The sequence below is a fragment of the Microcaecilia unicolor genome, chromosome 4 (assembly GCF_901765095.1).
Source record: "Microcaecilia unicolor chromosome 4, aMicUni1.1, whole genome shotgun sequence".
Taxonomy (NCBI): Eukaryota; Metazoa; Chordata; class Amphibia; order Gymnophiona; family Siphonopidae; genus Microcaecilia; species Microcaecilia unicolor.
The window spans coordinates 295,746,387-295,873,396 of NC_044034.1; the positions used below are offsets into that span (position 1 = coordinate 295,746,387).

The 127,010-nt window shown below is 43.7% G+C and overlaps 2 protein-coding genes across 2 annotated transcripts; both read left to right on the forward strand.

Annotated features, from left to right (window-relative positions):
- Window positions 1–223: 223 nt before the first annotated feature.
- On the forward strand, window positions 224–30,358 carry TMED4 (transmembrane p24 trafficking protein 4). Its single transcript, XM_030201753.1, has 5 exons — window positions 224–454; window positions 6,999–7,099; window positions 10,784–10,909; window positions 12,468–12,614; window positions 25,658–30,358. Exons 1-5 carry the CDS (start codon window positions 322–324, stop codon window positions 25,805–25,807), a joined length of 657 nt encoding a protein of 218 aa, XP_030057613.1. The 5' UTR covers window positions 224–321; the 3' UTR covers window positions 25,808–30,358.
- A 12,885-nt stretch (window positions 30,359–43,243) lies between these two features.
- DDX56 (DEAD-box helicase 56) lies at window positions 43,244–72,030 on the forward strand. The gene is made up of 14 exons (XM_030201754.1): window positions 43,244–43,337; window positions 45,350–45,511; window positions 45,891–46,045; window positions 47,048–47,218; window positions 50,132–50,222; window positions 51,543–51,784; window positions 54,745–54,867; window positions 56,965–57,078; window positions 59,612–59,706; window positions 60,528–60,601; window positions 68,087–68,176; window positions 68,303–68,408; window positions 70,260–70,357; window positions 71,107–72,030. Exons 1-14 carry the CDS (start codon window positions 43,278–43,280, stop codon window positions 71,185–71,187), a joined length of 1,662 nt encoding a protein of 553 aa, XP_030057614.1. The 5' UTR covers window positions 43,244–43,277; the 3' UTR covers window positions 71,188–72,030.
- Window positions 72,031–127,010: the final 54,980 nt, after the last annotated feature.

Below are 127,010 nucleotides of genomic sequence, written 5' to 3' on the forward strand. Positions count from 1 at the left end.
ATAAAAGCCAGGGTAAGACAGCTCTGCGTGCGTTTCAAGCGTCTTTCTGGGCCTACAACCACAGCCGTGTCCTTGTGAGAAGGGTAACACACACAAGAGGAAATTTAACAACGTCTCTATATTAAACCTCCTTGAGGGCGGGGTAAGGAGGCAGGACTGAACCCGCCTACACCCTTCTTGCGCAATGCGCATGCTCGCGAATGAAGCGGGCCCATTGGAGCGCCTTGCAAAACGCATTGGTCTGCGCATGGTCGTTGCAGGTGTGCTGTGTGTTCCAGAAGGTCTTTTTTTTTTTTAATGTCCGGCTGTCGGTAGAAGGGAATGTATTGTAGGATGTATCCAGTGTTGTTCTTCCTTTTCCAGCTCGGTTTGGTCCGGGCCCTCTATTTCCACATCGGGGAGACGGAGAAACGGTGCTTCATAGAGGAGATCCCCGATGAGACCATGGTGATAGGTGAGCGGCCGCTTAGGCTTCGGGTTCATGAGAGTACGAGGCCATAGTAGTCCAATTGCATTTTGGAACTTGTAGTTCTGATTACATATAAGGGACACGCTTTTGCAGCCGATCTGCTGTGGGACATTAGGTGAACGGCAGCAAAACCTAATCTGACTGAATCTTGCGAGAACACAAGTTGGGGATCCAGGATAACTGCTTGCATTTCCCAATATCTTCCAAGTTCCTGTGGCCTGCCCTGCTTTGAGCACTGACTCGCTTTAATATTATTGGCTATGGCTAGGGAGCCACACGGATAGGGAGGGACTGCAAAGTAAACCCTTATACTCTTCCTGCTGACTGAGCTTGCAGGGTGCCCACGTCAGCTCTCCACAGCCTTTCCCATGGACAGAGTTAAGGAAATGGGATTGACTTTTTTTTTTTTTCTTTTTTAATGCCGTTGTGAAAGCTATAGGATATCACATTCTGCATAGATATTGACAGATGAGGTGGCAATCCTTTGACTCAGTCTGACCTTTTCTGCTTGTCTATTGTAGTTGATGACAAAAGAGGGAGTTTCAGAGCTCTAGGGGCAGGTATAGCAAAAGTTTTGCTCCACTGAAAATTTTGTACAGTTCTACACAAACATAAACACAAAGAAGAAGATGTCAGACAATGTTCAAAACGGGCCATGTAGTCTTCCCCGTTTAGATTTTCGTTTGGCAGGTAGTACTGGATTGCATTTGGGAATGTGATATGTATAATTCCTCCCTCACCTTTGTTTTTCTGATATCTGTCCCAAGCACAACACAATCTGTGTATGTTTTTAAGTTCCTGTTTTATTTTTTTTCTCCTTCAGAAGGGTATTCCAGGCATCTGCCCATTTCTGTGAAAAAATATTCTTCTCCCAGAGCTTCACAACAATGACCCCTAGTTTGATAACTTCCCTTCTGTTGGAAAAGATTTGCTGCTTGTTTATGAGTATGTTTACGTTCAGTCTACAAAATTAGTTTTAAAAAGACTACAAACTTTGTTCACATTTTTGTCAGAGAAGTAGTATGTTCTATCTTCATGTCTGCCTGTATAAGTTTTATTTTAATTTCCTATGTTCATTTAGAGCACTTTCTAATAAAGTATGAAATGATGTGGCAAAATGCATGGAAGCTTGCAAGTATTCCAAAGTGCAGGCATTTTCTTGCTGCTTTTCATGTGAAGTTCACTAGGAAAGTCACTTTGCAAAATTACATTTTGCAGTTGCAAACGTTTGCAGAAAATCTACTTCATATGTAAGTTTGTGTAAATTTAGCATTAATAAGCTGCTGCTGCTGCAATGCAAAATCATGCAAGGCAGTTCATTAATGCTAAAAACATGCACAACAAAAAAGATTCACAGGCCTGTGTTCACTGTAAAAACAAAGCAAAACTGGAGTTCAAAAGCTGTGCTTATTCTCCCCCCACCCCCCCAAGCTCTAACAGCAACCAAAAAAACGTGTCCATTTGTATGGTGGCATGAAAATATTAAAGGGTTTACTGGGCTGAATTGGAGGTCCCCCACTCCTTCCTGGAACCCTGCCCTTGAGGGGGGGGGGGGGGTAATGTCAACTCCCTGGTGGTCAAGTGGTCCCAGTGTTGTGCTAAAACATTTACATCGCCATCCTTTAAGAATGTAATGATTAGGGTTGCCTGGCACCCCAGCTCACTCAGGGTCCATAGGGGCGGGGAACCACTCACTTCTGCCCCATAAGCTGCCAGCATCAAAATGGAGCTGGTTGAAATAAGTCACTGACAACAAATGGGGAGGGTCAGGATCTTAGAGGGGGCGAGTTGTAGTTGGTGCTATTAATAAGAAGAAGTCACATCTTTTTTTGTTGGTTATCCTGATATCCTCTTAACTTCTTTTCCTGACTCTCCTTTTTTTTTCTCGGTTTTGATTGGGGTATTGTGATTTTTTTTCAACTCATGTCCATTTCTTTGGAGTTTCTTTTGTATTCCATCTGTATTCTCATTCAAAGTTATGTATTATTGAAATTCAAAATAAAATTGTACCGAACAAACAGTTCAGATGTTTCCCCATGGAGAAAGTGTGCAGAGTGTCAAGTTCTTAAACTTTTTATAAAGACAAGAGGAGGTAATTTTAACCATTTCCTCCTCTAGTTTAGTTTTGTAAGTGGGTTACCATCCCCTCCCAATGGTCTGTACAAAGCCTCTCTCCAAGCCTCCCCTTGGACACAAAACTGCATTTTACATCTTCATATGTGGGAGAACTAAGACACAGGGGATGCAGGATACATCTGCTCTAGGCAGGAATTAGTTCTACAAATTACTTTCCTTTAACTGTTTAATATATATAGATTTTTTTTGTGTGTGGGGGGGGGGGGGGTACTGTGATTATCAAGATGTGGTAAGTCTGGCTTTTACTGCACCTTAATGTATCACAGGAGCAACTATAATAAAAGCAGTTTTAACATATAGGTAGGTGCATTCACTGTCCCTAGTGGGCTCAATGTTTTGTACCTGGGGCAGTGGTGGGTTAGGTGACTTATCCAGGGTCACAAGGAGCTGCAGTGGGAACTGAACCCAGTTCCCCAGGTTCTCAGCCCACTGCACTAACCATTAGGTTAGTCCTTCACTCCACAGGCAGAATCAATTCCCTTGGTAGCTTGGTATAACAGGTTGGTCACTCCTGTGGTATATGAATAACTACTTGTGATCAGCCTCATAAGCAGCATTATGTTATCCCGGGAATGTTTGGTTGCATCTTAAAGGGGCTAGGCAAAGTCAAATCCAGATCCCCTCCTCCCCACCCTACCTTGTTATATCTCTGGTCTCTAATGGAGTCAGGTAGGAGCGAGACTATTGCCGGGGGCTGCCAACGCCATTTTGAACCTGGTGCCTGCAAGGGAATTGATTCTGCCTGTGGAGTGGAAGACTAGCCTAATGGTTAGTGCAGTGGGCTGAGAACTTGGGGAACTGGGTTCAGTTCCCACTGCAGCTCCTTGTGACCCTGGGTAAGTCACCTAACCCACCACTGCTCCAGGTACAAAATTTTGTGAACCCACTAGGGACAGACAATGTACCTACCTATATGTTAAAACTGCTTTTATTGTACCCATAGAAAAATGATATATCAAATCCATGACCCTTTACACCACTAGAGACCAGGGATATCGCAGTGGTGGGGGAGGCCTCAGGACAGGGGTTAAAGATTTTTTTTTAGGGGGGGGTGCAGTTTGATTTGACTTTGCTGAGCTCCTGGGAATGTTAAAATAATCCCAGCTTTTGCTGACATTTTTCCAGTTAACAATGTGGCTTGTATTCACTGCAAGCTGCATTTATAGAATTTACATAGTAACAAGGTGTCTTGCATCTCATTTCTGTGTAGCCCACAACAACTTAAAATACCATGCATTATGATAAAAGGCACTAATAATGCAAGTTATATTAACAAGCATTAAAAGGCAAAAAAACACATTATAGCTGTAAGAGAGCAAACCAGTCTTCAGGACCTTTGTACTGTTTGATCTTGTTCCTCCTCTTTTGGGGTTTTAGCTCAGTCTGTATTGAATGAAAATTAATGGTGCCATAGTCCAACTGGAGGTGGGGGGGGGGGGGGGGGAGTCGCCATATTTTTGTAGGCCATCCCGACTCAGCAGAGCCTGTAATATCAGTCCTTGGCTCGGAAAGAGGGTCTGTCTACTCTGTCCCGAGCTGTGTGAGTTCCTTGGGATCCTGGTGAACTGAATCTGCCAAATCTAAAAGTGTGTGTTCCAGGTTGGACAGTCTAAAACCTAAGAAATGTTGCCCCCTTTTTGATAGTTGGAGAGTTCCTGCTTTTGATGAACCAGCAAATATATTTCTAAAACATACAGTCTGTTCACAAAATATATAATCTTAACAAAATGACAGGTACTCGGTTAATGTCAACAAATACTCCTGTATCAAAAATATTACATATAATAAGTTTAGTAAAAATATATATATTAAAGGAAATGCCCTCAGACCGTTCCAATCACTCATATAGTACTTTGAAGCTAGTTGAGTAAAGCTCAAATTTTTTTTGAGGTTCCACGTGAGTCCTTGATGATCTTTTGAGATGAAACTGTGGTCGAGCGATTTCAGTGAAGATGAGGCATCGACGAGAGTTTACAATAGGAAAAAAAAACTCTTTTTGGAGGGCATGAAAACGTTTAATTGACACACAGTGCATAATAAGATAAGTGCCTTATCATAATATTGCATATTTTTAATATGTTTGATTTTGGACACTTGAACACTGGAACACTTTATTGAATTGTGGTGTGGCGGTTTGCAATGACCCAGTGATATAGATGTCCACTTATATTCACCTTTGAGGTGTCCTTTGATGGATACAATATGAATGAGTGGAACAATCTGAGGGCATTTTCTTTAATATATATTTTTATAAAAATTATTGTATGTAATATTGATATAGGAGTACTTGTTGATAAACCACATTAGTGGAGTACCTGTCATTTACATAGTAGATGACGGCAGAAAAAGACCTGCACGGTCCATCCAGTCTGCCCAACAAGATAAACTCATATGTGCTACTTTTTGTGTATACCTTACCTTAATTTGTACCTGTCCTTTTCAGGGCACAGACCATATAAGTCTGCCCAGCACTATCCCCGCCTCCCAACCACCAGCCCCGCCTCCCACCACCGGTTCTGGCACAGACCGTATAAGTCTGCCCAGCACCATCCCCGCCACTGGCTCTGCCACCCAATCTCGGCTAAGCTCCTTAGGATCCATTCCTTCTGAACAGGATTCATTTATGTTTATCCCACACATGTTTGAATTCCGTTACCGTTTTCATTTCCACCACCTCCCGCGGGAGGGCATTCCAAGCATCCACTACTCTCTCTGTGAAAAAATACTTCCTGACATTTTTCTTGAGTCTGCCCCCCTTCAATCTCATTTCATGTCCTCTCGTTCTACCGCCTTCGCATCTCCGGAAAAGGTTCGTTTGCGGATTAATACCTTTCAAATATTTGAACGTCTGTATCATATCACCCCTGTTTCTCCTTTCCTCCAGAGTATACATGTTCAGGTCAGCAAGTCTCTCCTCATACGTCTTGTAACGCAAATCCCATACCATTCTCGTAGCTTTTCTTTGCACCGCTTCAATTCTTTTTACATTCTTAGCAAGATACGGCCTCCAAAACTGAACACAATACTCCAGGTGGGGCCTCATCAACGATTTATACAGAGGCATCAACACCCCCTTTCTTCTGCTGGTCATACCTCTCTCTATACAGCCAAACAACCTTCTAGCTACGGCCACCGCCTTGTCACACTGTTTCGTCGCCTTCAAATCCTCAGATACTATCACCCCAAGATCCCTCTCCCCGTCTGCACTTATCAGACTCTCCCTGCCTAACACATACGTCGCCCGTGGATTTCTATTCCATAAGTGCATCACTTTGCATTTCTTCGCATTGAATTTTAATTGCCAAACCTTAGACCATTCTTCTAGCTTCCGTAGGTCCTTTTTCATGTTTTCCACTCCCTCCGGGGTGTCCACTCTGTTACAGATCTTAGTATCATCCACAAATAGGCAAACTTTACCTTCTAACCCTTCGGCAATGTCACTCACAAATATATTGAACAGAATCGGCCAAAGCACCGATCCTTGAGGCACTCCACTACTCACCTTTCCCTCCTCCGAGCGAATTCCATTATTTTATAGAGGAGTGTGGTAGCCGTGTTAGTCCACTCTTAAGGTTATCAATAGAAATCAAACAAAATAAAACATGGAAAAGAAAATAAGATACCTTTTTTATTGGACATAACTTAATACATTTCTTGATTAGCTTTCGAAGGTCGCCCTTCTTCCTCAGATCGGAAATAAGCAAATGTGCTAGCTGACAGTTTATATAAGTGAAAGCATTCAAGCATTACTATGACAGTCTGACAGGGTGGGAGGATGGGGGTGGGCAGGAGGTATGCATGGGGACATCAAAGCATATGCTTTGATGTCCCCATGCATACCTCCTACCAACTCCCACCCTGTCAGACTGTCATAGTAATGCTTGAATGCTTTCACTTATATACACTGTCAGCTAGCACATTTGCTTATTTCCGATCTGAGGAAGAAGGGCGACCTTCGAAAGCTAATCAAGAAATGTATTAAGTTATGTCCAATAAAAAAGGTATCATCTTATTTTCTTTTCCATGTTTTATTTTGTTTGATTTCTATTGATAACATTATTTTTATAAAAATTATTGTATGTAATATTGATATAGGAGTACTTATTGATATACCACATTAGTGGAGTACCTGTCATTTTGTAAAGATTATATATTTTGATGAACCAGCAGCATGTCTAACAACTGCTCATAAAGGTGTGAGCACAGGAAATGAAAGTCAACACAGAATAATTATGGAAGGGAGCAGAGAGACCAGGGTGATAGAGAAGGTACTGGATGATGTGATGTCTACTTTCCTTTGCTTCCCCCTTCCCCATCACCTAGGTTTTGATCCACTTGTTGCCACAAATAAAAATATGAGGTTGCACTTTACCATGATTTCTTTGCTCTGCAGGGAATTACCGCACTCAGCTATGGGACAAGCAGACAGAGGCCTTCCTTCCTTCCACACCAGGATTAGGGATGTTTGTGGAAGTAAAGGATCCGGATGGAAAGGTAACAATTCTGCAGGAGATGGTTTGTGATGGGCAGGGCTTTTTTTGAGGGAGTACTTCGGGGTACTGAGTACCAGCACCTTTTCCATTGTCTGTTAAAACTGACCCATGGTCCCCAAGTTTTAATGAAAGAGCTCAGGCTCTACACACCAATTCTGCCTTGTCATAGATTCTATGACTAGTTGCAGGGAGCCTGGCTATTGTGGGATGGATCCCTCAGTGCTCACCCCACTCCTGAAGGGTGGCCTGGCATTTGAGTACTGGTACCTTTTTTGCTAGAAAAAACACACTGGCGATGGGGAATCACTGGCCAGACTGTTTCAGGTTTATGTACCAAACCCTACCATTTCTAATCTGCCTCATTTCTGCTGTGGAAGTAGTAGTCTATAGAAATGTGGTACAGCCAGAGACCCCCACTGGAAGAGTGGGAGGCCAAACCTTAGAGCTCAGGCTATTAGAAACTCTGGCCAAGTCAAAAATCTGTTGGCTAGTATGGCTAGGAGCTTGCTGGAAAAGCATGGCTTAGTTTTTAGCCCGGATTGAGGCCTAAATAATATAAATTGGAAAAGTTTGGTCAAGAAATCTAAAAACAAAATGGAACCCGTAGCTACAAAATGGATTCCCTTATTTCTGTATCTGAGTTAGAAAAAAACTTGTTTTTCTGAAGATAATGCCAGGTGCAAGAAAATAGGGAAGTAACAGTTGAGATAAAGGAGGGGCTCTTTCCTGAGAGCATCTTGTGGTTAGCGAAGAAAAGTGGTAAACAACTTTAATATGGGAGCCATTGTAGACCCATTAAGTTGAATGGAAGGAAGCGGGTATAAAAGGAGCAGCAAATCTGGGTGGGGTGAGAGAAGTTCCAGATGCCATCCAGAGATGCTGCCAGCCAGAGCTGAAGTCAGATTGATGTTCCCGATTGCCTTGTATTGCCTTGGTAAGAAATAAAAATATATCTTTGCAATCTATCTTTCCTTTCTCTTTCTTATACAATATTTGAAGTAATTAATCTCTGGGGTAGAAATGGGTATAGGCAGGTGCTTATATTTTCCTCCACCAACACAAGAGTCAGATGGTCATTGATAGCCTTTAGATGGATAGGATCAGCCTTCTTGGAAACCTCTCTGGTACGTGGCCAGCTAGGCAAACTACCAGAGGGGATCCATGGGGAATTTACCTCTAATAAATTCAAGTCTCATGGGTGCTTTGCTGAATCTCACAACTAGCAACTTGTGCTTTTAAGAAGTAGTACTAACAACAATTTTTTTTCAGACAAAAGTTTCTTTTTCTTTCTGGTTATATGTAAATCTTGAGCAGATTAATATTGATGGTAGTTTTTTTAATTTACCTACTGTTCATCAGAGCTTAATGGAAGCATCATATTGATACGTTTAAAACATGAATACAGCATGGACAGCTGAAGAATGTATATTCATCAGAACCTCAAGTTGGCTAAGTTTGGTGCTATCGGTTTTGTTACATCATATAAATGACAGCTGTGGCTGATGCTGCTGGGTGAGACACTGCAGTAGGCAACTGTGTAAATCACCTAGGGCAGGGCCTGTGAATCTGTGTGAACTCAGTGGCCCTGCTTCCTGCATAGGCTTCCTGTTCATTGGGAATCTTATGTTTGAGGAGGGGATGGAGCTGCTCAAAGATCTGTGTGTGTGTTCTGTTCCACAGAGCCTATGCTGGCCTAGGTGTTGTTGATGGTTGCCTACTAATGGAAGGGTAGAATGCAAGAACTGGGGCCAACCTAATTTGTCCTGTCATAGAAAATGTACATTTTTTTCTTCTCTCCAATGTTTATTCTGGGTTTATTTCTCTCTTTTTATCACTTTTTCATAAGAACATAAGTGTTGCCATACTGGGACAGACCAAAGTTCCATGAAGCCTAGTATCCTGTTCCCAACAGTGGCCAATCCAGGTCACAAGTACCTGGCAAGGTCCCAAAACAGTAAAACATATTTGATGCTGCTTATCCTAGAAATAAGCAGTGGATTTTCCCCAAGTCCATCTTAATAATGGCTTATGGACTTTTGTTTTAGGAAATTATCCAAACCTGTTTTAAACCCTGCTAAACTAACTGCTTCTACCACATTCTCTGGCAACTAAGTTGTCCCCACACAATGTCACAGATACAGGAACCACTGCAAGTGTGATTCACTACTCTAGAAAGCTGTAGTTCCTTTGAATTTCACTTCCTTTCTTCCTTCTGTCCTCACCTCTTGTACCCCTCCAGTGCCCCAATGATCAGAAGCAAACACAGGCACTGGAGGCTGTTAGCATCATACTAGCGCCCACTTTTGCTCCCGCCCCATCTTCAGAGCTAGCGAGCACATGAAATGAGCTCACTGACTCTGACCACAAGTAGCATGCAAATGCATTTCAAACAGGGCATTACTTATTCCTCACCAGTGCTCATCAGGCAGTGTGCCAAACATTGGTGCTGCTCCCATGGCAAATCCTACGCCAGCTCAGAGCTGGCGTTAGGGTTTGCGTAGCATTGGGGAGGAATGGGGAGCCCTGTCCAGCGTGCATTTGCATGCTTACAGGCCCCTCCACCCCAGACACAGGGGGCTGTAGGACTGGTGGGCTTCCAACCCCCCCTCCCCCCGGTACCTTTAGAAGTGGAGGAGGGAGTAGTGCTCCCTTCTCCTGGGGTGCCACCTTCAAAATGGTGGCGCCCTGCCTGGTGCTTCTAGCATACATGACTGATACACATGAATTATTTTCTTACCATCTGATATCAAAGCCAACCTAAGAAGTATGTCTCCTTTTGAGTTTAAAATTTTAAATTGATTTTAATGGATTAAATGAATATGTTAGCATGTAACTTATATATTTGTGTTTATCAGTTTGTATGTACATGCTCTCAATATATTTTCTTATTTATAGTTGTGTATCTTCATGGTATATCAATTTAAAAAATATACAAACATATGACTATAAAATATGAAAATAAATACTAAGAACATGTACATACAAACAAATTGATAAACACATATGTAAATATATATAAATAAATTACATACTAACATATTAATTCAATCCATTAAAACCAGTTTAAAATTGTAAACTCGCCATAGAGGAGTGCAGTCTAAAGGAGATGTGCCTTCTTAGGTTGGCTTTGATAACCTAAAATATCAGATGGTAAATAATGGTTTTCATATTTTTATAGTCATGTGTGTGTTTATTTTTAATTGAGGTATCCGTGATGATTTTTGTTGTTGGTTATTTGGCTTGAATATTGAAACTTGTCAAAAAATTTTGGACTTAGTTTGAATCCACAGCTTTGTGTTCCATAGTTGTTGCTCCTCACTTTCTGCCGTAGGAGGCTAGATATCCTGTCAGCCTTTTAGGGGTCCTGTCTCTCAGTTGTTCTCTTGTACAAATGCGTGGTTTGCCTTCCTGGTTGTTTTGGGACTGATGCAGGTATGTGTAAACATGGATGAAGCACGAGCAGCTAAAAGTTGAAATGGGGAAGGGCATTTTTTAACACCACGTGTTAACCATAATTAGTTGTGCATCTTTTCATTCCAGAATGCCAAACTGTCAAATGCAATGATCAGAAAAACAAGGATGCCTTGAAATAAGAGTAACAGAGCCAAGAAAGAGGCAGGTTGATGTAACTAAGCTTTTGGGAATTCAGCTTCTGCCCTTTCACTGCTGTCCGTTCTCAATGCAGGTTATCTTATCCAGGCAGTATGGCTCTGAGGGGCGCTTCACCTTCACCTCTCACACACCGGGTGAGCACCAGATCTGCCTTCATTCTAACTCCACCAAGATGGCGCTTTTTGCTGGTGGGAAACTGGTAAGCAGCGTTTCACTAACAGTGTACTGGTTATGCTTTATTTAATGATAACAAATGATTAAATAAGAACACTTGACAGTAATTGTGTCAGTAAAGCTGGTACTCAACAAATGTCTCAAATTCTATCTCCCCTTTCTAAAGAACAATGAAATTTAGTATGTGAAGGAACAATTGGGTCACTGAAAAATTGATGTGAGGTGGGTTTTTTTTTTCTGGGAGCGACTTGAGTAATGAGTTATCACAGGATATCGGGTACTTGATTATCCATTGAATTTGTAAGTCCAAAATATCGATTTTTATTTAGTCCTGCAAAACAAACATGTATGGTTAGTGTATACACGGAAGTCTCATTCTCAAAACTTCAAACTGAAAACTTTGCAAATCAGTTAAGCACAAAAGTGCAAAGAAATGTTCCTCAGAATTTGTGTTCATGTGGAGATATCCCTTGAAACAGCCTATTCAGCAAAATATGTCTATTGGGGATCTGTTTTGGGTTCCAAATTCACCCCCCCCCCCCCCCCCCCCCGTTTTACAAAGTCACACGGTAATGCCAACACAGCCCATTCACTTTGAATGGGCTATGTGGGCATTACCGCACCAGCAGCCACCAGCACGGCTTAAAGGGGGGGGGGGGGGGTAAGTGGCAAGTCCACTGAGGAAAAATTCTTTATTTTTCGCTGAATGAAATGGATTTCTAGGTTTTGGTTTTTTTTAATAGCTTGGAGAGAGACTTCAGTGTATGTACTAACCATGTGTGTTTTTTGTTCTGCTGGATTTAAAAGATTGATGAATATTTTGGATTTACAAATTCACTGGATAGAGTAGGTACTAGATGCACTGTGATTTAACTCTCATGAGTGTGTCCCTCTGTCTGATGCATGATATGAGCACATCCACCAGCTTTTGATAAAGTTCTTGAGAGTACTGATTTCATTGCAGTTGGGAAGGTGAAGAGAAAATGTTTAAAACGTAACAAAAATCCTAGAATACAAAGCAGATGTGAAAGTTACCTGCTTCGGTTGAGCTATGCAAAAGTGTAACTGAAACCTAATGCACTATGCTCTGGCCACTAGGTTTAGGAGCTGCTTTCTCCTCATGCATATTACATATTTGTTGGTGGAACATTCTGCAGAGGCATGTTACGGTAGTAGACAGGTGCCATGTTAGTACTGATGATTATTAAGAGTATTGTTAGTTGTAGTATACCTGAATCCTGTGTATTATCACTGTGCAAATACTTTGATTATTTAGGGTAGTGTTTCTGAGATTCAGTTGATGGGGCAGCAGCAGTAATACTGTTAACATCTACTTTTGTAGGCAGTTGCTACTTAAGAGTTCTTGGCATTCTATTCTGTGGTCTCATTTGCATGGACACTGAGGCCACAGGGAATGGAAGGTCTCGGGAAGATGGGCTGAGTGAAAGTGTAAATCTTAACCACAGGTTCTAAAGTTGCAGCTCTTCCTCAGGCTTTGAATGAGATTTTTGACTATACCAGTATGCCTTATATTGGTGTAAAATGGTCTGGGTACAGAAATGTGCTGATTTTTCTTGCCGCAGAGGGTGCATCTGGATATCCAGGTTGGGGAGCATGCCAACAACTACCCTGAGATCGCAGCCAAGGACAAGTTGACGGAACTGCAACTGAGAGTCAGACAGCTACTGGACCAGGTGGAGCAGATTCAGAAGGAGCAGAACTACCAAAGAGTAAGAAAGGGATGGCCACATGCATGGGGGGGGGGGGGGGGGGGGGGGGAGGCTGGGGGTTGTACAGCACTATATGTGACAAACATGGGATGACCTGGGGCGCCAGAGAAGGTGAGTTCTTTTCATTCTGATTAGTGATTCATCTTGTTGAAATGAAATAAAGGCAGTCTGCTTCTGTAAATTTTATTATCTTATCCTACTACAGCAGCTAGACCAATGGGTTATGTCCCTGTACCAGCAGATGGGAGGAAGAGAAATTTGAATATTCCGGTGACATCATCACTATAAAGAGTGATGCAGTCTAGATCACTTCAGTATTTCTCTGCTTGCAGCGGGATAGGAGGATAGGCCTAACTCCCTAGGCTGTAGTCTTATGGGTTGTGGTTCTGAAGTAAGAGTTTGTGGCTAGTGCTCCTGGGAATTGATCCATGAGCCTGCCCCTAGTTGAGCTCAGGAGGATGGTGCCCCCCCTCTCCCAGTTCACTCTGCAAGCCAATAAGTATAATAAATAAATTTTTAAAAAAGGCAAACGGCTGCCACCTCCTTTTTAATTACAAAGGAGCTGGGCACAGACAAGCTGCAGAGCCACTGAGGCCAAGTTGGATTAGAATTGTGGTAAGCAGGCAAGCTTGGGTATGATTGGAGTCCCAAGACAGCGCACCAGGCCAGCTCCTTGATGCTGGTAGGTCGACAGTGGGGAAGCTACCACATGAGAACCATGGCCAGCTCCTACTGGGATGGCTTCAGCTTTGAGTGGATCCTTGGTTCCATGGTAGACACTTTGGGAGTACACCACCTAGAGGACCATGTGGCTCCTATATAGTTCCTTCTAGGCTGGATGTCACTTTGCCCAGTGGGATTTTTACTTCCCAAATAGGGTTGGGGCCTCCCCTGCATTGAATTTGCACCCTACCATGTTCAGGCTGTTTCTCCTGTTCAAACATTTTTTATTAAACGTTTAAACCAGGGCTGTGGAGTCGGAGTCGGCAGCAATTTTGGGTACAGTGAGTCGGAGTTGGAGTCGGCAAAAATGTACCGACTCCGACTCCTCATACATTTGAATAAAGTACTTCTCTGCTGTGAATAAAGCTTAGTACCTAGTTGTTTCACTAGTGTGAAGTCCAGCTGAACTATTTTGCTGGAGAGCTTCCCTCTGCTCAGTCTCCCTTTGCATTTACTGACCTGCTGTAGAGCACCTCCTCTCTGACCCCACAGTGAACTTAAGCTCCAAGAGAAGATCATTCAGCACACACAGATAAGGCAGCAGAGAGACTCCACCCAACTTCCTCTCTCTCTGCAAGAAGAGCTTTATATTTTAGTGGAAGTGGCACACCATTCACAATGGCAAAAAGAATGTCAGGAAACATGACAAAGTCTGCTGTTTATGAACACTTTACAATATCAACAGAGGGAAACATTATGTATGTCAGTGTATTATAGAAGATGATGATGGTGAAAAAGCATGTGATGCAAAAATTAGCAGTTTCAGTGGTTATGAAAAAAATGCACCTACAAGAGCATCAAATTTAAAAAGACACTTGCAGCGTTTCCATCCTAAAGTGTTAGAAGCTGTGAATGAGAAAGATAGCAATGAAAACATTCCATCTACTTCAGGGTCAATAAAAGATCAGAAATCTACTGGAGGCCAGACACAACTATCAAGATTTTTTACAGCTGACAAAGTTACTATAACAATGACACCAGAAAATTTCAAAAACCACATCATTGAAATGGCAGTAAAGAATAGTATACCACTATCTTTTTTTTCACAACCAGCCTTTTTAGGCTTAAATGGAGAAATGGCTAAAAAGCTTGGAATTTCTCTGGAACGAGAAAGTATAAGGAAACTTATACTTGAAGGGGCCAAATGTAAGAAGGAAGAACTAAGAAAAAGTCTGAAGGGGCGTTTTGTCTTTATTAAAATGGATGCATGCACACGTCACAGAGTCAATTATTTTGCAATTAATGTTAGATTTGCTGATGAAAACAAAAAAATAATAACCCGGACATTAGGAGTAAAGGACACTCAGGCACATCATACCAGTGAGTATCTGCAGAAGTTAGTGGAAGGTGTCTTAGAAGATTTTGAAATTAAAAAGGAACACATTCTATGTATTGTAACTGATAATGCTTCAAATATGTTAAGCACAATTGAAAAAATGAAGGAAGTTGATGAAGAAAGCAGCATACAAATATCAGAAGATGACAGTTCTGCAATTCAAGAAAGCTGTGAAAGTTTGGATGATATTGCTGAAGAAGCATCTAAGCTTATTACCATTCAACATATGTGTTGTGCTGTTCATACTCTGCATCTAGCAATAAGAGATGGATTGAAGGATCGTCATGTAGCTACACTAATTAGCAAGTTGAGGCAAGTAGCTGTTGCAGCCAGGATCCCTAAAACAGATGCTATTCTGAAGAGACGTGCTGGAAAAGGAGCCATTTTGGATCAAGCAATGCGCTGGGGAAGCACTTACTTGATGATAAAGCGTTTGCTTGAACTAAAAGACTTTCTTGAAGAACTGGACAATGTAAATGTGTCATTAAAAGAAAACCAGTGGGCTCAAGTTACAGAATTAGGCTACTTTCTTACCCTTATGCTGTTACCAAGAAGCTGCAATATGAAGATTTAACACCAGGTAAATTCTTCTTGGAATGGAAGGGCTTGATATATAACCTTAACAAAAGTGGGGGGTTAATTGCTGATGGCATTGTATCTTAAATGAGGAAAAGAGAGGAGCTCTTGCTGGATAATCAAATTCTCTTAGCTGCTATTTATGTTGATCCAATGAGCCGAATTTTGTTGAGCAGTGACCAAATTGCTACAGGAAAACAGGCACTCTATGACATAGCAGTTCTCATGAAAGGGTTGCTACCTGAAACTCATAAACCACTGGATGAAGCTAAAGCTATAAATACTGGTGGTAATGGTAACTCAGGTTCATCCTCTTCAAATGAAGAAGAGAATTTTCAAGCCTATTTGGACAAAATGGAAGCTTCAAAAGCAAAGCGATGTCAGTTAAGCATGGAAAAGCAACCTATAAATGTCCATATAAAGTAATTCATGCAAGAGTTTTTTAAAGGATTAAAAGAAGTGGGAAAGTTTGACCGCTCATCAAAACTTACTATAGAAGAACCATCATTGTTTATCCAGAGATTGTCAGTGATGCAGCTAGAACCGTAACAGCAATGCCACCCACCCAAGTCAGTGTTGAAAGACTGTTTTCAGCACTGAAAATAATCAAATCAGATTTAAGGGCTTCTATGAAGGAGGATCTGGCAGAAGCAATTCTGTTTCTAAGAACAATATATTAGTTAATTTTGGATTATGTTTAACAGCTATTCTACAGCTATATATGCCAAGTTTAAATAATATATAAGTTGTTTTAGGTTTTCCAAATGTTTTTGGTTTATGTAGGTTAACTTTGATTTTGTTCTAATTTCCAAAGGATGTGATTGTTCCAAATGTTTATACTTGCTAATGCTATGATGACTTTATAGTTGATAAAAAAAACAATAAACATAACCTTGTTTTTTTATGTATGTGTTTTTGTTTAAACTTTAGAATTAATGAATATTTATAGTTTCTTTAATAAATAAAATAAAAAGTCACAATGACATAGATTTTAAACCCAACCATTAACATGCAGCCTTGCATGCTGCACTCTTTCAGTCAACATGCAAAAAAAATACATATTAAAAACTGAGGAGTTGGCGGTACCATAAACTGAGGAGTCGGAGTCAAAGGATTTTTGTACCGACTCCACAGCCCTGGTTTAAACCAAGATCAAGGAAGAGATATAGGAATTGTATGAGCAGCTTTGGCTTGTCTTCAGATGACCTTGTCCGTTGAGTAGCTTGGTCTCTTTGGGGTGGTTTTGGATTCAGCAAGTGATGACACTCAAGGGTATAAAGAGCCTAGATGCCACAGTGGCAGAGCAGGTGGTGGTCAAGGGTTTCCATATTTCAGGGGTAGCCTAGCTGGAGCTATCTGATGGAGACCTGATCCTGGAGGGCCTCCAGAAGCACCCCCCAAAGGCTTTTCCACTCCACCAAGCTCTTTCACAGATGGTTCTGGTCAAGTGGGAAGCTCCTGATTTTGGTTCTCAAGGACATCATACTCTGTCTATAACTGTATTCCTCTCCCAAGGGGGCAGGGGAGGAAGGGGGATTTGAACAAGCTTTTGGCATTCCCTAAGGTGGAGGCCTTGAGATCTTCAGTGATGAAAGACTACCATTCCCATTAAGGGAAGGTTGGTGGTGAAAGAAGTCCATGACTGGTTGGACGGCTCCTTAAGAAGTCATGCCTTTGGTGTATTCACCAGATCAGTCTTGCAGGGGTGTTCTGCCCTATCGCCACCTGCTGGTTATGCAGCTCATGTATGGTTTTGATGGTGCCCCTCCTGAAACAATTTGCTGTTTTTCAGTAGATCAGAGGGGCTAGCATTTGAGCTTTAGGGGTATATTTAGGACCACACTTTGTTTAAGAAATTCCTCAAGATTTATCTCTGTGATAAAACTTACTCCGCAGTAACTTAACTTTCTGCCGTCCCTCGTTTCCCCTGTTGTTCCCCCCCCCCCCTCCCCAAGTTGATCCTTATTCTCTGTCCTGACCGTGCACTAGTATGATGTTATTTCTTTAAATATTGTTAGCCACATAGAGCCTGCTATGTTGGGAATATATGGGATATAAATATTCTCAATAAATAAATAAATACAGGTCTCTGGATTCCTCCCCTCCCCCCACCTCCAGAAAAAAAAACTCCCTTCAACCAGTGGTTCCCAAATGAGATCAGATGTTCAAACAGCATCAGTGGCACTTGTTCTGGATACGTTTGAGCTTCAAGACTAATTGGCCTTTTTTCTCTGGATTTTGCCCTTTTGTTACATCAAGCTATTAGAGAGCGCAGGGTTCACAAGAGAAAACATCTGCATCTAAATCCTCGCCAGAGGCTTCAGCTGCTAAGTGTTTGAGACTTGATCAGTTGGAAAATTGGGAATCTAGATGTCTACTTTTTGTCTGCTCCCTCTGCACAAGCATCTTCAGTAGCTTAAAGGTCCTCCTTTCTGAAGGTGCCATTGGAGGGAGAGACCCTGTGGATGCAGGGGATGATCCCATGTTAATTTGATTTCTTCATACAGACAAACTTCCAACGCTAATAACCAAGGGGCCAATGCTCAAAGCTTTGCAGTAGGATAATTGTCGTGGCATGCTTGGAGTAATGAGCAGCAAACTAATTAATTCCATGGTAAAATTGCAACATTAATTAGCTGCCCACATTGAAACCATAGCATTCAGTAGCAGCACAAGTCTTTAATGCTGGCTTTGAGCATCAGCCCTGAGTCCCTTGAAGTTGTTAGTATTTCTTCTTTTCCTGAAATCTTGTTTGCCTATGAGATTCTGTTATGGATGTATGGGAAAAGCCCATCAGTCCATTGAGGCTTTGATTGGGATACTCTGGATGTAGGACTTGAGTTTGATATTTGAGCATCCGCTTTAGGCTAACTACTAGTAGTAGTAGTTAGCCTAAAGCGGATGCTCAAATAATGACAGTTATTTAAAAAAAAAAAAAACTACTATTCTACCCAAATGGGGAGTGCCCCTTAAGGATCTCAAAGGTTGTAAGGTGAAGCATCTCTGGAAAAATCCTTTTGAAGTACCATATTTTTACACACATAAAATGCCCAAATTGCTTGTCTGTATGAGTTTTATGTATGTGTGTTATATGTTTAAAATGCAGCTGCCTTATGCCAGCTTTGGGCCCTTCCTGCAGTCCTTATTTTATTTCTGTATTCAATCCAGACACGCAGCCTCGGGTGGCATCAGGGGCCTTTCTTCGGGTGCCACCAACCGCCTCTGACGCAATTTCCAAGTCTCAGCTAAGAAAGCTCCCATTCAAAGGTAGATTTGTTGTTTGGGGAGGACCTAGAGAAGTTTGATTAAGGATTAAGGGGAAGTGAAATTGCAAAGACTCCTGGAAGATAAGCCTAGGTCATTCTTGCCCTGCTCCTTCCTTTGGCCATTCTGTTTTTTGAGATGCTAATTACTGTCCGAAATCCTGCTGCTAGTCGAGGCAGCCTTCATTTCAAGCTGACAAAAAAGGGAGGAACTCGGGGAGTCAGAGCTGCAAATTCATCTTGCTGTACTCAGTGATGGGTTCCAGGTCCAGTCCTTGGGAGTTTAGTTTAAAACAGTTTTTATTGGTGAGAATAGAAACATACAACCAAACAATCTTAATAATACTTATTCCCATCTTTATATATAGTATATTGCACAGACTGAACAACCTTGAAGAATTTAAAGCTTTATCTCTTTCATGCCCTCGCTAAAGGGGGGAACCCTTACTAACCCATTGAGAAGAGAGGTCTTGGCTCTTATAGTCTCCCTTCTCTCCCCCCCCCCCCCCCCCCAATGAACCCCCAAATGCTACCAGGGACACCCATGTATGCGTGGGCTGACATCCCCTCAGGCAGCTTCACATCTTATTTAAAATCAAACTTTTGTCTGTCCGTTACACCTTCCCTTGCCTCCCAATCCACATACTGATGAATCGTCAACCTCCATTGCCAGTATGAGGGTGCTTCTGAGGACATCCATGTTTGCAGAATGCATTTTCTCCCCAACAGATTCGGCTTCCGAACCAACAGCCTTTCCCTGCTATGTTCAGACTACCTGGCATATCCAGAACAACTGGAACATATAGTCCCTCAATGTCTTTCAAAAATCTTGACCCACTGAGCTGTTCTAGAAGATATGTGGAAAAAGTGCTTCTAGCTGCTTTACATTTCAGACACTGGTCAGTAGGAAAATATTCTGCCTTATAGAGTTGACAGAGTGTACAGTAATTATGGAAATAACACTTCCTTGAATTTGCATCATATAGTAGTTTCAGTATGCCTTTGATACTGGTTTCCACTTCCATCCCCTCAATTCCACACCCGATTCACCCTCTCGTCTTTTTTTTTTTTTTTTTTTTTTTAAAGCATTAAAATCTGCCCTAGCAATTTAAGAGCTTTATGCAGTCCAGAAATAGAGACCTCCATCTGGGGAAATATTGTAAAAACAAAAAATCCATAATTTAGCCCCCAAGTGTGATTGTAGCTTACACTTGTCCAGAAGTATTCATACACTGGCAACATATGGAGGACTGTCCCAGCCACCAACCCCCCCCCCCCCCCCCCAACACACACCTCTATCTCCTTCTCTGAAGACTGTCCTTTCTCTAGAATAACGACATCTTTGCCCTTTTTCCCATGAGGTCCCTGAAGCATTTTTTACCTACCCCCAGTTCCTCCTAACCCTTCCATTAACCCCCCCACCTTACGTATACTCAATATACCCTCTTAAAGCCCTTTCTTCTTCCCCCCCCCCCCACTATCCTCCTAATCTGCAATTCAGTACCTTCTAATGGGACTATGCCCCCTTCCCTAATCCTCTGCTCTCATCAAGTACACATTTTTTTTCCAATGGCTGTAGCAGCCTTAACGAGACCTAAAAAACAGTTCCCCACTTTCTCCAGCCCATTATTTGACGTCCTACATGAGTTTTGCCGTTACGGCATTCTGTAGCCCAGAGTTTTTTCATTTTACGGAAGCCACACATCTACACCTCTCTTGGTTAAGCCAACCAGCCACAACACAAGAGATCCAATTGACCCCTGATGCAGGCCTTGTTGCCGAAACACGGCTGTGTCAGGTCGTTTAAGCTGTTTATATTAGACTTCTTGATCTCCTCTTTGAGCTGTCCTTTCTTTTTTGTCCATTGTGTAGTCCAAGGGCACTAATCCTCTTCAGAAGAGTCATGGTCGATTGGACAGCTAGGACAAGAGCAATTTTCTTAACTCTCTTGCAGTTCCTTCCTCTTCTCACAGGAAAGGAGATTCAGGTGAGGTCCAACAGTTCCACGGTGGTGGTGTATGTCGACCAGCAAGCAGGCACCAGAAGTACAGTGGTAGCCCATGAGGTCACGCTTACTGTGCAGCCTGGCAGAATCATCTTCTAGCTCTGTTGGTGGCTCACATGGAGGGAGTAGAAAAATGTGCAAGTGGACTTCCTCAGAGAACAAATTTGATCCTGTGGCAATCCAGCTGCTTGTGGATCATTGGGGGAAGCCCCTTTTTGATCTCATGGCATTTATCTCGCTTTATTCAGCCACAGAAAAGGGAGAAGAGGTGGGAATCCATGTGTTGATCCAGCCTTGGCCTCCTTTGGAACCTCTGTATTTCTTTTCTCCACAGCCATTAGTTGGGTAACTTTCATCATCCCTGGTATTTGGACCTGCTCAAGCTTCTGGTGGAGCCTCCTTTTTTTTTTTCCCCCTGGGCGGATCCGGATCCCTTCTGCCTTGGCTCTTGAGAGTCAAAGGTTCACCCTCAGTGGTTATGTTTCCACAGTGGTGGCTACTGCTCGAGGTGTGCAGGCCCTCAACATCATTGACTTCTATGTGATTATTTGAGCATTGGTGAGAGGAGTGGAGGGTTGTGTCCCACAGAGCTGATATTCCTCTTTTCTTGTCCTTTTTTATAGGAAGAGCAAGGGAAAGGTTTGACCTTTGATTTGGCTTAAGGTTCAGAATGTAGCCCTTGCATATTTTTGAAGTAAGTCTGGGAGGGGGGTTCAGGTCTGGGTGTTTCTTTGGGTTTCCACTCAGACATTTTCTTTGGTTGGGGGAGGGGGGGTTGAATTTTCAGAATCCTAGCTGGTCCACCCCTTGAGCCAAAGTATTTATTTTCAGGAAGAGGAGAGGAGTTCCTGGGCCCATTTCTTCACAGGGCCCGAGTCGTAGCGAGGGTCAACAGTTACTATTTTATTTATTAGGATTTATTTACCGCCTTTTTGAAGGAATTCACTCAAGGCGGTGTACGGAAAGAATAGATCAAACATGAGTAATAGACAATTACAGCAGTAAAAATATTCAAACAACAATACAAAGTATGGCATGGTATACTACTTACAATGTCAACACAATACATATAGAACATTTTAATTGATAATGAAGAGTAAAGCAAAGATGTAACAGATACGTAAGAGAGTAAGAAGAGTTAGAATGTAAGGTGACTGATTTAAAGAAAGTAGCACATGAGGTCAGAGAGATGGTTAAATATTATCTCAGGTAGGAGTGGATAAACATGTTCTGCTGCAGTATGTGCAGCCCGTGTCACTCCTTGTAAGTGTGAGTGAGACTAATAAGTTACTTCTTCCATTAAAGGCCTGGTTGAAGAGCCAAGCTTTCACCTGCTTCCTGAAGTAGAGATAAGCGCAGCCTTTTAAGGAGTGCATTCCAGAGTGTGGGGGCTACTAGTATTGATTTTCATGTACCCTCAAGACTGTTTCTTCACAGAGCCCGAGGCACCAAATTCCCCCCCCCCCCCCCCCCCCCCCCCCCCCCAGCAGTAAGCTAGCCTCTGGTGGCAGGTTCAAACACAGTTCACGGCTGTGGGGTTGCCACACCCAAAACACGGCTTTTCAGTTCTATTCTAGTGGTGTCTGGTCTGGGTACGGCCAGACCTTCAGCAAACTTGTGAAGTTTAATCAGCATCAAAGGCTTACCTTAGCCCGGTCACAGCATCTTGATGTATCCAGTCAGGACATACACTGGCGTCTCCTCCTCCCCTAGGCCTCCCTCGCTTCTGTCTGGCCCTTCCCTTTAAACTCCCCGGTTTCAACTCCACCCCACCCAGCTCACTTCCTCCCATGGCGGGACCTGTGCTCTTAAGGCAGTCTTGGTTAGTTACAAAGGGATCTTTCTTAAGGGTGAGGAGCAGTATTCTATAAACTCCATCACACAGCCCTTTCGTGTCTGGATCCATTCTTGCATTTTTCAGAAGAGTCTGTTTATATTCATACCTATTGCCAAAGATGGCATCCTTCCATTTGAATCAGTCTGTCGTTCCTCCTGTGTTCAAAATGAACAAGAGAGAAGGTCTTGGGAGAGTGCTTCATAAGTTGGCTGTTCACAGAGCACTTCTTGGTTATCTGGAGGTCACTAGCAGTGTCCAAAGTCAGACCATTTGTTTTGTACATTTTGGTATTTCACGTTGTATTTATAATTTTTAAGATATATATTTATTAGTTGTTTCTCCACCAATTACCTATTAAGGTAATAAGAATCACAATTGCAAGAAAAAGATGAATGCTATATTTATTAGATTACATTAACCTTCATTGCCAGGTCCAAGAGCATGTGCAAAGAACAGGAAAAGACCACATATTTAGCTTCAGAAAAGGGGTTTATTTATAATACGGTTAATGTAATCAATATTGCAAACAAGAGGTAGTCTTAAGGATCTTTACAGAGAATTTGTGCTTAAAATAAAGCAAGGCAACAGGTTTAAATATGAATTATAGTTAACTTACAAGTCCTTGTTACAAAGCATGCTGTGGTCCAGCTGATTGATGAGGAGCACGAGGTAAGATGAGAGAGAGTCTGTAGCAGTAACAGGGCTTCAGCAGAGGAGAAGGATCTGGGTTGCAGCCGAAGAGAAGAATCTGTCTTGTAGTCTGTCTGGAGATGCCTGCCTATTTAGCTGAGATATGAGCACATGGTTGCAGGAGGAGGTAGAGTCTCTGTGGCAGTGGCAGGGAGACGATCAGGGCTGCAGCAGGGGAGAAGAAAATCTGTCTCTGTGTGGAACAGCTCCTGCCTTTTATACATTGCAAGTTGCAGGAAGACACGATCACATGAATTTCAGCACTTGCTTCCTGGTTTGCACTGGACTGTGGGTAATTGCAAAGCATTATTGTTAATGTAGTCTGTTCACATGATCACGTTATACGTCTTTCCTTTCTGCACATGTCCTGGCGTCTTCCTGTCTGATAGCTGATGGGAGGGGGCAGATATACATCTGATAAGATTTATCTGAGGTAACCAGCAAGTGGTTTAACAAGCAAATGGTTTTGTTTATGGTTTCCTTTGAAGCCTTTGTCTTCAATAGCTGGATTTACACCTTCCCAATCCCTCTGCAGTTCCTCTGTCTGCAGTTGTGTTTGATCTTTGGAGATGTCTTGGTGACCCACCTAGTCAGCTTTTGTTACCAGTCCTTTTAGGTGGGAGGGAAAGGAAGTTTATATCTCTTTGAAGCAGTGCCCTTTTGTCTTTAAGTGTTCCCAGAGGGAGGGGGAAAGAGGGACTTGGATGAAAACCAGACCAGTTTATAATGATTCTGTCCCAATAAGTCTTTAAAAGCAGTATTTTTATATTGGTATCTGATCCAGCATAATCAATAATTCTGCTACATATTTAATTCTGACGATTAAACTCGCATCATAACAACGTAAGGGGCAAACAGTCTCTTAAGTGAACCATTGGATTAAAGCTGCAATTGAGTTGACATACATTTCCAATTGCAGGGTGGTTCAAGAAGTCCTCTGAGCTCATTTAACAAGGTTGCAAGTAGCTTCCTTGATGGAAATTGGAGCATCCTTTTTGGAAGGTGTCTGCAAGGCAGTGATATGGTCATTGCTGTATTCCTTTGTTTAAACACTATAGGATTCATATTTCAGTGTGGGGAGATAGTGCCTTTGGCAGGGTGATCATGGAGGGGTCTTTGTTTTCTCCCACTCCGAGGGATAAACTTTAGTACATCCCATCGGTCTGTATTGGTCTAGCAGGATGACAAGAGTAAGAATAAATTTCGCCTTCCTTAATTTCTTTTCCTTGATTCCTATTAGACCAGACTAGTGTCCCTCGTAGAAAAACTATGGCCCTGAGAGGTCTATCTGTGCATTCCCTGCTCATACCTGTGGCTGTATAGATAAATATAAATTGAAGAGCGTGATTAGTACTTGAGAGTTCCCTGGCTGGGTACCGAGGATCTTGTTGTTCCTTCATTTCTAGTTGGTGCATGCAACCTTGCTGTAGCATGAGCATACTGAAGTGTTCCAGGCTGCAGCACGCCTTATAGTGGTGATGTCACTGGAATATTCAAATTTCTCTGCCTCTTATCTGCTGGTATGATGATACAACCCATTGGTCTGGACTGGTCTAGCAAGGGTTGAGGAAAGGAAATTAACAGGTAAGAATAAGGTGAAATTATCAATTTAATATCTGTAAATGTTAGTGCTGTTTTAATCCCTTTAACAATCATGATTAACATACAAACCTTTAACAACGATGAAAATTAGCACTATTGTCACTGAGAACCACTACCTGCAAAGCAAACCCCCCCCCCCCCCCCCCCCCAGTCCTATCAAGAATTCCCTGTGGTCTAGTTTAGAGTGAGCAGGAACACACTCCAGTTGCTCTTGCCCATGCAGGCTTTGGGTTCAAAATTGCTGCCATGGCATGTAGTGGTAGTCTTCTGGTACTTTTGCTGGGGTCAGAACTGTAATGAACTGTTGGATTGTTACAGTTTATGACTGGCATTTTGAATCCAGGGTTGGCAAGGGCAGGAGCAACTGGAAATCGCTCCTGCTTGCCTAACCCTAGACCAGCAAGACATCCTTGGGTATGCCTGTGCGGTTCTACAGGAAATGGATGCTCTTAGATTTGGGGGAGGGAGAGGGGACTTCTCCCCTCCTCCATATTCAGCCCACTACCTGGTTCACTATCCAGCACAGTAATTTAAAAATGCAATTAACTGCAATCACAATTTTAATTGGGCAATTAATTTTAGTTTAAAAATTTTGATTGAAGAAAAAACAGCTATGGTAAATATCTGTTTTATTCATAGGTAAATCTTATATTTGATCTTAAATTTGGAATGGAGACTCGCCTCTTATTTCTTCCTTTAGGTTCTTGATGTATTGTGCTACAGAAAGGCAGATGAGCAGTTTACATATCACACACAAATATTTCCTCTGTCCTAGCAGGCTCACAATCTAACCCCCCTGTTTACTAAAATGCCGACACAGCTCTTTCAAAGTGAATTGGCTATGTTGGCATTACCGCACAGACAGCCGAGGCAACGGGGTTTTTTTGTTTTTTTTTGAAAGGCAGAAGAGCTTTGATGGATGTCTGCGGTAGGAAAGGTCCAGTCTCTTTGGTCTTAATAGCATGTTAGTGTGAGTGGTTTCACTAATGTTCTCATCTCTTGTCTCTGCAGTACCGTGAGGAGAGATTTCGTATGACCAGTGAGAGCACCAATCAGAGAGTGTTGTGGTGGTCCATCACACAGACCATCATCCTTATCCTGACTGGAATCTGGCAAATGAAGCACCTTAAAAGTTTCTTTGAGGCTAAAAAACTGGTTTAATAACACCACCACCTCCTTCCTTCTCCCTCCCCCCTTACCTTCTATCCTATGTCCGGTTTTCCTTCCCTCCTCCTATGTATCTTCCCTTTCTTTTTTCTGAAATTCCTTTACAATATCCTCTTCCTAAATTGTTTCCCTTACACCTGATTAGGTCCACACAGCAATTACTTTGATTGCAAGCTGTACAACAGATCTCGCCAGCAATTTCCTCTGATGTTTTATGTGAGAAATAACTGTGTGATGCAATTTTACCTGAATTAATAACTTTCCTTGGATAAAGGACATCTACCTACAAAGACCAGCTATGGATTTACTAGCACATATATAGTCTTGACGTGTAATCTGTATAACAGGACTCATTGCTTGCCCATGAAGATCAGAGACCTATGGCCCAGGGCTAGTCCTGATTGTTGAATTTCATGATAGTTGCTTTTGGCAGAGTTGTGCTGGCAACTGTTTAATAATGTGAGGGTAATAACGGTGCCAGGAGTGATGTGGCATGCTGTTTTGTGTAGATATTAGACACGGTACCTGGAGGCAGGTCAGTACTGAAATACAAGGATAACAGAAAGAGAAACTGAATTCTGGCAGGTAAGTTAAGTGATCAGGATTTCATTATGCAGCTTGTGACATCCTTGATGCCTTAGTGCTGATTGTTGGGAGTTCACCATCGAGTACAGCATACCAGATCCAGATATAGAGACGATAACCCAGCCGGGATTATTTCAGATTTCCAACTAGTGGTTCTTCAGGAAGCCTGGCAGTGATAGCACCCAGCAACATACTTCTTGCATGTATGCCTGTTGTGACAGCAGCAGTAGCTTGGAGAACTGTTCTGCTTGGAAGCAGGTAGGGGAGAAGAGATGATATGAGACAGAGGATAAAGTTTTTTCCCTAAATCTCCACCTGCCTCCTCTGGACTTCCAGTTAGTTGAGAAAAGGTACCATGTGCCTTCATTCTCCCTCTTTTTAACCAGCCATTGCAGTGCAGGCTCCCTGGCTGAGAGGCACACATCTTGATCCCTTCTAGAACTTAGCATGATTTTGCCCTTGAGTCAATCTGCAGAACACCTGAGACTGACTGCCTCTCTGTTTCGAGCGTGAGGGAAGGGTAAGGGTCTGCAAACTCAGTCTGCTGTAGGGTGCAGGAGCTAGATTGAGGAATCCAAGCTAGGTCTTCTGCATTGCTGCCAGGGCACTGGTGTAGGGCTAGCCATACATCAATGTATTAGCAAGTTGATGTTCTCTGTTGCCTCTCACAACCTCCAGTGTGTTTCTTTTGGTTGCTAGCAGCCTTATCAGTTTAGCACTCATGATCTTTATTGTAATCTATACATACTGCTGCATGTACTTCAGTGATGGGTGACTTGATCAGCCATTGCATAATAGAAATCGCCCTGGGATTAGGGATAAGAGTATCCTTTTTTTCCCATGGGTTTAGGGCCTCCCTTTGGAGCTTTGTCTATATGCCAAAAAAGAACAACTTCACTGTCTTCTACCACCTTCCTAGCCAAGTAGCACCTTTTCAAGCAAGTCTTTCACCTCCACAGACTTCAACAGCATAAGCAAATATCCTTTATGTTCAGTGATGCTTCCTTTTCGTGTACTGCTCTGATACATGCAGTGAGAGTAATGGTCAGGGACCCAGCATCAGCTGTAACGGCCTCTGTGAAAATTTTCAGCCAGCTCGACTGAACAACCAATTTTCTTAAATTATTTTTTTTCCGTATTATAATGCTGTAGAGGTAAAGAACCTTCAATGGCAGTTTGTATCCTTTCAGTTTCCAATTCTGTTTGAAAGGAAGATACTGTAGCTGACTAAGTAAAAGAAAATAGTGGCAGTGGGCCCCTTTAGATTGTGAGAATTGTGATGACTGAGCTAATCCTGATTTTTCTCCCATTGCATGCAAGGACTTTTAATTCTGGTTTTGTTAGATAAACCAGGATCATGCCTTCTGTTAAATGGGAGTGCTGTTTTTAAAAAGCTGGCTTTAGCTCAACCAGTACAGGAACCCCTGAAGCTAACTGTGATTGCCCTTTTTCCACTGTGTGAAAGAAAGAAATATGTAAGATTCTCAGAGGCTGTGAGCCAGGAATCACTGTATTCTCCTATACCATAGTCTGGCTGCTGTACATTAACTTCCATAGCTAACCCGCAGGTCCTCTTAACTTGTTTTCACCCTAGAGCTGCTCATAATAATGTGAGAGCATGGCTTCAGAGGAGTCAGTCCCTGGTTTTCCAGTGCCTTTTTGACATCAAGACATTTCTGAGCAAGGCCAAGGTCATAAAGAGGAGAGCTAGTTCTGATCTTTTCTGATGCTTTTCAGTCTCTCCTCTGTTTAATCCTTTCAGGATCTACCAATCAAAATGAGTGATTGGCTGCTAGAGCATGAATATAAGTTTGAAAACAGCTTAACAGCACTTTAATCTGACCTGCATAAGTTGATTGGCCAGATACTGGGAGGGGTGGAACAATTCTGTCCTGTTATCAGTGTGGTGACCCCCTCTAGTAGCTGCCAGTCACATAGTAGCTTCCTCTTATGCATTGTCGCTTACTCAGAAGGGATTTGACTTTTTGCTGTGGGTGCTAATGCAGTTGGTGTGCCTTTTTTCAGGCATCCACTTTCTGTAAAAATGCTTTTGAAAAGTGATATCTTAGATTTTTCAAATAGTGCTCACTGAGTGGAGCGCACAAATTCTGATTCCTTTGCTTGAAACCCAGTGAAGAGTCTTAGACACCACATATGCTGTTAACAGGGAAATTGTATATAGCATGAGTTGTCACTTACCATCTAGTTCCATAACGGACTTGTAGGCTGAGGATGTTGATAGAGGGCCTAAAACAAGTAGAGGTTGCACACTAACATTAAACATGTTTTTCAAGATACACTTACCTTGAGGTTCCAGTGCTTTCTATAATATTATCTGTTTTTTTGGTATGTGGGATCCAGCAGCAGTGAGTCCCATGACTTTTATATGTAGCTTAAAATAGTGGATGAAACCACTGCATGGCTGATACAGAGGGAGTGGTACAATAAAACCTACAAAGATGGACCTTTTTAAAATGAAGTGGAACAAAGCTTCAAGTCTGGAGGACAATTTGTTCAGCCTTGTGCTGTAGAAAACTGTCTGAGCAATTGCTATTCAGCCCCAAAATGTATTTTATTGGCTCAGATAATGTGAACTATTATCCTTTTGCTTTTTGATAGCCCAATTGTCAACTGTTCACCTTTTTTAAAAATATAAATATCTGGTCAATGTATGTATAAAAATAATTGCCTTGTATAAGGAATTAGGTCACTTAAAGCTGCAGTCTTATTTCTAAGCAATGCTGTGCTTTTTGTTTCTTACAAACCACGGTATTTTTCACCAATGTCTCTTTTTGGAGGTGGAGGGGGGACTTTAACAACTGCTTGTGCCTTATGGCACTAGTTTTTGTTTTTTTTTAACTTTTCCTTTTGAAGCAGCGCTTCTCAGCCTTGTCTTGCAGGCACTGAACCAGTCTGATTTGCAGGACCACCAAAATAAGTATACCTACATCATATTTAGTTGCACAGAGTGTATGTAAATCTATCATGGGCATATTCTTTACAGATAGACTGAAAGCCAGGCTGTTTTGATGTACCTTCAGAACCAAGGTCAGAACCACTGCCTTGAGGAGGGGGGACCACCAGCTAGACAGACCCTCTGGGCTGTCTTGCCTGTTAAAGCTGATCTTTTGGTTTGACCTGAAATCACCCACTGTGTTAAGTGGACTCTTCAGGAATAAGCCAGTGGAAGATAATTCTTTTGTTTGTAAAGACTGTTTGATCTAGTGGGAAACAGAATGTCCTGGGAAACAGAAGCTAATGTGGTAGTAGAGTCCCCGTGTTAAATGTAATCCTTTTTTTCTGGTAACCATTTAATTGATAAAGATGAAGCCTTTGTTTATGAAACCTACTTTATATCATCTATAAAAATAAATAACTAAGAGGTCCACTTTTAAGCAGGTATAGCAATCTCCAGAGCTAAAATATTAATCTTTCCAGAGAGCAGCCTGCTCGATTGGGGTATTGCTAGACACAGACTATACTACCACAGGTTAAAGGCAATGAAAGAAGGGGAAAAGTGCTTAAAAAAAAAAACCAACCTGTGATCACTTTCTTAAATTCATAAAATACCCACAGAAGAGGGTAATTGTGCCCTAGCCAAAACCAATTTGGGTGATCAGTAGGAACTTGTGCTTTAAGTGAGCCAGCTCTAGATTTTTGCACTCTGAGACTTTACCACAGAAAGTAAAAATGTACAGGAAGAAATTAATTGTGTTGATATTTATGCCCAAATTGTCTGTTTTCTGTTTGCCCCCTGGCACTGAGAATGCTTTTATTGTGTTGAATGTTCAAGATGCAGTAAATAGTGACAGTAGCTATGGAAGACCCCCATGTTTAGTTGGGTGGACTGGTCTGTGTTCCTTGGTGTTGGTACACAGTGGGATTATTGCCACCCAACTTTATTTAAAGTTGCTCCTTGTTACTATTTTTTGTGAAATAAAACATGTTTTAATAACTTCAGGTGTTGTGACTTTATTTCATTTGTTTAAATTAATTCTCCTTAAGCTTGAATTGGATTACTTTCATGCTTGCGACAAAGGAAAGGGGAAAACCCTCCACAACACATAAAGCAATCAATACCAGTGAAGGTGGTCTAAGGAAGGAGAAGCCGCCAAAGTGATCACCAAATCAATTCTATTGAGAGAAAAACCCAACTCGGCCAAGTTTGACATGCAGCTTGCATCAGGGGTTATCTGAACTGAAGGCTTAATCAACTGCAGACAGATTTTATATAGAAAGGAGTGATCCGATACTGCTGCATAATTGCTCAACATTTGTTTTATTGAGAACCAGATCTCAATAAAAATTGATTGGGTGACCACTTTGGTGGCTTATCTTTACTTTCATATTAAGGCCAAGATGCACTAAAGTCATTGTTAGAGCCGTTCCGTAGCGAATCGGTAGGGAACGGCTATACATCAAGGAAAGGGAATGCAAATGAGCTACTCGTTGTAGCTCACTTGCATTCTCTATTCCTTCTTAAAACAGTCGGAGAATCAGCCGGTCAAGCATGCACAGAGCAGCAAAGCGTTATGCTGTCTGCTCTGCGCATGCCAAATACGCCTCTGTGCTGCCTGAAGACACCGCTGCTCACCTGATCAGCTGATATCGGAGAGTGCAGTTGAAAGCGTCCATCACAAAAATAGCCTTCCATTTTGGCCATTATTCACACCCAAATAATAAAAACGTCCTTTTTTGCCGTGCTTCACTCAGCTGAGAGACCTGGAAGTCTCTGAGCCAATCACAGTGCATCACCGTTCCAAAAGACAATTTGAAATCAGAAGATTTTCAGCTCTCACCCGTTCTTAGAGTCAAAATATGGAACTCCCTACTTATTCCCATCAGAACACAAAACAGCTACCTTAGCGTCAGGAAGAGGCTGCAAACCTTTCTCTTCCCAAAGACTGCTTCATAATAATCCATCATGACTTCTAACCCCTAGTATCATCCATGATCCTTTCCTTAATGTTTTTAGTCTCATGCATTATACCAATGGTCTCTAATGTTTCTCATACCTCACACTAACACTATTTGCTTTTAAACCACACTGAACCCTGGAAAGGGGATATTAGTGGTATACAAGAATTAATTTGAATTGAACTCAATTTTGAGATTTTACAGGCTTTTAGGGATTATTACACTGACCTATATGCGGCTTTCCAGAACCTGGGCTTAGATGGAGCTTTCTATTTAGCTGATCTCAACATACCTAGAGTCATATCGCAGAATTATAACAAACAGAATGCCCTGATATCGGAGGATGAAATGGCCCTGGCGATTACTTAAAGAAAGTTTTGAAAGGCGCCAGGTCTTGATGGTTTCCATACAGAATTTTACAAAGTTTTGAAAGATGATATTCTCATTCCATTGACTGCTGCCTTTAATGAGAGAGTGCAGCAAAGGGAGCTTCCTGATAGTTTAAAGATGGCTCAAATTCTAGCTTTTCCTAAACCAAACAGGGATCTTACCAAAGTAGAATCGTATAGGCCCATTTCATTAATCAGCTATGAGGCAAATTTATTAGCTAAAATTCTCCGAGGACAAGCAGGCTGCTTGTTCTCACTGATGGATGACGTCCAGCGGCAGCCCAGGACCGGAAAATCTTCCGTAGCAACAAACGTTTGCTAGTCTCGCGCTTCCGTGCGCACTGCGCATGCGCAGCCGTCTTCCCGCCCGATCGCGAGCGGCTCATCAGTCTTTTTCCGCGGTTCGGGAACGCTGCTTTGCCGCTTCTCTACCCAGGATCGACCTCTTGCGCTGTTTTATTGTTTCTTCACCCGCTTTCGGCGAATTTTTTCTCTGTGAGTCTTTGACTCCTCTTTTTTCTTTCTTAGTTTAAAAAAAACAAAAAGAAAATTCCTTTACTTTTCTTACAGTGGGGGAAATAAGTATTTGATCCCTTGCTGATTTTGTAAGTTTGCCCACTGACAAAGACATGAGCAGCCCATAATTGAAGGGTAGGTTATTGGTAACAGTGAGAGATAGCACATCACAAATTAAATCCGGAAAATCACATTGTGGAAAGTATATGAATTTATTTGCATTCTGCAGAGGGAAATAAGTATTTAATCCCTCTGGCAAACAAGACCTAATACTTGGTGGCAAAACCCTTGTTGGCAAGCACAGCGGTCAGACGTCTTCTGTAGTTGATGATGAGGTTTGCACACATGTCAGGAGGAATTTTGGTCCACTCCTCTTTGCAGATCATCTCTAAATCATTAAGAGTTCTGGGCTGTCGCTTGGCAACTCGCAGCTTCAGCTCCCTCCATAAGTTTTCAATGGGATTAAGGTCTGGTGACTGGCTAGGCCACTCCATGACCCTAATGTGCTTCTTCCTGAGCCACTCCTTTGTTGCCTTGGCTGTATGTTTTGGGTCATTGTCGTGCTGGAAGACCCAGCCACGACCCATTTTTAAGGCCCTGGCGGAGGGAAGGAGGTTGTCACTCAGAATTGTACGGTACATGGCCCCATCCATTCTCCCATTGATGCGGTGAAGTAGTCCTGTGCCCTTAGCAGAGAAACACCCCCAAAACATAACATTTCCACCTCCATGCTTGACAGTGGGGACGGTGTTTCTTTGGGTCATAGGCAGCATTTCTCTTCCTCCAAACACGGCGAGTTGAGTTCATGCCAAAGAGCTCAATTTTTGTCTCATCTGACCACAGCACCTTCTCCCAATCACTCTCGGCATCATCCAGGTGTTCACTGGCAAACTTCAGACGGGCCGTCACATGTGCCTTCCGGAGCAGGGGGACCTTGCGGGCACTGCAGGATTGCAATCCGTTATGTCGTAATGTGTTACCAATGGTTTTCGTAGTGACAGTGGTCCCAGCTGCCTTGAGATCATTGACAGGTTCCCCCTTGTAGTTGTAGGCTGATTTCTAACCTTCCTCATGATCAAGGATACCCCACGAGGTGAGATTTTGCGTGGAGCCCAGATCTTTGTCAATTGACAGTCATTTTGTACTTCTTCCATTTTCTTACTATGGCACCAACAGTTGTCTCCTTCTCGCCCAGCGTCTTACTGATGGTTTTGTAGCCCATTCCAGCCTTGTGCAGGTGTATGATCTTGTCCCTGACATCCTTAGACAGCTCCTTGCTCTTGGCCATTTTGTAGAGGTTAGAGTCTGACTGATTCACTGAGTCTGTGGACAGGTGTCTTTCATACAGGTGACCATTGCCGACAGCTGTCTGTCATGCAGGTAACGAGTTGATTTGGAGCATCTACCTGGTCTGTAGGGGCCAGATCTCTTACTGGTTGGTGGGGGATCAAATACTTATTTCCCGCTGCAGAATGCAAATAAATTCATATACTTTCCACAATGTGATTTTCCGGATTTAATTTGTGATGTGCTATCTCTCACTGTTACCAATAACCTACCCTTCAATTATGGGCTGCTCATGTCTTTGTCAGTGGGCAAACTTACAAAATCAGCAAGGGATCAAATACTTATTTCCCCCACTGTAGTCTTATTCCCCTTAAGTTTCCTTTTAGTTTTTTCGCTCGGCCATTTTGGGCCGCCCGGGCGGTTCCTTTTTTTTTCTATTGGTGTCTTTTTTTTTTTTTTTTTCAGGCACCATCACGTTCGACCTTGCCGGCGCAATTTTTCCACCCATGTCCTTGAAGCCTACCAGCGGCTTTAAAAGGTTACACGGTGCCGCCGGACCATCTCCCTTACTGACAGGCACACTTCGTGTCTCCGGTGCTTAGGTGAGAGTCATCGATCTGACGCCTGTCTTCAGTGTCTCCAATTGAAGAAGCGGACTCAGGCGGTGCGTTTGGCTCAGTAGAACGTCTTGTTCGGAGCCCGGTCCGGTTCTTCGACGTCAACGGAGCCAGTGGTACCAAGGTTATCGCCGGTATCGATGTCGGCACCGGAGGGTGCATCGTTCTCCGGAGCGCAGGTAATGGCTGTTCAGAGACCCCATGCTGGTAGCAGTGAGCCATCGAGTGGGTCTCTGCCTGCCTCGAGGACTCCTGCTGTGCAGGCCCACCGGGACCATCCTTCTTCGGACCCGGCCCCGAGGAGTAGTTTGGATTCGACATCCTCCTCGTTGGCACCGGGCGGTACCGAGCTTCGAGCGAAGGCTAAGAAGCATCGGCATCGGTCACTGTCCCGACACGGTGCCGAGAGCTCCGGGGCGCCGAAAGACTCGGCACCCGGGAAGCACCGATGCCGGAGGGACCGCTCACCCTCGATTCAGGAGGTGTCGGTGCGCTCATCTCCGGACAGCCCGGTACTGCCTCTGCGCTCCAGACAGGTTCTCACATCTGTACCGGTGCCCTTGCCTTTCTCTACAGCCACTGTTAACGAAAGCCTCCGAGCCATTCTCCCAGAGATTCTGTGAGACCTGTTACGCTCATCTCTGGTACCGTCGGTGCTTGCACCGCCGGTGCCGTCGAGAGAGGCGGCAGTTGGCTCATCGCCCGTGGTGTGGTCTCCGACTCCGGTACCGCTTGCGGTGCCGGGGACGAGTGCCACCCAGGCAGATTCTCCGCCGTCATCGATGAAGGGAGCTTCATCGCCTCCGGCGCGGAAGTCTTCCTCTTGACGACATCGCGATGGACATCGATCCTCGGAGTCGAGACGGGCAAGGCTTTGGACAGAAGTTCATGAACTTATGTCCGATTCCGCAGAGGAGGGCTCGTGGGAAGCAGAGGCGGATGACAGGTACTTCTCCCTCGCCCCAGAGGAAACTTTCTCCCCCGGAGAGTCTTTCCTTCTCATCTTTTGTCCGGGAAATGTCTATGGCCATTCCCTTCCCGGTGGAGACTGTGGATGAGCCCAGGGCTGAGATGTTTGAGGTCCTGGACTATTCATCCCCCTCCTAAGGAATCGTCCACTGTTCCTCTGCATAACATCCTCAAACAGATGTTGTTGGAGAACTGGACGCATCCATTAACTAATCCCTACATTCCCAAAAAGATTGAGTCCCAGTACCGAATCCACAGGGATCCGGAGTTGATGAAGACTCAGTTGCCTCATGACTCTGGAGTGGTGGATTTGGCCCTTAAGAAGGCCAAGAGTTCTAGGGATTACGCTTCGGCGCCCCCGGGGCGTGAATCTAGAACTATGGATTCTTTTGGGAGGAAGGCCTACCATTCTGCTATGCTCGTGTCCAAAATTCAGTCTTACCAGCTCTACACGACCATTCACTTGCGGAATAATGTGAGGCAGTTGGCGGACTTGGTTGACAAGCTCCCGTTGGAGCAGGCCAAGCCGTTTCAGGAGGTGGTCAGGCAGCTGAAGGCGTGTCGTAAATTCCTGTCCAGGGGTACTTACGATACTTTTGATGTTGCATCCAGGGCTGCCGCTCAAGGTATAGTGATGCGCAGACTCTCATGGCTGCGTGCCACTGACTTAGACGGTAGAGTCCAAAAACGTGTCACGGATGCTCCTTGCCGGGGGATAACATTTTTGGTGAGAAAGTTGAAAAGGTGGTAGATCAGCTCCACCAGCGGGATACCGCTTACGACAAACTCTCCCACCGGGCGCCTTCAGCATCTACCTCAACTGGTAGACGTTTTTTCGGGGGTAGGAGGACTGCTCCCTATGCTTATAATAAGCGCAGGTACAATCCACCTTCCCGACAGCCTGCCCAGGCTAAGTCCCAGCGCGCTCGTTCACGTCAACAGCGTGCGCCTCCTCAGGCCCCTGCGGCTCCCCAGCAAAAGCAAGGGACGGGCTTTTGACTGGCTCCAGCAGAGTATAGCGGAGATAAAAGTATCTGTGCCGGAAGATCTGCCGCTCGGAGGGAGGTTAAAGTTTTTTCACCAAAGGTGCCCTCTTGTAACCTCTGATCGATGGGTTCTTCAAATAGTCCGGCTGGGATACTCCCTCAATTTGATATCAAAACCTCCAAATTGCCCACTGGGAGCTCAATCTTTCAGCTTCCAGCACAAGCAAGTACTTGCAGAGGAACTCTCCGCCCTTCTCAGCGCCAATGCGGTCGAGCCCGTGCCACCGGGGCAAGAAGGGCTGGGATTCTATTCCAGGTACTTCCTTGAGGAAAAGAAAACGGGGATGCGTCCCATCCTAGAGCTAAGGGCCCTGAACAAATATCTGGTCCGAGAAAAGTTTAGGATGCTTTCCCTGGGCACCCTTCTTCCCATGATTCAGGAAAATGATTGGCTATGCTCTCTGGACTTAAAGGACGCCTACACTTGCATCCCGATATTGCCAGCTCACAGGCAGTATCTGCGATTCCGTCTGGGAACACGGCACTTTCAGTATTGTGTGCTACCCTTTGGTCTCGCCTCTGCACCCAGAGTGTTCACGAAATTCCTGGCTGTAGTAGCGGCGTCTCTTCACAGACTGGGAGTGCATGTGTTCCCTTATCTTGACGATTGGTTGGTGAAGAACACCTCCGAGGCAGGAGCTTTACAGTCAATGCAGACGACTATTCGACTCCTGGAGCTACTGGGGTTTATGATAAATTATCCAAAGTCCCACCTTCTTCCAGTTCAAAGATTGGAATTCATAGGAGCTCTGCTGGACTCTCAGATGGCTCGTGCCTACCTTCCCGAGCCAAGAGCCAATAATCTTTTGGCTCCCTTCTCTTGGGTGCAGGCCTCTCAGCAGATCACAGCTCGGCAGATGTTGAGATTGCTCGGCCACATGGCCTCTACAGTTCATGTGACTCCCATGGCTCGTCCGCATGAGATCAGCTCAATGGACCCTAGCTTCCCAGTGGTTTCAGGCCACGGGGGATCTAGAAGATGTTATCCTAGTGTCCACAGATTTTCTCAGATCCCTGCATTGGTGGACAATTCGATCCAAATTGACCCTGGGACGTCCATTCCAAATTTCTCAGCCACAAAAAGTGCTGACGACGGATGCATCTCTCCTGGGTTGGGGAGCTCATGTCGATGGGCTTCATACTCAAGGGAGTTGGTCCCCCCCAGGAAACCGGTTTGCAGATCAACCTCCTGGAGTTACGTGCAGGCTGGAATGCTCTAAAGGCTTTCAAGAATCGGTTGTCCAATCAAGTTATTCAAATTCAGACAGACAATCAGGTTGCCATGTATTATATCAACAAGCAGGGGGGCACCGGATCTTGCCCTATGTGTCAGGAGGCTGTCAGGATGTGGCTTTGGGCTCACCGGAACGGCATGTTTCTTCAAGCCACCTATCTGGCAGGCGTAAACAACAGTCTGGCCGACAGATTGAGCAGGATCATGCAACCTCACGAGTGGTCTCTCAACTCGAGCTTTGTACGCAAGATCTTTCAAGTGTGGGGCACCCCCTTGATCAATCTTTTTGCCACTCAGATCAATCACAAGGTCCCTCAGTTCTGTTCCAGACTTCAAGCCCACGGCAGACTAGCGTTGGATGCCTTTCTCCTACATTGGGGGGAGGGCCTCCTGTACGCGTATCCTCCCATACCTTTGGTGGGGAAGACTTTGCTGAAACTCAAGCCAGACCGCGGAACCATGATTCTGATTGCTCCCTTCTGGCCGCGTCAGATCTGGTTCCCTCTTCTTCTGGAGTTGTCCTCTGAAGAACCGTGGAGATTGGAGTGTTTTCCAACCCTCATCACTCAGAATGAGGGGGTGCTTCTGCATCCCAACCTCCAGTCCCTGGCTCTCACGGCTTGGATGTTGAGAGTGTAGAATTTGCCTCCTTGGGTCTCTCGGAGGGTGTCTCCAGAGTCTTGTTGCTTCCAGGAAAGATTCCACTAAGAAGAGTTACTTCTTTCTATGGAGGAGGTTTACTGTCTGGTGTGACAGCAAGGCCTTAGATCCTTGCTCTTGTCCTACACAGACCCTGCTTGAATACCTGCTACATATATCAGAGTCTGGTCTCAAGACCAACTCTGTAAGGGTTCATCTTAGTGCTATCAGTGCTTATCATTACCATGTAGAGGGTAAGCCAATTTGTGGACAGCCTTTAGTTGTTCGTTTCATGAGAGGTTTGCTTTTGTCAAAGCCCCCCATCAAACCTCCTACTGTGTCATGGGATCTCAATGTCGTTCTCACCCAGCTGATGAAACCTCCTTTTGAGCCACTGGATTCCTGTCATCTGAAGTACTTGACCTGGAAGGTCATTTTCTTGGTGGCTGTAACTTCAGCACGCAGAGTCAGTGAGCTTCAAGCCCTAGTAGCTCATGCTCCTTATACCAAATTTCACAATAACAGAGTAGTCCTCCACACTCATCCTAAGATTTTGCCAAAGGTGGTGTCGGAGTTCCATCTGAACCAGTCAATTGTCTTGCCAACATTCTTTCCCAAGGCTCATACCCGCCCTGCTGAGCGTCAACTGTACACATTGGACTGCAAAAGAGCATTGGCCTTCTATTTGGAGCGGACGAGCCCCCACAGACAGTCCGCCCAATTGTTTGTTTCTTTTGATCCCAACAAGAGGGGTGTGGCTGTTGGGAAATGCACTATATCTAATTGGTTAACAGATTGCATTTCCTTCACTTATGCCCAGGCTGGGTTGACTCTTGAGGGTCATGTCACGGCTCACAATATTAGAGCCATGGCTGTGTCAGTGGCCCACTTGAAGTCACCTACTATTGAAGAGATCTGCAAGGCTGCGACGTGGTCTTCTGTTCACACATTCACATCTCATTACTGCCTTCAGCAGGACACCCGACGCGACAGTCGGTTTGGGCAGTCAGTGTTACAGAACCTGTTTGGAGTTTAGAATCCAACTCCTCCCCCCTAGGCCCATTTTTATTCTGTTCCAGGCTGCACTGTTAGTTGTTTCATGTTAGGTCAATCTCAGTTATGTCCTCGCCGTTGCGAGGCCTAATGACCATGTTTGTTGTTTTGAGTGAGTCTGGGGGCTAGGGAAACCCCATCAGTGAGAACAAGCAGCCTGCTTGTCCTCGGAGAAAGCGAAAGCTACATACCTGTAGAAGGTATTCTCCAAGGACAGCAGGCTGATTGTTCTCACAATCCCGCCCACCTCCCCTTCGGAGTTGTATCTTCCCTTACCTTAGCTATGTACTGGACTGACGAGCACGCTCGCGATCGGGCGGGAAGACGGCCGCGCATGCGCGGTGCGCACGGAAGCGCGAGACTAGCAAACTTTTGTTGCTAGGGAAGATTTTCCGGTCCTGGGCTGCTGCTGGACGTCACCCATCAGTGAGAACAATCAGCCTGCTGTCCTCGGAGAATACCTTCTACTGGTATATAGCTTTCGCTTTATGGCAAATCGATTAGGTCAAGTGCTGCCCAGCTTATTAGCAGAGCCCCAGGTGGGGTGATATTCCATGCAGAATGTGCGCTGCATTTTGGCCTCAGTGGAGGAAGTGTCTCGTTGCCGCAATCCATCTCTGCTGATCAGGTTTGATACTGAAAAGACTTGTGATAAAGTCCATTGGGATTTCCTATATCTACCTTAGATGCTTACGGCCTACCTGGAATGTTTAAAGACGTGGTTAGTACTCTTTATGCCAGTCCGTAAGCTGTGCTGAATGTCAGTGGCATGCAGTCGGAGCCCTTCTCGATTTTTCGGGGAATGCTTCAGGGGTGCCCACTGTCTCCTCTTCTGTTTGTTTTGACACTTGATCCCCTGATGAGAGGTAGTGCCCAATTCTGTCATTAAAGGGGTCTGGATTCAGTCCTCGAAGTTTAAGATAGCTGCATTCGCTGATGATTTCTGAGTTCATCTTCTAGACCTTCAGCCTTCCTTATTGGCTTTGTTAGAGAAATTTTTCAGAATTCCAACTTAATTTTTTTAAATCTGAGGCTTTGCCAAGAGATGACTTGGTGAAATATAGGTGGCAGGGAAACTTCCCTTTGCGCTGGACAGAGGGTCATTTTAAGTATTTAGGCATATACCTAATGGAGGACATATCTAAAATCTATCATCTTAATGTCCATAAATTGCTGGAGTTTACTAAGACAGAACTTACTTAGTGGCATCCCTTGCCACTCTCCCTTCTCCCAAAATGACTTTATGTTTTGCAAATATTACCCTTATATCTCTGTAGAAAGGACCTATCCTTGTTATCTAGATTACTATCCTGTTTTTTTCTGGCACGGGAAAAAAAACCTAAACTGAAATTTCAGTTTCTTTAAGGCAGGTGGTTTTGGGGGTTGATTAGGTGCTGGTCTTTTACGCCATTTATGAGATTGGATTTTTGATGTTGAAGATTTTACTCCTCTGTGGTATGAGTGGGAATTCTTAGTCCCTTGGTGTCCTCTTTTTTTACTCCAGGTACTGAGGAAATCACTTTCCCTACATCTAACAGATTTTGGGGCCACTTCAGTTAGACTGGAGGGATGTGACGAGGACCTAACTTTTTGTCCAAGGTAACATAGTTTCCACTGGGCAATGATTTGAGGGGGGGTGTTCATAGATGGGAGAAGGGAGGGATAACACATCTGGAGCATGTGCTGTTGGAAGAAGGTTCCTTCATGCCTTTTGCTGAGTTACTCAAGACCTCCTTTAAGTCCATAGACTTTTTTACCTATTAAAAATTGTTCCATTATTTTAACTCTCTTCTGAAACCTGGACTTGCCACGCACTACAATAAGACTTTGCGTAGTTGGCTGGCTTCCTCAACGGATGATCGGCTTTCGGTCTCTGAATTATATAATCATTTGTTGCAAAAGAGTGGACAGGCACATTTTTCCATTGTGCAACAGTAGAGGGTTTGGGGCAAGGAGTTCCTCTTGATGTTACCAGTATCATAGCACGAATTTCTGCTGTTGTTTATTCTGCTACACTGCGTGAATGCCAATTTGGGTGCTTCTTAAGGGCTACGTGTCACCCAGACAAGCAAGTCACATGGGTCTTTACGGTACCCCTACCTGTGCTAAATGTCAGAGTCCACAAGCCACTTTTTTTCATGCTCTGTGGAGTTCCTCTGTTGGGACCTTTTGGAAGCAAATATCTAGCTTCCTCTTATGTATTGTAGGGTGAACCTTACCTTGTACTCTTATGGGAATCCTTGGGATCAGAGTGGGGAATTTGGTCTACAAAATGTAGGCAAACGCTTGTTGGTCCATAAGGCATGTATTATGGAGAAAAAATGTATTCTGAAAGCATGGGGTGGGATCTGAGCCACCTTTGGTTTGGTCTTGGAGGGTTGTTCATTTGCATATGTGATGCTGCTGGAACTCCAAAGTGCTAATTTCTCTTTTAAGAGAAGGAAATAATTTTTGTCTGTCCAGTTGGACTATATTAACATATTGCTTCCTAAGATACAAAGTTTCGTGCTAAACCAGTTACATCTTTAACGGATATCAGACTTTCCCTTGAGTTTAAGTTGGTCGTCGGGAGAAATAAGAACCCATTTTCCTGTTGATAATTTGTAGTATCTCAGGGGAGCTGGTTTATTTCCTTTAATTGTAATAACAATTTAATTGTATTAAATGATTATTGAAGCTGAACCTGCTGCTTGATGCCATTCTATATATGGGGAGGTGGGAGATAGCAGACGGGCTTTATACTTTTGTCTATTTATTTGCATAGTTCTGTTATACTGTTATGAAGATACCGACATTAATTTTGTTGTGATTGCTATTCTTTCATTTGTAAAGCTATTAAAACTATTTTATCTTTAAAATGGAGAGTAGGAGTGGGTTTTGGTTTGTGGTTGGAGGGGATAAAATGTTAAAAGTTTGATGACGGACTTTAGCATTCTGTCTTTATTATGTAAGCTTGCACACTTGAATCTTTGTATATCCATGCTGTTGGCTGTGTTTACTTTGACTTGTTATCAACAAAAACTGTTGAACAAAAAATAAAGTATATTAAAAAGGAGCTGACAAGTAAAAGCAATAGTGTAAACAAAAGCCGCTGCCTTAGGAACACTTTGGAAGAGAGCACTCCTGTTTTTGATACTTTAGTAGTTTGGTTATTGCTTTCAGATGTTGCAAAGTGCTGAGAAGTTATATACTTGCTTATCAGGGACTCTTGAGGCAGGCCTTTGGGGCTGAAACACATTTGTGTTGAGTCCATTTTTAACTTTGAATATAACTTCTGCTGTGAACTCCTTATTATACGCACACATAGGTAACAGAAAGTCCTTGCTGCCTGCCAGTCTTATATTCAAATCCCAACCTGGATGACTGGGTGGGAAATGTTTCCCCCTCAGGTTTGAGGAGGATCACTGCGACAAACCAGACACGAAAAAACAGGTTTAAGTTTCTCTTTATTTGAACGGATAACAAAACAGTAATGGTGTGAATGCCCAAAGGAGGAAAATATATACTGAAAAAACTAATGCTCTCTATTCCAAAAGTTTTTAGGGGACATGACTCGGGAGGTCTCTTAGTCCATCAGCCAGCAATCTCTTAGCTGTTACATAAGTTCTTACAAAATAAAATAATTGAAATCTCTATACCACGTTTCTTTTGTGTCATAACACAAATGTGCTACCGCTCACTTTATATAAATAAACCAATAAGGTCTTCAAATCTTTTCCCAGGTAGCCAGTTTATTTAAACAAAACCAGCTCTAGCACAGTCACGTTTCTGAAGTCCTCCAGGTGGCAAATCCAGCGCAAACTGCGGTCCCTGAAGCCCGTCTCCGCTACGAGTTTCGGTGTAGACTTCTTCCAGGCTGATTTATATCTGCATCAGGTTTTAGAAAGCTAACCTTAATGCCTTGGAATGATCCAGGTAAAGGCTGAACATATCCATTAAATCAAAGAAGAAGAAGAAGGAAAAAAAAAAAAACCCCTGTACTGCAGACTGTAAGGGTCGAGTTTAAATGGTTTTGTAGTCCTATTGTGCGGCCTTGTAGCTCTATAGAAGTGAAGTAGTAGTGGTTCTCTCTAATACTAGGCGCTCCTCCAACCGCAGGGGGGCAGCAGCGATACCCGCGAGCGCTCCCTCTACAACTCTGTTGTTGTCATTAAACCTTCTTGCCGGCGATCCGCGACTGCAGTGCTAAGCGTGACATGCGTGTTCTGGAAAATGGCTGTCTCCACGAGGCTGGGGTTCCATGAGCTAGGGCTGGATGACCGGCTGCTAAAGGTATTGGGAGTGGGCAGCGGAGTCACAACACGTGTGTTTTTGTATACATAGGGGTGCGCTATACGTTTGGACAGTCTATATGGCTCTCTCTTTTCTGTAGAAGCCAAACAAGCTGGAAAGAACTTTCACAAAAGTCAAGAGAAGAAAACACAGGTGGAAAAAGTAGTTCCAAGTACAATAAGCCCAAAGTCTTCAAATCAAAGTTTATTACGGTGTTTATTGGAGAATAAACTTTGATTTGAAGACGTTGGACTTCCGGTTGTACTTGGAACTACTTCTTCCACCCTTGTTTTCTTTCTTTTCTGTCTCACGCTCAAGGCGTTCCGTGCGTTTGTGCTCACAAGCTCAGTCTCTTATTCTCTGCCTTGCAATAGATTGTGAAAAATATAAGGGCAAGGCTCATCTTTTTACGAGACCGTTTATTTTTTATCCCTTTTCTCACCCATTGATAGTCCTCTGCCACCACAGACTGCGGCTCTCTGGAATTTGCCTAACGTGAATCTTAAGTCTGACTACGACCTGTTGCTAATATAAGTAATGGATGAGATTCCTTCTCTTTCCATCTCAGCCCCCTGCACAACCTGCGAGCACTGACTTCACAGCAGGGTCTAGCTGCCAGCCACTAGAAACAGAGGCTCGATTCAGAAACGAAACTTAGATCTCTTGCATGGCTGTATGCTACGGACCTATTTTGCTACAGTTTAATGGTTAGAGCAGCGGAAGCCAGGTTCAAATCCCACAGCCATTCCTTATGGTCTGGGTAATTGTCCATTCCCTCAAGTGTCAAATTAGATTGTAAACCCTGTGGGGATACAAAATATCAATTGTGTCTGAATGTAACTAGTTGAGTTCCTACTGAAAAAAAAAAAAAGAAATGAGCTAAATCCAAAAATCTCTTCCCATCTCCCTTGATAGGACAACCATTGGGGCCACAGATCATAGTTGTCTCTAGAAATTAGTACATAGGGAGTTTCTCCACTAGCTGTTATAGTTATTTAGGTAGAAGTAAAAGATGGATAAGCTAGTTCTCCCTCCCCCTAAATTGTGAATTCTTCTGTAAATGCCCCTAGCCCCATATGGCTTCAGGAGTATAAGGTGGTTTAGGGAATCCTTCAACATACTCTTCCTGAATCATTAGCTAATCCTTGAGTTCTAATCTTTGACTTTACTCTCTGTAGGAACAGCAGCCTTTATGACCTTCTAGGCATTGATGGCCTTTATACAGCTAATAAAAATAAATAGGAAACATCAGTCATAGTTCCAGTTAAAAATATAGTTTTGAATGTGCATTTCTCAGGAGATGCTTGCAACAGAAAGAATAACATTTGATCAATCTGATTGACTGAGCCTGCTTTTGACATAACGTCTTATATTCTGTGATAAGCCTTTCAGTTTAGTGTGCACTTTCCCTGTTCTTCCATGTGAGGAAGGTACATATAAGGTGCTTTTGGCTCTAAGGGGAACAGTTGAGTAACTGGACACCCTCTGTTAGGTGCACCAATGTAGCACTGGGAGTGCTTATTCTATAATGGCATCTGGGCGCCTAGATTCTGTTATAGAATACTAGTGCAAGTCGGCATCCGCATGCCCAAATTTAGGCATGCCCACTTACACCAGGTCTGTTGCAAGCAAAAATTCGTGTAACTTGGAATGTTGTGTAAATTGCCTGTGGCCTACCCATGCTCCTGTCTTGTGAACACCTCACTTTAACATTCTAAGCAATTTGCTCACATACATTATAGAATAGTGCTGAGCACAGGGCTGACATTTACTCTCATAAATGTACACTTATCTACATGGATGGCAGTATTCTATAAAGGTAGCTGCGCAAATGGCACCTAAAGTTAGGTTATAAATTTAATAAGATAAAACAAAAGAACAATGTGGTTTATTTCCAGCATTGCTTCAATTAATTTTGTACTCCCTGTTCACTGCATTGAATGGCCCTTGCACCAGGAAAGTGGTCTGTAAAAGGTATTATTTAAATAAAATGTTTGCTGTCCCTCTCACAGGCAATTGCTGAGCTGGGTTGGGCTCGGCCCACATTGATCCAGGAGAAAGCCATCCCACTGGCCCTAGAAGGAAAGGACCTATTAGCCCGAGCTAGGACTGGTTCTGGAAAGACCGCTGCCTACATTATTCCCATCATTCAGCATCTCCTCCAAGTGAAAACGGTTTGTTTCCATCATGTTAGCCTCTCCTGCCTCACTATATTAAATTTACCAGTTCTCATTTCTAATAGTTTAGTCTTTGAAAGGAGTTTCTTAGCTTGTCAGGTAATGGTGTTCTAGGCAATAATGATATGCATTATTCTTGAATATTATTGCAGGAACTTTCTTAGACTGTCTATATCCAACTGTCTCTCTCTTTCTCTATGTCACTTCTTGGTTCTCTTTCCCTTTTCTTCTTTTTTTCTGTTCTATTGCTTGCACCATCACTTGAATTTGCCTTTTCACTCCTGCCTTTGCCTTTCCTCCTTTTTCTTATTTGCTAATTACTGTTGTTCACATGCCACATTTTTATTCACTTACCATGCTTTTCTTGATCTTCCAGTCTGTTTCAGAGCAGGCAGTGCGGGTGGTTATCCTGGTGCCCACAAAGGAACTGGGGCAGCAAGTTGGGCAGATGATTCGCCAGTTGACAGCATACTGTGCCCGAGATGTGCGTGTTGCTGATGTCTCTGGCCTAGCTGATGTTTCTGCTCAGAGGTGAGTGTGAGCAGCTGTTAAGAAAAAGCAAAGCTTTTCTTCCAACTTTTAAGAACATCTTATGCATATCACACCACTGTTGATTGACAAAGAAAATGATGTACTGGTATTTCTGGTAGAGTGAAATAGGTTTTTTTTCTTTCACTGAGCCTGTGGCGTGTGTGTGGGGAGGGGGGGGGGTGGTTTCACACTTAATAATTAAGATTCTACTGAGTGGGGTAATAGCAGTGCCCTCAGCCAATGTGAGAATTATTGTGTTGATTTAGCGACCATTGAGTGAGTGATACTAGTGTCCTGGGACTTTGTGTTCATGTAACATATTTTAGAATTTTTGACCACCAGGCATATGACCAGGGATGAAAACTTGCTCAGGATTTCTTGAGACCTCACTCACTGGCTGTCTTCACTGCACTGCTAGATAAAAGTATCCTTTGTTAGCACTTACTGCAAGGTTTGGAGGACCTATTATTTGTTGAAACGAACATGTTTCAAACAATACAGTATGAGTTATAAAACATGGTAGGGGACCTGGATGCTGGTTTTAACGTTGAGCTTGTAAGAGTCACAAAAAAAGATGAGAAGGCCTATCATTTGAGCTGATGGAGGCCAGTACTTTGGCAGATTCTGGGCATGCTTGGGACTGATACCAAGGGCTGAAAGATAACAACATGGAAGGGTGGGGAGCTGGTGATGGGCTGAGTATGGGAATTGTTATGGCAGAATTACAGTTGTACTTACTGGATAGGCTAGTTTGGTCTTTTTCAGGTGTTTCATAGCATGTTTACAGGTGCTGCAGAACTCCAGAACTACTCCTTACAGCTGATACAATGTAAAATTGTATTTTGTGATAACACTGAGTAGCATAAGGTGAAGGCCTTGACAAAATGTATAAAAATTGTGCACTAGAATTTTTTTTTATTGATAGAGCACTATTCTGTATTATTCACAATCTTATTGTCTTATTAAATGCTTCATGGATCCTTTGCATTCTTTTTTCTGAAGGCCAGTATTAATGGAGAAGCCAGATATCGTGGTAGGAACTCCCTCCCGGATTCAGATCCACTTGCAGAACCAGAACCTGAGCCTGCGGAACTCGCTAGAGATCTTAGTGATTGATGAGGCTGACCTCCTTTTCTCATTTGGGTTCGAGGATGACTTAAAGAACCTTCTCTGGTAGGTGTCTGCTAACTCTGATCAGAAGTTCCCCAGCTGGGGCTCGAGTCATCTTGGGATACTTTTTTGAAGAGAAGGAAGTAGACATAGTAGGGTTTTGTATTATGTCAACCTGTGGTATGATGAGAGACTAGAAAAAGGTTTGTGCATGTTAGAGGTGAGATGATCAGGCTTCAGTGGGAGGGTAGACAGTTCCAAAAAACAGCCTTTGAGATTGCACTGAGGGGTCACATCTGAAGAAGGTGGCATTTTCCAACCAGATATCTATCCAGTGCTGTTTTTCCAGCAGTCTGCTGTACTGTTTGCCTTGCACATAGGGCCCCTTTTACAAAGGCACGCTTGTGTTTTTAGTGCACACTAAAAAATAAGCATGTGCTAAATTCTAGAGATGCCCATATATTCCTATGAGCGTTTTTAGCATTTAGCCTGGGCTAAAAACGCTAGCGTTTCTTTGTAAAAGACCTCCATAATGAGGTAATTTCAGAAAGAATGGAAGATATTCTGAAAGGGTCATCTTGATGATGAACTGAAAGATGTCAGTAGAAAACGCTGTATATAGTGTCACATGCACTACATAATTTCAGTTTGCTATTGCATTGTGATATCATCAGTCATTCTCGGAATTGCAGCTCCATTGGTTAGTACCCTTCTGCTGCACAAACATAATTGTGCAGCAATGCAAAGGTCACATGATCTTTAGAAACCAATCAAATAAATGGAGTGCATCTATTGTATTGTAATTAGGGCTTCTGATATTTAAATTCTACAACACCCCAAGGGGGAACTTGGGTTTTATGGTTATAACAGAAACCCTTGAAAATCCTCTTTCTGTCACTATTCAAGAGCATCGTCTGGCTGCTGCTGATGTTATTGGAGTGGGACCTTGGAGGGAGAGGACACTGTTTGGTAGGCTGGCCTTAGGAGGAGAAGCAAGCTGCTGCTGCTGCTGCTGCTGCACTGACTTTTACCATATAAGCCACAGGAGGGAAAGGGGATGGGACTTGATGTACCTCCTTTCTGTGGTTACAATAAAAGCGGGTTACATGTTGTATACAGGTGCTTACTTTGTACCTGGGGCATTGGAGGATTAAGTGACTTGTCCAGAGTCACAAGGAGCTGCCGTGGGAATCAAACCCAGTTCACCATGTTCAAAACCTGCCCTAACCACTAGGCTACTCCTCAGAGAAGGAGGAGAAGACAGGGGTGTTGGCATTTGCTGCACTGTCTTCTACTTTTCGGGCCCCAGAAGGAGGCTGTATGTCCTAAGACTTATTTTATGTTCTTAATGGAATAAAATTTTGGTGCAGGATTCCAAGTTCAGACATGTGATCGTCTATAAAGCTAAAAAAATAAGAGCTATAAATTAAAGCAAATTATTTGAGAAGAGAGAAAAATTTGTGACAGGATTTCTAACACTCAAGAATAAGTAAATTATAGATTTTTATGGCTTTGGTGGGAAAATACTCAAGGAGATCTTTTATTGAGATGTGCTAATGGATTTAGTGTACTCTAAATGATTAGAAGCCCATTATATTCCTATGGGCTTCTTATCATTTAGTGCACCCTAAATCTGTTAGTTCACCTTAGAAAAAGGACCCCTAAGTACTTTATTTTTCCATTTGAACTTTGTAATATTTGTAAACCTGTTGTAAATTTGCATTCCATCTACTGCACAAAAATAGCTGATCATCTATGCTAAAATAAAATATAGCATGATGTTTCATTGGAGACTTGAGGGTATGCTGAGGATGATGAGGAGAATTGAGAATACATACAATTTTTTTTCATTTTTAATAACAAAAGTCATATGAAAAATCCACCTGAAAGGTTCCTAAAATTTGATTTGGTGATATGAAGCCACTGATACACACAGATATTTAGCAAAAAGATTTGACAGTTCTTCATCATTATTGAGAGATTTGCTCTGGCTCCTGGTTCAGGACTAAGTCCAGTTTAAATTCAGTACACTGATACACAAAATCCCTTTTGGTAGTGCTGCAACGTATTTAAATCATTTACTTGTTTTGCCTACCTCCAGCAGAGAAACCCTTTCAAAGGAGTGCCAATCACTCTCCTTTCCTTCAGTAACAGGCATAGAATATAAGACACTAGTAAAAAGAAGCCCCGTTTCTGATGCAAATGAAACGGGGGGGCTAGCAAGGTTTTCTTCTGTGTGCATGTGGGAGTGTGTGTGTCCCTGCCCTCTCTCCCCTCCCCCCTCTCCCCTCCCCCCTCTGAGTCCTTCATTGTTACAGAGAGATCGATTTGATTTCCTGCTTTGCTGTTTTCCTTCACTGTTTGTGTTAGAGAGAGAGCGAGGGCGGGGCAGACACTCATGGGGAAACCGGATATCTCTCCCCCTTCACACTTTCGGCTGGAGGCTTCATAGAACGTTGGTGTTGCCTTTTATATATAGAGATTTTTGGCATCCTCTTTCATACCAGGCAGCACAATGCTGGAACTCCCTTTCCTATACCCATTTGATGGGAAAGTAATTACATGAGATTTTTTTTCAGGATAATAGAGGAATACAAGAGTTTGTATTTTATCGTATCTAATTGGCTTGAAAATTAACCCCTAATATAATTTATTTGGATTTTGCTCACACCTTTTTCAATAGTAGCTTAAGGTGAGTTACATTCAGTACACTGGGTATTTCCCTGTCCCTGAGGGGTTCACAATCTAGGTTTGTACCTGAGGCAATGGGGGGGTTAAGTGACTTGCTTAAGATCACAAGAAGCAGCAGTGAGATTTGAACCGGTCACCTCTGGATGTCAAGACCGGTGCTCTAACCCCTAGGCCACTGCTCCACTCCCCTAGAATCATAAGCCCTAATTATAATGAAATGTGACCTGTTTTGTATGGGGATGAGGCAGAAAGTACACTTAACTCTGGTTTCTTGTTCCTCTGCAGCCAGTTCCCAAAGATTTACCAGGCATTCCTGATGTCTGCAACCTTTAACGATGATGTCCAGGCGCTCAAGGAGCTGATACTTCACAACCCTGTAAGGTTCATCTTAGGTATTTATACCTGTGCAGAGCTGCGGATTGCAGCTTGTAGAGTCCTTTCCCACCTTCCGATCTGTGGGAGGAGAGAGAACTTCATCAGTGGCGCTATGTTCGGGAGAATTCCTTTGTGAGATAGCACAAGATAAGGAGGGGTGAGATGCAGGCAAGATCATGTTCTTTTGCTGCTCCTCCACTGATAAAGATTTCTAGCCTGGGCTCTAAGTAAAAAAGAAGAACCATTCAAAGTAAACCTACCGGAAGGAAGCAGCATAAGATTTGTTCAAACAGAAGGTGCATAACTTTGTATCTGCCTACTGAGCCGATTGTGGCCTGTGTAATGAGTACATATAGAAATGTGAGGATTTAGGGCCTTTTTTTTTAGTTGTATTTACTGAGAATGGTTACTTGATTTAAGTAAAAAAAAAAAAAAAAAAAGAGAGAGAGAAAAATCAATATTGCACAAGAAAACCGAATCTGTAAATCATGAATAAATTGAAGTCCTATAAGGAAATGGAGAAAAGATCTGAGACCTAGACAAAAAAAAAAAAGAGATACTCAAAACTCAATTTCTAATGAAAACTGTCCAAAATGGTGATCTTTGAAAAATACACAGCAATTAAATATGAACTCAGTGTAACTGAATTATATAAAATCTCATGTCGAAAAATTATAAACAGAATAAAGTACTTAATAATACGGAGAGTGGTGTGCAGGCGTTTTTAGCAGGTACACGGCTGGAAGAGTCGACTTACAAGTGAGCATCTCCCAACCAGAACTGCTGTTTTGCTGAGGCTGCATCAGGGTAGTTCTGCTCAGCAGCAGATGGACTCAACTTTATCAGCATAGTGCTTTATTAAATTTATAATTTTTTGACTTATGAGACACTGAGTTCATATTTAATTGCTGTGTATTTTAAAGATTATGCATTACTCATCACCATTTTGGAGAGTTTTGATTAGAAATGGAGTTTTTCAGACCCATGATGGTGACTTTTGCTGTAGAGATTGAGTACCTTTTTTTTTTTTTTTTTGTATAGCTCTCTCAGTTCTTTTCTCCATTTCCTTATGATCAGGTTATGTGATATAAGTACCATGTAACAGTTTTGATATCATGATGTAAGGACTTGTTCTTATTGTGTGTTATGAACCATTTGTGTGCTCCAGGCACTTCCCCCTAAACCCAGGGGCCTCATGGAGTTCTTTGTCCCTTCCCATTCATCTGGAAAGATTTCAGTGATTCTGCCCTCTATAGTCCTCTCTGCCATATTCTTTCTTCAGGTATCTTGCAAACTAACCTTCTGTCTCCTCTCTCTTCAGGTTACTTTGAAGCTACAGGAGTCCCAGCTCCCAGATAGTTCCCAGCTCACCCAGTTCCAGATTAAATGTGAGGAAGAAGACAAGTTCCTGCTCCTCTATACCCTGCTCAAACTCTCCCTTGTTCGGGGCAAAACCATCATTTTTGTTAACTCCATTGATCGCTGTTATCGCCTTAAGCTCTTCTTAGAACAGTTCAGCATACCAGCTTGCGTGCTGAACTCTGAGCTCCCAGTGCACTCCAGGTGAGTCCTAGGTCTTCCTTGCATCTGTCTTGTCCTGTTCCTTTTAGTATCTTCCAATTCCTCCACGACCCTCCAGACCGGTCAAGACGCGTGGGTTATGTCCTCCTACCAGCAGAGGGAGACTGAGAAACACTGAGCTTTTGAATACTATATATATAACCTGTGCAGTACATCCACTAGCCAGTATTTTCTCAGTCTCAGCAGAGGTAGAAGGACAGCCTGTGCAGTCTTCAATAGTCTGGTGAGGTAGTTTGACTATTTGGTTAAGGGGATTTTACTCTTCTTGCCAATTTATTGGTTTTTGAATATACCCTGTACGTGTGTTGATAAAAAAAAAAAAAAAGAAGTGCTTCTGGGCCCTGGGTCCGGTGGGGCCCAGTTTTTTCCCCCTGGGGTGTCACACTTGTTTCAGGTCCCTCCCCCTGTGCTGCTCTCTATGGAGATTTCTGGCAGCTTTGTGCCTCGGCTGCTTTTATTATATTGTAGCCTTGAGTGCCTTCCACTTCTCAGCTGCCAATTTGTGATATCTCTTTAAGAGCTATCTGGGCCTGTATCTGACTAGGAACGGACGGCAGGTTCAGTTCCTGTTTGTAGCGAGAGAGCAGTGCGAGTACTTTGTGTGAGAGAGCGGTAAGTGAGAGCTAAAGTGTCTAGAAGCAGATCCTGCAAAATTAATTTTTGTAGTCTGTTACTATAGGGACAGGCTTATGAACCTCAACATGTATACGCTGGAAGAGAGGAGGGAGAGAGGAGGCATGATAGAAACGTTTAAATATCTCAAGGGCATTTATGTACAGGAAGAGAGCCTTTTTCAAATGAAGGAGAGCTCTGGAATGAGGGGGCATACGACATAGTTAAGAGGGAATATGCTTAGGAGTAACCTAAGGAAATATTATTTCACAGAAAGGGTGGTGGAGGCGTGGAATAGCCTCCCGGTGGAGGTGGTGGAGTCGAGGACTGTTCCAGAATATAAAAAGGCATGGGATAAGCATGTGGGATCGCTTAGGAACAGGAAGGGGTTACAGAGGATGGGCAGACTGGATGGGTCATATGACTTTTATCTGCTGTCATGTATGTTTCTATATCAATTCTCGTCAATAAAAAAAAAAAAACCCAGCATCATCATTTTTATTCAGAAGTTATTTTTCAATGTCAGAACTATAAGCCAGGTGGAACAGAAGTTTTTAATTGCTTTCTACATTCCAGTGTTTTAGAAATATATCTCGACATTAATGGTAGTGCATTCCATAGAGATGGTGCAGCAACTGAGAATACTCTTGCTCTGCTTTCACACAGTTTAGTATACTGGGTTAAAAATTGGTTAAATGGAAGGAGTCGGAGGGTAGTGGTAAATGGAGCTTGCTCTGAAGAAAGGGATGTTATCAGTGATGTACCACAGGGTTCGGTCCTTGGGCCAGCTCTTTTTAACAAATTTGTGAGTGATATTGCGGAAGGACTGTCTGGTAAGGTTTGTCTCTTTGCGGATGATACCAAACTCTGTAATGGGGTGGACACCCTGAAGGGTATGGATGGCATGAGGAAGGATCTAGCGAAGCTTGATAATTGGCAACTAAGATTTAATGCTAAGAAATGCAGGGTTGTGCACTTGGGTTACAAGAATCCAGAGGAGCGGTACAATATAGGGGGTTAAGTGCTTCTGTGTACGAAAGAAGAGTGGGACTTGGAGATGATTATGTCTGATGGCTTTAAGGTCTCCAAACAGATTAAAAAAAAGCGACAGTCAAAGCCAGAAGGTTGCTTAGCTGCATAAGGACAGTGATAACCAGCAGGAAAAAAAGAGGTGATATTGCCCTTATATAAGTCTGGTGAGGCCCTATTTAGAGAACTGTGTGCACCTACAGAAGGATATAAACAGGATGCAGGAGGTTGAATTGGTAAGCGGTCTCGGTCATAAAACATATAGGGACAGGCTTTGGAACCTCAACATATATACGCTGGAAGAGAGGCGGGAGAGAGGGGATATGATAGAGACATTTAAATACCTTAGTGGCATTATTCCTTAGCATCCCTCTGGACCGGCCCAGATCATGACTGATGGGTTGTGCACGCCTTCCAGCAGGTGGAGACTGAGAATTCTGACTCTACAGATTGAGCCAATAAGAGCCCTTGCTAGTTAGAGAAAGATCCAGTAATCTCAGTCTCCAGCAGGTGGAAGGTGGTGAGCACTTCAGTCTCTCTCATTTTTATCTTCTATTTCTTTAACTTTTTATGGGTTTCTATTTAAGTGTCTCTATCATTTATACATGGGAGTTCATTCTCTTTCAATTGAAAGGAAGCTCTGGAATGAAGGGGCATAGGCTGATGATGAAAGGGGATAGATTCAGGAGTGATATAAGGAAATACTTCTATACTGAAAGAGCAGTTGATGCGTGGAACATCCTCTCAGTGGAGATGATGGAGATGAAGACTTTCTGAAGTAAAGAAAGTGTAGGACAAACACATAAGATCTGTAGAGGAGAGAAAGGGACAGTAGCTTACAGAATATTGTAATGAATGTGGAGCCACATAGCAGCGAACGTTTAACACCAGCTATTGACACGGTGTACGTGAACTTGGCTATGTGTTCATTCATAAATGGTGCCTTATTCTTGTATTGTGTAACGGCACTTACTGTATAGATGCTCTTATAGAATACCATTTGGTGCCTGTTGGGCTACCTTTACTGAATTGCCCTCTTATCGACATTGTTTCCTAACATTTCTGCTTGCTTATAAAATTATAACTATGTTGCAGTTTTTGTTTTGTCCATCTCTCGGGGGGGGGGGGGGGGGGGGGGGCAGTTTTATGCATACTGTGATCTGTTACATTTCTTTCATGACTCAGATACATATTCTTGATGAGGAGTAGCTGCCCTTACTAGGAAAGTTGTGTTGTGCTTCTGCTTTGGCATTGTCCCCACCTGATTGCATGGCTCATAGCTGTCCGTGATCCTTCCCCAGGTGTCATATTATTGGCCAGTTCAACCAGGGCTTCTACGATTATATCATTGCAACCGACGAGCATATCCTGGCCAAGCCAGTGGGACGTGGAAAGAAGATGAAGAAAGCGGGGAGAGGAGAAGTGTAAGAGATGGCACGTGCATGCTTCTAAAACACTGTGTTTCATTGTCTTCTGCAGCTTAAAGAAGCAGGGTGCCTGCTTGGGGTCTTGCTCAAGTGCCTACTTGGTCCTCTTTCACTGCAGACTTTGTGCTTCAACTGCAAACACATTTCTGGAGACTGATTGGAGGCAGTCTTAAGTTGCTTTAACTAAACCAGTAGAGGTTGACCACAGACTAAACCAACTCGGGAGATGATGATGAAAACTCTTTATTAGTTGCTCAAGGGACCAGACACGGCCCATGTTTCGACGCACCAAGGCGTCTGCCTCAGGGGTCACAAATTGTATTCTGAAAAAAATGTATATTGTATTCTGAAAAATAAAATGTATATAAACATAAATATTATATATGCAAAAATAGACAATTAAAAAAACTAATGTATATAAAAAATAAGAATTCAAATACATATATTTCAATTAAAACATAGTAAAAAAGATAATATCAGACTATGTATTACTTTTATGTTTAGCAGCGGACATATTAACAAAATGTTTATCATATTTATGAACCAACAACAATGTTCATCTGCAGACATATTAATAAAGCAGATATATATTGTATATATCAGGTGTAAATGGATTATGGAAGAGCATCTCATTCTACAGGTTAAAATGATCAATTTCCTGAACTTAATCATGTAAAAGAGGTAAAACTTACCACAGAATACATATATACACACACATATATATATATATATATATATATATATATATATATATATATATACATTTTTTTCAGAATACAATTTGTGACCCCTGAGGCAGATGCCTTGGTGCGTCGAAACACGGGCCGTGTCGGGTCCCTTGAGCAACTAATAAAGAGTTTTCATCATCATCTCCCGAGTTGGTTTAGTCTGTGGTCAGCCTCTACTCCTTGCGTACTGTGTGGACTCATCATAGAGGTTTTTTCTGTTTTGCTGTTCCTGTTAACTAAAGCAGTCCCATATTTTCTGCATGAAGACTGGGATAATGTTGTTTACCTTCACCAGGGCAGATGGACTTAGTGTGAATGCCTTGAGCTGCCCTAGCTAAACCATTTTTGATGGCAGGGCCTCACTGGAACATATAAGATATTTGTCTCCAAAGATGTATCCTTGCGCTAAAGCCCATTTACGAAACTGTGGAACTGATGAGCAAGAGAAGAATTATTCCAGCAGGTGTTCTGATGAGTGGCAGAACTGAGTAAGGCTATATAGTTTATAACAGGTGCATTGTAACAGTCCTTGCCCTAAACCCACTCCCAGGAGCCCCTTTGCTGAATGCAAATAAAAATACATGTGCTATAGCCATGAACAGACTGCCAATTATCAATAAGCCATTTATGTTTTCCTTATGTCAACATAAGAAAATTGTCTTGTTTTCCCCAGAGGGATTGCCAACACTACTTAGATTTTTCATGTACTTATGTCACCCCTATTGGTAGTTTGGGGGCAATTTCTCCATGTGGGTTACTTTTGCACATACCATGACAAAAATGAACCTCACTGCTAAGCCAGGGCATGTAGGTCACTATGTAGAAAGCCTTATATTGCTGGTTTTCTTTGTGTGACAGCTGTATAACATTTGCTTCCCCTTTACATCAGAAAAAAGAGAGGTAAAAGGTATTGGGCATATTTCTTTGCCTCTGTTGCTGAAGCAAGTAACTTTTTTACAGTTATGAATACGTATTTTTTAATAAACCAGAAGTGTTACAAGCAAACATGAGGAAAAGAAAAAAATAATTTATTAAGATTAATATGTGGAGGAGTGGCCTAATGGTTAGCGTGGTGGACTTTGGTCCTGGGGAACTGGGTTCGATTCCCACTGCAGGCACAGGCAGCTCCTTGTGACTCTGGGCAAGTCACTTAACCCTCCATTGCCCCAGGTACAAAATAAGTACCTGTATATAATATGTAAGCCGCATTGAGCCTGCTATGAGTGGGAAAGTGCGGGGTACAAATATAACAAAAAATAAAAAATAAATAAAATATATATCCAGATCTTCTCTATTCTGTGGTATAATAATAATAAAAATTATACAAATTATAATAATAATCACCTCTTTGCAAATTTCATTTCAGTGGGCGAGATAAAGAGTATGGGGTGGCTAGAGGCATTGACTTTCAGAATGTTTCCAATGTCATCAACTTTGATTTTCCACAATCAGTTGAGTCCTACATTCACCGAGCTGGCAGGTGAGTATATATATTTGTGCATTCCCAGAAGAGATAAGAGCTGTTGCTTCTAGAACTGGATTACTTAGTGCAGCCATGCACACCTAGTTCCACCAGGTTTTCAGGATATCCATAGTGAATAGGCACGAGAGAGATTTGCACACAATAGCATCAATAGCATTCAATTCTAACTCTATTCATTGTGGATATCCTGAAAATTCAATGGGACTAAGTTGCCCTGAGGACTGAGTTGGGAATGGCTGGGTTAGTGGATGAGCACGGAGATACATTGCCTGTTACCTCTAGGGCTGGATGGCTCGGGATGGGCACAGAGATACAGATTCTGTCACCTCTAGGGCTGGATGGTTCAGGGGATAGACACAGGGATACAGAGAACATGTCACCTCTAGGGCTTGGATGGCCCAGGGGATCAACCTATCACCACCTCTAAGTACATCCAGGGAATTATACACCAAAAATTTCAAAATTGTATGCTAAAAAACCATAATTATAATTATTCAAAAGTAAATTTCTTTTTTATTTTTCACATAAATAAATTACATTGTAGAATTTGCTTACAAATCGATGCATGTAATTTTGCAACAGTTATGCTTGTTTTCTTAGTGTTCTCACCAGACCAGTACACAACATGTGGGTTATACCCATCCACCAGTAGATGAAGACAGAAAAAAAACTGTTGTGAGTTCTGTCCTATAAAGGGCAGTGTGTAGCCTGAGCTCTTCAGTATTTCTCTGTCTCCAGCAGATGGTGACAGTCTGAGCAGCCAGTTGAACAGAAGGGTCTCCATGGATCTGGGGTTGCAGTTGCTGAAGAAAGTTTATTTAACATTTCCTGCTCCACTCTCTGGAGGCCTTCAGGGTGGCTTACAATCTAAAACACAGAAGTAAGAAAGCAGATAAAAGAAAAAAGTGGGGGGAATAATGGACCAGAGAGGAGAAAGGGAAAAGGGGGTGGTGAACTGCAAAATTATGATAGAAAAGTGGGTGGGAAAGTGGTATTAAGCTGGTATTCCACTGCCAGAGGGAGAAAGGTGAACTGAGGCTCAAGGGAGCTTGAACAGCCCAGCCATGCCACAAAGGCTATTGGCATTAGATTGTAAGCTCCTTTGAGCAGGGACTGTCCTTCTATGTTAAATTGTACAGCACTGCGTAACCCTAGTAGCGCTTTAGAAATGTCAAGTAGTAGTAGGAGCAGCACAAAGTGCAGATCTTATTGTCGGTGCTGTTCTTTCCATGATAGGGTTTTGAGGGACTTCAGTGGAACGCGCGGAAGCACTGCTCGTATTGTCCAGCTCATCGCACTAGTGTGGTATTTGCACAGTTAGCTCGCAGCACCATGCAGATCGCACAGGGAGTCCATAGGAGACTTTGCCAATGCTGAGATGGTTGTTCCAGTCAGTGCGGTGTTTGTACAGTCAGCCTGCAGCACCATGTCGATTGTAAGGGGGGTGAGGGTGTATGAGCAATGCGGAGAGGGTTTTCCAGTCAGTCATGTTAGGCTGCAGTAGAGAGCTAGTCATGGGGAAGAGGAAAAGCATATCGGTAATGCTGAGAGAATTTTCAGCCAGTTGAGTCGGGCTGCAGTACAGTGCTGGTCATTTGTTGGTGGTGGTGGGGTGGCTCAAGGCTCTTCCCTATTGTTTTCCTCGTTGTCCAGTATCTCTCTTTCCCCTCCTTGCTCCCCCCAGGTAGTCAGCATCTCATCTCCCTTCCCCTCCATAGCACCTTGAGTGCGGCAGCCAGCATGTCTAAAGGAGACCTGGAGCAGTGCCTTGAGCATGTGTGGATGCTCAAGGTCTCATGCCAGCTATGCCAAGACTCCTTTAGACATGCTGGACATGTTGACTGCCACCCCAGAGGAGATAGGAAAGGGAAGAAAAAAGTGCATTAATTTTGCTGAAAATTATGCACACACAACCACATAATTCCCGGTGGTGTACCTAGGCCTGGATGGCTCGGGGAGTGGACATAGGGATAAAGAGCCTGTCTCCTTTAGGACTGGATGGGCACAGGGATATAGAGCTTTCAGCAGTTTAAATATAGTTCTGCAGTGGCTGAAGTAGTCTGTTTCCCATGGAATGGGTGTCTGCCACACATAAAACTTTACCAAACAAAATAGCGGTTCTTAGATGGCAGCTCCTATAATTGGGAAATAAAACCAGTGCTGGGCAGACATCTACGTTCTGTGTCCTGAACGTGGCAAGGACAAATCAATATCAAGTATACATATATAATATTGAATTATATCATATACTGTGAATTTTATCTTGTTGGGCAGACTGGATGGACCATACAGTCATCTACTGTGTTACAGAGATAAAGTGTTTAAAAAGGGAGAGAAGAGAAGGTGCTGAAATAGTGAGTAATTGCAGGGCCAAACTAAATGATTTGAAAATTAGGCATGTGCCCTGTGATGAATAGCAGGGGAAGTGTGAATGCAGAAAACACACATAGAGCTGTATCCAGGTGATCTTGCTTTCTTCATGCTCATTTCATCTGCCACTTTTTCAAGACTATGCTTTTTTACCTCCCAGGACAGCCCGTGTTGACAACCCAGGAACCGCTCTTACCTTTGTGTCACACACAGAGCTCCCCCTGCTGGCTGAAATTGAAGAGGCACTCATGGGAGGTGAGCAATGACCATTGTTAATGCTGCAATCAGTAGTCACAAGTCCTATAGCTAGCTGATGGAGGAGAACTATATTGGGTGCTTCTATGACTGGGGAAACTCTGCTCATGCATGTAACAGGCATCGTTATGTTTTTGTAGTGTAGTACTGATATATGCCAGCTTGGACTACCTGTCCAACGGGTCATCGCTGGATGATGATGTATTCTAAGGAGATTTTTCCTGTTGAAGAGAGATATAGTGCTGGTGCAACTGCTGAAGTTTTTTTTAGTTGTAAAGCAAACTAGGTGGTGGACTGCTAATGTCAGTAGAGGGGTAATAACAGAGAATATGTCCTATTGGGCTACAAATCCAAAAAGTGTCTATTAAGAAGGGTTTCTGCTTTGTATGATAACCACTTTCTGAAACTTGTTTCTGTGGTTCTCTTCAAAATGGGTTTTGCAGATTATATTCTAAGGTGATATTTTTATCTTGCTGTCTTAGGACAAGTAGCACTGTGAAACTAAGAACTTTTATTTTTAAACATTGATCAGGCTTATAACTATGGACCTGAAATATGTGACCACTCATGAAAGACAAGCAGTATATAGGCGTTTTTCACCGGTCTCCATCAGCACTTGTTGAGCCTGTGTCAAGAATGACATAAAGCATTCTGCTCATTTTACCCTGCCATCACTAGCCCTTGCTGATCCTGTGTGAGGACTAACACAGAGCATTCTGTTATTCCCTGCTTGCACTTGCTCAGTCCATGCCATGAATAATGCTGAGTGCATTGTGCATCTTACCTTCCCTGCCTTCCCTGAGCTTATGTTTCTCTTTCAGAAAGCTCAGAGTCTGTTCTGCAGCCATACAAGTTTCGAATGGAGGAGATTGAAGGATTTCGCTATCGATGTCGGGTCAGTAGATCCTGCCTCCCCTCCCCCTTGAGCTTTACGTGGCACTTGCCTGTGCATCATATTTTACAGTGGCCCTTGCCGACTGCTTGCTTCCACTGTTCAGTGAAGGATGGAGTTAGGGTATATGCAGATGCATTCATATATGAGGTGCTGTTGGCCCCAGAATAATAAGCTTCTGCATCAGCATTGTATCACATACTGGCTTTTTTTTTAGCTTATTTTCAGCATAAGCAATTTAGCTCAGGGATATAGTGCCGGAAATGAATCACAGATGATTTTAAAGCATGGTAAAAATTCCCCCTCTTATCACTTGCCAAATAAAGGCAACACAGGTACCTAGGACGTAGTAATGAGTGTTTGCTGTTATCCTTTCCATCTTATAAAGGCATACATTATAAGAGATTGTATGCAAGGTCTTTTTGTTACTTTGTGGTTACACAGTGGAATGCTTTACCTTTGCATATTTGACAGAGTTCATCTTATCCCATATTTAGAAAGAATTTGAAAACTTGGCTTTTTTGAAAAATGAATGTTTTATGTGGTATGTGCTATATGTTTTTATTACTTGTTTGTTATTGTTGATGTCTGTATCCTGCCTTGAACCTAGTATTATAGGGATTTTGCACATAGCTATGTGCCTTTCTAAAATAGGAACCCAGAATCGGCCCCAGTGGCACATAAATATTCATGCACAAATATTTACACCTGCTCCAAAGAGGTGTGTTTATAAAATATATGTGTACATTGCAACTCCACCCCTTCACTGGCCAGACTATGCTTCCAAGAATGCCTGTGGATATGTTTGGCCACCAAATTTTATAAGAGCCATTTCCTTAGCGAGTTCTGGACTGGTCTAGTGGGACTAAAGGAAATAAAATTAGCAGGTAGAGGAGTCACATGGTGCCATGAAGCAGGGAGGACATTGATTTCTCTGCTCCAGGTCTCCTCTGCTCTAAATTAAAATTTATCTGCAATAAAATGTTCTCCTTGGGGAAATTCAGATGTGGTGAGGTGTGCTGTCTGTCGGGGTGGTGGAAAGGCAATGTCATCTAAGCTACCAAGAGAAGGAGAAGCCCCATGCCAGAGAAATTAAAATGGCAGATCACCACATGCCTCCCTCACCGACAGGGTTGGACTGGGCTGCTGAAATTATTGCTGAGGTAAAAGCATCAGTGGAACTCTCAATTGGCAAGCAAGTGCAGCTTATCCTTGATAAATTGAACTCTAAGAGATCTGTGGACCTTACTGCCAAACTCTTCACAGTACAGCAGTGAGTGGGAGCTGTCGAGGACATGGTCAGTGAGGCGGAGGAGGAGAGGTCTCCAATCCATGGCAAAGTTGCACAGCTTGGAGAAAGTTGAACTAGAAAACCACTCCCAGAGAAATGATCTCCAACTTAGTGGACTGCCTTGGTAGATGCCGAGCTTTGGGGTTTCCAGGAGAGTTGGCTTATGGACTCTTTCTACAGGGGCAATCCACATTGAGGAAGGCAGAGGAAGACTGGGGTACGGGAATGACTTAGCCTTACTAGGTGGGGCAGTGAAAGTATATTAGGAATAGGAAGGGCTGGGGGAGAGAGGGGAGCAAAGGTTGGGTTGGTGGTCAGGGTTATAATACTTTTAGTAGGCTTATGATATTGGGAGGTTGGGGATTTTGGGAGGGGGGGGGTGGAATCTTGCTACACTGGTTCCCTTGTGGTGGGTTAAACTTGGGGAGTACACTGACATTGCTGAGATGAATAGAGAAGAAGGGGAGAGGGTGGCTGGAACTCCTTCTCTTTGGCTAAGGGCGGATTATAATGTATGTTTTCTCTTTTCTAGAGGTATTACTTGAACTATGTTAAAAATGATATCATGGAATGTGGGAGGGATATTGTCACCAAATAAACGTAAGAAGATTCTTCGGATGTTGAATAGGCAACGAACATCTATAGCGTTATTGCAAGAAAGCCACTTACCATCTTTAGTGTGTGTTAAGTTAAAGCGCTGGTGGGTGAAGAGAGAGTTTTGGAGTCCTCTGCCTGGGGAGAACAGCAGGGTTAGTGATATTCCGAAAGAGATTAGATGTGCATATTCATCACATTTACGTTGATATGCAGGGGAGAGTTATCATTGCCCAAATTATAGTAGCAGGACATAAGTTTCTCTTATGTAATATATATGCCCTAAACCATTATGAGGCTATATTTTACAAAGCATTGTTAACACGTATCCAATACTTGGGGGGGGGGGGGGGGGGGGGGTCATATCATTATTGGTGGAGATTTTAATGGAATGGACCACCCACAAATGGGGCAAATCTCAGGCATACCGACAGGAAAACAAAACTGCCCAAGAAGCATACAATTATTGTGTGAGTTTTTATATCTGCTAGATGGGTGGAAAAGTTTTACACCTGCAAGAGCAGGATTATTCAGCATATAACCAGAGCACATTCATCATTGTCAAGAAGAGATAACTTATTACTGTCCCAAGATTTTATTTTATTTTTTACAAAACTGGACTCTATGGAAATGGGCCCCGTTGGCATTTCAGACCATACAATAATATGGATATCTCTCTCAAAGGCCAACTCAACATCTGCCAAATGGAGGTGGGCGTTTCCTTTGGATCTTTGCTATGATCTGAAATTTAAAGAACACCTCACTGAAAAGTGGAGGCTTTATGAGGCCTTTAATATACAACAATGTCAGAGGGGTATTGTACTGGGAAGTTGCAATGGCTGTATTAAGAGGGGAAATAATAGCTTATTCTGTTCATAAGCAAAAGAGTACAGACGGGGATACTGTGCCTAGAAAAACAATGTAGACGGGAGAAGAAGATATTTAGCAGCTGTCCAACTCGCCCAAAATAAGGAACAGCAAGCACTGAACACGTTGATCCACCAGAGAACTCAGAAATCCATGGTGTACTATAAATTTTAGTTATATAAGTATGTTATCAAGAGTGATAAGATGTTTTGACAAAACTCTCTAAACAGGGGATGGGGATCAAAAAGATAAACTGTCTGTTAGATGAGATGTCTAGGCTGGTTCATACGGTCAACAAACAGGGTGGAGGAATGTTCCAAAGAACGAAGAGAAGTCAGAGGTCTTCGAAAAGGTTTATTCTCCTCAAAAAGTCACATGAATCACCTGGAACTGAAACGGTTCGTGTTTTGGCTGTATGCCTTCCTCAGGGATTACAGCTATGTTACACAAATATATAAACATAGACATAAATACATGAACATACGAAAAGTGTATATATATAAAAGTATACATTAAAAAAAAATACAGAAATAAGTGGTTCAAAGATGAATAATCGTATTGTAAAGGAAATGGTGCAGAAATTGTATGAGCAAATGAGTGGAAAAGTGGGCTGCTATGGTAATTCCATTTCATAAAGAGGGAAGAAAAAAGCAGAAAAAAGAAAGCTAAAATTAAGACAAAAAGTTGGAGTTTTGAAAAAAAAAAGGGGGGGGGGGGGCTGGTGTGTCTAGAAAGTATGGGATGTGCTGAGTGAGTGCCATTAAAAACAACCATATAAAAAGTGCTCTAAGAGTAAGAAATGTGCTGAAGCAAAACATAATAAAATAACTCAAAATATGTGACCATGATAACTTGGAGAAAGCACCTCATCAAGGGCAAAAGAAAGATGTAATCCTAAATAAAAACATTAAGTGAGCATCATAAGTTCAAAATGGTTTATACGAAATGGTGGAAACAAATCTCACATACTGAGTGGGGGGGGGAGAGGATATGCAAAGAATAGAGCTCCTGCTAGCAAATGCTGAATAATTTGACGTCATTTGAATTCATGTAAAACAGTAGTTGGTGAGCACAGGTCAGATAATATCGATGTAATGTACCGGTGCATGGCTACTGTTGGAAACAGGATACTGGGCTAGATGGACCATTGGTCTGACCCAGTATGGCTATTCTTATGATATGGGGTATATGGTATGCCAGACCTTCTAATCAGGGGCGTATCTGCGTGGGGCCACAGGGGCCTGGGCCCCCGCAGATTTCGCCCTGGACCCCCCTACCACAGACCCTCTCCACCTCCCCCTCCGTCCCGCCCGCCACCAACCCGTCACCGATCTTTGCTGGCGGGGGACCCCAAGCCCCCGCCAGCCGAAGTCCTCTCTTCCGTGCAGGATGCAAGTTGCAACGCTTCCTGTTCTTCTGAGTCTGACGTCCTGCACGTACAACGTGCAGAACGTCAGACTCAGAATTTGGAATTCAGTCTGACGTCCTGCACGTTGTACGTGCAGGACGTCAGACTCAGAAGAACAGGAAGCATTGCAACTTGCAGCGGCGCAGCCTGCATGGAAGAGAGGACCTCGGCTGGCGGGGGGTTGGGGTCCCCCGCCAGCAAAGGTAAGTGACAGCAGCGGGGGAGGGTTGGCGGCGGCGGGAGGGGCTGGAAGAGTGTCATTGGTGGCGAGGGGGGGGGATTGGTGGCGCCGGGGGGGGGAGGGGGCTAAAATGTGCCCCCTCCCTCTGGCTCTGGCCCCCCTACCGCCAGAGTCCAGATACGCCCCTGCTTCTAATGTATAATCGGACATGTTTACCACGTCACTTACGGGATTGGCTAAAAACAGAGGAATTTTTTACACCCATAGGATATGAGCAAGCATATTTTGCAGCATGGCAACTAAATTTTCTGTTTTTTGCCTAGACAGAAGTGTTGCCTCGAATTGGTACGCATAGTATTTTGCTATATCCTTTGCGAAAAATTTGGCAATTCTTAATGAAAAGATGGGGGCACTCCTCCAGCAACAGTGAATTGTTGCCAATACTGTGAAATGCAAATTTTTCTCGGGGTCTGGATTCAACTTTTAAATGTTGGTGGGAGGGGTTTTTTATGTTGATTGAACACTTTATTACAGAGACTGGAGGCTTGCTGTCTTACGAAGATTTTAATCAGAAGGTTCAGACTGAGGGGGGGGGGGGGGGGGTAATCTGTACACTTATGCAGTTGGCTCATTAGATACGTTCACTGGGGTCCATCTGACGTTACTGATGCGAGAATAGGCCCCAAACTTAGGGATTTCATAGATTTGAATACTCATGAGTGGGGTACGGTATCCAGTTACCATAGAGCTCTTTACCCCATACTCCTACCTACAGATCATAACAACCTGTTAGAGAGATGGGCATTAGATTTAGGTGAAAGGGTCAAGGCTTTGAATCTTGGCCTTTTAATATCACAAATTCCCCAAACAGTGTATAGTGCGGAATTACAGGAATGTCAGTTTGGGTTGATCCACAGGGCCTACTTCTTGCAGTTTCAGGTGTTCCGGGCAGGTATTTCTAATACACCACAGTGTTCTAGATGTTCTGGAGAGGATAACACGTTCCATGCATTATTTGGGGGGGGGGGGGGGGGGGGGGGGGGGGGGGGGGGAGGGGTCAGAAATCCAATCCTATTGGAAAGAAATTCTCCAGTTTTTAAGATCGATTGTTGGGAATAGGATAACATCAAACCCAATGGGGATGTACTGGGAATTCAAGTGGGGAGAGGGGAGGTGAAATAGAAGATTCATTAGTAAGGATTGGAGGAGTAGCCTGATGGTTAGTGCAGTGGCCTGAGAATCAGGGAAACCAGGTTCAGTTCCCACTGCAGCTCCTTGTGACTCCAGGCAAGTCACTTTACTGGCTTCCTATCCGTTTCCGCATACAGTTCAAACTCCTCTTATTGACCTATAAGTGCATTCACTCTGCAGCTCCTCAGTTCCTCTCCACTCTCATCTCTTCCTACATTCCTCCCCGGGAACTCCGTTCACTGGGTAAATCTCTGTTATCTGCACCCTTCTCCTCCACTGCTAACTCCAGACTCCGTTCCTTTTATCTTGCTGCACCATATGCCTGGAATAGACTTCTTGGGCCGGTACGTCAAGCTCCATCTCTGGCCGTCTTGAAATCTAAGCTAAAAGCCCATCTTTTTGATGCTGCTTTTAACTCCTAACCAGGGGCGTATCTGACTTTCCCTGGTAGAGGGGGCCAGAGCCCGAAGTGCGGGGGCCGTTTTTTACCCCCCCCCTCCATTGGCGGCACGGGGGGGTTGGCGGCGGGGGCCAGGCACCCGTTGGCCCCATTACAGATACACCCATGCTCCTAACCCTTATTCACTTGTTCAGAACCCTTATTTTATCATGCTCACTTTAATATTCCCTTATCTCGTTTGTCCTGTTTGTCTGTCCTAATTGTCTGTCGAGCAGGGACTCTCTCTTCATGTTCAAGTGTACAGCGCTGTGCACGTCTAGTATCGCTATAGAAATGATAAGTAGTAGTAGTAAGTCACTTAATCCTCCATTGCCCCACTGCTTTGATTGTTGCTGCAGTAAGGCGGTATATTAATTTATAGTGGTGAAAAAATTGTATTTTCAGCCATTGGCTAGAACCTTCACTGCCGCCTTTTTGGTATTGGAGAAACAAATTCTACTCTGTATTACTAATGGAATTACAGCAAGCTAAAAATACACTTTAAAGAAGTAAAGTGTTTTCTGGGATGTTTTTATTCAGATGCTCTCCCCAAAAGCTAGAAGTTTCATCTTGACTACCTTGGGAGATTTGACTGGGCCACAATGTCCTGTGCTGGTTTAGCCACGAGGACACAGTTGAATTTATAATGGGGTTGGGAGGGGAGGGGGGGGGGGGGGGAAGGATGGTGTAAGAAAAGTGCTTCTAACACTAAGAAGCCCATGTGGCCATAACAGCCAAGGCCACAGGGAAAAATTGGACATTTCTGTATCTATGTACAGGGAGGAGGTAAAAATCATGCTTAGGTGATAATGGAAGGCTAGGGAGGAAGTGGTGAGAGTATCATTTTGCATGTTTAAAACTGTAACTTGAAGGAAAATTTGTTGTTGTATGATCTGTGTAAGATTTAGCAGATAAGACTTCATTCTTCCATTCTGTGTGAAAAACATGATTTACACATGGAAAGTGGGGTTGGTTACTTGTAACAGGGATTTTGCTACAGATAAATCAGCCACATACTGGTGATATCGGACAGTGCCATGAACAGGGCACTAGTGTGGGGAGAATTTGGGAGGTGGGGGGGAGCAGGAATGTTCAAACCTTATATGCTATACTAATTAAGCAAACTGGTTTGTATATATTTTGATTTAAAAATAAAATATTAAAACAGGGCTTTGTAAAGTGGGCAAAACAAGATAGCAGTGGGCAAGGGAAGAAGAGTAGTGTAGAGATTAGTTTCAATATAAATTATTGATACTTCGTTGAAACATTCTCATTGCTGGCTTATAGGTCCATTGCCCCATGTAAGCCGCATTGAGCCTGCCATGAGTGGGAAAGTGCGGGGTACAAATGTAACAAAAAAAAAAAATATATATATATATATATCTTAAATTCTTTGCTGGCTTTTCCTGCTGGTGGGATGAGGTGAGAAGGTCACAGAGATATTAATAAAACTGGTTTGTTTCTTTAAAGTAGACAGTGGCTTATTATTCTGAATTGCTTCTTCCCCTTCCACCCAGGATGCTATGCGGTCTGTTACCAAGCAGGCCATTAAGGAAGCGCGATTGAAGGAGATTAAGGAGGAGCTGCTGAACTCAGATAAACTCAAGGTATGGTGGTAATGATGCAGTAGAACTAGGGCATTCCCTGCCCTGCTAATAAAGAAAACCCAGATTGGAATATTTCCTGCTACTTAACACCAGTCCACTGGTAAAGGATTCTCTCTTGCTTTGCAGACATATTTTGAAGATAACCCTCGTGATTTCCAGCTGCTGCGTCACGACAAGGCCCTGCATCCTGCCATTGTGAAACCCCACTTGAAGAATGTTCCTGAGTACCTGAGTATGCACTGAGAAAGAGAAATGTTATGCCTTTTTTGCAAACTGAACACAGAGCCATAATGTCAATAACAATTTAGGATTTCTATAGTACTTTTCATCCAAAAAGTATGCAATTCAAAGCTGCATGGGAGGAGATGGCCTGATAGCAGTGGTGCCAGGTGAGAGACCTAGTTTGAGTGTTGGACCTGACTTTTGATTTTTGGTCATGTAGAGGTAGTGTTCACAGCTCTCCGTGCTGCACTGTCAGTCAAAAGCAGTACCTACTCACAGACTCAGTGTGTGTGTCTGTTGAATTCCAGAGGGAACACTCAACAGAAGAATGCAACCAGATGGAGCCATTGTTTCTGGTACCTGGCCGAGGACTGGTGCTGCAGTGGCTGTGTTAGAAAAGGGTGAAAAGATTAAATATGAGAGAGAAAACCTCAGATAGCTGCAAATGAAGGCATAGTGGCTCTTTCTGATTGAGCTGGCAGCCTGGTGAAGAAGAGGAAGCGGACCGTTTAAAACAGACATAGCAGTCAAAAAACCTTTGTGGTGATTCTCCAAACTGAAGTGATTATTTCTAAGTTGCTGTTTAGGTAGCAGTCTTCATTCTTTGTTGCCATGTAGCATGGGCATTCCCCATGAGGCACCTCAGCAGGCAGCCAGCCAGCCTTAGTCTGGGCCAGAGACGCATAGACACCATGCATCACTGGGTACAACTTTTTGGTTTATCAACTGTGAGCTGGAACAAAAATGTGGCTTCACTTGTTTTTTGGTAGCTTTGTGTTCTAGTTCACAAATCTGTTTTACATGGATGGTAATTAGCTAACCCCACTTACCCTTCTATTCCAGATATTCCATTAGAATGGTATAGTTTTGATGGCCTAAGCTCTGGTGATTTTCCTTTGCAAGTCCACTTCTTCCCATACAGCTCTGATGCTTGCCCCTGGATCTCCCTCAATGATAAACCACAATGTGCTTACAGCAATTTATAAGCCATCTCTAGTTTTCTAGATTTACATTCAGTGTACTTGGTGTTAATTTGATTCCTGATGCTGCCTCCTGCATTCTTGCCTGGGAACACAGATCCAAGCATTGATCTCAAAGTGTGATCCCCTTCCCATTCAGCCAGCCTCTGATAATCTCCTGTTTCCAAACCTTGAGCTGGGCTAACTAGAGGCCAGCCGAATTTCAGTTTCAATTTTGGATTCGGCACTGAAACTGGACTGAAATCCAGGTTTTGGTTTTGGCCGAAAATACCTGTGCATTTTTGGCTGAAACCCAAAACTCACCACCTCTCCACCCTCCATCCCGCCCAACCCACCCGTAAGGTCCTCTTTGGGTCCTACCTTAGGAAGGTCTGGTGGTCTAGTGGCCTCTTCGAGGGAAGGAATGAACCCCACTAACTCCTGTCCCATTCTGCTGCTCTCGATTCAATGACTGCCAAGACTAATCACTGCAATCTTGTGAAACTGCTGCAGGAGGTCCGAGCAGCCATTTTGGGATTCAAATCAGCAGAGGCAGGACTCCTGTGGAACCTGCCCTGGGAAATCTCTGCAGCCATGAGTGGGGTTTCTGCCACCAACGAGGCCACTAGACCACCAGGGCTTCCTAAGGTAGGCCTGCAGAGGGCTTATAGGTGGTTGGGTGGGATGGAGGGGGGGGGGTTGCTGCAGGGGGAGAACTTGGGAGGTGAGCTTTTTTGGTCAGGTGTGTGTGGGGGTGGGGTGGGCAGGTTCGATTTTTGGTTTTGATTGCTACCGATACCAAGTGGCCAATTTCGGTCACAGATTCGGTTTTGCCAGAAACAGAAGATTCTGGGTTTGATCGGGCTCTAGTGCTAACTTTTCTGTTTTCTCACTTTCTCCAGTCCCGCCATCGCTGCGTGGCATTGCCCAGCCATCGATCAACAAGAAGAAATACAGGAGGAAACCAGCAGCTGGTAGTCACACAAGCAAAAATTTCAAGGTTCGTTTGCTGAACCCCTTAGAAATCCCAACAACCTAACTTATTCCTTCTAACATGTTCACTGAACCTCTCGGGCTTGTGAAAGAGGTGGATGAAGGAAGAGGGCAACTTCTAGAGAGAACACTGTGCTTCTGTCTCTATTTGGAAGTGGTTGACAACTTTATGTAAAACAGGAAAGGTCAGTTCTGCATCTCACAATCAGTCTGAGGAGGAGAGAGAATCTGTATAGGATGGTGGGGGAGGGGGGGGAAGTCACGTGACTGTTATTGAATCCTGATTTCTTGTCCTTTGGTTGAGCCATCAAAGTGATGCAGCATCTCAGTCCTTGGCAAGAATCTTGTAAACTACCAGGTAACACCTTATACCCTACCAGGCACTCGGAGTTAATCCCATGAATACTTGGATGATCCTGGGCCTCCAGGATAACTTAAAGGCAAGTCTAAGGGAAAGGTGTTACACTGCACCTGCCTATCAGTTCAAGGATTGCAAGAGAAAGTAGGTCTTACTCAGGAAACAAAGGTCTCCATATAGATAAAAACCCATGTTCTGCCACATAAATGATTTAACTGTAATGATTATTTGACCATTAATCTGTATTGGTCATCTGTGCTTGTACAGATTTCCTCATTTACAGCACAGTAAACAACAAAGACTAGCACGTAGTCATGTACTGTGAAAGGTAAATGTAGAAGATACCAGATTTACATGCACACATCTTATTGTTTATGTCTTCTGTCGCTCTTCTCCAGCTCAAAGGAAGGCAGAACCCACTTCGCAGCTTCAAGTACACAGGAAAGAAAAGGCAGCCAAAGACTCCGAAAGGGAAATGATTGAGAGGGGGAGAAGAGGCTCCCCCAAACACTATACATTCCAGTCTGTTTGACAAGGACAGAAACTCTGGACTGAGCACCTGAGAAAGTATTTAAAACAAACCGTGGTGACTCTGGATGCTGGGTATACAGTGTCCTTGTACACAGGAGAAAACTAAGCACGAGAAGACACCACCCAGTCTTGGGTGCACGGGCATTTCTCAGCAAGCTGGATTACATTCAGTCTGTGCTGATTATTGCTCCGTCAGCCTATTCTTATGTCTGTGCTGGTTGGTCACTGTCATCAGTCACAGGTTTGCTGTAGAACTCTTCCTGTAAACTCTTTGCCCCTTTCTTCCTGTTGCATCACATGTGGCTTTGGAGCCGTGTAAACAGGAGATTTCGAGGAGCATAGTTACAATGCTTGGCTTCTGTGGAGAAGTCTTCTCGTATATGCCTGGGCAAGACCAATGTAGAACTTGTGAGTCTGTTCTCTGAGGCAGCAAAAAGGCCCTGCACCTGCAGATGCCACTGTATTTTGTGGTAAGGGTAGGAAAGACGCACGATTTGGGTACCTTGCAGGGGAGTGAGAATGCAAGATGGGTATTGAAAGTTTAGCGTTGACAGCCAGAATTGATGCTTTGTGACTGTACTGCTAAATATAGTTTTCTGTGGCCAAATACTTACTAGGCACAATCCAGGGGTATTGACTGTCTGCATATTTGTCATTAGTGGCAAGGCATATTTGGGGAACAGTTTCTCCTTGTTGCTGCATTGCCTAAAGCGTACCTTATAAGCCTGTAAGTGAATTGCAGGCAGGGGGAGTGGAAAAATGTAAGTGCAATAAAGCTGCTGAGCTAGTAAGTTTTCTAGCTTGTTTTATTTTGTGTCTGCAGTTGTCTGTCTTTTTCATTTTCGGGGTATGGTTACGGGATCTGATACCATGGCTGATTGCAGCCCTCCAGTAGGCGTGAAGAGAATGGGCCAACAAACAAGCCTGGTTGTCAGTATTTTCCACCTTGCATTTTCATGAGATGTAATTTGCATGACTTTGATGCAAGAACTAGATTAATGCACATGTTTTAGCTATCTTGGAGGCCAGAACTGTTTGTGGCATTCAGGACATGGCGTTCACCATTGTTCCTTTCAGTGGGTTTTGGTTGACCTTTGTCCTGCTATCCTGTTTGTCCTTGATCTGAACAGCTCATCATATGTTGTGTAATGTACAGAAACAATTAGAAAAATGCTAAAAATGCAAGGTTCCATATTAGGACTCATTGCCCAGGAAAAGGATCTAGGTGTTATCATTGATGATACGTTGAAACCCTCTGCTTAGTGTGCAGCAGCAACCTCTAAGAAAGCAAATAGAATGTTAGGAATTATTAAGAAAGGAATGGAAAACAAAAATGAAGAATGTAATAGTTCCTTTGTATTGCTCCTCGAATATTGTGTTCAATTCTGGTCACCACATCTCTAAAAAGATATAGTGGAATAGAAAAGGTACAGAGAAAGGTGATGAAAATGATAAAGGAGATGGGACATCTTCCCTTTGAGGAAAGCCTAAAGCAGCTAGTGCTCCTCAGAGGTGCAGAGGGGAAATATCATAAAGGGCTATAAAATACTGAGTGGGGGTAGATGTGAATTGCTTGTTTACTGTTTCCAAAAGTACTAGGACTAGGGGGCACATGATGAAGCTAATAAGTAGTAAATTTAAAACAAACAGGAGAAAATATTTCTTCACCAAACATGTAATTAAACTCTGGAATTTATTGCCAGGGGATGTGATAAAAGCTGTTAGGTTAGCAGGGTTTAAAAAAGGTTTGCATAATTTCCTAAAAGAAAAGTCTGTAAATCATTGTTAAGATGGACTTGGGAAAATTCCCTTCTTATTTCTAGGATTAGCAGCATAAATCTGTTTTACTGTGCTGGGATCTTGCCAGGTACTTACCTGGATTGGCCACTGTTGGGAAACAGGATACTACTGTGAGTGATGTACCTTTGGTCTGTCCCAGTATGGCAACACTTATGTTCTTACGTTCTATTAAAAAAAAAAATCAATCTTCCTTTACTGCCACCCTGACCCCTCTCCCAGACTTTCATAGCTTAAAAGAAGCAGGAACACCTTGGTGCTACCATCTTTCAAAATGGCAGTGCCTGACCCTGTGCAGTGCATCATGGGATGCACCGATCAGGTCAGTGTGCTGAATAAGGATGTACCACTCAGGGACAGGAACTGCTATTATGAAAGATGGTGGTGCAGGAGGGGAATGGACACTGCTCCTGCCTCTTTAAATTAGAAGTGTCGGTAGCTTGGGTGTTGCTACTATACACTAGGGAAAATAGGTTACATAAGTAATGCCACATTGGGAAAAGACCAAGGGTCCTTCGAGCCCAGCATCCTGTCCACGACAGCGACCAATCCAGGCCAAGGGCACCTGGCAAGCTTCCCAAACGTACAAACATTCTATACATGTTATTCCTGGAATTGTGGATTTTTTCCAAGTCCATTTAGTAGTGGTTTATGGACTTGTCCTTTAGGTTTGTTTAGTTTTTCTTTTTTAATCCAAGGGGAGGTCCACCATCTATCTATCTCAGGGAAAAGGGGTTGTGGATGCTATCAGGGACCTTGTGTAGTGCTAGATTACCAGGGCTGCTGATTAAAAAAAATAAATGCTGTTCAAGCACTGCTTACAAGCTGACAGGTACAGTGACATTTTCCAGTGAGCTGTGGATTAATTTCCATGCTCAGTGAATACTACATCCTGCAAGCAATTTTTTGCAGAAAGCATGCAGTTTACAGCTCTACTATGCAGCTTCCTGCATTGATCCCAGGGTGCTTTAACACAGTTCTTCCCAGTGCAATACCAAGTGCTGCTGTGGGGTTACCCCCTCCCCCCTCACACACCACCACCACCTTTGGGTAAATATCACCTCATGGTGAGGTAAAAAATAAAGGTTAAAGATTAATTTACAGACTTGGCTATTGCAAATAATGAGTGAGTCCCAAGTAAGCCACAGTGGGGTGAGGGGAGAGGAGAAAAGAATGAGCCCATTATGAGTGGAGTATTGATGTGCCTCAGGAAAGGTTTTATCAGGAAACACTGATGGCTCCTAGCTGCAACCAAAAGGTTGTAACTCCAATTGTCAGTGGTGCTGGTGCCATGTCCCTCTTTACCCTCTAGAATTTATTTTTATATGTACAGGTCATGACAATTTTACACTGGTATACCACACGCTGTACATCCAATACTGTGAAATGTAGAGCACAGTGTGTCTGCTGAAGAGTAGATGCTTGCTGATGTATTCCTGAATTGGAGATTAGTGTCTTATATTTACATATACAAATCCTGTAGTGCAAAATTCAAGTGAAATCACACCTTGAATCATGTTGTACAACAATTCTACTGTCTCATCTCAGAGTAATGAGCAGAGGACTGGGTCCAGCCTGGAGCTTTTCTCATGAAGAAGTAATGCAATATATTCAAGTTTTCCCAGCCCTGGAGGGAGATTTCTTGTTCTTCAAACATAGTTCATAGAATGTAGTTTCTTTTAAGTGGTGCAGACAATTTTCCATGTGCAAATTAAAATCATCTAACAATAAACATGAAGAAAACCTAGCACATGCATATTATATATATATATATATATATATATATATATATATATATATATATATATATATAAACTAACAAACAAATAACCTAGGAGATATTGCAGTACAGGAACCTGGTGCTTTGTAAACCAAAAGGATACCCAATGGTTGAGAAGAAGGGTCTCCTGCTAGCTGGCAGAGCAGCAGTTCCAATCCATCATCCCATTCCCAGTGAGTACTGTACTCTGTCCATCAAAATATATCCTGGTTCTGTCCAGTAGGAGGCAGCATTTGGCAGGCCAAATGAGTTGTGTAGGCCCCAAAATGTAGCATGATAGCAGGGAGAGGTGACAGAAGAGGATGGGCAGATTTTGGGTGGGAGGGGGACAAGGAAGCATTGAGTTTATGCGTTTCCTGACTTAGGGGATCCTTTTACTAAGCTGTGGTAAAAGGGGGTCTGCGCTAGCGTCAGCATGTGTTTTTGATGCACGCTGAGGCTCCCTTTTACTGCAGTAGGTAAAAAGCTATATTTGGGAAACTGAAATGGCTGTGCAGTAAGTGAACCAGTTACCACATGGTCATTTTGGTGGGGAGCTCTTACTGCCACCCATTGAGATGATGGTAAGGACGCCTGCGCTAACCTGGCAGTAACCAGGCAGTGTCTCACACAAGAGGGGTAATACTTATGAACAGAGTACCAAACCTTACATTACACACAACCCCGTACTCTGATTAAAATTAAGACATCACTTTATTAATACATGATCACGGACAATATTCAGTGGGTTACCCAACATCCACCCTGCTAATCACAAGCACACCAGCTCATGCTCACATACACTCTATTAGAACAATCATCACTTGTATACCCCTTTAACATAATACTTCCTCTTCTCTGGAAGTTACTCTGCGTGCGTCGTGGCAAAGACTGAGCTCCTTGTCTTCCCGCCCAAACCCTCCTCTCCTCTTCCCCCACTCTCTGTCTCTGTTGACAACGCCCTCATCCTCCCTGTCTCGTCAGCCCGCAATCCCTGAGTCATTTTTGACTCCTCCCTCTCCTCTGCCCATATCCAGCAGACAGCTAAGACCTGTCGCTTCTTCCTCTATAATATTATCAAAATCTGCCCATTCCTCTCTGAACAGACCACCCGAACCCTCGTCCACTCACTCGTTACCTCTCGTCTTGACTATTGCAACCTTCTCCTTGCTGGGCTCTCGCTTAGCCACCTATCCCCCCTTCAATCTGTCCAAAATTCCGCTGCACGTCTTATCTACCGCGTGAACCGATACTCATATCACCTCTCTCCTCAAGTCGCTTCACTGGCTCCCGATTCACTACCGTATTCAGTTCAAGCTTCTCCTAATGACCTTCAAATGCACTCAATCTGCAGCCCCCCATTACCTCTCTACCCTCCTCTCCCCCTACGTCCCCACCCGTAACCTCCGCTCTCAGGACAAATCACTCCTATCTGTACCCTTCTCCACCACTGCTAACTCCAGACTCCGTCCCTTCTGCCTTGCATCACCTTATGCCTGGAACAGACTCCCCGAGCCCATACGCCATGCGCCCTCCCTGCCCATCTTTAAGTCCTTACTCAAAACCCATCTCTTCTCCCTTGCTTTTGGCGCCTAACCACCTTCCCCACTCATGATACACTGACTACATAGTTTGTTACCTTTAGATTGTAAGCTCTCTTGAGCAGGGACTGTCCTTCCCCATGTTCTAACTTGTACAGCGCTGCATAACCCTAGTAGCGTTATAGAAATGCTAAGTAGTAGTAGTAGTAGATGAACTTCCAGAGAAGATGAGGAAGGAAAGCAAAGGGCACAACAACACTTTGGCTGATGGGGCTTTGGGTCCCCTGTCAGCACAGGTAGTACACAACGGCAGCGGGGGGTGGTTTTTGGCGGTACGGGGGGGGGGGGGGCGACAGGTTCACCAATGGGGGGGGGGGCGAGGGGGCCGTAGCGTGGGGGGGAGGAGGAATTGCCTGCCTAGGGCCCGTTTCCTTGGCTTCAGAAACGGGCCTTTTTTACTAGTGTATTAATAAAGTGATGTGTTAATTTTAATCAGAGTACGGGGTTGTGAGTAACCAGGCAGCACATGGTGCTGCTCGATTACCACCAGTTAAGTTCTGGTGCTACAAAAATAGGACATATTTTTGTAGCACTGGAAATGGCGCGCACTAGGGGTGGGAAGTACGGCCGGGCTCCTGCAGTAGTTCCGGATTGATGAGTGGTAAGCCCACTGTGGGCTTACCACTGCTTTGTAAGAGGGCCTCTTAGTTCTCTAGCTTGCTTGGTGCAGCAGCTTAACTCCCTTCTGGCTTCAGACTCCCAGCTTGGCTCCTCAGGTTGGCTGCTTGCTTGCTTGCTTTGTTTTCAGGGCTATATTGAGCAAACATACAGCACACACTGGGGTGGCATGAACACACATTCCTTTCAGTGCCTGTCATTTAATCCCAAAACAAAGATCCTACAAATTTTTGTCAAAGATAATTCAAATTAATAAATTGCATGTCAGATACTGAGAGTAGGGAGGGAGGAGGCTGGAGCTCGTGGGGAACAGTAAAGGGATAGGGTGAGCGAAGCCTGCAGGGAGGAGAGGGGGAACCTGTAGTGCTGGGCAATTAAAGGAGTGCAAGAAAAACTGGGAGGGGATCAAAGCAGGCTGGGTTGGGGGAAATGGCAGGCTAGGATTTGGGAATACAGAAGGTAGAAAAGTTTTAAGTCCCCTATCCCCAAATGTAAAACGTCAAGCTGTCTATGCAAGAGAAGGAGAATTAATTTTAATGCTTTCCTAGCTCCTCTTTTCGATGAACTACAGTGCTTTGGGGGGGGGGGGGGGGGGTGTTAAATTTAACACACCCAACTATTTTGAAAAGTTGGCTCGCTAAGCCTGCTGCAAATGTGAGAAATTTCCAGAGCCTGGTCTGTGGCAGCTGCTGCAGGGTGCCAGGCTACTTTCTTGATAAAATTATAGTACTGGGTATTGAAACATTTTTATCCCACATTCAAGGAATAGATAATGGAAACCTCAGGAACCAAGCTTAAATTGGCTGCTGATCCTCCTCAGACATCATTCCACTTTATCTTCAGTTCTGTAAATATATGACTCAATTTTACTCAGATAAATTGGTATCAAAACACTTAAACCGGCTGTTGAATTTTATTCTTAACCGTGCCTTTTCATGGATTTGTTCAATGCACGTTCACGTATTGTAAATGTTCAGAGATCATAGTCATGATACAAAAGGGCTGCTTCATTTCAGATAGTTTGTTTTCGAAACAAAGCCTTATCTGTATCATGAATAGTTCAGTGTCACATGTAATTATAGATGGGTGTGGCAGAGCGTGCAGGAGCAGCAGATCAGTGGACAAGACATTGCCTGGCCACCAGGCGAGGCGTGGCCACAGGCAAAACAACAAACAGCCCCGAACCAATCCCAGGGCAGCCTCACTTCAGGTGATATGACGTACACAGCTGCTATAGGCTGGAATGGATCTTACACCTAGCAGAAGATTTGATTCATCTTCGCACAATCTGATTGGCTTCAGTACAACAGTCTTTTACTGAACAGAGCCCTGTCGTGCCAGAGCTGCTCAGAAGAATTCCCTTAGTCTGGGAAGGCTTCCAGCCAGGAATTAAACATCTGAGCACTCCTGACCTTGGAACGAAGGTGTGGGCAGCATATTGTCCTGCTTGCTTGCTTCCACAGGCAGAGAGAATATTTTGTAGAGAATTTGCATTATACTTTGAGAGTTAGCATAGCAGCACATACGTTTTGTTCAGTTTGTGCTGAACAGGTCAGTGAAATACTTCATTTTATATATACATAATGAGAACAAATTTCCAAATCTCATTAACCCAAGTAATTGCTGTTTGAAAATGTTCCGCTTCCCTGCTTGTAAAAGTACAATGTGGAAAAAGTCCCCTCATCCTCCTGATTTCCCCTACTATTGCATATATGTCACACAGAATGGTTTCTGATCTAGAGAATGACATGGGGACGGGGCGGGGACAGATCCCACGGGGATGGGGACAGGGCCCACAGGGATGGGGACAGGGGACAAACTTTGTCCCCGTGTCATTTTCTATTTTGAAGCCTGTTAATGAACTGGACTGTTATTTATGTTTAAGCGATGCCTACAAAGATATTTTGATTTTTTGGAAAAATAATCAAACATACTGGCCACAACTAGCAAAATTTTCATGGGCGATCCTGTACATCCTGCTACCAGCACATCTTCTAAGAAGACAACTTCTATTCCAGGAAGGACTGTGGAAGACAGGAGAGCTAGATTGAATCCTGAGATTGTTGATGATTTCTTATTTATCCACAGATTTAAAAAAACATAACAGTGTTTATAGGGCATATTTTTCCCCTCTAGGGCATATAGAACGGGTTGTATTTTATACCCCTGGACATTTTAACAGTGTGAATTAGGATTCCTTGGTGTAGTAGAAATCACCTATTGTTAGGGTTGTAAGGGTGGAGGGTTATTATAGCTGCTCATTGTTATTATTGTTCTCTATTTGTAATTTATACACAACAGTTGCACAGCATATTGTTCCTTTTTATATTTTAATAAAAAGATTTAAATATAAAAATCATAAGTGTTCGAGGCTTCTGCAGATGAGGACAGAGCCCACGGGGCTGGGGACAGAACCTGTGGGGATGGATACAGGGCCTGCGGGGACGGAGACAGAACCTGCGGGGATGGGGTGGGGACGGAGACAGAACCCACGGGAACAGGGCGGGGACGGAAACAAACTTTGTCCCCGTGTCATTCTCTACTCTGATCTTTAAGAAAATGTAATATTTGACAAAGGGAACCCGAGTGAACATATAACACAGTTTTTACATTATTATGTCATTTATTTAAGGAACAAAGTTATCCAAAACCCATATCATCCATATGAAGGAGTAACTGCCCCCTAATAACTGGTTGCATCACCTTAAGCAGCAATAATTGGAACCAAAGTATCTTATAATTTGGTATCAGTCTTTCATATTGCTGTTAAGGAATCTTAGGGGGTCTTTTACTAAAACTTAGCTTGTAATCTGCAGCAGGGCCCATAGGAATAAAATGGGCCCTGCTGTAGATAACTTGAGCTAAGCTTCAGTAAAAGACCCCCTTAGTCCACTCTTTTTTGCAGAACTGCTTTAATTCAGATACATTTGTAGTTTTGAAAGGACATGCTCTTTTCAGGTCCTGTCAAAACTTCTTTTAGGGTACAAGCCAGGACTTTAACTAAGCCAGTCCAAAACTTTGATTTTTGTTTCCCTTCAGCCATTCAGATGTAGACTTGCGTTTGTGTTGTGGATCATTATCTTGCTGCATAACCCATTTACGCTTCAGCTTCAGCTCACAAACTTATGATCAGACATTCTTTTTTTTTCTGCTACAGTGCAGAATTCATGGTTCCTTCAATAATGGCAAGTTTTCCAAATCCTGAAGCAGCAAAGCATCCACCATCACACTACCACCACCATGTTTGACTGTTGGTATGATTTTCTTATTGAGGAAAGCTGTGTTTGCTTTACGCCGGATATAATGGGATCTCTGTTGTCCAAAGAGTTCCATTTTTAACTCTTTATCCATAGAATATTACCCCAAAAAGCTTGGGGATCATCCAGGTGTGTTTTTGCAAATGCAAGACAAGCATTGATGTTACTCTTAGATAAGCAGCAGTTTCCAACTTGCTTCTCTCCAATGCCCAGTCTCTTTTTTTTTTTTTTTTTTTTTTTTTAATTGTGGAGTCATGATCACTGACCTTAACTGAGGCTAGAGAGACGTGTGCTTCTTTGGATTTTCTCCTAGGATATTTGATGACTTCCCAGATTGGTTGTCCCTGCACCCTTGGAGTAATTTTGGCAGGCTGGCCACTCCTGGGCAGATTGACCACTACTACTACTACTACTACTATTTAGCATTTCTATAGCGCTACAAGGCATACGCAGCGCTGCACAAACATAGAAGAAAGACAGTCCCTGCTCAAAGAGCTTACAATCTAATAGACAAAAAATAAATAAAGTAAGCAAATCAAATCAATTAATGTGAACGGGAAGATAAAGAGGAGGGTAGGTGGAGGCGAGTGGTTACAAGTGGTTACGAGTCAAAAGCAATGTTAAAGAGGTGGGCTTTCAGTCTAGATTTAAAGGTGGCCAAGGATGGGGCAAGACGTAGGGGCTCAGGAAGTTTATTCCAGGCGTAGGGTGCAGCGAGACAGAAGGCGCGAAGTCTGGAGTTGGCAGTAGTGGAGAAGGGAACAGATAAGAAGGATTTATCCATGGAGCGGAGTGCACGGGAAGGGGTGTAGGGATGGACGAGTGTGGAGAGATACTGGGGAGCAGCAGAGTGAGTACATTTATAGGTTAGTAGAAGAAGTTTGAACAGGATGCGAAAACGGATAGGGAGCCAGTGAAGGGTCTTGAGGAGAGGGGTAGTATGAGTAAAGCGACCCTGGCGGAAGATGAGACGGGCAGCAGAGTTTTGAACCGACTGGAGAGGGGAGAGGTGACTAAGTGGGAGGCCAGCAAGAAGCAGATTGCAGTAGTCTAAATGAGAGGTGACAAGGGTGTGGATGAGGGTTTTGGTAGAGTGCTCGGAAAGAAAGGGGCGGATTTTACGGATGTTGTAAAGAAAGAAATGACAGGACTTGGCAATCTGCTGGATATGAGCAGAGAAGGAGAGAGAAGAGTCAAAGATGACCCCAAGGTTTCGAGCTGAGGAGACAGGGAGAATGAGAGAGCCATCAACAGAAATAGAAAACGGGGGGAGCGGGGAGGTGGGTTTGGGGGGGAAAATGAGAAGCTCGGTTTTGGTCATATTTAATTTCAGGTGGCATTGAGACATCCAGACAGCAATGTCAGACAAGCACGCTGAAACTTTGGTTTGGATGCAAGGTGAGATATCAGGGGTAGAAAGGTAGATTTGGGAGTCATCAGCATAGAGATGGTAGGAAAAGCCATGGGATGAGATTAATGAGCCAAGGGAAGAAGTGTAGATAGATAAGAGGAGGGGACCAAGAACAGAACCCTGAGGTACGCCGACAGGCAGAGGGATAGAAGTAGAAGAGGAGCCACCAGAGTGAACACTAAAGGTGCGGAGGGAGAGGTAGGAAGAGAACCAGGAAAGGACAGAGCCCTGGAATCCAAGTGAGGACAGGGTATCGAGAAGTATGCTGTGATCGACAGTGTCAAAAGCAGCGGAAAGATCAAGAAGAATGAGGATGGAATATTGACCTCTGGATTTAGCCAGTAATAGGTCATTGGAGACTTTAGTAAGCGCAGTTTCGGTTGAGTGGAGAGGGCGAAAACCAGATTGTAGTGGGTCAAGAACAGCATGTGAGGAAAGAAAATCAAGGCAGCGGCGGTGAACAGCACGCTCAAGTAATTTGGAGAGAAAAGGAAGGAGGGAGATGGGTCGGTAATTAGAAGGACAAGTAGGGTCGAGTGAAGGCTTCTTAAGGAGAGGTGTGACCACAGCATGTTTAAAGGCAGCAGGGACAGTCGCAGTGGAAAGTGAGAGGTTGAGAATGTGACTGATAAAAGGAATAAGAGCAGGAGAGATGGCATTAAGAAGGTGGGTGGGAATGGGATCAGAGGAACAGGTGGTACATTTTGAGGAAGAAAGGAGAAGTGTAGTTTCCTCAATAGTAACTTCAGGAAAGGAGGAAAGGGAATGAGGGGAAGGAGAGAGAGGGGAACGGACTAGTGGAGGGAGAGGTGGTGAGGTAGAGAAAGCAAGGTTTATCTTTTGAACCTTGTTCTGAAAGAATTCAGCAAGGGTCTGAGGAGATAATGAAGGGGGAGTTGGGGGAGGGGGCACCTTGAGGAGAGAGTTCAATGTGGTGAAGAGAAGTCGAGGATTAGAACCAAGAGAGTTGGTCAGTTGGATATAATAATCCTGTTTGGCACGTAAAAGAGCAGATTGGAAGGAGGTCAGCATGAACTTAAAGTGTAAGAAATCAGCAAGGGCCCGAGATTTCCGCCAGAGGCGTTCGGCGAAGCGGGTACAGGAACGTAGGTAGCGGATATTAGAAGTCAGCCAAGGTTGGGGTTTTGTACGCCTTACAGGGCGGGTCATCAAAGGTGCAAGAGTGTCTAAGGCAGAGGATAGAGTATTGTTGTAAGAAGAAACAGCCTCATTGACAGACTTGGATGGTGCCACAGTAGAGAGGAGGTTTGAAACATGGGAGGATAGAGATGAAGGGTCAATATCGTGAAGATTCCTAGATAAATTAGATAAGATAGGATGGGACTGGGAGGGAGGAGATTTAAGTGTGAAAGTTATAAGATGGTGATCAGAGGAGGGAAGATCAGAGGCAAGGAAACTAGAAGGTGAACAGTTGGAGGAGAAGATGAGATCAAGACAGTGACCATTTTGATGAGTGGGGGAGGTGGAGCATAGTTGGAGATTAAAGGAGGACGTTAAAGCAAGTAACTTGGAAATATAAGAGTTGGAAGGATCATTAGCAGGAATATTAAAGTCACCAAGGATGAGAGAGGGGGAGGAAGGATCATGGAAGAAGGCAAGCCAGGCGTCAAAGTCACTGAGAAAGGATGAAAGGGACTTATGAGGGGGACGATAAATGACCGCTATTCGAAGAGGCAGAGGAGAGAAAAGGCGGATAGAGTGGACTTCAAAGGAGGAAAAACAGTGAGATTGAGGTGGAAGAAGGGGTTGAAATCTGGAGGAGGGAGAGAGAAGTAGTCCAACACCGCCCCCACGGCCAGCAGGGCGAGGAGTATGTGAAAATAGATAACCGCCATGGCACAGGGCTGCGACTGAAGCAGAGTCATCAGGGCAGAGCCAGGTTTCTGTTATGGCGAGCAGATGGAGGTGACGTGAGATAAAGAGGTCCTGGATATAGGGGAGTTTGTTACAGATAGAGCGGGCATTCCATAGGGCGCAAAAGAAGGGCAGAGAAGAGGAGGGGAGTAGAGGAATAGAGATGAGGTTAGAGAGGTCACGGTGAGATCTGTAGAGTTTGGATAATAGTTGGTGAGGAGGGCCATTTGGAGATAATGTCTCTCGCTGTGGTTCAATGCTCCCACATAACTGTCAGTGTGTCAATGTGCCATAACTTTACTTGAGGCAAGTTCTGATGGAGCTGGAAATCCAAAGGAGTAAGAATCTACCACAAAGCTCAAAACAGAGGAAAATTTTCCCTAAATGGAAATTTATTTGGATTTTGCTCATACCTTTTCAGTAGTAGCTCAACATGAGTTTCATGCAGGTACACTTTGAAATGTGTAATTGGTTCCTTTTTTTCTATGATGGTAACTAGTGATACTTACGTAAAGTAACTTTTGACAAGCAGGGGCAGGCAGGACATTATCAGCTGAGCTTCTCTCTGCTTCTGTGTGAATTTTATTGGTGTAATTCAGAGGACCAATTTAATGTGGTTATAAATCCACTTTCTGCAATAACAATGAATCTAGAGAAACGAGGCTTAATTGCAACCTTTCAAACTCCATAAACAATAAAGATAAGACAACCAACTCGAAAGACACTAGACAAAAAAGAGATTCAAAACTGGCAGAGTCCACTCCAACCCTCTTACAGGGAAGGGAGGCAAAGTAGGAACAGCAGTTCCTGGAGGAAACTTTTGGGTTAGTCCTGGGTTTCTGACTCACGTGGTAATTGGGCAGTAATGATCTATGCGTGCCAAATGCCACTTGGCATGCGTCCGTTACGCATGCCCGAAAATAAAAAAATATTTTTCAGATGCGCGTATTGGACGCATGCCAAAAATGAAATTACCGAAAGAGCCGTAACTCCATTTTAGCACACGTAGACGCTTACGCAGCTTAGTAAAAGGGCCCCTGTGAGAGCAACGCAGCCCGGGTGGCTTTGTAAAAATCTTCACACCTTTGTACATTTTTCGCATTCTCAGAGATGCAGGCACGATGCAAGGATATTAAGCAGCCTATGCAAACATTCAGCCTTATACCCTCTTCTCCTGCTAAATTAGTCTTTAGGACCCCCACAACACCATCCCTCCCAGAATAATTTAGATAAGTTATCTATTTGGATTTAGCTTACACCTTTTCAGTAGTAGCTCAAGGTGAGTTGCATACAGGTATACTAGGTATATCTCTGTCTCCAGAGGGCTTACTGTCTAATGTTTTTGTACCCGAGTCAATGGACTGTAGGGTTACCATATCCATATGGCTCCAGAAAAAGGAGGACAGATTGATCCAGTCTGTGTTTTACTTCCATTGCTTTCAATGGAAGCAAAACCCAGACTGGATCAATATGGTAACCCTAGTTAAGTGACTTGCCCAAGATCACAAGGAGCAGTGGTGGGATTTGAACCTGGCTTTTGCTGGTTTTTAATGTGTGCTGTAATCACTAGGCTACTACTCCTCTACTATTTGAAAACCGTCCACCTTCCATGCTGGTAAAAGTACCCAGAGATACCAACTTACCCAGTTCCAGGCTAGAGATTTTGGGACAGTCCCGGATTTCTGACCATCCCATCCTGGTGCATTATGGAACTTGCAGCACTGGTTTAAATAGCAGGATCAGACACTACAAATCCCACACTGCTTTGAGATGTTATTTCAAAACCAGGGCTGTCCCAAAATCTCCAGCCTGGAACTTGGGTAATTGGGTAACTTGACAGCTATTAAGTGCCTTCTGTTATTTCTTTTGAGTTTGTCGAGTTGTCAGGGCCAATTGTTTTGCTTTGACTGCAGCTGCTCTTTGGCGCTCCCTAGAAGCTTCTGCTCTAGGTGACTGCTTAGTCTTGCTTACTGGTTAGGCGGCCATGCAAAGATACAAAGAAAGAGAGTGGAAGCCAAAGAGTGAGTGCATCTAGGGTTTAAATCTAGAAATGTTTGTGTAGTACAAATGAAAAAAAAAAAAGCATAAAATAATATTTACTTTTTCCTTGGAGCCTCTGAAATGATATAGAGTGGAGGCAATGAAGTAAATTCTCTGAGCTGAAAATTTCTCTCCATTTGATGGGTAGAAGTGTACACATATGTTTCAGAGCACCTTTACTTGTAGATGCAGGGAAAGGCAATATGCTGGAAGATATGTTCAGATTTCTTCCTACTGGTGGGGCCACTTGACTTTTCTCCTCTCAGGCATGCCTCTCAGTTTAATGCACTGGCACTGAGGCTCTAATGAGTGAGAAAAGGGGCTCAAAGAGTGAGAAAGCCTTCAAATGTGTGACTCACTCTGCAGTCTGCTGATTTAAAAATATAATTCAAAATGCAATAAAGTCTGAGTTTATTTCACTGCTCTGCACAACATACTCTACACTCCATGTGAAAGAACAATTATAGAAATATTCAAAAACTAGTCAGTCCAAAAAGGAATATTTTAAGCTAATCCTAGATGACACCACCATCCAGACGCTTTCTGTTACCATTCTAGATCTTCCTTGTACCTTGCGCATCATTTATACCTCTGAGGAATTTGCATACTTAAGTTGGGAACTCTCCAGATTTCATTCAGAGACACTGGAATTTTTAGTGAGATGTCTGGGTCTCTGAAGACACTCAGAAAGTCTCTGGGTGTTACCCCAGGTCAGACTGAAGGGAGATGCTTGCAGCCAATCTGCGTGGACCAGAAGTGTGGGCTGCAAGAAGGAGGAAGCAACAGGTCACTTTGGAGGTAATTTTAAATTGCATGTATGCATGGAAATGGCTTGCCAGAAAACAGGCCAGAGAATATATCGATTTTGCTCATCATTTTCCCCATCAGAAGCAGAGCAGGAGTAGGGGTTTGACTTTCAAAAGTATGTGTATCAATTGTCCCAGAAATGTTGTGCTTACTAAATAGCAGGTATAAATTTGTGCATTTGGCTTTGTGGTGTAATTTTCAAAGCAAAAGTATGCTCAGATTTTTCCTTTGAAAGCTGCAGTAATTTCCTGCATAAGTTAGTTAGCCCTCACAAAATTACGCTTACATTCCCTATCTTCTGTTGCCTCAGATACTGGACTCAGATTGTAAGTTTCCTTAGGGAAATATATTTTCAATTAAAATAACTTCTTCAAAATGGCACCTGGCACATCAGACGCCACATGGAGCTGGAACAAGTGCCTATAAATGTGGCGTGTGATGTACTGGGTGCCATTTTGAAGAAGAAATGTCGCTAGGAACAGCAGCTTTTGCATTAGCATGGAAGACAAAAAGTATTATATTTTCAATTTGCAACCTACTATATACAAAATGTCATGAATTTAAGAATAAGTCCACAGTGAGCATGCTCATGCTTTTACCTGAGGAATTCTAGTGATCCAGTTTTACTTCATGCACTGAATATAACTGTGAATCCATATTCTAAATCTTGGAAATGAGGCATGTATGTGATTGAGTGATGATGGTGCATGGATAGTGTGGGACAGGATGATAATGGTGCATGGATAGTGTGGGACAGGATGATAATGGTGCAGGGATAGCATGGGATGGGGTGATAATACTGTAGGGATAGTGTGGGATGGGTTGAGTATGGTGCAGAGATGAGTTGATGGTAGTGCAGGGGCAGAGGCGTAGCCAGGTTTTGACATCAGGGGGAGCAGACTTTTGTAAAATAGGCGCCAGTGCGAGGCTGAAGGGTCGGTAGAGAGGAAAGGGTTAAAATCCTCATAGGCATATATGTGTGGTCAGTGACTCAGTTGTTTGGGGAGGCTAAGGCGGAGTGAGGTGGGCCTAGAGTCAGGGCCGTGCCTAGGGTCTCTGGCGCCCCCCTGCAGACTATCAGTTGGCGCCCCTACCCCCCGTGAAAATGATCACGCCCCCCCCCCCCCCCCCCCGGTGAAAATGATCGCTCACCACTTGCCACACTGACAGGAATTGTCAGCAATATTCTTAGAAACAAATTGCTATACATTGCAAAATAAGATAGCAGATGTAAATTCTCAAAGTGGACATATTCCAAACGCTAGACAAAAATTAAACTGAACCCCCAAGATGCCAGACTCTGCATACAATGCAACACCACAGAAACAGAAAATGTCCCCTAGTACTGTGCAAAATATAAAGACTGCAGATGTAAATTTGAAAAAAACTAACAAGAACCAATCACCACTTTACAAATTAACAAATAGAAATAAAACAAATATAGAAAATAAAATAATACCATTTTATTGGACTAATACATTTAGCTTTCAGAGGCCAAAACATCCTTCCTCAGGTCAATACAGTATAGTGCTGTTACAGTATCCTATCCTGACCTGAGGAAGGGGGTTTTGTTCTCCGAAAGTTAGTCAAAATGTATTAAAATTAGTCCAATAAAAAGATTACCTATTATAAACATTTATTAACACAGCTACAATACTACTATATCCTAAAGCAAAAAAATAAAAGTAAATATTTTATTTACAGTTTGTTGTCTCTGGTTTCTGCTTTCCTCATCTTCTTTTCACTGTCTTCCTTCCTTCCATCCAGCATCTGTCTTTGTTTTCTCTCTGCCATCCAGTGTCTGCTCTCTCTGCTGTCCCCTTCATCCAATGTCTGCCCTCTCTCCCTGCCCTTTCCATCTACATCTGCCCTCTATCTCAGCACCTTCCATCCACCATCTGCCCCTGTCTGCCCTCTCTCTCCCCCTTCCATTCACTGTCTGCCCTTTCTATCGCTTCCATCCACTGTCTGCCCTTTCTCTCTGTCCGCTCAATCCACCATTTGCCCTCCCTCTCCCATCCATCTAAGGTCTGCCCTCCCTCTGACTCCCCCTTCCATCTAGGATCTGTCCCCTCTCTCTGCCCCTTTTTTTCAGCCCCCAGTTCCAGCCCCACTATCCCACCAGTCCCCAGTTTCAGCCCTAGCCCTTTTCTCCCACCAGTCTTGAGCTTCGGCCCCCAGCCACTTCTCCCTGTCCCCTTTTCAGCCCCCAGTTTCAAACCCAGCCCTTTTCTCTCACTAGTCCCAAGCTTCAGCCCCAGCCACTTCTCCCTGTCTTCTTTTCAGCCCCCAGTCCCCACAGTTTCAGCTCTTGTCCCTTTTCAGCCCCCAGTCCCAGTACTAGCCCCCTTATCCCACCTACCCTCCTTTTCAGCCCCCAGTTCCAGCTCCAGCTCCCTTCATCCACATGCCTTGCATTAGGGCCTCCCCTTTCAGCCCCAGACCCCATCTGGGCACCCCATCCCCTTCTCCCATCTGGGCACCCCAACCCCTTCTCCCATCTGGGGCACCCCACCCCATCCCCTTCTGCCATCTGGGCTCCCCTCCCCTTCTGTCATCTGGGCACCCCACCCAATCCCCTTCTGTCATCTGGGCTCCCCACCCCATCCCCTTCTGCCATCTGGGCTCCCCTCCCCTTCTGTCATCTGGGCACCCCACCCAATCCCCTTCTGTCATCTGGGCTCCCCACCCCATCCCCTTCTGCCATCTGGGCTCCCCTCCCCTTCTGTCATCTGGGCACCCCAACCCCTTCTCCCATCTGGGCTCCCCACCCCATCCCCTTCTGCCATCTGGGCTCCCCACCCCATCCCCTTCTGCCATCTGGGCTCCCCTCCCCTTCTGTCATCTGGGCACCCCACCCAATCCCCTTCTGTCATCTGGGCTCCCCTCCCCATCCCCTTTTCCCATCTGGGCTCCCCACCCCATCCCCTTCTCCCATCTGGGCTCCCCTCCCCATCTGGGCTCCCCTCCCCATCCCCATCTGCCATCTGGGCACCCCTGAGCCGACCCCACTACCAGCTCTGTCCAGATGACAGCGGGTGGGGGGGGGGGGTGCTCCGCTCCCGCTGCTCCCACCCTACCTTCTTTTAAAAAAGAAATCAGTAAAGCGGCGTGGCAGGCAGCACAGCTTCGCGTCTGCCCTGCTTGTAAAACAAGTAGATCTCCTTGTCGGGCCTTCGCTCACTGGGTCCCGCCCTCGAGGATATAGGAAGTTACCTCAGAGGAGGGCGGGACCCAGTGAGCGAAGGCCCGACAAGGAGATCTACTTGTTTTACAAGCAGGGCAGACGCGAAGCTGTGCTGCCTGCCACGCCGCTTTACTGATTTCTTTTTTAAAAGAAGGTAGGGTGGGAGCAGCGGGAGCGGCGCACCCCCCACCCGCTGACACCCGGGGCGCATCGCCCCCCCGCGCTCTTGGTTCCCTCAGTGTCCGCCTTCTTCTGACGTCAGAAGAAGGCGGGACACTGAGGGAACCAATGAGTGCAAGGGAAGGGAGACGTCGGCAGCGCTTTCACCGACGCTGCTGCAGCGGCTGCGACCGAGGTAATTTAAAGTCCTCGGGGGCGCGGGGCGAGGGTAAGCACCGCAGTGGCGCCCTCCAGAGGTGGGCGCCCCCCTGCGGCGCTTACCTCGCTTACCGCATCGGCACGGCCCTGCCTAGAGTGGGGTTGGGGCAGGGTAGGACTAGGTAAAATCCTTAGGGTGAAGGCAGCACTTATGTCAGCAGCAAAGGGACAGTGAGGGCACTTTTGAACACAGCAGTGAAGGACCCCTTCACTCTGTCTCTGGTGCACCTGCACTAGTCATTTCCCCCTAGTATCTCTATTACTGAAGGTATTTACACTGAATACACTCCAGGGAATTATGTGCCAAAAACATCCATATACTTTACCACAATAATACTAATTATTAAACAGAATAGTATTTACAGTATTCTGTAAATATATGCAGGTACTTTTAAAACTTTGCTCCCAGTCAGTCCTAACTCTCTAGTCCAGCATCTTCCCGTTGGCCATGTGAACAGTGATGTTCAGCAGCACTGTAACAGAAATCCTGTGGTTACTGGCAACCATAAGAAGATTTGACTATCACATTTTTGGTAAGTTGCCAAATGGCCACCAGGTTTACTGCAGAGTTGCAAAACATGTTTGGAATAGGCATTATCTATATTAGATGAATCTAATGGTTAGAGAAGTGAGCTGAGAACCAGAGAAGCCAGGGTTCAAATTCCACTGCTGCTCCATTACCTCCTGTACAAACTTAGACTGTAAGCCTCCAGAGGCAGGAAAATACCTGTTGTAGCTAAATGTAACTCACCTCCAGCTACTACGATAAGAGGTTTGAGCTAAATACAAATCCAAAGTCCAGTACCAGGTATATTGTGAATACAAAACCCTACAAAAGTTACTTAGGACCTATAGAGCAACTCTAGTATACTATAATAGCACTAAATTTCCAGGAATCACACAACAAGGGTCTATCTAGGAAAAGACAGCAGTGTAAATATTGCAGTCGGTGCTAGAACTAAATACATCTATTGAGAAAACTAAGCAAGCTGGATTAGTACAGATTGATCCTACACAGAAATTCAGTGCTTAACAGAATACCTAGCCTCTTTCACAAACAGACCCTTACCAAATACAGAATAAGTAATCATAGCCTAAAAATAGAAATATGTAGACAAATTAATCTGAACCCCCATGAAGCCAGAGTCCGCAACACCAGAGAAGTAGAAACAATATATGTCCCCCTGTAATGTGCAAAACAAAGTTAGTAGCTGCAGATTTCAAAAACTGACATATTCCAATCACTTTATTAGACATTTACAAATACAAATAAAACAAACAACCAGAAAATAAGGTGATATCTTTTTATTGGACTAAATACATTATTTTGCTCGTCTCCCCATCCAGCTTCACTCTATTACTCTCACTCTTCTCCCCCATTCAGCATTACCCCATCTATCTCTCTTTTCACCCATCACCTTCTCTCTTTCCCCATCCAGCATCTCTCACTCTTCCTCCCCATCCAGAATCACCCCATCTTTCTTTTTTGTCAGAATCCAGCATCACTCTCTCTCTCTACCCCCCCCCCCCCCCCCACCAAATTCAGCATCACCAGTGGCTCTCAACCTTTTTTTAGTGAGGACATACTTCATGGACGATGTTCACATCCATGACACACTACATACATGACCCTTGTGGACCTTTGATCCGATACAGAATGTCAGTTCTTATATATTAAATGTAAACATGTTCTGCATCTAGAAAAACCCTATCTCCCCCCCCCCCCAACAACAGGTGCAGATCGTAATTAGCACATTTTCTCCATGGAAGTTATCATACAAAAAAAAATTCTGATTCTCACATTATGTCAGTAATAGCGAAATACATTTTTCCACTACCAGGCACATTGTGAAATAACACAAAACTTGAAAAAAATCCTAACGCAACATACATGTAGAAAATCTACCATAGAACAGTAGCACTAATTCCCATGATTTAAACAACAAGAACTCTATGTAAAAACAGGCAGCACAACAAACAATACACAGGACGCTAGAATACCAATACGCCTACCACTGGTACAACAGAACAAGTGGGACTGCTACAGAATTCTACACAGAAACTATTTGCCAACAGAATACTACACCTCGGTCACACACCAAATACAGAACAAGGGATCACAAATTAGAAATATAAAGACAAAAACTGAACTGGGAAACCAAAGAAGTCAAACTAGGTATGTACCACAACATAGGAAAAATAAAAACAGAAATGCGTTTCCTCTTGTACTGAAAAAAAAAAATACAAAGACATCCATGATGCACATTTCCCAAAGCTAACTTATTCCACCAAATACATTCAGATAAAATACTTATTTTCTACCTTTGTTGCCTGGGCACTTTATTTTTCCAAGCATATTGTTTCCAGTTTCTTCTTTTCTGTTTTCCTGTATGTCTTCTGCTCTATTTCCAGTAAGTGCAGTCCATTTGTTCTTTCTCCACTTTACTCTTATCATTTTCTATTCCCTCACTATATCTCTCTGATATATTTCCTCTCTCTCTCTCTCTCTCTGTTTTCTGTCTCTCCCCTCAAATTTCACCTTCTCGCTCTTCAGTCCTCCACCTATATTTCACTTGCCAGTACCTATCAACTTTGCATGTCCTCCTCTCCCCCCTACATCTCCTGTGTCACTCCATCCCTGGCCCCATTCCCTTCTCTTTCACCTACTACTCATTTGTACAATTCTTCCCTCTGTACTATCCTCCTCTCACTCCTCTCCTTGAGATCCCCCATGGTCTCTCCCACATGGTTCCACCATGCCAAGTATCTCCCTCTCCCTTCTTACACCCTTGTAGCCCATCATCTCTCTGTCCCTCCCCTCTCTTCCACTAATATGGTCCAGCATTTCCCTGTCCCCTTCTCTTCCACCCCTATGGTTCAGCAATTCCCTTTCTCCTCCCCCCTTCCTCCTTATGGTCCAGCAACTCTCTATCCCTTCTTCCTTTTCCTCCACCCCTATGGTCAAATAACTCCCTATCCCCTCTACACCTATGGTCAAGCAACTTTCTGTCGTCTCTCTGTCCCTCCACCTTTATGATCCAGCAGTTCTCTCTTCCTTTCCCTCCACCCCTATGCTGCAGCAACTCCATGTCCTCTCTCTCTCTTTCTTCCCCCCCTTATGGTCCAGCAGCAACCTGTCCCCTCTCTCTCGCTCCCTTTCCCACACCTCAGAGTGAAGCTTCAGTGTTCAGCAGGGCAGCAGCTCAGAGAGGAGAGCCTACTCAGGAAATCCAGCCTGGTACCAAGAGAAGTGGTTACAATATCCCAGTGCCATGCACCTTTCCAGGTTGTGTAAGTGGCAAACTGCACAGTAAAAATAAAAGCCTGCTAAGCATAGTTTAGCCTCTACACAACCCAGGAAGGAGCACCGCATCAAGGTTTGTGTCCCTGCATCTCCTGTGAGCCCAGCATCTCTCCCCTTCTCTTACTTGCTCTCTCCATCCGCCTATGGCCTTCCATCTTCTTCCTCTCTCCCTGGTCCCCTCACCCGTAGTCTGGCATCTCTCCTATCCCCCTACCCCTGCAGATCTAGCACCTGACCCCTTCCCTCCCTCTTTCTCCCCCCCACTATGGGTTCAGCACGTCTCCCTTCTCCCCAATGAGTCCAGGACCTTTCCTTCTTCTTCCCTAGGTCCCCCTGGAGTCCAGAACCTTTCCTTCTGCCCTCAGCCCCCCCCCCCCCATGAGTCCAGCAACTCTTCCTCTCCTTCCCTCAGCCCCCCATGAGTCCAGCAACTCTTCCTCTCATTCCCTCAGCCTCTCCTGAGTCCAGCAACTTTCTCTTTATCCCTCAGCCTCCACCCCCCTGTGAGTCCAACACCACTTTCTCTTTATCTCTCAGGTGTCTCCTGAATCCAGCACCACTCTCACTTTTTTCTAGCTCTACCTTGAGACCAGCACTGCTCTTTTTCCCCTAAACCCCTATCCTGAGTCCAGCACCTTCTTCTTCCCTCAACCCCCCCCCCCTTCCCACCTTCCCAAGTCCAGCACCTCTTTGTGTATTTGTGTATCTAAAATGTAACCTTCTACAAAACATGAAGATGTGATTCCATGTGGCCCAATGAAAGGAGAGTTTAATTTTACTTCCATTTAATTTCAATATATTCCATCAACTTTATAACACCTGGCTTCCCAAGGGCAGGCGGATTACAACAGTTAAGATGAACCCGTCAAGAAACAGGATATCCTCACTGAAATTTCATCTGTATGTATTGTATAGAACAGTGTAGAAAAATGAGCAATTTTTATTTCATATACTGGGCTAGATAGGCTCACTCACCCTGGCTGTCTTCTGTTTTTAGCCAACTTCCTTGGCTGATACCGTCTTCTGTTCTCAATCTAACCTTCTCCTTCCCTTCCATCCCTCAAACCTGCTTTCTCTAGAAACCCCTCCCTGCTGCTGTTTCCCTGCAGGGATAACAGGCTGCCTGACTGAGCTGGTGCCCAATGCTTCCCTCTGCCATGTCCCACCCTCGCGTACACAGTTGTGTCAGAGGGGCGCAGCAGAAGGAAGCATGAGACTCTGGCTCACTCAGGCAGCCTGTGATCGCTGTGGGGGGAAACAACAGCAGGGAGGGGCTGCTAGAGAAAGCAGGTTTGAGGAACCGAGGGGGAGGGGGAAGAGAAAGCAAAAGCGCTGGTGTTAGTCTTCTAGGCTCGGGCTGGGGGGGAGTGTTTGAGGAGAGGAAAGAAGAGGGACGGTCCTTTTGGTACGATCAGAGAAAGGGGAGAAGAAGTGCAGCAAAGTTTAAAATAAAATCCATGCTGCTGTGTGGTAGCAGGCGAGGTAGGTGCCGCTTTTGTTTGAAATCTGATTAGGGGAGCCGCTCCCCTTGCGCTCCACCTAGCTACGCCACTGTGCAGGGGCAGTATGGGCTCAAAGTGATGTTCCGGGAGATGGCATTATGGAGGTACAAGGGTTCCAGTATGTTTACATAGTAACATAGTAAATGATGGCAGATAAAGACCTGTACCGTCCATCCAGTCTGCCCAACAAGATAAACTCATTTATATGGTATGTGATACTTTATACCCGAGTTTGATTTGTCCTTGCCATTCTCAAGGCACAGACCGTCTGCCCTGCACTGTTGTACAAAGTTCTGAAGCTAACGTCAAAACCACTCAAAATTTACACTCCAGCCCATCCATATCTATTCAGTCATGATCAGGGCGTAGACTGTAGAAGTCTGCCCAGCACCAGTTTCGCTTCCCAATTACCAGCGTCGCCACCCAATCTCCGCTAAGATTCTGTTGGTCCAGTCCTTCTAAACAGGATTCATTTGTGTTTATCCCACGCATGTTTGAATTCCATTACTGTTTTCATCTCCACCACCTCCCGTGGGAGGGCATTTCACATATCCACCACCCTCTCCGTGAAAAAATACTTCGTGACATTACTCCAGAGTCTGTCCCCCTTCAATCTCAATTCATGTCCTCTAGTTCTACCGCCTTCCTGTCTCCGAAAAAGATTTGTTTGTGGATTAACACCTTTCAAGTATTTGAACGTCTGTATCATGCCACCCTGTTTCTCCTTTCCTCCAAGGTATACATGTTCAGGTCAGCAAGTCTCTCCTCATATGGTTTGCAATGCAAGTTGTGGTCACTTCTATTAAGAAAAAAGAGGATTTGGATGAGAATCTCTTGGGTAATTACCATGCTGTTTCAAACTTGCAGTTTATGGCTAAGTTGATTGAAAAAGTGGCCGTTTCATAAACTGATGATGTTTTGGAAGAATTTAATCGTTTGACTAAGGCGCAGGCAGGATTTCGGAAGAATAGTGGCACTGAAACTATGCTGGTATCAATGATGGATGATATTTATTATTGGATGGGTAGGAGTGTTCCCTTCGTCATGTGGCATTAGATCTATCATCCGTGTTTGATTTGGAAGAACCTGCAATTCTTCTGCAGAGATGTGTGAAGTTTTGGGATTATTTGGATCAGTGCTTAAGTGGATTTCATCCTTTCTTGCTGAAAGGTCATTCAGTTTTGGCATAAAGGTATTTGGTCTCAAAGATCTTTTTGGAAATGGGATGGACCACAAAGTTCACCCTATCTCCATTGCTCTTCAACATTTATCTTCAACCTTTGTGAGATTTAATTCAGAGCTATGACATCAAAGTGTTTATGTATGCAGATGACATTCAGTTGTTAGTACCATTAGAGGGAAATAAAGATTCCACAATAGTCAGGTTAATTTATTGATTGGCTAGGCTGGAACTCTAATCTAATGGTCTTATGGTTAATGCTACAAAATTCTCTTTGGGAATTGGTAATGTATCTTCAACTGATTTTGGTGTGCTTCCCACATTAGGTCAGGTGCTGGTCTGGCAGAAATCTGTAAGGGTTTTAGGGGTTATATTAGGACAGGATAGAATTGTGAAGGATCAGACAGCTGCTGTTTCACAGAGACCTTTCTTTGAATTAAAATTGATTAGGAATTTGAAACCATTTTTAGTTATGAAGGGTTAATGACAGTAACATGCCTTTCTTTTAAGTTTGTTGGATTACTGTAGCATTTTATATGTGGGTTTTCCCATTATTTTGTTTAAGAAATTACAAATTATCTAGGATACAGCAGCTAGATTTTTGTTAGGGGGGGGGTGCCATTGGGAGAGTACAAAACCCCTCTTGAATCAACTACACTGGTTTCCTATGAAGGAAAAGGTTCCATTTAAACTATTAACTGATTTTTAAGGTGTTACATTGTCAGAGACCAGTATACGTAGAAGCGAAACTAACACCTTATATACCTAACCGACCGCTGCGATCAGGTCAACGTAACTTACTACTGGTGCCTGGTGTGGATGTTGTAAGGAAGGTTAGATGGCGGTCAAAGGCTTTTTGAGTGATTGGGCTTATTGAGCTGAGACTGGAAACAAATCTGATGACATTTAGGAGAAAGCTATAAACATTTTTGTTTCCTCACTAATTTTATTCAATTTTTTTGATAGTAGCAATTATGAAGGAAAGTATAAGTTTTATTTTGTCATATTGCTAATTTATTTTCTTTTATTCTGACTTTCCCCCCTGTGTTTCTGCTTTTATTGTTTTATGTGATGTGTAAACCATTTTGAATGATATTTTGATCAAGAAAATGGTTTATAAATATGCATAAATAAATAGTTTTTATTTGGGGTGATGGTGGTAGTGGGCTTGGGGTAATTGTAATGCAAAGGTAGAGTAGGTTTGGGGTAATGGGGTGCAGGGTAGTGTAGGGTGGGGGTGATGATGGTGCAGGGTAGTGTGGAGTTGGGGGTGATGTGGTATGAGAATAGTGTAGGGTTGGGTGATGATGGTGTAGGGTAGTGTGGGGTTAGGTTAATGGGGATGTTGTGAATAGACAAAAAGAAATAGTTGATCTTCCTTCCCCCTCTCCCTGTTGTCTTCTTTTTTCTTCCCTATTTATATTGTACTTGGAGCACAGGGCATTAGGGCAAGTGCCAAGGCCTTGGTTAAAGAGCAGATAAGATGATAGAGATCTGCAGGGTCTGAGCTCAGCCTGATTCTGTGGTATCATAATCAGTGAATGAATGAGGCTCTGGATTAGATTACGGAGTACAAACAGCGTAGGCAGTGTGACCTGGCAGCTTTTCTCCTTCACTTAATTACCATATTCTGTAAAACATTCTTTGTACTTCTTCCAAGAGTGCTGGGGATAAGAGGATTCATGAACCATCAGAATCAGATGCTGGGAACGGCCAGTTGACTTCCACAGATGCTATGGCGAGGACATGAGAGACCTGTGTGTAGTTCCACTGCAACAGACACTGCCAGCCAGGCAGCTTTAAACAGAGTTTGATGATATCAAAATGAGATTTAGCTTTATTTGAACAAAGAATAAAAAAAAAATGTTAAAAGTAACACAGTGGATGGTGAGAGATCAGGGCCAGTTGATTCCATCCAGTCTGCCCAGTTCTCTACCACTTGGGGAAGCTGAGCATATAGGTTCCCATGGTTAAACCAACACCAGGTCCTCTCTTCTATATGATTTTACCCAACATCTGTTCCCACCACTCCTCTCTATCTGAAGTCCAAACTTCCTCATTGTTATTTGGATTGTAATCATGGCCATTGTGAGCTGGTGATCCCAGTCATCTTGAAACCCTAATGCAACCATACTACTGTTGCAAGGATTGTAACAAGTTTCATGTTTAATAAAATGTTGCTATCCTGCCCAACTGTATGTACCATTTGGATAGCTTACAATCTAAAAAGTGGGGGGGGGGGGGGGGGGGGATTATCTTACTGGACAACACACAATAGGGAAAGGGAATAGAACTACAATTGATGAAAGGATTGGGTGGGGGAAGAGAAGTCTAGCATACCAATGCTTCAGGACTCCACAACTGGTTGTGCCTATCCACCAGTGAGAAAAGAAAAAGCAATCTTGAGGATGGAATAGTTTGATATTGGTAAATAATAAGAGTGTCTTGAAACAAAAACATTTTCAGTTCAGATTTAAATTGTGCAAGGGATGATTGCTGACATAAATAATATGGGAGAGAATTCCAGAGTTCGGGACCCTGAACTGAGAATACAGAATGTCTAGAATGTTCATGAATGATTTCCCTATAGGTCGGCACACAAAGACAGTTTTGTTGCTTGGATCTACGAGCCCATAAGGGAAGATAAGGAACTATATAACATGAGAGATAAGCGGGTTCATTGAAGGCACGAGTCTTAAATATTAGTAATAATGTCTTGTAAGTGATACGGTGTGAGCATTTCTAAGATAAGGTGTCACATCATCATATTTTTTGAGTTGATTGATAATTTTGATTGTTATATTTTTTACTGTCTATAGTCTATGATATTCTTTGATCTGAAGACCTATACATAGAAAGTTGCAAAATTTAATTGGTTCATCACTAGAGAATGAATCAGAATGTTTAATGTGGTGGGGGATGGGGGGTAGCAGAGATTGGATGGATCTAATCAGATGAAGTTTGTAAAATGAACATTGTACAACCTGGGCTATTTGGTTTTGTAGATTGAGTTTAGTGTCTAGGATAACTCTTAGAAGTCATGTGTTATACACTTGGGCAACAAGAGTGTATTCAGTGGAGTGTTTTCAATGGAGAAGAGTGAATAGTGGAGTGCCACAGGGATCTGTACTGGGACCGGTGCTATTTAACATATTTATAAATGATCTGGAAATCAGAATGATGAGTGAGATGATTAAATTTGTAGATGACACAAAACTATTCAAAGTTGTCAAAGCACATGTGGATTGTGAAAAATTGCAGGAAGACCTTAGGAAACTAGAAGACTGAGCATCCAAATGGCACATGAAATTTAATGCGGACTAATGTAAAGTGATACACATTGGGAAGAATAATCCGAATCATAGTTAACTAATGCTAGGGTCCACTTTAGGAGTCAGCACTCAAGAAAAAGATCTAGATGTCAATGTAGACAATATGCTGAAATCTGCCCAATGTGCAGCAGCAGCCAAAAAAGCAAACAGGATGCTAGGGATTATTAGGAAAGGAATGCAAAATAAGACCAAGAATATTATAATGCCTCTGTATCGCTCCATGGTGTGACCTCACCTGAGTATTGTGTTCAATTCTGGTTGTTGTATCTCAAGAACAATAAAGCAGAATTAGAGAAGGTTCAAAGAAGAGCAGCCAAAATAATAAAGGGGATGGAACCGCTCCTATATGAGGAAAGGCTAAAGAGGTTAGGGCTCTTCAGCTTGGAAAAGAGACGGCTGAGGGGAGATATGATTGAGGTCTATAAAATCCTGAGTGGTGTAGAATGGGTAAAAGTTAATCATTTTTTAATTCTTTCAAAAAGTACAAAGACCAGGGGACACTCAATGGAATTACATGGAAATACTTTTAAAACAAATAGGAGGAAATATTTTTTCTCTCAAAGAATAGTTAAGCTCTGAAATGTGTTGCCAGAGGATGTGGTAACAGCAGTCAATGTATCTAGGTTTTAAAAAGGTTTGAACAAGTTCCTGGAGAAGTCCATAGTTTCTTATTGAGATGGGCATGGGAGACGCCACTGCTTGCCCTGGGATTGGTGCCATGGAATGTTGCTATTGGGTTTCTGCCAGGTACTTGTGACCTGGATTGGCCATCGTTGGAAGCAGGATACAGGGCTAGATGGACCATTGGTCTGACCCAGTATGGGCTATTATGCTCTTCAAGAAGAATAGGAGAAAGGAGATCTGTTTGGTTTTGATCAGATAACAGAAGTGCCTTGGATTTGTTCGGGTTTAGAATGAATTTGTTATCTCGAAACCAAGATTTAATAAGCCTAGGTTTGGCATTGATATCGGAAATTTCTTATTGACTAGAATGACTCAAAAGGCAGAGGATCTGGATATCATCTGCATAAACAAACATATTGAGACCAAGAGATTGAGCTAAAAGAAGGGGTGCAAGTAAAATGTTAAACAATGTTGTGGAAAGTGTACCGTGGGGAACTCCGGAAGCAAGTGTAAATGGATTAGTGTGTTATGAGAATGGACTACATATTATCTATTTTACAGGTATGAGGAAAACCAGTTAAGTACAGTACTTATAACACCAATGTTGCGAAAGCGTTTGAGGAGGGTCAAATGGTTGATTAGATTGAAAGCTGCTGAGAGATCCAGAGATATTAAAAGAACAGGTTTTGATTTATCTAGATAGTTGCAAATAGCTGTGGTAATTCCTAGTGATGTGGTTTCTGTACTATGATGTTGTCGAAATCCTGCTTGGTTCAGATGGAGAGCTGCAAATGAGCAATAGTCTCTACTATCTTGATTAGAAATGGAAGATTGACAGTGGGCTGGTAATTTGTGGGATCACTAAAAGAAAGTGTGTGATCTTTAATCTTTAGACGTATTATGGCAGATTTCCATTCAAGTGAGACTAGCCCTGATATGAAAGTTGAGGTGGTCATAGATTGAAGGAAAGGGACAAGTATAGATAGAAATTTCTTGACTAAAGCTGAAGGAAGAGGGTCGTGAGAGTCAGTAGTGAGCCGCATGTTAGTAATGATCCTTGTCAAGTCAGTTGAAGATGGTGGGTGAAGTACTGTGTGGAATAAACAAAGAGGGAGATGACATTGAAGGTGGGGCGGGTCCCAAGGGAAGCAAAGGGGTGGGGGGGGGGGGTTACTAGGAGTTGTAGGCTGGGACTGTATCAAATTATACAGTGTTATAATTTTATTTTCAAAATGTGTTGCAAGAGATTGAGTAGTAGGAAGAGTGTTTTATGTTTTCCAGGAAGTAATATGGTATATTGTGAGTGATTTCAGTGTCCTATAAAGTACCATTGTGTTGCGTGTTTCGGTGATTTTGGTAGAGAAGTAAGCTTGTTTTGCAGCAAGAAGTGTCTTTTTGTATGAGTGAGCACTACTCTTATAGATATTTTGGGAGAGGGTTGAAGGGGACTGCAGCATGCATGCAAAATTCAGTTTTAATTTTTAAAATGCTTATTACAGAGCATTTAAAAAAATGCAGTAAAAACTCCAGGGCATATATCAAGGGATTCCAGCAATCTTTCATACCTATTGTCATGTAAGTCATTGTGTGAAGCACCTTCGAAGGGAATGAACCAGTGGCGTAGCTAAGTGGGGCGCCAGGGGAGCGGCCTGTCCCCAAAACGGAGTTCTGCTGGCGCCGGCGCCTATTTTCTTTCGTCCTGTTGCACTGAAAATGTGTGCCGGCGGACGTCCGCTCTCGCTCCCCCTACGCCGTCAACCTGCCTCATCCTGGCTCCGCTTCTGGAATGAACCACAGTGCATTAGTAAATGTTTCCTCCAGTCTCAAAAAGGCCCATCAGGCAGTGGTAGGAAAAAGGTAATTATTGAGTACTTTGAAGATAAATGGCCTAGTTCAAACCTTCCTGCCTGATAATCAAATCCTGGCTCGTCTACAGAATTGGCTATGGGCACTTTTCCAGTGCCCTCTCTCTCTCCCTCCCAAAGCAAATGGAATACCTGAGCTGACGGGTATCCCCAAGCCCCGCCAGTTGAAGACCTCCTTTCCGCCAAACGAGCTTACTTTGTGGGCAGCCGACGGCACTGTTACTGAACCGCTGCTGCTAGACACTGGCCTCTGCCTATGCTCAATTTCCCCCATGTGTGAAAACTGAGCATGAGCATGGTGGAGGGGCCTATGGCTGGCAGAATCAGCTCAGGGACAGCGCTGGCGGCTGCCCAAAAAGTAAGCTTGTTTGGCGGAAAGGAGGTCTTCAGCTGGCGGGGCTTGGGGATCCCCCGCCAGCCACACTAAGGGAGATGAAATTTTGGGTGGGCCCGAGCCCAAACTGGGTGGGTCCTGGCCCATCCAGGCCTACCCATGGCTACGCCACTGAGTAGGAGTGGAAGAGTGGCCTAGTGGTTAGAGCACTGGTCTTGACATCCCAAGGTGGACAGTTCAAATACCACTGCTGCTCCCTGTGACTCTGGGCAAGTCACTTAACCCTCCATTGCCACTGTGTTTTCAAAATGGCTGCTGAAACTGTCGAGACCCACGAGACTATCGGCAGCTATTTTGAAAACATGGCGGTGCTGAGCAGAATAGTGGTAGTGGGCAAAGAAGCCACTAGACTACCAGGGCCCTTCAAGGTAGAACCGGGAAGGGCCCATTGAGGCTCGGAGGACTGTAGTGTGGGGGAGGGGGCTGCAGCGGTTGGGGGAAGCAGTGCACCATAGGGAAGGGGGCGAGCAGCAGCCAGGGGGGGGGGGGGGGGTCCAGGTCACTCTTACTGCCTGGGGGCCCAGTTGACTGTCAGTCCGCTCCTGGTGTAGATCTAGGACAAGCCACCTGGGGGTAATTTTTAAATAACTTTTATACAATTGCACAATATGCACATGGAAAATGTGTGCTTACGTTTAAACAATCTGTGTGTAGGCATTCTTAGGGGCAGAGTTGAGATGGAGCTGCGATGTGTGTGCATATTACACATATACATGCACACATCTACACCTCGGGGCTGGATAAGGAGCCTTTCATAAAAGTGCGTAGGCTCCAATGATACCTTTTTAAAATAGGTGTCTTTACAGACTTCTCACACCATGTTATACCTTAAAGTCCAGTGCATAAGGGCTCTATTGCCTGACTTCCTCCCATTTGGGACAGACATGGGGTAATAACTAGTGGAAGGAGCTGCTCAGGGGTATATCCAGTCAGAGAAGCTCCATAATATCCCTCAATGTAGGGGCATGGGAGCAGGGCTAGAGAAGATCCCCTAATTGCGAAGCGCTGCGTACGACTGGTAGCGCTATAGAAATGATTTGTAGTAGTAGTAGTAGTACAATTCAGCTGCAGAGGATTTCAGGAAAAAAATGGTGTGGTTGCTGTGCAGTTCACCTGAATGTGAGAAAATAATGGCCAATAAACACAACCAGGTAAGGTGATCCCTTTTTATTAGACTAACAATACATTTCTTGAGCAGCTTTCAGAAGATGATGCTCTCTTCATCTGCACAGTATAAATGAGCAGGGCCGGTGGAAGGCAGTAAGCAGGGTATGCATGGCAGAGGGATGCCAACATTTGAGGGGTGCCAGAAACTGCCATTCTTACCCGTGCGTTACACTCCTCTGGCCACTGTCGCTGCACACTACAGCCTTCCTAAGACCTACCTTGATCCTTGAAGGCCGCCCAGGTGGTGTAGTGGTCTCTGTGGCTACGGGGGCAGGAAAGAATCCCACTCTTTCCTGCCCTCTGCCACTACTCCATCTCTGCTTTGCTCTTCTGTGCCACGGGCGGTGCCACCGTATTTTAAAAATGGCTGCCGAGGGAAGCTTTCAAATAAATTAAAAAGCTGTCGAGTGAAAAAACAAACTTTTGTTCTTCACCTTTAAAGGCACTGGGCTGAAAAGGGGGATGGTGTGGGAGAAGGGGGAGGGATAATAGAGGAAGGATATGCTGGACAGGGGGTGGGTGCCAACTGATAGTTTGCAAGGGGGGGGGGGGGGGCGCCAGAGACCCTAGCACCAACCCTGCAAATGAGCAACTCCAAGCACAAATTTGAAGCTTCTTGAACATACACATGAATTATCTTTTGGTTTGACCTGCTTCATTGTGTAAATCCTGAAAACTACTCATGTCTGTATTATGTTAGTCATCAACAAGGATTTACCTTATTTACCATTGTTTCCATGCAATAACAGAGAAATATTTTCTGTGCTATTCAAATTGCTGCTAGGTCTATACAATAATGTGGGGGAGGATGGCTGAATGGATTCATTCCAAAACACTTGGAACATAACTCATTTTACTGTTTTACTCCCTGCTAAGTAAATAAAGTAATTATGTGTGCAGTGAAGCTGGGAATAGGGACATGGCAAAGTAAAAATGTTAAGATGGGGTTCGTGAGGTTGGAGTGATGGGGCTGATCTAGATATCATCTACTTGAGGCCCATCCTGCTCTGTGTCTCTGGACTCTTCCTGGTGCTCCTGTAAGCAGATGAATGCTAATAGATTTATGATAAGAAACCTTATCTACCGCCTCTTTAATTGAAACTATAAACATTTGTGCAGAATAAAGCCATAACTGTCAATTGGAATCATTGGCATGGTTTTATAAGAAACACAGAGCAAAAGCAGAGAAGAGGGAACTGGTTGAGTTTGATAAGATTGATAATCTAGATTTCCCACCCAAAGTGTTTCTTTATTCCTCAGTGTTGTGAGGGCAAAGGGCTTTGAACAGATAAGAGCTCTACTTTGAATAATATCTGGAATATGTTGGAAAAATAATTTGTGGAATTCCAAGTAGGAAAAGAGAGCTCCAGGAAATTGGTATGAGGTCACAGAGTCATTGTTTAAGGACTTCAGTTCAAATCTGACACAAAAGCAGTTAACTGTGTGAAATTAATGGGGGGGGGGGGGGGTGGGGGGGGGGCAGATCTTAATATTCCCAGGGCTAGGTGTCCTAGTATTCCCAAGGGCATTAGATGTCCTAGGCCAACTTTCAGCCTTCCACTCCCATTAGTTAACTTGTAAGTCCCTAGCATGTGCTCTACCTGGGATCTTGATCATTAAACTCGAGTCATGATCATCCAGCACCACCCCTCCCTGAAAAATACTGTAATAACACATAGCTGGCCCTTATTCTTTTCTGACATATACGTAAAGAGGGAACTTTATTTATTTATTTTTTAGTTACATTTGTACCCCGCGCTTTCCCACTCATGGCAGGCGCAATGCGGCTTACATATACAGGTACTTATTCGTACCTGGGGCAATGGAGGGTTAAGTGACTTGCCCAGAGTCACAAGGAGCTGTGCCTGAAGTGGTAATTGAACTCAGTTCCTCAGTTCCCCAGGACCAGAGTCCACTACCCTAACCACTAGACCACTCCTCCACTCCACTTTACTCAGGTAGATGAGCTCCTTGCAAAGTGCACAACCCCTCTGCGGGTGCTAATGGGCTTTTAAGTTTGTGTGGTGTCATACAGTGTTTGCTTTGACTGTAGTGAGCTGCTTAGACCAGTTCCCAGTTGGCAAGTGGACATGATTATTTGCAGAGAGAAGACAAAGACAGGCAGGCCTAGTGCAACAACCATTGCCTCTTGTGAGGGATAAGCTTAGCCAATCTTCATTTTACCCTGGGACATGCTTGAACTTGTAGTTCTGGATCAGCTTATCTTTCTAAAACTGGATTAAGGCACATATACAGGGCAACAGTTTTAAGAAATCTGGCACTATCAGGGTCCATGCTGCACCTCCTCTGTTTCTCAGTGCTTTCAGTCTGTCATCTTTCAAAAATGGTAAAATTCATTAGACGACTAGGACAAAATATAAGATCTGAATATTGTGCCCCTCTCTAATTTAATTTGGATCTGTTTTCATGTCTTCTTTCCCATTCCCGTTCCTCTCCATTTAATCCCTTTGCCTCAGCCCCTCTCCCTATCTTTGTCTGCCATCTCCCAAGTCGGCTCTGCCTTGCTGTTTCTTCTGGTGTTTTCTAAAAAGATTTGCTTTGTAAATACCATGACAGGACTGCACTTCACTTGGAAGCCAGAGTATGTTGAGTATCAGGGCCACCGAGATACAGAGCCGGGACTAGGGCAGGGCAGCCACTGCCGCCACTGCCGCCACGCCACCCCCTACTTGGGCCTTCACTGCTTCCCATCCCCTACCTTCCTGTGTCTGCCCTTCCCTTGTTCCCTTGGTCTGTCGCACTTCTGCTCCTATGTGCCAGGACCAGGTTATCTTATTAACGCTATCACCCAGGTCCCAACACACAGGTAGAAGTGTAGTCAGATGGCAAATTTAGGGTGGGCCTGAGCCCAAAGAGGGTGGGCCCGAAAACTCATCTCTTCCCCGCCCTCCTCAGCCCCCATCTGGTGCTCTCCCTCGTCCTCGGCCCCCTCCGGTGCTCAACCTGCTCTCTTCAGCCCTCTCCAGTTCTCTTCCCCCCAATCAAACCAAAAGAAGTGCCTGAGCTGGCAGGGATCCGCAAGCCCCACCAGTCAAACACCTCCTCCCAGCAGAAAGAACACTTACACCTTGTGTAGCCAGCGGTAGTGTACCAGAGCCACTGACATGGTCAGCCTCTGCGCATGCATGCAAACTGAGTGTGCATGAGGGGTGGATCTGCAGCAGCTCAGTGACACTGCTGGCTGCACAAGATGTTGAGTGTTCTTTCTGCAGGGAGGAGATCTGCTGGCGGGGCTGGCGGATCCCCACCAGCCACGCCTATGGAGCACTGATTTCAGCTGGGCCCGGTCGCAAAGTGTGTGGCTATGCCACTGCAGGAGAGAGATGGACCTCAGTGCTGGGCCCCCTTGGAGGCCAGGCCTGGGGAATCTTGCCCCCCCTGTCCCCCCTGTCTGCGGCCCTGTTAGGAATGATCTCAGTCTAAAATCTGCTGCTAGCACTCTTTTTAACATTTGCAGTGTGCCAAAGAAAGCTTCTTTCTGGAGCACAACAGGGTGTGATGTGTACAGTCAGCATATCAGGGTAATTTTAGGCTGGTGATACCTAATAGAATTGAAACTATTTCTGTATCTTTCTGTCACACTGTCTTAGTCCCTGATGCGTCTGTTGCTATTTGAGGATCTTCCCTGTCTCCATACATAGTACAGAACAGCTAATTGGTACTGCCACATCTAGTTGAGCTGGTCTTGTACTCTTCTTTCCCACAATGCATAGTTTTCTGGAATCAAGCTTTTTAATCAGGAATGTCCCAGGTGATCACAACTTCTTCATTCACTGTAATTCTATCAGGGCTGTGATCCTAGTGTTTTTCTGGTTCAATGATGTCCCAGTGGATATATTATTGTGCCCTTCTGTATAAGACAGGTCTTCTGATACCAGCATCAATGAGATGTGTAACCGTTTCTAGTTGTGTTTTACAGAATTTGTGTCATAAAATGCCTAGCCACCTCCTGGAGTTACCCCGTGGCCACTTAGTGCATAGCTCAGGTCTGCCTGCACCTGACGCTTGTGCTCTACACTAGCACCCTCCTCCCACCAACTTGGTCATAACTGCCTCTGGGTAAGTCTCCCGCTTTCAAATTATCCCCAGTGGTTTCTAGGTTACTGGAGGCCACACTCCCAGTGGTCTTACAGTTCCCAGAAAGCACTCACAGACCCAACTCACAAACCACCAGGATTCTTTATCAGTCCAGACAGACGGAGTCAACAAACTGAAAACTGTTTATTGCCTTGAAAATATTTAACAATGAACAGAAAAAGTGCAATCAGCAAACAATAACAGGTAACTGAAATACGGATCAATTATAACACTATCTAAACATTTGTTTACTTTCTAAAAAGTACCTGAGGAGATCAGGAAATATGCTGTTCACAGATTATTAAATATAACTGATCACAGGGCCTCAAGAACGAGCTCTGTCTCTCTCTTCTCCCGGGCTGGCTGGGGGGGAAAAAGCCAGTAAAATCAAAATGAAATGAGTTCCTGGGCCAATCAGAGCCCAGAACAACAATCTTTGAAAGTATACTGCGGACTGTCTTTCCAAAAGACTTAAACAAAGAAAACAGCCTTGATTCTGCAGCAGCTTCAAAACATAAACATGCACCACCTGCTGGCCAAACTAGAGAAATACACTTCAGGAAATAAGACAGTTTTACAGGCTCATAAAAACCACTGTTCTATCACACCTCCCTTCTTAAGAGAGAGACCCCGGACTGCAGCCTCTACAGACCACTGATCGGGTCTCGATAGTTCAGTGTTAGGGTGGTTCTGGCTTTTCCTTTCTGGAGAGGCCATCAGCGTTACCATGTTCACTGCCTTTTCGCTGCTGTATAGTGAAGTTGTACATTTGTAGGGACAGGCTTCACCAGAGTAGTTTCCCATTCTCTCCTGAGACTCTCTTAAGCCAGACCAACGGATTGTGCCTGGGTGCTTCGATCTTCCCTGTGATGTGTTCTGCCTCCTCTGATGCAATTTCTTGTTCCAAGTGGGCAGGACACGTCACAAGGAAGATCGAGGCACCCAGGCAGCTCCTTTCAATTGTTGCGGTGCCCCTGCCGGCAGCGATTGAGCAGAAGCACCGTCGGACTGCAGGAAGCTGGAGGGAGGAACGCTGTCAGCAGCCCAGGACAGTAGATAGAGGTCATGATTGCTGTTGGGGAGGCTGAGCCTCCCCAAGCCTCTTATACGGGCTGCCTATGCATGGATAGGACATCAAATGCAAACAGGGACCTAAATTCTGCCCAGCAACTCCCAGGGGAACAGAGCTACAACATGGGAAACACACTGGCAGTGGCGTTCCTAGGGCGGCTGACACCTGGGGTGGATCGCCGATGCGCCCCCCCCCAGGTGCAGCGCCCCCCCCCCCAGCGAAACGACACCTCCCCCCCCCTGGCGAAACGACACCCCCCGGGTGCATTTTTACCTGCTGAGGGGGGTGCCGCGCGCCTGTCGGATTCGCTCGTTCCATGCTCCCTCTGCCCTGGAACAGGAAGTAACCTGTTCCGGGGCAGAGGGAGCATGGAACGAGCGGCACCGACAGGCGCGTGGCACCCCCCCAGCGGCGTGCACCCGGGGCGGACCGCACCCACCGCCCCCCCCTAGGAACGCCACTGCACACTGGGGGGCAGGGAGGTAAGGGCAGAGCCTGACTCATTGACTGATGGCAGCACACCACCAACAAGAAAAACACTTCAACATTTGCTTTAAAATGAGCTTAAAATGCTTAAAAAATTAGCTTAAAACTCACAGTACCTTTATTGAGCAACGTATTACACCTGCATAATGGCTACTAACAAAAACAACAAATTGGACTCACTTTACATGCCGGGAAATAGCAGTAAGAGATTAAAACCTAACTGTCTGACACCGATTAAGATGGTGCCGATGCGCGAACAGTATGACCTTCTTGAACCAGTGCTCTCAGAACTGAGCACCACTAAAAACTTGGTTCAAGATAATGCTTTCAGCTTGGCTGCTCTCAAATTAGAGCTCATGGAAATGCGCTATAAGCTAAAATCATATGCGGACCATATGACTAACTTAGAAAATCACCTCTCAGACGTTGAGGATGAACTCCATCAATATAAGCAGGACCAGAAGATCTTAGAGTTACTTTGGGCAGACCTGGAGGACTGAAATAATAGATCCCGACAAAGCAATTTAAGAATTGTTGGCCTACCTGAGGGCATAGAAAATATGAATCCAGTCGCATTCATGGAGGACTTCTTGCCAAAGCTTTTAAAAATCAACTTTAAGATGCCCTTTGAGATTGAGCGGGCTCATAGAACCCCGACACATAGGCATACAACCAAGCCTGGCCTGAGGCCTTCCATAATCAAAATCCTTCACCATCAGCAATTAGTTGAAATTCTTAATAAAGTTAAATCAACGTCAGATCCAAACTGCTTATCATGCCAGATTTTGCTAAAGAAACAGCAGCCAAGAGGAAGCAGCTTTTAGCACTTAGACCACAATTAAAAAGTCTAGGAGCATGATACGGACTATTTTATCCAGCCATTCTGAAAATTACAACAACCAACCAAATTCATAAGTTTACAGAACCAGAAAAAAACCTCAGCATTTATTGATGAGTTGCGTGGCCAACATGTTGGATGAAGGAAACTTTTGGTTCTATACTCTGAACCTATAAAGCATTATACACATGCCGATCTTACACTACACTATTCTTCATCACCAATAGTGTACTGCTGAGAATAACAACTCTGTTCCTATTGCTTTTTCGTTATACTATTGCGGTACTGTGATCATTCTCCCCCTGATATACAGTTGATGGTGGTCAGCGTTTTTTAAACGTTGATCGTTGCCGGCTAAATTATCCCCTGATATTCAGTGCCAGGCCGTGTCCGGGCACTGGCACTGAATATCGAGGGATAATTTGGAGTGGGCAGGCTGCCAGAACTTATGCAGGAGTGGCTGATATTCAGCCAGAGACACATAAGAGTTATGCGGTGCTGGCTGAACATTGGGCCGGGGCACACATAACTTTTTTTTTTGTTAAAAAAAGAGCCCCCGAGCCCGCTCTCATCCCCCCGACAATGGCCTTCTTTCCTTCCCCCCTCCCCCAGCCCACAGCAAGAACCCCACCCCAGAGGGTCCCCTGCCCCCCCCCCCAGCCATCCATGTACTACATAGTACCCAGGGCTTTTTTTGAGGGGGTACTAGGGGGTACTGAGTACCGGCACCTTTTCCGTTGTCTGCTAAAATTGACCTCTACACACCAATTCTGTCTTGTCATAGATTCTGTGACTGGTTGCAGGGGGCCTGGCTATTGTGGGGTGGGTCCCTCAGTGATCACCCCACCCCTGAAGGGTGGCCTGGCATTTAAGTACTGGCACCTTTTTCACTAGAAAAAATGCACTGACAGTACCACAAGCTGCTGTGAGAGGTCACAGCAGCCTTTTTCCTTCAGTGGCCACAAGGGTAGGAGTGAGGGAACTACGCTCCTGCCCTCAACGACCACCTTGGACCACCAGGGCTACAGGTAGGCCTGGGAGGAGGGCCTATGCCCTGATATTCAGTGCCAGGACCCACATAGCTAGGCCGGCCAAAGATAGGACAGCTTGCAAAAGAGGCCAAAATGCGAAATACAAAAAGAGACGAAAAATGGAGACAAAAGAAAAAGGGAAGTAAAAAAGAGAAAGAAAAAGAATATATAGGGAAATGTGAGAAAAGTAGAACAATGAAAAGAATGCAGAAATAAAGGCAGATAAAACTCTACTTGCATGAGTTGTAAAGACTGCTTGCTTAATTTTCTAGAAACCTTATCCTGGTTCCTGATTAGAGGTCGACTAATCCAGATTTGCACTTTTGCCAATTAAAAAGCCAAGGACTAGAAATAGTTTTAAAACGCACTTCAGCTGTGTAAACATAAGAGGAGTTGTACAATAATAGCTGATGTAAATTTTAATCACCTTAGCTGCTGATGTCATATTAATTGTATTTTGGGTTTTCCATAGTAACATAACATAGTAAGGTGCTCTTTTACTAAGATGCCGTAAGTGCTAGCATGAGTTTACCACAGCTTAAAAGGGCCTTACCACGGGATGCTCTCGGGCATCTTGTGGTAGAATCCCAATTTGCATTTGCAAACCGTGTGCTAACACATGCTAAAAAAATACCTTTTTCTTTTTTTTTGCAGGGGGCATGTCTGTGGGCGATTCTGTGCTAATCAGTTAGTGTCAGTACGTGCTCAGGTGCTAATGTTTTTTTAATAGACACACACTGATGGCAATATTAGACATGCCCTTAATTCAAATAGTGGAAAATCAGCCATTTTACTGCTGTGGTAAAAATGGCCTTAGTGCATGGGAAAGACCCATGTAAGGGCGCACTACGACCACTTTTTAGCGTAGATTAGTAAAAGGGTCCTTAAAATTGTACACTGTGTCTGGCAAAAAGGGGCCCCTTGCATACGTTTAGAAATACTTTGCAATTGTTTAAGCCAGGGGCGTAGCCAGACACCCAAGTTTGGGTGGGCCTTGGCGTAAGATGGGTGGGCAGAAGAACTCTGCCTTGTCCCACAAGTGATTTGGTCTTTCCCTCTCTCGCCTGCATGCCATATGGTCTATCAAACATCCCCCCCCCCCCTCTCCTGTATACCTTTTTAAATAACAGATTTTCACTGGCAGCGAGCAGCAACTAATACACATTGCTCATGTTGACCCCAAAGCCTTCCCTCTGATGCATCTTCCTGTTTCCGCATAGGTGGGAATACACCAGAGGGAAGGCTGTGGGGCCAAAACAAGCAGTATGTATCAGTTGCGTCTCACTGCAGGTGAAGATCTGCTATTTACAAGATATGCAGGAGGGACAGTTGTTGGGAGTTTTCAGCTGGTGGGGCTTGGGGATCCCTGCCAGTCACATCATAGGTGTGCTGCTACTGGGTGGGCCTGAGCCCAACGTGGGTGGGCCTGGGCCCACCCAAGCCCACCCTTGGCTACGCCACTGGTTTAAGCATTTAGTATAACCTTTGAAAATACATTAGTCTGGCCTTTATTAGGAAATTCCCTTAGCAAACGCTTTGTGCCATATGTCTTATTTTACTGCAAGAATTTAACCACAAGTTTTTTTTCATTGCTAAATGCCATTTTGCTTAAAACCAATCTTAACGGTCATTTCCTGAATGATGTCATTTTGAAAATAAGGATCATCCAGTTTTTATAGCATCTTGGAGCTTGTCAATAATAGTAATAATCTTTAAACAATAGTACATATGTTTTTGGGTTATTTGGAAAAAGTTTTTCCACCTTATAGATGATAAAGACCAACCTGCCTATCCTGTCTGCCCAAATATACCTGTCTACACTATCAATCATTCACAACAACTTTAAGTGTGAGAGCTGATCACTTAGAGGGGCATAATCGAACGACGCTGGCCAAATCGATGGCTGGCCGTCTTTGGGGCCAGCGCCTTAAGCGGGCAGAGCCAAGCGTATTTTCAAAATACGCTTGGCGCCGGCCAAATCGCTCGCCGGGTTTATATGAGATGGCCGGCTTCGGTTTTCAGCCATAATGGAAACCAGCCATCTCAAACCCGGCGAAATGCAAGGCATTTGGGCGTGGGAGGAGCCAGCATTTGTAGTGCACTGGCCCCCCTGACATGCCAGGACGCCAACCGGGCACCCTAGGAGGCACTTACAAAAATAAAAAAAAAACAACAAAAATAGCTTTCAGGTGCATAGCACCCTTACCTTGTGTGCTTAGCCCCCCAAATCCCCCCCAAAACCCACTCGCCACAACTCTACACCATTACCATAGCCCTAAGGAGTGAAGGGGGGCACCTACATGTGGGTACAGTGGGTTTTGTTTTTTTTGGAGGGCTCTACATTAACCACCACAAGTGTAACAGGTAGGGGGGGGGGGGTGGGCCTGGGTCCACCTGCCTGAAGTGCACTGCACCCACTAAAAACTGCTCCAGGGACCTGCATACTGCTGTCAAGGAGCTGGGTATGACATTTCAGGCTGGCATACAGGCTGGCAAAAAAAGTTTTAGGTTTTTTTTTTGGGTGGGAGGGGGTTGGTGACCACTGGGGGAGTAAGGGGAGGTGATCCCCGCTTCCCTCCGGCGGTCATCAGGTCAGTTGGGGCACTTTTTCCAGACTTGGTCCTAAAAATAAATGGACCAAGTCCGGCCGGCAAAATGCTCGTTTGAGCCGGCCTTTTTCCAGTATTAGCTGAAGTCAGCCATCTTGTACCCACGCCCCCGCCCCCGCCCTGCCCTTTGTCCCGCCTTCACTACCCTACCCCTTGAAGGTTGGCCGGCGCCACGATGAAACAGCAGTTGAAGCCGGCCAAAATTGGCTTTCGATAATACCGATTTGGCTGGGATCAGGAGATCGCTGGCGATCTCCCGATTTGTGTCGGAAGATCGCCGGCGATCCCTTTCGAAAATAAGCCTGTTAGTGAGTATTGCTCTGAATCCAGGACAGTTATCATCATCTTCTTCCTTAGTACTGTGATGTCCTGGGTAGATTAACATACTGGATCCCCTATGCAGCGCACACCCAACAACCTTCCCTTCCCATGTCAAATCACAAAGCTGTTGCCTGAACATCTGGCCTCCTGTACCCCTTTGAACAGCCTGCTAGACAGACTCAGATACGTGAGAGCCTGTATTTCTGCTACAACTTCTGGTTATTATTGCCTGCCAGACAGACCCAGCTCCTAGATTAGTTCCAAAATCACAGGCCATACCCACATCCAATGCTAGCGCTTGTTAACTATACAGCAAAGCTATGGGGGTAGAGGAGGGGGCAGGGCAGGTAAGTATAATGGGAGAAAAATCCCTGGGTGGTTGTAAATAAAGGCTCGCAAAGACAGATTTCAGTACTCTTTGTAACAGCTTGAAGTCCAAAGGTGCAGGAGGTTGTAAAAAACAAAACTAACAATTAAAAAAACCCTGTACATTACTTTCAAGACCAATATTAAACAGTTTCAATACCATCAATTTACCAGTCATGAATGATCATCCTAGTACCATTGGGTTTACGGTTGATAAAATGCCAGGCCTGCCACACTGAAAGAGCATAGCAACCCCTGGCAAATCCCTGATCTCCACAGAGCAACATAGGACTTATAGAGAAAATATCTACTCACACTGCAGTCTTGCTTACCCAGCCCTGTGTGTTTTTCCTTTTTTTTTTTTTTTTGTCTCCAGTTGACATGTCTAACACTGATTCTGTAGCTCATTACCTCCATTTCCCAGTGTGCATTGTGCCTCTGCCCATCTTGCAGCTGTTCTTGTTCTTTCCATGTTGTCAAACTAGTTATTTGATTAGTTTTTATCTTTAAACAGCTGTGATATGTGGAATGAATGAAGGTGTATCAGATGTGTAAATAGATAAATTAAATATCTGGTCTAATACACTTTTCAGTACAATGGCTAAACGTAACTCAACATAGTCCATGGTTAAGACCTACTACTACTACTATTTAGCATTTCTATAGCGCTACAAGGCATACGCAGCGCTGCACAAACATAGAAGAAAGACAGTCCCTGCTCAAAGAGCTTACAATCTAATAGACCTGTGGCTAATTTATCTCTTTGATGTTTGCTACCTTCTTTTCCAATGAAATCCTCTCCTTACATAGAGACTTTCCCCCTCTGTACCTGCTTCATTAGTAGGTAGCATGTCACACCTTCAACAGTGTCTCTTTGCTTTGAAACTCAAGGGCTGATGTAGAAAGTTACCACAGGCTGCAGCGTGTGCAGGGGTGTGCTGATAAATTTTTAACAATGGGCTCTCGCTCCAGGTGTAGCCAGCCCTGCAACTTGGGGGGGGGGGGGGGGGGGGCAGGGATGGACTGGGGAGCAATATGTGTCTTTCTCTCCCTCCTCGTGTGGGCACGCTAGGTATACCTTTGCTGGCGGGGATGCTGAGCCCCACCAGCCAATAAATGGACTGCTGCTACTCCCCACTGCTTGTTTCTGGCTCTGAGCAGCATGCTGGAACTTCTCACTCATGCTCGAGAAATCCCAGCCTGCTGCTCAGAGCTGGAAACAAGGAATGGGGAGTGGTGGCAGTCCATTTATTGGCTGGTGCGGCTCAGCATCCCTGCCAGCAAAGTAAAAGAGCCTTGAAGAGGGGGCCTGAGCCCACATTTTGGGAGCCAGTTGTTAAAGTACCAACTTAACAAATGGCTCTCATGAGACTGTGAGAGCCCACACCAGCACACCACTGAGCGCGTAGTTAATGAGCAGTTTATGTGCTTGTTAATGGTCACTGCATGTAGAAGGGGTTTCTGTGCTGAAGTTAATTCCTGCAGTAGATATCAATGCACAGCATATTAAGGGGCCCTTGTACTAAACTCGGAAAAGGATGTCACATGCAATAGAATGACCAGGGCCGGTCTTAGCAAGTGCGGGGCCCTGTGCAGACCAATTTGGTGGGGCCCCATCCTAGCCCCTCCCCACCATAGCTCCGCCCCTGCCCTAACTCCACCCCATTGATAAGATTATTCCATTTTTAGAAAATTTTTTATTTATGAAATTTCAAATAAAGACAAATAAAGCTAAACTTGTACAACTTGTACAAAAAAAACTGATTGAAATAATAAGCACAATGCTATCATGAACCCCCCCTCCCCAGAAATTCAGTTCAAGTCCACTACAATTAGTAGTTCCAATTCTCATAACAAAGGAGAATAAAGGAAAAATACTAAGAAAAGATCTAGTACTTTCAAATTCCCCTATTTTTTAATTTAAAAAGGTTCCTTGGAAATGGATTTTTATATGTGCTCTTTTCCTCTCCTAAGCTGAACATGCTTAGAGAAATGCCTCTCTTTCTTGAGGCTACAATGCTATTTGCTTTGGAAATTCAAATTCTCCTAAATACACATGATCTGGCCAGCTTAGCAAGATAAATACCTTTAGATGGACAATTTTTAGTCTGCCCACTTGGGATTCTTTAGGTTTTTAATAACTTTGGGCAAATTAACAGTAAAGTCTGACACTACTAGCCCTCTCCACTTGCCCCTGTTCCCACCCCTCACATACATGCACCACTTTAGCTAACCTCTTGATCTTTTCCTGTCACTGCCTTTCATAAAACACTGAATTTTGACTTAATCACTGATAGGAGAATAATAGACTACTGCAATAGTATTTACTTTTAAATGGCACAAAAGGGGTTTGAAACTTCCTTCTTCCATATAAGAAAAGCTATCATCATACCTGGCTTACCTTTGAATGGCAGTGGCACAAACTAGCTCCAGTTTGAGCTCCACTTGAATGTCTTTATTTATTTTTAAGTCACACTCACCCACACACCGGCTCACCTCCAACCAGGCTCCAGGCAGCTTTCCTGCTCAGTGACTCCCGCCCGCCAAACAGGAAATACCTCATCAGAAGGCGGGACATTGAGCGGGAAGTGAAACGCTGGGGTGAGCTGTCGCTGCAACTCTCTGTCGGGAGCCGGGGCCGTCATGCTGGCGCTGCAACTGTCTGTCGGGGCCATTGGTGCAACTGTCGGGGTCTGAGGAGGCAGGAGGCTGCTGATGGTGGGCTCAGCGAGGGGTGGGCACCGTGCCGCAACGTGGCAGGAGCGGAGCGGCGGCGGCCGAGCGGGATCATGATGCGGTTGTCCGAGCGGGGGTCGGTCGGAGTGAGGCAGAGTTGAGGCACACCGCGTGGGGCCCCCCTATGCGCAGGGCCCTATGCAGCCGCCTCTGTTGCCTCTGCCTAAGACCGGCCCTGAGAATGACCAATAGGAGTAAAGATGACACAATAAGCAAGAATTAACTGCAGTTACACACTGAGCTATACAATACAAAGAATGCACTGCATACACACTGTAGAGGCAGAACATGAATTAAAATGAAGGGAGGGGGACAAAGGAGTGAAAGGGATCTGGAAATCATCGAAGAGTTTGAAGGGAGCCATTACAAGATTTTATGATTATCATGGGGGAGGGAGTTTGTTAAGTTTAGATTTATGGCAGATTAGGGAAAAGACTTAGGAGGGTGGATTCTTAGAGAGGGTGTGGAAGAGGATTTTAGAAGAGGCAGGTAAATGGTTGGTGATTACTAAGGTAAAGGAGAATGCATATAAAAGCATTTATTAATGGTATCTGACATTGGCAAAGTTTAAAAAACATTTACCCAGAAGCCTCTGATACATCCTTGAGGGAATGTGGAGGGGAAGGCACTGTTCTGCACATTTGGTGGTCTTGTGAGATGATAAGAGAATTTTGAGATAGGGTCAGGGATGAAACATGGTCTTTAACTGGGAGAAACAATTATGGTTGAATCCAGAACCTGCCTGCAGGTATTGTTACCTAGAAGATTTATGAAGAGTAGACGTTTAGTGAAGATGAGCATTGCAATGGGATATGTGCAAGAGCAGGCCAGTGGAAACAGAGGGAAGCACCAAGGAAACAGAATTGGTGGGACAGATTGGGGCTGATAGCTAGAATGGAAAGTTTAACAGATATACACAATAACAGATATAATAGGGAAGGGGAGGAATGGACACAATTGAAAAAAAAATTGGAAACATTAATGGAGGAGGAATGAGTTGTTGAAGGGATAGGAAATGGGAAGAGATACCGGAACAGTGGCATTCAGTATGGGAGGGGGCAGGGATGGGGAGGAGGAAGTAGGAGAGGAGTTACTGGGCGTGGGGGATAGTTGAGGGAGGAGGAATTAGTTGGGAGGAGGAGTTAGGTTTGTGTTAATGTATAGGAATGGTGGTTCTTGGAGCAGATGGTTCCTGTTTTGATTGATTGGTTGGTGTTTGGCAAATTCATTAAGAATTTAAAGTTTAAAAGTTTAGAAACTATCAGGTAATCAAGGACAACTTTTATTGAGACTGACTAAAGGGGAAATAAATGGATATATGGAAGAAGTGCAGGGAGAAGGAGGGGTATTGAATTGGGGAGCAGGTTCAAACTGAAGGGTTGATGAGGAAAAAGGTAACTGTTCCCTGGATAAAAGTTGGAGGACATTAAGTAGCAAGGGAAATATATATGTCTATTTAGATGTGTCAATAGGACAACAGATAACAGATGTTGTGTGTAGCTTTATTGTACAAGTTGTCTCTTTACAGTTTGCATATTATGTGTTGTATCTTAAAACCCAATACATAAAAGCAAATTAAAATGAAATGTTCCTAACCTAACTGATCAACTGCTCCACTTAGCAAAGAATTAGTTTCCAACTAGTCTGAATTCCAGGAATCTCATTAGCAGCTGCCTGTGACATTGCACTTATCCCTCAAGGTTTACTGCCCAGACCTTGAGGAAGGCATTTAGCCCCTGATAAGAGATGCAGTCTTTGATTGTCATGCAATGTAGCACCTGGAAATAGAATGTGGCAGCTCTGAGAATGATAAGAGACTCCTTATTGAACTGTCTTCTCTGCTGTGTCAGGGACTCTGATATCTGAAGGCGACAACTGTGGCCTTCAACTCTGACTGCTGTATGAACAGAGATCATAAAGGTGATAACATCAGTAATAATTACTCGTGGCATCGAGTACATGGACAGCTGTGCTCTTTTTATTCATTTTTGAGATGGCTACTGATAATTTCTCTTTTTCACTTGGAGTTTTAGTACTAGGACCCCTGTGATGAGCCTTTTTATGTGTGATGATTTTTATGTTGTTTATGCTTTTGATATTTACTTTTAATCATGTTTATGGTATTTATGATGTTTTATATTGTTAATTTACAGTTGATTGTCTCTTTTTGATTTATTGTTGATATTTTTAATTTTACTGCTGTTGTACCTTGCCTTGAGCTATGAGGAAATTTGAATAAAAAAATTGGATAAACAAAATACATAAACCACCTTGTTTAGTAATTACAAATTTCCTTTTATTTCCTGCTCCCTCAGCGAAAAAGTATTTTCTTACATTTCTTTCAAGTCTCCCTTCCTATAGCTTCATATACAAGGGGTAAAGTCTCCAAAAGAGTTTGATTTGCACATACTATTACAGTGAACCCTAGTCTCAAGCCAGAGTATGTTGGGTATGATCTTAGTTTCTCAAATTTACTTGGTTATACCAAAGAAAGCTTCATTCAGGATTTCATAGTGTGTAATATATACAGGCAACATATCAAAGTGTGCTTGGAAGTTCTTTTTAATAAGACCATGGTGTTCAAGAGAACTTGGACTCTTTCTGTACCTCTCTGATAGATTTTCTTTTCTCTGATTTCATTGCTTGGTACTTGATTATCATCTTTATCTTTTACACAGAGAATAGAATAATCACTTCTCTGAAGTTGGGTTCATGCACTTCCTCTATATGACAATGGACAATCTGCTGCTCACCATTTGATGATGTCACAAACAGGTAGAACCCTCCCTGCTAATGGCATGATGCTGGACATTCTGTTTGATGATGTCATAAACAGGTAGCACTCTCCCTACTAGTGACATCACACTGACCAGACTGTTCGCCACTGTCTGATGATGAAGCGGTATCCTGCTGGTACATGACAGATTTGATTTGCACAGGCAGCATTACTGAAGCTTACTTACTTGCATTCCCACACAGATTTTTGGTATCTGTTTTTGTGACATAAGAATGACTTTTTTCAAGGCAAGATAGTATCCATTCTTTGGACGATTGATACCATTGGACTCTTATACTACTACTACTACTACTACTAGACCCCTGACACAGACTGTGTCGGGTCTGATCAATATAGTTGTGATGCCCCCATTCTTAAGGATCAGTTTTGAAATTGGCATTGAAGGAAGTGAATTTAGGAAATCAAATACACTAGCATTTAACTTTAGAAAAGGTGATTACGATAAAATGAGAAAAACGGTGAAAAAAAGACTAAAAGGAGCAGCTCACAGGGTAAAAAAACTTGCATCAGGCATGGATGCTGTTCAAAAACACCATCCTAGAGGTACAGGACAAATATATTCCGCATATTAGAAAAAGAGGAAAAAAGACCAAACGTCAGCCGGCGTGGCTAAACAGTAAGGTAAATTAAAGCCAAAAAACAATCCTTCAGAAAATGGAGAAGAGAACCAACTGAAAATAATAAGATAAAACATAAAGAATGCCAAGCAAAATGCAAAGCGGAGATAAGGAGGACTAAAAAGGACGTTGAAAAAAGTTAGCGTTAGAAGCGAAAATACATAATAAAATTTTTTTTAGATACATTAAAAGCAGGAAGCCGGCTAAAGAATCGGTTGGGCCGCTGGACGAAAGTGGTGTTAAAGGGGCGATCAGGGAAGACAAAGCCATAGCGGAGAAATTAAATGAATTCTTTGCTTCGGTCTTCACCGAGGAGGATTTGGGAGGGATACCGGTGCTGGAAAGGGTATTTGAAGCAGGCGAGTCAGAGAAACTAAACGAATTCACTGTAAACGGAGGATGTAATGGGTCAGTTCTGCAAACTGAAGAGTAGTAAATCACCAGGACCGGATGGTATTCATCCGAAAGTATTAATAGAACTGAAGAATGAACTTGTAGAGCTACTGTTAGTAATATGCAATCTATCCCTAAAATCAGGTGTGGTACCGGAAGACTAGAGGGTAGCCAATGTTACGCCGATTTTTAAAAAGGGTTCCAGAGGAGATCCGGGAAATTATAGACCGGTGAGTCTGATGTCGGTACTGGGCAAAATGGTAGAGGCTATTATTAAGAATAAAATTACAGAGCACATACAAAAACATGGGCTGATGAGACAAAGTCAGCACAGATTTGGTGAAGGGAAGTCTTGCCTCACCAATCTACTGCATTTTTTGAGGGGGTGAACAAACATGTGGGCAATGGGGAGCCGGTGGATATTGTGTATCTGGATTTTCAGAAGGCGTTTGACAAAGTGCCTCATGAAAGACTCCAGAGGAAACTGGAGAGTCATGGGATCGGAGGTAGGGTATTACTATGGATTAAGAGCTGGTTGAAAGATAGGAAGCAGAGAATGGGATTGAATGATCAGTATTCTCAATGGAGAAGGGTAGTTAGTGGGGTCCCTCAGGGGTCTGTGCTGGGACCACTGCTTTTTAACATATTTATAAATGACCTAGAGATGGGAGTAACTAGTGAGGTAATTAAATTCGCAGATGACACAAAGTTATTCAGGGTCGTCAAGTCGCAGGAGGAGTGTGAAAGATTACAGGAGGACCTCGTGAGATTGGGGGATTGGGCATCCAAGTGGCAGATGAAGATCAGTGTTGACAAGTGCAAAGTGATGCATGTGGGTAAGAGGAACCCGAATTACAGCTATGTCATGCAAGGTTCCGCGTTAGGAGTCACAGACCTAGAAATGGATCTGGAAGTCATCGTTGACAAGACGTTGAAAACTTCTGCTCAGTGTGCTGCGGCGGCCAAGAAAGTGCACAGAATGTTAGTATAATTAGGAAAGGGATGGAAAACAAACACGAGGATGTTATAATGCCGTTGTATCGCTCCATGGTGCAACCGCACCTCGAATACTGTGTACAAGTCTGGTCGCCGCATCTCAAAAAAGATATAAAGGAATTGGAGAAGGTGCAGAGAAGGGCAACGAAAATGATAAAAGGGATGGAACGACTTCCCTATGAGGAAAGGCTGAGAAGGTTAGTGCTCTTCAGCTTGAAGAAAAGGCGGCTGAGAGGTGATATGATAGAAGTCTACAAAATAATGAGCGGAGTAGAGCAGACAGATGTGAAGCATTTGTTTACACTTTCAAACAGCAATAGAACCAGGGGACACAAGATGAAGCTAGAATATGGTAGATTTAAAACAAATAAGAGAAAGTCTTTCTTTACTCAGCGTGTTGTTGGACTCTGGAACTCGTTGCTGGAGAATGTGGTGGCAGCGGCTGGCCTTACGGACTTTAAGGGGGGTTTGGACAGATTCCTGAAGGAAAAGTCCATTGAACATTATTAATTTTTTTTTTGGGGGGGGGGGGGTTGCCAGGTTCTTGAAGCCTGGATTGGCCGCTGTCAGAGACAGGATGCTGGGCTTGATGGACCCTTGGTCTTTTCCCAGTATGGCAGCGCTTATGTGCTTAGCTACTGGCTTTTGCTTCTGTGTTTTTGGATTTCCTATACTTCGTGCCTAGCAATGTCACAAAAGCGGCAATCAACAGTAAATTAGCAATATAAAACTTATCATAAATACCATAAAACATGATTAAAAATAACGTCACACATTTCACTCAGTGGAACAGGCAATAGATGAAGCCATCTTTCAATTTTTTTCTCATTCTGACCAAGTAAGCCTGAAATAGAAGATGTCAGCAGAAAAGAACTACATGGTTTCCCCTCCCCACCCCAAATCCACCCTTTGTAGCTGCCTATTGTGCTGTTACAGGTCTTGTTCAATCTGTGATTTTCTCTCTCTTCTGATACTAATGTTGGATGGCCACTAATTTATCCCCAGAATATACAAATATTACAATGTTTCCAAAACTCACCATCCAAGGAATGGATGGATTTTTGATTTCTTTTATAGCATGACTGTCAAATTTCAGGATAAATCCACAAGTTTCCAAATGGTATAGAACACATTTTTAAAAAGGAATAAGGGTTAATATTTCTGTAGTATTATGGTGATAGAAAGAAGGTTCATATCTCAAGAGAAATTGATCAGTGTTATATTTATTACACATTGTATACCCTCTTCATGGACATGTCAATCAAGATGGTGTACACCATAGTGTAGCACTGTGTAACAATACATGGACATTATAAATTATCATACAGTTACATCCTTCTCTAACTAACATGACATATTAGGCCCATATTTTCCATCATCTTCACTCTAGACCCTTAGGGGGCTTTTTACTAAGGTGCACTGAAAAATGGCTTGTGGTAGTGTAGGCGTGGGTGTAACGATGGTGACTGTTTCCTTGTCCACCTGGAAACTTCTGTGTTTGCCTTTGCATTGTCTAAGGTCCCTGGTATGTTGATGTGCTCTGTTGCACTTCTGGTTATTCTGTTTCTTGTTTGAAATCCTTGCTTGGTTCTAGTCTAGTCTTGTGTAGTTAGCTTGTACTTTGATGCTTGTTTTCTAGTCTTGTTTCTTGTTTGTATTTCCTTGTCTGGTCCCTGGTTAGTCTGTGTGTAGGTTAGCTGTTAGCTTTTTCTGCTAGTTCCCTCCTTAGTGGCTGCCTTGGCAGCTTTCTGTTCTTGTCCTCTTGTCTGTCAGTGTTTTTCCCTAGTGGCTGCTTGGCAGCTTTCAGTACTTGCTGTTACCTGTCTTTGTACCCTTTTCTGTGGCTGCCTAGCAGCTTTCAGTTCTTGTCCTTTAGCCTGTCCACTTCCTGCCTAGTGTTGTATTGTCTGTCTGTGAGTCCTAGCTCAGTATTCTGTCTTGCTTCCAATGTATATTCCTTTCCCCTCTGACCCTCAGTCCCTGTTTAGCCTAGTTGGTATCCAGTTCCTGCCCTGTCCTGTAAGTCCTGCCGGCCGCCTGCACCCAGGGGCTCAACTCCTGGGGAACGGCGGTCAAGTGCAGGTGAAGTCTAGCTGTTCCTGTCAGAATTCTGCCTTGTCTCTGGTGTGGGGTGGTTTTGCCTGCCACTGCTGCTCCTCAGCAGTGGTTCAAGGGCTCACAAATCCAGTTGCTGCCTTGAAAGCCTGACAGTGGGTTTTGGGTGTGTTCTGATACATTTTTCAGCATGCCTGTAAAAAAGGCCTTTTTAAAAGTTTTGCCCAAAATAGATGTGTGGCATAATCAAAATTGCTGTGCGTCCATTTTGGGTCTTACCGCCAGCCATTGACCTAGCGGTAAAGTCTCATGCGGTAACCGGGCAGTAATGACCTAAGCTCGTCAAATGCCACTTGGTGTGTGACCGATACGCGCATCTGAAAATAAAATTATTTTTCAGCCGCGCGTATCGGACACGCGCCAAAAATGAAATTACCACAAGAACCACATGATAACTGGGTGGTAACTCCATTTTGTCGCACGTTGGGTGCACATAGATGTTTACGCAACTTACTAAAAGGGCCCCTTAATCTAACTGCATAGATTCTCCTGTGAAACAGATAACTTTAAAAACGAGTTTCCTAAACTCCAATAAAGACATTGTACTCTTAACTCCTTTGCTAGCTCATTCCACTGTAGATCTACGGGCTTTCTTTTTCACCTGTCCATCCTCATTACAGACTTATTAGGGAGCCTCAGCAAATTCTTCTTGGATGATTGGAAAGGACAGGCAGGGTGTTTACCTTCACTTGAGGCTTTAATAGATGAGGCACATGATCATTTAAGATTTTAAAAGATAATACCAACAATTTAAACACAACACTTCTTAATGGGGAGCCAATGAAACTGGAACAGTGTCTTTTTAGGATGCAAAACCCAAATACTGAAGAGACTCCAAACTGCCCAAACACGGCAGCCAGACTTATTTTTGGCAAATCAAAATTCGAAAATGCATCACCTCTTCGAGCAAAGCTTCACTGACTCCCCATCAAAGAAAGAATACATTTCAAGATCAACACAATGACCCACAAAATCATCCACGATGCATCCCCTGGTTACATGAATGATTTGATCGACCTCCCTGCCAGAAACAGATCTATTTCTTCACGAACTTATCTTAACCTACACCTTCCCAATTGTAGAGGAATTAAATACAAGACCTACTAAGCATCCAGTTTCTCCTTTTTGGGTAGCCAGCTTTGGAACGCTCTACCCAGACCAATCCGATTAATAAACGACTACTTACCCTTTAGAAAAATGCTGAAAGCTCATCTCTTTAAGCAAGCCTACCCTAATAACCCAACATAATCTTATCAACCTCCACTCCCAATTCTGTTCTGACTTAGATACCGACCTCCCGTCTTTCTCTTCTCCATCTCTCCGTACTTCTATCCCTCCTTACCCCTTTTCTCCCAAATCATACTATCCTATCTTGTCTAACCTCTCTTTTTCTAGTCATATATTATCAAGCTCAACTTATCATACACTACCAAGCCCAACTTTACATTTTTTCACTACTGTTTTTTGAAATTTCTATTCTATAACTTTGTATTGCAAATTACTATGTAAGCCGCATTGAGCCTGCATTGTGAAGCGTGGGGTACAAATGTAATAAATAAATAAACAAACTGATGTAACAATGGTCTAACACTGCTTTCTCTTTTACTCTTGGTTAAAAACCTTGCTATCACATTCTGTGCAACTAGGAGTTTATGCAACAATTTTCCCGAGATACCCATATTCAATGCATTACAATAATGAAACTCTGATAAAGCGGTGTGTCAAATGTATCAATACACTAAAACAACAAAAGTTTGGGTGTGGAAATATATATTCACTAGAATGAAGTCAATACTGAAAGTCCACAGCATGGAAATGTTACTGATATACAACTGTTTATAAGTGTTCATAAAGGGAAAGAAAAAGCCTCACAGAGTTCAAAATCATTCAGATTTAAAGAGCTAACCAGATCAAAAAGATCTTCTCTTCATCAGCAGCAAAAAAACCTTCCCAATAATAGTGTCTTTTTGTAAATCTTTTTAAATCTCTTCTTTAATATTATTGTATCCATCAAAAAAAGTCTGAGAAAAAAAATCTGTTCTGTTCTTAACTATTTCAAACTTTCAAAGTCAAACCATTAATATTGATGCGAAGGTAGAATCCTTGTGACTCTGGGCAAGTCACTTAACCCTCCATTGCCCCATGTAAGCCGCATTGAGCCTGCCATGAGTGGGAAAGCGCGGGGTACAAATGTAACAAACATAAACATAAACACTTATCTTTATAAGGCACTTATAGAACAAATACTTCTCTCCTCATCCCCAGGCTGACGATCGCCAGTGTTTTGCTCTGCTGCTTCAGGGTCCCGGTTGGTGGGGCTTCTTTCATAAAGTCCTCTGACCTGAAGCACTCCTCTGACATTCTTCTCTTCTTATCTACCTCCTGAATTGGGCACCTCGCTCCTCAGCTTCTCCCAGGACTGTTTCAGCCTCTATGCCAGCCTTAGATGTTATACTCAGGTCTATTAGAGCAACAGTGTCCAAGAAGGGTCTCAGGTATTTTTTAACAGTTCTTAATTTGAAATAAACTTGTCAATCTGTAAAACTTAACATTGACCAATACTTCCCTCCTCTAAAATAACCCCTAAAACCTTAATAAATGAGACTTGTTTCAATACCTTGTGTTCTCACTTATAACAGGAGTTGCATGTGTGTGTTGGAGGGTAGGGGAAGAGTTGCAATAGTGTAAAAAATGGAATGGAGAACTGTTGTTATTTTTTTGGAACTCAAAATATATTTTGTGACCAACTCCGAAGAAGCCACGGACACAGGCAGCAAGACGCATAGAACGTTGGAGGTGAGAATTATTATATAGGCTCCCTCAGATTCTATATATAATGTGACTTGAGTTGTGTGCTCAATTCAGGTCGGAATATTGTGTGCACCATTTAATTATTTTAACAAGTCAATCAGTGCTGATAATTGTCAATTAACAAGCAATTATTGACTTTAATTGGCTTTAATTAGAATTTACGCGCACAACTTGCTAAGCATATTCTATAAAGTGATGCACGAAAATTCAAATGCGTGCTGACAAAAAGGGGGCATGGCCATGGGCGGATTGTGGGTGTTTGTACAAATTATGCGTGCTGTTATAGAATACAGGGACTGTCCCTCCCCGTGTTTAAACTTGTACAGCGCTGCGTAACCCTGGCAGCGCTATAGAAATGCTAAGTAGTAGTAGTAATACACCCACTCC

Excerpts from the sequence above, each read along its gene's own strand:
- TMED4 (XM_030201753.1), top strand. The coding sequence starts at position 322 with ATGTATTGTAGGATGTATCCAGTGTTGTTCTTCCTTTTCCAGCTCGGT. Across the intron at positions 455-6,998 it reads CGATGAGACCATGGTGATAG|GGAATTACCGCACTCAGCTA; the intron begins GTGAGCGGCCGC and ends TTTGCTCTGCAG. Across the intron at positions 10,910-12,467 it reads TTTTTGCTGGTGGGAAACTG|AGGGTGCATCTGGATATCCA; the intron begins GTAAGCAGCGTT and ends TTCTTGCCGCAG.
- DDX56 (XM_030201754.1), top strand. The coding sequence starts at position 43,278 with ATGGCTGTCTCCACGAGGCTGGGGTTCCATGAGCTAGGGCTGGATGAC. Across the intron at positions 50,223-51,542 it reads AGCTGATACTTCACAACCCT|GTTACTTTGAAGCTACAGGA; the intron begins GTAAGGTTCATC and ends CTCTCTCTTCAG. Across the intron at positions 60,602-68,086 it reads GATTTCGCTATCGATGTCGG|GATGCTATGCGGTCTGTTAC; the intron begins GTCAGTAGATCC and ends CCTTCCACCCAG.